This window comes from Ammospiza caudacuta, chromosome 5, assembly GCF_027887145.1.
Source record: "Ammospiza caudacuta isolate bAmmCau1 chromosome 5, bAmmCau1.pri, whole genome shotgun sequence".
Taxonomy (NCBI): Eukaryota; Metazoa; Chordata; class Aves; order Passeriformes; family Passerellidae; genus Ammospiza; species Ammospiza caudacuta.
Genome location: NC_080597.1, coordinates 15,067,608 through 15,211,786, shown reverse-complemented (window position 1 = coordinate 15,211,786; position 144,179 = coordinate 15,067,608). Strand labels below are relative to the sequence as shown.

Below are 144,179 nucleotides of genomic sequence, written 5' to 3'. Positions count from 1 at the left end.
CCCAGGCAGAACCCAGAAGGACTCACAACAGCAGCTGGGGTCTTTGCTCCGAGCCAGCCTGCTCCAAGTAGCATCTGTACCCCAAAACACACACTGGGCTTCTCCTCTGACTTCCCTCACATCTTCTTGGCACTCACCTGTCTGCTGCCAAGTGTCTGGAATGGGGTGGTTTCTGTTTCATAGAGGAGGGAGGCTGTCCCACCTGTCCTGCACACTTGGGTTTAGAAGGACTTGGCTTCCCTGCCACATCTGACCCCTCAGCCTCCTCCTTTATTCTGAAGGAGCTCAGAATGACAAGGCTCTAATAAACCCACCATCCTGTGAATGAGGGAAAATAATTTAAGAAGTGATGAATGACACATTCTTATTTACTGTAATTACACAGTGTGCTTCAGGAAGGTATTTTCCTATCGCTAATCCAAAACATATATACTCCCCTTTCTTGCAGTTTTCTGCTCCTTGATTTCCTTCTAGGTAGCCACTCCCAGGTGCCCTGCAGTATTCCTGCAAATCTCTGCCCCTTTGGAGCTAGCAGGGAGGAAGGGGATCTGTGCTCCGACTTCTCCAGCCTCAGCTTTCCACAGCTACATTGGCAGTGAAGGAAGAACAGAGGAAGAGTGAAATCCTGAAGTTTTTTTTGCCCAGTTTGTTGTTTTCCTCCTACATTTTCTAATGGGTCTTGTGACAGCCTGGGACCCCACTATAGTGTGTAACCACCATAAATATCCAGGTCAGTACCATATGGCCTTATACAGCAAGTTCAATAGTGTTGCTCTAGGCTTATCCTTTTAAAGATTTTCACACAAAGATTGTAAAATATCCCAGATTTCCACTTGATTAAAAAAAAAAAAAAAAAAAAAAAAGGAACATGTGCTTCTATGTATGACCCAAAACTCTTTCTTCTTCTCCCAGAAGTCCATAAAAAGGCATGCAGAAGGCCTTAGGTTTTCATCAAAATGGTGAGGAAGTGCTTTGCTTCTCCTGGAGCCTCCCAAAGGACTGGAATATGCTGGGTGTTACTTCAGGCAGTTCTGAGGAGCAAGCCACTTGACTGGAAGAGTCTGCAAAAAAAAAAAAAAATCACACCAACCCTTTAGGCTGTGGTCACATGGAACTGTTTTAGGGATCCCAACCACCCCACAGATCTGCTGAAAAGTTCTGGCTTCAGAGTTTCTCCCTTGAGCTTTGTGCAATCCTCCCGTACCTCCTAGGACTTGGAGGGAGAGGACATCTTTCACTTGGACATCTGGCACTGATGTCCTAACAGACAAGCTCCAGGGCATTTTGTGAAATAGTCTGCAGCCTTTAGAATGTGCTCCAGACAGAAACCCAAGGACATCAGGCAATGCAACCCATTAGTGGAATGAGTCTGTCAGATACTGTTTCATGGGGTGTCTCTGTGTTTCTGTGGAACTATTTGCCATAGGGGCATTCATCTCCTGCATGCATTCTCTACATCCTTCCTCATTCTTAACCAGTGTAGGACTTTTCCCCTTAGCTTAGCTAAGCCTTGTTGGAAATGCACAGAAACACAGTGGGGCTTAAAACACTTGCCATCTTTTAAAATAATAATCTCAGAACTTCCTGCTCCAGACACCACCTAACAATGTGCTCTATAGGTTGTTTTCATGCACTAAAACTTTTGTGCCATATTTGACCTTTCATTCCAGACTTTTCCACCATGACCAGAATGCTTTTCCCCTGGTATCCATCACTCCATTGTGCTCCAAAAGTATGTAATTGTGCTCTAGGACAGTGGAGTTTCCCAGCTCATTTTCTAGTTGTATCCTAGTGAGATTCTTTCTGTGATGAACCTTCAGGAGCCCACATTTCTCCTCTGGCACTTCCCTTCCTTGGTTCTCCTGAGTGAACTGGAAGTATTTGCACATCCACAAGTGGTTTGAGAGGAAACAAGCATCTCCCTCTTTGCCTTCATCCCTCTGAAGAATCAACTCTCTGTGAGACTTGCATTGCGTCCCAAAGGTTCTGCCTGGATTCCCCATCCCTGCTACTCCACTTATGACCAGAGGTGCAGTAAATTGTGCAGTTGCAAAATTGCCATTTTCCTAAAGACTTGGCCAAATTGCATTTGGGAATCCCACAGAATGAGCTAGTGCAGGGATTTATGGCCTACACCCCTGCACAAATCAGTACACTGATTACAGTGTTCCTCCTGTGCAAATACCAGCGGAGCTCATCAGTAAATTTAACCACTGGCAAGAATTGCACAGGTGGAAACTGCTAAATCTCATTCTGCTGGCCACTGAAAGGCTCTCCCTCTGTCACTGTGCCCAAGCAAGGTTTTGCAATGTTAGCACATCTACAAACAGCCCATCTCCTTCTGTAACAGGAGCAGAGTCCTGTGGACCTGCAGCTCCAGGCAGTCCCACTTTTGCTTTTTTTGTGGAAATTCCCCATCACCAGTTGGTGCAGCAGGCTGAAGTCACCTGCTCTTGGAACAACTCCCTTTCCTTTGGGACCAGTTAGAGAGTTTCAGCCTTGAACTTATCACTAACAGGCCACGTTGTCCACGCACCTACCACTTGTTCAAAGGTCTCGGCATGTACCCATAAATAGCCAAAGCACAACAGACCTCTTGGAAGGCTGAGGCCATCCAAGGCCTCCTGTTGGCATGGTGTGCCCTACCTTCCTCTCCAGTGCAGCTGGGGCTTTACGTTAGCCCCCAGCCATCACTAAACTGCCAGGCTGGGCTTGGCTGAGAAAGCAATTTTCTCTTCTTTCTTTTTCTTTGTCTTTCTGCCTGTTGATATACACCTTTGAGATCTCTTGTGACTGACCAAACTGAAACCCATCATCCAAGGGGCCTTCATGCTCAGACAGAGCTTCTTTCCAGGGACTTCAGAGGGGGAACTTCGGGGGAAGTCGTTTTACTTGTTCCTGGTTGATGTTCCTGGAAGGCATCCAGCAGACAGATGGAGATCTTCTCTGTAACACATGCGCAAGGTCTGACTGACTTGTTGGGGAAGCGTCTCTGAAGGTCCCAGTACTCCAAGCAGGCTTGAGACTCTCCCCTCAGTCAGGGCTGGCAGTGACTTCAGAGTGGAGCCACCTTTATTTTTTATTGTCCCCAAAGGCAGGACAGGTTCTCAACTATCTGCAAACAAGGAGCTTCACTGGAAACACACCTTTAAAGGGAATTTCCAAACTGATGGGATAAGGCACAGTTCCTGGTGTTTATCATCACTATGCCTTGCTTCTTGCTCTAGTCCCTTATTTCTGGTTTCCCCAGGTTTGAGAAGTGTCTACATTCTCCTGTCACACTATCCACTACAAGCTGATTAACTTGGTCACTATTAGCCCATGGGCTGGTTTGGGAGACTGGCCCATCACTCATTTCACATGGCCTAAGATGGGCCAAAGTATACTAGACTATGACCAGTGTCCCCCAGGTACGGTTTTTGCACCAGTCCTCCACAAAAACGTGGTCCTGACTCTGTCCCCCAGCTGGATCTCCCCCCATTTCCTCATTTTGCAACTCTGCAAAGGTCTTGCTGCACGTTGTGTCTTCTCTTGGCCCACCACCTTCCCACACTCAGGTTATTTTATTTCTGCTTCTGAGCTCAGCTCTGGTTTTGCATGGCCCCTGTGTCTCTTGCTTTACATATGCTGGGTGTGTATGTTACTTTCTGAGGTGGAAGTTCTCTTTTCTTGTCCCCATGTGAGCCACAGCGCTGCTCTGACAGGACTGACCATCTTCTCACCACTGCCTGCTAACTGGCTCAGTGCTCTGCTGCAGCCCATCATTTAAAACCTTGGCACATTCCTCAGCCTCTTAGGGCATCTTTGGCTTCCCATTAAACACAGAGACATCATTCCTGGCTCAGGAAGTCTCTGCCCTGCAGGCCACCAGGACCTGGGAGACTGGCTTAGGAAGCTTGCATTGTGTCCATGTTTGTCTGCTCCTCCCAAAGCATCTCCTCCTGGACTCCAGGACTCCAGCTCAGATTTTTATCTGCTTACCTTTCCCTTTTTCCCTGATCTCAGTCTGGTCATCCCCTTACTGAAAAATCTATTATTAGGTCAATGTCCAATTTCCCCTGGTTGAATACCTTGTTATTCCACCAAAACAATCCTTCCGCTGAATTCTCTTTGTCCCCCACTTTGTGGCACACAGCTGACGAGCTTTGTCTAATTTGATGGTTGATTCTAGTCATACAGCCAGACTAGAAAATTTAATCTCTTTTCCTGAAGGCAAGTGCTCACTGACATAAGAGCTGACCCCATCAAATGGGCTTCTAGGCCTCCCATTTCAGAGCCATTCCCTCATGCCATGGTTATGGATGGAGCTGAACAAGGTGCATTTTCCTCTCCCAGGTGCATTTTCCTCAAACACCGTGCCTTTTGCCCTGGTTCAGCTGGGACAAATAGCCTGATTCCTTTCTCCTGGAGACTGGAAAAGCTGGTGGATGATGGTGGTAGGCTGTGTGCTGGCCAGCTTGTGTGCAGCAGGAGGCTGTTTTTTCCTGCAGCAACCTGCAAGCCTTTTATATCCTTTACAAATTGATTTTCTCAATTTCTTAACTCTTTGCTGTAGTTCATCTTGGCTTATAAACTGACCAAAGCTTTTGTTGTGCCTCTTATTTTCTGGAAAACATTATTTTGCATGATATTTACGCTGCTGCTCACCTCTTTGATCCATCCTGCCTTTTTAAACTGGGAATCTTCCAGAAGAATTTAGCACTCTCCCTGGACACTGAAGTCTTTTATCCTTGTCTCCAGGTGACCTCTTACAAAACCCTTAGAAGTTTCCAGATGCTGCTTGAACTCCTTTTGCACAGTGTCCAGCTGTCTCGGCTCATGTTTTGAGTCTTTGGTAATTTTCAATTTCCGTTCCCACTTGGTTCCAGAGGAATCCCAGAATTAGGACTTCTCCTAGAAGCTGTCTCACCCTCGACATTCTTTCCATAATTTTAAGATCTGCAGGTTGTTCCAGAGAGGATGAAGCTGGCAAAGAAATGCTCCAGAAATGTTCCAGGTGTTCCACAAGGCGGTTGCTCCCGAAATGCTCCCCACCCCTCCCACCCTGTGTGTTAGTTACAGAAGCCATGTAAAGCCCTGCTGTCCTGCCCACGGGAGCAATCACCTGCAGGGAACTGTCTCTTCTTTCAGAGTTCAACCTCCTTTTTTGTCAGCACTCCCCCAAAAGGTCTCCAGTTCAGGGTGCTTTAGTTCAGGGTTAAGCTCCTTTTACTTGGCCTGTTTTCTTGATACTTTTTCAAGGACCAGTCCAGTGAGGAGGAGGGATATTTCATGCTGAAGCTGCCTGTTTCTCTCCACTGACTAACAAGAGAGCCCACTGCTCTTCCTTAGATGTCCAGCATGGATGACTGACATGGGGCAACCAATATGTCCTTGATGAGCAACTTTCCCTTGCAGTCTGTGGTCCTCCTTCCCGAGGGAACTGCTCTGTAGTCCAGGCTTACCCAAGGTAATGTCCCAGGGGAGATTTAGGTTGGATATTAGGAAAAAGTTCTTCCCTCAGAGGGTGGTTGAGCCCTGGAACAGGCTCTCCAGGGAAGTGACCACAGCTTCAAGACTCACAGAGCTCAAGAAGCATTTGGACAATGCTTTCAGGCACTTGGTAGGATTGTCGGATTGTCCTGTGCAGAGTCTGCAGCTGGACTCCAGGATCCTTGTGGGTCCCTTCCAACTCAGAATATTTTATGACTCTTTGAACATTTGTGTAATATTCTGTGACATCTGTGTAACAATTTGCTTTCCGCAGCAGATTCTCCCACCCACCTCTGCAGCAGTCCACGAGCCTCTCCTTCTGACCCCCACCCCTATAACCTATATGCACGTGGCACAAATGTGTGTTATATTTTTGGCCCCGGTTTAGCTTCGGACAGTGTGGAAATGCCATCAAGTTAACAGGGAGAGAGCTGTACAAGCCCGCAGTGCCGCTTGCTGCTTGCCAAGCAGGAGCCTCAAACACCTCATCAGAGCCTTTGCTGCTCCTAAAACCTCAATCGCACTTTGCAGACGGGCAGTGCGGTTCGGCAGCCCCGCCTCTCCCCGCACACAAAAATCACGAGTTACCCTTCTGGCCACAATACCTGTAAGGCACGGTCGTTAAACAGGAATGATGTGAGGTTCCCGTCTCTATTTTGGCAGGGGGCGTGTTTGGTATTTATTGGGGTAATTCCCCCGTCTCCCCCAGCAGCCCGGATTCTGTGGGAGCCCGGGTTTGGAGGTCACGCACCTCCCGGAGCCGGAGCCCGCGGAAGGGAGGGAGCAGAGCTAAACCAAGAGAAAAGCAAGCGGTCAGCGCTGGCGGCGGGGATAAACACATCACTATGGATCGCCTCAGCTGACACTTGCCGCCGGGAATACCGGAGAGAAAGTCGCCAGCCCTGACCGGGGTGGTGCCGGGGCTGTCCGCTCCCCCTGCCCCGCACGTGGGGCCGGGGCCGCCGCGCTCCCCGCACACGCCGCACACCCCGCACGTTGCAGGGCACACATGCCGCGCCGGCTGCAGGCTCGGCGCACACGCGGGGACACGCGGGGACACGCCGGCCGGGACACGCACACGCGGGGACACGCACGCACAGACAGCGCCTCGGCCGGGGCGCGGGAGAGAAGAGCATCCCCTTCCCCCGGGCACCCCGTCCTTCCGCCGGCAGGAGGGTCCTGGCGGGCCGCCCGGCGAGGGGCGGGGGGCGCGGGGCTGCCCGGGGCCGGGGGACACGGCCCGCGGTAGCCCGTGCCGGGGGTGCCCGGTGCCGCCCGGTGCCGCCGCCGGATAGCGGGGGGCGGCGGGGCAGGGCCGCCCGGTGCAGCCCGGCGGCAGTGATGTGGCAGCAGGTCGGGTCACGTTGCCGGCCCTGTGCTCGTACCAGTGTGAGACGGGATTAGGGAGGCGGCTGTCGGTGCCGCCGCCGCCGGCGGGGAGCGGGGGCTGCGCGGGCGCGCCCGGCACGCAGGGACGCGGGCGGGGGGGCGGGGGGGTTCCCGCCCCGCCCCGTCCCGGGGCTGCTGCGGCCGGTCACGCTGCGCCGGTGCAAATCCTCTGCCAATGTCACCCCCTGCGCCCCGCGGGGATGCGGGCTGCCCGAGGGCAGCGCCAACAGCAGATGTGTTTACATTCGAGATAGACATATTTTTATATGTATGTGCCTCTATACGCGAGTCCGTCTGTACAGAACGCCGCGCTCTGGCGTTGCAGGCAGATCCGGCTCCCGTCCAAAGGTCGGGAGGAAGAGCTGCCGGCAGCAGCGGCGGCCGGGCGGGAGCACCGGGGGACGAGAGCTGCGGCAGGCGGCGCCGGGCCAGGGAGCGCTCCGCGCAGTAACACGCGTGTGCGTGCGCCCGTTCGTGCCCACGCATCCTATAGAAATATATAGAAAACGTATGGAGAACGTGACCCCCTAACCGGACCCGCCAAGAGAGGGGCTCGATTATTACCCCCTGCATCCCGTGGGCACGTTTTCCACTGGCGAGTCTCCTTCCGGGAGGCAAATTAAAAAAAAAAAAAAAAAAAAAAAATACAATAATAAAAGTAAAATAATTTCATAAGTATTCAAATTATAAAAATAATAAAAATAATAAAGCCACAGCGAGAGCGGCAATCATCGCGGCGGTAAGGCTGACGATGACAGCGGCGGCAGCAGTAACACGGGGGGAAGCCGCTGTCTCGCAGGGCGGCCCCGGGCGGGCGGCGGGACCCCCCCCGTCCCCTCCCCGGTCCCGCCCCCGCCCGCGCCGCACGTGAGCCGGGTGCGGGGCTGGCTGGCGGCGCGCGTGCCCCGCGGGCAGGCGCGGCGGCGGCGGCGGCGGCGGGAGCTGCGGGCGTGTGCGCGGGGAGCGCAGCGAAGGCGGGCGGGGGGGAGCGGCAGCGGCGGCGGAGGCTCTTGGAGGGGGGGGACGAACCGCCGCACACTTTTGGCCACGGCACGGGAGAGGGGGGACGGAGGCTGCATGTGCGCAGCGTCGCTCGCGGATCTCCCGAGACTGATCTCAGCATCCCGCAGGCTCAGTCAAAAGCAGCGACGAAACATCAGCCGCTGCCAGACATGGATGAAGGAATCTCCCGCTTGCCGGAGAGGCAGCTACTGGAGCATAGGGATTTTATAGGGTAAGGCGCCGGGGCACTATCTCCGTCTCGTATCTCTACGGCGTTTCGTCTTCTTGAGAAAGTGCTGCGAAGCGCTGGGAGCGGCGCCGGCTCCCCGGCGGGGCGCGGGGCTCGCCGCCTCCCTCCGCTGGCGGAGCCGGGCGAGCCTTGCCCGGCCCTTCGGGCAGAGCGCTCGGCGCCCGTGTGCCCACTCGAGAAGGTGCTACGCAAGCTATCGCTGCACTTGCCCATGCTGGATCTTTGTGTTTTTCTCCAGGCTGGACTACCCTGCCCTGTATATGTGCAAACCCAAAAGAGGAGTGAAGAGGGACGAGAGCAAGGTAAGGATAAGTTTCTGGGGCTCTCTTCTCGCTTAACCGCTTAATTTGGGCTCGCTGAATTTTGCGGAGTAGCTTCGCTCCCAAGAGCATCCCTGGGGGGCTGCGCATACAACTTGCCCCCCGAATCACAAGTGGGTTTACGAGCGAGCTGGCACGGCGGGGAGAGCGGTGCCTTGACGATAATTTGCGCGGCATGTGGTCCGCATGACATTTGTTTTGGTTTTGATCGGCGTTCCGAGGGACTCTGCCTAACACTTGGCTTTTCCGGGTTTTGCTAATTAGGAAACGTACAAACTGCCACATAGACTGATAGAAAAGAAGAGGCGAGACAGGATTAACGAATGCATTGCCCAGCTGAAGGATTTACTGCCCGAGCATCTGAAACTAACGGTAAGGTGCCCAGGAGCGTGTATGCCCGTGCGGATGCAGGCGCCGGCAGCCTGCCCGCTGCGCATCCCCGGGACGCCGGGCTGCCCGACTGCTGCCCGCCCGCCTGGCCCTAATGCCTCGGGGGCCGGTCTCACCCAAGTTAACGGAGGCCGCATTTGGCGGTAGCCAAAACGTGCCGGGAGGTAGCCAAGCCGCCCCCTACCCTTGCCTTTGCAGACGCTGGGACACCTGGAGAAAGCGGTGGTGCTGGAACTGACTTTGAAGCACTTGAAAGCACTAACAGCCTTAACAGAGCAGCAGCACCAGAAGATAATCGCTTTGCAGAATGGTAAGCGGGGTCCGGGGGGCAGCGCCGCCGGGGCGCCCCGGGGACGGGCAGGGAGAGGCGCGGAGCGGGGCGCTCCATGCCGGAGCCGCGGCTAAACGCTGTCCCCTCTCGGTCTCCCCCGCAGGGGAGCGGTCCATGAAGTCTCCGGTGCAGGCCGACCTGGACGCCTTCCACTCGGGCTTTCAGACGTGCGCGAAGGAAGTGCTGCAGTACCTCTCCCGCTTCGAGAGCTGGACCCCCCGCGAGCAGCGATGCGCGCAGCTCCTCGGCCACCTGCACTCCATCTCGTCGCAGTTCCTCCCCGGCCCTCAGCTCCTGTCCCCGCCGCCGGGCCCCCTCAGCAAGGGATCCTCCTCCTCTTCCTCCCCGCCCGCCCCCCCCTGCGCGCCGGGCCACAAGCCGGAGGGCCAGGCTAACTGCGTGCCCGTCATCCAGCGGACTCACGCCGCCGAGCTCAGCGCCGAGACCGACACGGACACGGACAGCGGCTACGGCGGCGAGGGCGAGGCGCGCCCCGAGCGCGGCCCCGCGGCGGCGGCCGGCGGAGCGCTGCCCGCCCTGGCCATCAAGCAGGAGCCGTCGGGGGACGAGGTGCCTCCCGCGCCCAAGCGGCTGAAGCTGGACCGCGGCGGGAGCCCCATGCCCGGCCCGCCGGGGCTGGCGGCGCGGGGAGCCGAGGCGGCGGCGGCGGCGGCGGCCGCGCTGGTCAGACCCGACGCCGCCCTGCTGGGCTCGCTGATGGCCCTGGGGGCGGGCAGCGGCGGGGCCCCCTTCGGACAGCCGGCGGCGGCCCCTTTCTGCCTGCCCTTCTACTTCATCTCCCCCTCGGCCGCCGCCGCCTACATGCAGCCCTTCCTGGATAAAAGCAGCCTGGAGAAGTATCTGTACCCCGCCGCCCCCATCCCGCTCCTCTACCCGGGCATCCCGGCCCAGGCGGCCGCCGCCGCGGCAGCCGCCGCCGCCTCCTTTCCCTGCCTCTCCTCCGTGCTCGGCCCCGAGAAGGCGGCGGCGGCCGCCACCGGGCTGCCCCCGACGCCCCACCTCCCGCACCCCTTCGCTGCCGCCGAGCCCGCCGAGGAGCCCGAGCCCGCAGCCGCCGAGGAGCCCGGCGCCGAGGGCCCGTGAGACGGCCCGGGGGCTCCCCGCCGCCGCTGCCCTCCCCTCGGACTGAGGGGCCGTCGGGCCCGCACTTGCGCCCCCGGGTTCCTACGGAGGGCAGGGGTCGCCGGGGCCCGTGATCGCCGGGAGCTGGCGGCCGCGGGGCGCCGGGCCCGGCCCGGGCGAGTCCCGCTGCCGGGGCGGCAGGTCCCGGAGCGGCCCCCGCAGAGGACCGTCGAGGATAAAATTTGCTACTCAGTATTTTTTTAATGTTTGGCTTTATAAATGCGTAAATAAGGAAAACAAAACAAAAAAAAAAAAAAAAAAAAAGAAGAAGAAGAAGGAAGAAAACATAGTAAGGATACTTTTTTTTTCCTCTCTATATAGAGTAATTAATTGCGGCACCTTATTTGGAATGGGTTTATACATTGTGTCCCTAAGTCCCACTTGGGAACTTGCACTTGTTGTCCGGGAGACCTGGATGGGTTCAGGGTGAGGGCGGGAAGGAGGCGAGGGAAGAAGGGCAGAGCCCAGCACCTGTGCTAGCACTTTATGGAGAACCGGAGTGTGGAGGATGCCCTGAGCCCAAACCTGCAGTGCCTTGAGCACCCGGGGATGCCGCTGGCTCCAGCAAGTTTTGGGTGTGCAAGGAAAGGAGGGTCAGACCCATTACATAACCTTGTGTTTATTTCATTTTTTTTTTTGGCTAAGGTATACAGGTGTGGCAAGTGCATTTGTTCTCATCCCATCTTTATTTAATTCAGAATGTTCCCGAGAGATTTTTTTTCCCCCCAAACTTTGCTGTATAAAATGAATGTTACTGTACTGAACTACAAAAAGAAACCCCCTTCTCTTCCCCCAAGAAAACACAGAGCAGCTTGTCAGCCTGAACTCATTTTATCCTAAATTCCGAGTGACACAAACTGGAGGCCGTAGGTAAACACCTCGCTGTGCAACCAGAACTGATTAACCCACTTGGGGTAAGTTTCCCATATGGGTTTTTCCCTCATCCCATGCTCAAATACTGCGTTTTCCCTTTCTGGAGACAAACCAGACGCCAGATAATCACACAGATAAAGCTTTTATAATAAGGCTTAAACCAAGACCTTGCCTAGATATTTTTAGTTTGTTGCCAAGGTAGCACTGTGAGAAATCTCACTTGAATGTTATGTAAGAGGTGAGACACCACAGCCTGGCGAGGAGTGTGTGCGTGTCCGGGGTCCGTCAGTCCGTTTGGTGCATCTGCTGCTGCTGTTGCTACTGTTTGCCTCAAACGCTGTGTTTAAACAACGTTACAAAAAAAAAAAATCTTACTAGCCTACAGAGTGGCTGTATGTAAATAGTTGTTAATACATCCAATTAATGACGTCTGACATGCTATTTTTGTAGGGAGAAAAATATGTGTTAATGATATTTTGAGTTAAATATCTTTTGGGAGGATTTGCTGAAAAAGTTGCACTTTTGTTACAACGCTTATGCTTGATACAAGCTTATGCTGTCTTAAATTATTAAAAAAAATAAATCCTGTCTGCAAGAAACCAGCTGTTTTAGAACAGTTTAGTATGTGATATATTAGAAATCAATCTTTATATTCAGTATTTTCCAGCACTCCATGAATTCTATTATCTAAATATTTCCACACTATTTTGTGATTTAAAAAATTCTTAATAAGGAATAAAAACTTTAATACACAAAATGGGGCTGTCTACTAATTAAAAATGCAATGATAATACATAATAATTGGTGCATTGAGCTTCAAACTGTATGATTGTGCAGCTGATGACGATTTAATTCACATTCTTAATCTGGGTTTGAATTTGCTGGGTTTCCTTTAACTCTCTCTGGAAAACTCTGGTTTAATATGTGCACATTTCACAAAGCAAAGCGTGGAACACACAGGTTTCTTCCTGACATCTACTTTTTTCCCTCTTCCTTTTGCAAAATACTAATCTTTATAATTAACACTTGCCAGCCCTGGTGCTGCCTGGGAGCTCCCTTTGCTCACCAGGAACAAACTTTATGATTTGCCTGACAATCTAATGACGTATCCCAATCTCTGCAGGAATGAATGATGGGTGTCCCAGCTTGGAAATACTCTACAAAACCCAAATATTTTGTGCTGAGGGGGAGAGGGAGAGGAGGAATAGAGTGGTGGAAGCAGGCAGATCATTCCTAGCATGGAAATGCAGCACCCTAAAGCCTTCAACAGATTGAATAGCAGAGCTGTAGATCACCTTTCCTTCCAAAAATTCTTGCAGGGAAATAAAATTAAAGTAACGCCTCAAACAGTAGCCAGTGTTTACGTAAGAGAGAGATGAAGGGAACGTTCCGTGCTCCCTCTGCTGGTGCTCCAGTACCGGTGACTACAATGACAAGGAATGAAGTTGGAATGGAATAAAAAGTTCCTAAGACTCGTGTTAATTCCACCAATCCCTTAAAACACAGGAGAAATTATAAATTGGATGAAAAATAAGCACTTCTTTTAACTTACTCGAGTAGGATTGCTAAGAAATAGGCGTCTTCAAATGGAAGCTGTAGTAAATTTAATTCCAATTAAAGATACAGGTGGGCTATCTACAAATACCAGTGGACACATAGACATAGATTTTTTTTCCATAAATAATGGACCAAAGGCTGCCACAGTGCACCACTCTTTCTGCTGAAGTAAATTGCTAGGTAGAGAAATGGGAAAAAATCTGTGTCTGCCTCCATCTGTCTTTGGATCTGGTTCTGGCTCCCTGTGTTTTCACTGGAATGAAAGTGAGCTGGGCTCAACCCTTCCCCTGGGTAACTTTGACCTGCATACTTGAACAGCTTAACACTTGTTAGGCCAGCATTTAGGCCGGGATGAAGGTGCTCATGAGTCCTGCCAGCTGGGCAATCGGCCTGACTGAGCACAAAGCCCTTGCTGCCAGATCACTGCCCCAGCACAGAGGGTGGAGCCACGGGCACGTCATAAAAACCTGTGCCCCTCGTGAGGAGTGCAGCTTAAACCTGAGCATCAGCAAGGCTTTAGGTCTCCTTCAAATTTTCTTCCTTTGGGAATATGAATCCATTTAGGTTTCACTGGGCTATCAACGCAGATCCTTAGAAGGCTTTATCAATTTCAGTATTTACCATGTACAGTAACAGGAAGGCTTGTTTTTATTAGCCCTTGAATCAAACGTGCCAAATGACTTCACGCCAAGTTGCAGCATCAGTGTAATCTATTACATTTTATGACATAAAACATAAAGACAAACTATGTGTTTTCTGATAATCCCAATACCTAACAAAAGCAAACACGGGGGAAAAAGGTTTGTAATTGAGGCTGATAACCCACTGCTGCTGGAGGCAAAAGGCAAATGACAGGAGGAACCCTAGTGTCAGCCTTAATTATTAAATTCCAGGCTTCCTCAGATCCCTTTGGAGTCTAAATCAATTTGTATGTCTTGAATTTTCTTGAGTTTAAAAACAATCACAGAAACACTGGACAAGAGCTTCCCATCCTTAAATACACATTCACTTATGGAAGTGCTGAGAGTGCAGGACTGGGTGCCACATTTATTGTTTACACTTGAATCCATATTCTGTTGTCTCATAAACTACAAGATAAGTGATGCAAGCTTGATTTGTTAAGTAATAAATGTTGAAAACAGATTATATAATCCAGTATATCATAGTGGCATGACAGGCTCCATTAGAATGTGCTAAATCAGGATGCTTGGGATTGTTAAAACTATGGAAGGCAATATAACGTACCTCCAACTGAGGGACAAGGAATTTTTATGTTTGGAAGTGTTACAGTTACAGATCTTGACTATCAGCACTGTTTGAGAAAGGCCTGACCATTTCAGTCATGGGAGCCCTTTTCTGGAGCACAATGGGCCTTGGAGTAGGTCCTGAGTTTGTGTTTTAGGCCTTGTTTAATTTTCACTTTAGTCGGGGCAGACTGAATGTCTGACATCCAGCAAGCCTGGGGACTGTGTGCAAGGTGTGTTTCAGCACCTCTAAATTCCTGGCCTGCCCTGTAACCTGGGCCTTGCAACGGATTTCCTTTTCCCTCCAAACTTCAGCTCCTGGAATCATGTGATCCCAGCCTTCTTTGAGAAGTTTCCTGCCTTCTAGTTGTAGAAATGAACAAGAAAATACAACCCCGGAGAAAGAAAGTAACAAAAATGCCGAATTTTCTCTGCGAAAAAAGCCTTGGATCTTTTAAAGCCAGTTCCACTCAGGAAAGTCTGAATGTCTGGTTCTCCTGCAGGCTCGGAGCAGCTCGCTGGGAAGCAGCAGAGAGGAGCCGGTGGCTCACCTGCCGCCGGCAGCAGCTGCGTGAGCCCCGGCCACGTGTGGGCTGGATGTGAGCAGGGCCGAGCTGCTCCCGCCGCTCCGGCGCTGCAGCCCGCGGGGCTGTCAGTCTGTCGCAAGCACTGAACTCAGGGCAGCCTCGGCGCTGCAGGAGCTGCGCTGCCGGGGCCAGGCTGTTCTGCCTGGCTGGGCTCACGGGGCACGCGGGGGCAGCGCACCTGCTGCTGCTGCAAACATCCCTGCCCTGCGTGCACCTCCCGCGCCCCCGAGGATGCGGACGATGCCTGGGGCAGGCCAGAAGAGATTCCCTGATGTTTCAGCAAGCAGGGACTTTGATCCCAGGCAGGATCATAGGGACCATAGGGACCAAAGAGAGTTGTTTCCTGTTGGTTGTTTGTTTGGGTTTTTTACTTTGCTTTTTGCTACGTGTTTTATAAGCATGAGACTAAGGTATACTCTCACAACTGTGTAATTTCTAGGGAATAACCTCAGGGAAAGAGCCATGTAGGTATGGCACCTTCTTCCTCAGCAGAAAATTGTCTCTCCAAGTGTGTTTGAATACCTGCAGCACAGAGCCAGAGGAGCTGACAGACGCTGCAGTGGATTCTATTCCCGCTGTAGAAAGTTGCCAAGGCTCCAGCCCTCCTGTGAGTGGCAGGCAGGCCCACAGCCTTCCTCACATACGATGTTTGCAAAAGAGCCCATCCAGGTGGGAGCAGCAGCCCCTCTGCATGCTCCAACCACTCAGTGCATTCCATGCACCCAGTGCATTCCAACCACATCTAATACTTATAGATGTGATTGGAATGACTGCACTGGCTTCAGGTTTGGAGCCTGTGAGCAGTGACCCTGATCAGCATTTCTGTGGTATGGATATTGCAGCTTCCAGCAAAGCTCATGAGGCTGGGCCCTAGGCTCCAGCTGCAAGACCTGGAATGTGAGTATATCCATCAAAAACAGTCATATGCCACCAAGAGCAGACTGTAGCAATAAGGCAGCCTGAAATGTGTGGGGGGGAAAAGCTTCTCTTCACAGAATCCCAGAATGGGTCAGGCTGGAAGGGACCACAGTGGGTTATCCACAGTGGGTTATCTAGTTCCACCTCCTGCTCAGGCAGGACTATCCCAGATTGCATCACAGCATTGCATCCAGATGGTTCTGGAATCTCTTCAGCCAGGGAGATTCCACATCATCTCTTGGCAGCAAGATTTCCAGAAGGTGTTTGCAGGACTACCAGCAGGAGAAACTGTCTCCTTTTAAAATGTGAGTTGAACTCTTGTTCTGCATGGGACTGAGAGGTTGGAAAAGAACTCAAGTTGGAAAATCTTTTTATACTTTGCTTGAAACAAGAGGGTATCAGTCTTAAGCTGCACAGGGGGAGGATTAGGCTGGACATGAGGGAAAAATTTTTCACTGAACGGGTGATCAGACATTGGAACTCCCTGCGCAGGGAGATGGAGTCACTGTCCCTGTAGGTTTTTAAGGAAAGACTGGATGTGGCACTCAGTGCCATGGTCTGCATGACACGGTGGTCTTCAGTCATAGGTAGGACTCGACGATCTCAGTGGACTTTTGCTGCCTAAATGCTTCTGAGATGCTCTGAAAAGAGGAGGTCTGTCCCACGCTGAGTTTGTCCGGAGGGCAGGAGCGCTCGGGCGGTACCTGCGCACGCACCGGGCGCGTCAGTGCGGGCCAGCACTCCTGGGAGGCACCGCAGGAGGCCACGGGGCCGCATCACAGCGAGTCCCCGGCAGCCCGGCCGGTTCTCTGGCGGTCCCGCCCCGCTCCGTGCCGCCGTCCTTCCCCCCGCTCCCGCCCCGGGCCCGAGTGCGCGCCCGCCCCTCAGGCCGCCGCCGTCACGCGCGCGCCCGCGTGACCGCCGCGCACGCTGCCCGGCACGTGCGCGCGGGGCCGCGCCCGCTGCGGGGAGGGCGGGAGGGGGAGTGGGCGGGGCCAGGGCGGTGGCCGCTGCCATTGGCTGGTGAGCGGCTCGCGCTCCGCCTCCCCTCACGCGGCCCCACCTCCCCACAGGAATGGCCGCCCCGGTGCGGGCGGGGCTGGGGCCGGTCTGAGAGAATCACGGGGTCAGTCAGGCTGGGAGAGCCCTCTGTGATCGTCGAGTCCAACCTGCTACCGAACAGCACCGCGTCAGCCGGACCATGGCACCCAGTGCCACGTCCAGCCTTTCCTAAAACACCTCCAGGGACCGTGATTTCACTGCCTCCCGATGGGGGCAGCCCATTCCGATCTATGATCGCCCTTTCTGTGAACAAATTCTTCCTACTCTGCACTGTCGTGGTCTCACCTTAATGATTGTGTATAGTTTTGGTCACTGCAACGTAGGAAAGAGATTAAGTTCAAGAGAGCGTCCAGAGGAGGGATGTGGAAATGGTGAGGGACCTCGAGGGGAAGCCACACACGGAGCAGCTGAGGGCACTTGTTCTGTTCAGCTGGAGAAGAGCAGACTGAGGTCAGAGCTTACAGAAGCTCTGCAGCTTCCTCACAAAGCACAGGCCCTGATCTCTGCTCTGTGTGACCAGGGACAGGACCCAGGGACGGCTGGAGCTGTGTCAGGGGAGGGGCAGGGTGGATATTAGGAAAAGGTTGTTCCCCCAGAGGCACTGAACAGGCTCCCCAGGAATGGTCACTGTCCCAAGCCTGGCAGCTCCAGGAGCTTTTGGACAACTCTTGGGCACATGATGTGACTCTTGGGGAGTGTGTGTGCAGGGCCAGGAGTTGGACTTGATGATCCTTGTGGGTCCCTTCCAACTCAGTTCATTCTGTGATTCTGTTATGTCCAACCTAAACCTCCCCTGTCCTCTCAGAGAGGGCTGTAAGGGGTTCAGAGTCCTGGCACCAATGCACATTGCAGTAAACTGAATGCAACATTATGCACATATGGGCCAATTCTGTACAGAAATTAATAATTACAGCCCTTGAGGGCATCAGCTGGAGGGTTAATAAATCAGGACAAGCCTTAGTAGAGGGTGTTTTTGAACTTAGATTCTTCTAAAATAACAACATTGTTACTGTGATATGGAATGATAGAATGGCCTGGGTTGGAAGGGACTTTAAACACCATCCAGTCACACTCCCTTGCCATGGGCAGGGACACCTTCCACTATCCCAGCTTGCTCAGAGCCCCATCCAGCCTGACCTTGGACACTGCCAGGGATCCAGGGGCAGCCCCAGCTGCTCTGGGCACCCTGTGCCCAGGCCTCACCACCCTTGCAGGGAAGAATTTCTTCCCAATATCCAATCTACACCTGCTCTCTGTCAGTATGAAGCCATTGCCCCTTGTCCTGTCACTCCAGGCCCTGTAATTAGTTTCCCTCCATCTTCCCTGTAGCCTCTTGTAGGTCCCTTTATTTCAAAACAGTTGGTGGTGGCAGCACTGACACAGTGGCACATGTTGGACAGGACAGCAAGATCAAATGATAACACAGCCACCTGAGAGGAGAAACTGAGGCTCCAGCCCTGGTATGCAGTGTGTTTATGCATTTTATGTTGTAAACTCACTGGAATAAAACCAGATCTTCACGGGAGCAGAGTTGGACCTGGCATGGTGGTTTCCTCTTCCCCAAGTGCAGATTCTAATCAAACAGGCTAAAGCTATTTCTCAGTAAATAACTGCTTAATCATTTTGTGCAAAGCAGGGCAAGATCCGCCAGAGGAACAGTGCACACGTCTTTGAGAGCAGCTTTTGGCACAGGGAGCAGGAGATGCAAAGGTGAACCTCCTGGGAGGAAGAATATTCAGTCCTAATCACCGACTGAGAGATAAATACTCTAGGTCCTGAACTGACTCAAAGGCAGGGCTGCTCCTCTTCCAGCGTTTTGTGTGAGGAGGGGTGCCCTCTGTTGTTCCAGGGAGAAGCTGCTGGGAGTTAGGGAATTGAAATCACGAATGTGAGGTGGGTTTGTTTACTCCAGTGCTGCAGACTCTTACAGATATTCTGGTTTGGACATAGGGTCTGTCACACAGAATGCACTGCCATCAGCACTTCATTTTCCAGAGTCAAGTCAGAAATGAAATGTGTAAAGACAAATGGAACAACGTGACTAGGAAAAAATGCTTAAACATTAGAAAAGCATGTAGAATAAGCAAGAATTCCTTAATAGCAGCTACGAAGGCAATTAAAGGGTATGGGGATGTGTGTGGACAAGGGTCAGAGTTCAGGCTGTTTTCCCTTTGACATCTGCTCCCTGAGAGAGAAGGAGCTACCTTTGCTTGCCAAGCTGCCATCATCAGATAATGCTCCCTGGCACTCCTAGTCCATCTGCAAAAGCAAATGTGTTTGTGTGAACCTGGGCTGCACGAGTTCCTGCTCCCTGGCACAGCAGAGGAGTTGTGTTTGGAGTGCTGTTTGCTCTGCAGAGTGCAGAAACAAGAACATAAAGATACATCCACGTCTGCAAAATGTGAAGTGGCTTTGAAAAATGCCTGACTGGTCACAGGGCTAATTCTGGTGTTGTAAATGACAAGGTAAGTACAGTTATTTAAGATGACCTTTGAGAGCAATCTGTGTGCCATACCCCAGGAGCCAGCTGTGGGAAGCACGTTCCCATCAGTGTCCTGCCAGGCCCAGAAGGCATTTCCAGGACTCCAGCTGTTTGCTATGATTGCTGAACATGCACAGTCTGCAGTACCTGCTTTTAAAATACACAGTAATGTCACGGGCTTGCCTGAGGTTAGTAACCCTAGGGCTGTGCCTTCCAAGGAGGAGAGAGCAATTCAGCTGCCTGGCAGAGCCAGTGGGAAGGTACTGCATGTCCCTGACTTTTGTTTGCCATGGAGATCACTCCTGTACCTTCAGGAACAAAGCTGCTTGGGCTGGGGCAGCACAGAGGTAGTTTAAGTCTAATCTAGCACTTTCCCTAGCGTGTACAGTCACATCATAGAGCAGAATCACAGAATGGCCTGGAACAGAAAGGACCCTAAAGATCATCCAGTTCCACCTCTGCCATGGGCAGGGGTGCCTTCCACTGTCCCAGCTTGCTCAGAGCTCCATCCAGCCTGGCCTTGGACACTGCCAGGGATTCAGGGGCAGCCACAGCTGCTCTGGGCAACCTGTGCCAGGGCCTCACCACCCTCACAGGGAAGAATTTCTTCCTGATATCCAACCTAGACCTCCCCTCTGTCAGTGTGAAGCCATTCTCCCTTGTCACTCCAGGCCCTTGTCAAGAGTCTCTCTCCATCTTTCCTGTGGGCTCCCTTCATGCACTGGAAGGGCACAATGAGATCAAACCATCTTTATTTTTACAAGTCTGTGAAGAGGGATCTCCTTTCCCCAATGTTCCTGATGCACCCACACAGCAGTGCCTTTGGGATGCAAGCCTGATTCCTCAACTGAAGGCACCTCCACAGTGCAGGAATCTCGTGAGCTTCTGGCTGACAAGAAAAGCCAAGAATAATATAATATATAATTATATAATAACTAGGCAGAGTTACCTGAAGAAGAAATCAGAACAGACTCAAATCATGCAAGGAGCTGAACTCCTGCATATGCTGAAACCAGCATGCTAAAATCAACAGTAAACGAAGGTAGTGATTTTGCAAAGTTTTAAGTTTGAAACAGATGAATCAATTAGATCTCAAAGGTAAAATCTTTACTGGTTGAACCTGGCGCAACACTTGCTAAGGGAGAGAATAAGTATCACCTCCTTTGAAGTGCTCTCATTATTCAGTTTAGAAGGGACATAAATCCTCTGCTATTAGGAAGATGTTTAACCTCTGACTGAAGGGCTAGGGAAAGCTTCCTCTGCCAGTAGATTATTTTGGCAACACTGCACCAAGGGTAGTTTACTGCTGAGCCCAGGCAGCTCTTTCTACAGAGCTCGAGGCAGAATGTTAGGCTAGGTGCCCCCCAGCCTGAACCATTGCAGGACAACTCTGTGTTGCTCAGAACAGACTTTTCAGCAAATGACCCATGTGCAAAAGGCAGCAAATGGAGATGAAGGGCTTGTACTCCTTCTGGGAAAGCCCTGCACTTCCCTGGGCTTTAGTTTCCCAAGCTGACAAAAGGGATAATAACATCTAATAAGCTGACTATATACACATATATGGGTGTGCATACACATAAATTGTATGATTGGGATCATTGTTATAGTCATAGTAACATAAGAAAATAATTTTTTCTTGGGAATTTTAGGCTGTGTTCTGCCACTGAACAAAGATGTTAAGGTGCTCCAACTGCCCAAGTTCCTGCTTTTGCAGTTGCTCACAACACCTGAATTACATGCTTGTCCCATGTGACTGCACCCTGGGGCAGTCCATTCTTCCTACCACAGGAGGAAGATGTTCCTAGAAGTAGGTGCCTCCTGCTGCAAAGTTCCTCTGATAATGTACAAAGGTAGCAATAAGAACTTTATTGAGCAGAACACGAGATAAGGTACTGCAGCAATGATTATTTATTGTCCTGTCAGATGCCAGCAGCTGCACTAATTGTTACTGAAATGCATTCAGATGGCCAACATCTTTAAATGATCTTTGAGCTCAGAACTGAGCAGCAGGGACTCTCTGTGCTCAGACATGTTGAGGGGTGCTCATTCTCAGCAAGACTCTGTTGTAAGCGCAGCTGAGGAGTTTGTTAGTTAATTAAATTTATCTGGAGCATGTAGAAAACACTTTAGAATTGGAAAATTATGAAAAAAGGCATTTTCCTACAATTCTAACTCTTGTGTGCTTTATCTCTTCAGCCTCTAATACCAAAAGGCACTTGGGTATCAAAGGAAAATTGTGAGATGGCAGCCCATCATGGTGCATTACTGGTCACATGCACATTGCTAGAACATCCTAAGACTTGCAGAAACACTGGAACATTTAGGACCACCAAGCAAATCTCAGCCTGTTCAGTCAATTGTTTCTATTGATTAGATTCAACACACTCCCAAGCAGCACTTGCAAAAAGATTTAGGCTGCCTTTAGTAATAGCAGCACTTTGCAAGAAGTATTGAGCAAAAGTTGAAATGAGGTTTTATTGCTTTACTTGCTTTTCCTTTTTACACCTTTAGAAAAAGAAATCTACTTAAAGCTAAACAAGAATTCACCTTCAGAAACCCTCAGCTTCCCTTAGCACACCTGCATCTTGCTCTCACTGCAAGGTAAAGCTAATGCTGAGTGACTTCTTGTCACCCTCTGGGTAGGATATAAAAATATACACTTCATGCTGCAGTATCTGGATGGCACAACCAAGTTCAGGACCACGTTGTGCTCAGTATTATTTGCCAAACAAATAGGAATCGAGACGCTGTTCCCCACGGGGCCTGCCGTATAAAGTCAAAGGGGATGAGGCAGTATTATCTCAGGCTTACAGCTGGGGGACTCCAATCCACAGGGATTATAGTAGCTTGTCCAAGGTCACACACAGGAAATCTGTGGCAGAGCTGGGAAATGAAACAAGAGCCTCCCAGGCATGGGCAAATACGCCAGTCACAGGACAGGAATGCTTCAACCCACATCTGTGCAGGTTTCAGAAAGCTTCCAGGCGTGCTCAGAAATTGCAGAATGGCATAATTTGTGCATCAGTTACACTGACACTGTGAATAAGACACGTCTGTTTGTAAGCATTAGAAAGAACAACTTTAAAGTTGTAATGTTGGGTGCCTTACCCAATTCCCTACCACGTGCTGTGTATTCCTAGAAAACCTGCTTCCCATCGCAGTGCGTGGCTGCTGCGTGTACTGCTGCCCTCTCGTGTGGGCCTGCTGGGAACTGCAGCGATGGCACAGCTGAGGAGACCCGACTATGTGGTGCCTGCCCCCGGCACAACCTTTCACCCAGCCCTACAGCTAATGGACATTGCTGCCTTTATCATCTGCTCTGTCACTGTCTCCTCCACGTTTGTTTGGTGCGTGACACCAGCAACATGACAGTGCAGAATCCAGGTCATCATTTTGGCAGCCACGCTGCAGATCTGCGAGGTCAAGGAAACGCTTAAGACAACGTTGTAGCAACAAAATGTTGTCAAAGGTCAGCTGGCACTCTGGGGTTTCCCTTCAGTGTGCCAGGAGGGGCCAGTTCCACCTCATCAATCAAAGTTCACCTCAGGCTGATTGGGACTGCTAAAGCCAAATCATCTGTTCCGGGCACATAACATTTCATGAACAGCAGTTTGAGACACACAATAAAAGTTGTGGCAGGTAGTAATTTAGGAGAAGCTCCACAGGCAACCACAAAGAAATTCCAGTTATTTCACACTTAAAGGCTGACCTGAATTTTATTCTAGCAATAGCTGCTGATGGTACTTCTGTGATACCATGTCACTGGCTCCAGAGCTGCATGATTCACTTTCCGTCACACTGGCACTGGAAGAGACTGCAGGGTAAATACAAAGCAGGTTAAAGATGTTTTACTTGATCTACATCTCACTCCCTTCCATCAACCTCCCTTTTTTTGTTGTTTTTTTGTTTCTGTTTTAACCAGAAGCCCTCATTTTAAAAATACCTAGGCAGGTAATTATTGACACTCATTTGTGTTGCATTGGATTAAGTGAGTTTTTTTAAGCACATTTTCCACAAGCCCAGCTGGAGCTCTTCTGAATACCTTTTCTTCAAACTTTTGCTCATTAAAAAGAAATAATAGAAAACTTTTCTTCCCTATAACTTGACCCAGGATTGAATATTAGATCTTTTATGCTGCATTTTCCTACTAAGTTTTCCAATTACCAACGATCTCCCTCCTTTTGCAGAGGGGTAGAACAAGACAAAGCATGTAGCTGAAACAATAAGCACAGTCTGGTGTAGTGGTATTTCCCTTCCATCACCCTCCAGATGTCTGAACAGAAGTGTGATGACAGTCTCTCACTCTTCCAGAGATCCCTGTAGCCTTTCCACAGCCATGGATTCAGATCCAAAAAGCCTCTAAAATCAAACTTCAGATGGCATGGGGGAGAAGCTCCAGGGCTGCCTGTGTGTCAGCAAGGAAGAAGGCACACACAGAGCCACCAGAAGTGGCATGAGGACACTGGCAGTGCCTGAGTGGCTCGGACAAGCGGTGAGGTTGCTCAGGGAAGTTTATCAGCTCTGACTGCATCAGTTCCTTGTTGCCAAAGAGGCTCCTTTCCAGTCAGCCCTGGGCAGTACACAGAACTCATTGCAAAGGATGGGGAAAAAAAGTACACAGCATACCCACCTAGAAAAAGGGAACAAAACAGACCAACTGAGATTGTCTCCATCCAGTATTTCTAGAGAAAGTTAATGATGAAGCAGTGGCTGACCCAGAAAATACTCATTAACACTAGCTACAACATCAAAGGTAGCAAATATATCATTTTCAAGTAAGGCAATAATGGGCACCATTGCTCATTGTGCCCTACTTCAGACACCAGACATCTTAGTTGAAACAATCATTAAAAATTTGGGTTATAAAGGAATAATACCTAGCTGACACAGACATAACAGGCAGAAGAATTCAGTATGGCTTCTGAACAAAATGGATCATTGATCTGGCCTGGTTTTGCAACTCATTAGTGGTGCAGTTACACTGAGCTAGTTAGTGCTGCAGCAGCCACATACAAATACACCACTTTGTTCTTTAAAGGCAAAGCAAAAGATCAGAAACATCAGCTGTAGCCCTGGCTCTGCTGAGCACGCTGGGAAACTTTAGTTACCACGAAAGCCAGCCAGCTGACTGGCACAGGAGCAGGAAAGGGCACCTTTCAGGGCACAGGGCCTCCACAACTTGCACAGCACTAACAACAACAGCGCCACGTGCTAGAGCTTCAGTGGAGTTCATGGCATTGTCCTATTGGCAGTCAACAGTGCCACTACTGTTAGCTCACTTCTCCTCACATCTAATGGGATTAGGCTCCAGTTAGCTTAGGAAAATCCATTTGTTGGGATATTAGACTAAGGACTGCATTTGGATGGCTTAAATCACAAGTCTCCAGCTGCATCAAGTTCCCAGCCTTGATTAGCTCAAATAATCTCAAGCAAGCCTCACACCCTCTCTGGTCTCAGCACAGTAACTACACCTGAATCTGGCTTAAAAGGCCTTCTGCTCCTTGTTCAAAGATTAACTTCTTCCTGCTCCCTGAAGCATCAGGGCACCCTGCATTTGTTGTGGGAAGAATCTGTACATTCAGTTCACCTCCAAGTGAGCCTCTGCCTCTTTGCTTTAAGATACACTTCCCCCGAGTCAGTGACCAATTCTGTTGTTTCAGGGTTATTGTTAATTTTCGTAACAGCTCCTCAGCTGAAAACAGGCTCCTCTTCCCTCTTGCAGTGCCTGGGCTTTATCTGATTGAGATTACAGCACACTTAGAGTAAAGGAGCCTTGGCCCTGCCTTCAGGCCCAGTGTTTTCTGACAGAGCCCCAGCAGCTCTGTCGTGAGATGTGCGCGACATGAACAATGCAATCTCAGCAAACCATGAACTGTAAAGACCCAAAGTTTCAGAGGGGAATTTATTGTATGGGAGCATATCCAATACTTTTTCTCAACCATTCATGAGAATAATAAAAAATAGAAGCTTCTTAAATGACAAAAAATATAGTTACATATAATACAGATTTTCATCTTGCATTGAAGCGGAGCAGTAATAAAATGCTCACTCGTGTTTTCACAGTTTGTGTTGCTTCTCTAGGTTAAAGCATCAGCAACTCAAGTGTTCCAGTCAGAACCCCTAGTTAGCAGTTTCATGGGATGATGGTGAGGGTGAACACTCTCAGCATTCTAACACACTTCACAAGTACAGCAGGCACACTTGATCCATTTCAGAACTACTAACATTTTCAGAGGTACCAGCTACACTTGAGGCATCCTTGCTGCAACTGAAAGGGTTTTGCATCAGAACATGTTTTTTAGGCCCCAGTCAGACACATAACTGTGGAACACTCAAAAATGTCCTTAAATCCAATCTGGTTCAAAGGGCTCTGAGTTGATCCTTTGAGACCCCTTTGTTCTGCCCTCACACGCACCACACATGAGCACAAAGCTCTAAGCAGTACTTGGTCACATGTGTAAAGTGCTTGCAAGACCACAAAGGATTTAACATTCTTCAGGACTCCACTTAGAGACCTAAAGGCATTCACTGCATGCATACATTGGCATTTACTACACACACTTACACCCAGCCCCCAATATTATTGCAATAGTTCTTTGCTGGTATAACAGCTCTTACACCAAGTTTCACTTACTTCGTTTTCTACAAACATAGGAAAAAAACACCTGAAGAGAGCTAGAACAGCTTTCAATCAGTCACTATATTGGCATTGAAAGCTTTATTTTTGAAAACTTTAAGCAGCAATACTGAATAAATAGACAGAATGATTGTTTTGTCATCTCCATACAACTGATGGCCTTCATCCAAAACATTAAAATACTGTAGCAAATAGAATAAACATGCACATTTCAATGTTCTAAAAAAACCCCAAACAAAAAAAAAAAGGAGGTGTAATATAAAAGTAACACTTTGACACTTTTTTTTGATACAGTACAGACCATAAGAGACTATTTTCTGGAAAAAATATCTGAATACAGTTTTGTTATTTACATGTATCATTAAGGCCCAATTCACTCAAGTTAATGCACATCAGGAATTTATATGCTTCAAGGTAACTCACTAAAAATTACAAGATCGATGTTTCTTTGATCATACTCATATGATCCCAGTTCACAAAATTAATGCAGTACTCTCCACACTAAAAACAAGGCAATTGCTGCCCAAGAGGAGATGTTTATTTCACTAAAGGATCTTTTTCCCTCTTACCTTATATGTTTGCATATTGTTAATGGTAGTAGTGGTAGTTCTCTTCTTCAAGAACTTCCTCCGAACTTGCCAGAGTTTAGAAAAGCAAGCAATCTCAAAGCTAACATACCATTTCCAGAAGCAATTCAGGCACTTGGGAACCTAAGTCCCACTAAAAGATACTGGGAGCTGACCTTTTAGAGTGGAACTTGGTTTCTCCCTTGCTCACCTTAGCCTTAACCTACTGGCTTTTCAGATGCTCACCCCCCTCTTTTCCCCTAACAACATAGCATCTCCATCCTCATGGATGAGAGAGGTAACACAGTTAATTTCCATTAGTAATAAATTACAGGAGTTCTCCATATAAATTCCCTGTGCACTGGAAAATAGTGCTTGTGTATTCAACTATTTAACGCAAGCAAAAAACCCCATTTTTATCATGCTGCCCAGTAAATAATATGGCACTTGTTAAAATTAGTATGTGTAGCTTCCTTTCTGCTAATGCCCTAGGAGGTTTGGAACACTTCTGAAAATGGACTTTTTGTACAGTTGTAAAGAAAGAGTGAGTTTCTGCAGTTGATCTAAGCAAAACTCTAAACGCCATAGTGTGAGGGATTTTCTAACTGTTACACATGGGTCAAGTCACATTTAATGCAAGGGCATGCCATTTCTTTTTGGTTTATTTACAGAGAGGGTGAAAATGCTATGGAACTTCAGCCTGGGTGAAATTCAATAAGCAAGAGGAGTATGGTGGGGGCAGGGGAATTTGTCAGTGTCTCACAACCGGCAGGTCTGGATACCAAAGCCTCTCCTTGGCCACAGGAGCGGCTGAAGCTGCAAACGCTTTTTAGATCCCCCTGACATGTGCCAAAGCCCTGGCAAGGAGGGGCCACTCAGGGGTGCTGAAGTGGTCACTCCTGAGCCAGCTCCAGGCTGGCTCCTGTGTCCAACAGCTGCTGCAGTCAGCAGGTGCTACTTTTTAACTCAAATGGCAAATTCCTCCCTTGATTCTATGACAAAGCTGTAATTCAAGCCCTCCAACGCTGCTCTTACTCTTCCTTTTAATCCTTTTCGTCCTCCTTCTGTCTTACAGAATAACCTGGCAGAGAAAGAGAGCAGGTTTTGTGATGCAAGAGCCCAGTTCAGCTCAAACTGACATCTGTGGAAGATGGAGCAGTCACAGAATATGACAAAATCATTAGCTGGGGTAAATATGCTGATCTGCCTTAAAAATACTTCATATCTCAGGACAAGACTCTTTCCCCCCACCCCCATGCAGCATAATTTGGGCCAGACTTTGCAAGGTGCTGAGTGCCTCAGTTCTCTAACATCAAGAGGTGCTGAAGATGCAAGATATCCACTGGAGAGGGCCATTTCATTTCTGTAAATTGAATAAATTGAACCCAGAATGTAAGGCATATATGCTCAAGTACCTTGGACAGATATTGTCCCCAAACTATGGATATTTTACACTTTATATATATATATATATATATATATATATGTACACACACATTCTTTTTTTTTTTTAATACAAATTTATGGGCACAGTAAACATGAGCATGGAATTGTGATAAACTGATAGTAAAATGGGTGAGCACTGCAAAGGTTACTCAGGTAGGAATATCTCATTTTCCAGTTTGCTCACAAGGGAAGATGAAAAAAAAAAAAGACCTGATAAGTCAAACAGTAAAAATTCAGAGTCCATTTGGAAAGGTCCTTTATATATTCACAGCCTTATCTGTTGCTGTAAGTCTAAATACAGCAGCATTTTTAGAATATATGATACCATTAATAAAGTGGAAAGGAAAAAAAATGCATTAAACACTCAAGAATCCTTCATCTTCTGCTATATCTTTAAAAACTTCCATTTGTCAGGAAGCTCCTTTTTTAGAAAAGGAGACTTAAATTAACATTTATCTGCACATCAGTGAATCAACACAAGAGGATGCTACGAGTTAAGTATTTTTCTATGGCTAAAAGCTTGGAGTTTCCTAGCAGTGGTAAAATCCTGACCCTGCCAAGGAGGGCATCAGAAGCCCAAGTTTTCAGCACTGCAGTGAGGGCACAGTGTCCCCCCCTTGTGCCCCGGGCATCCCCAAGGTGGGGATGATGCTGTGAGTTGCTGTCAGAACTGGAAATCCAAATCAGGGAAGGCCCATCCCTTCCCTAAATCATCCATGAGGCCAGCCCCCAACATTTACAGTGAGTCCCACTGATGCCAGTCCCTTTCCCCACAAACCTGGTGCCCGCTGCAACAATCTCACTTCAAGGCCTGCAACCAATGAGCTATATGGGAGCAGCTACTTTCTGCAGGAAACCCTTTTTGTCTAATTCTTTCTTAGCTTTGATTGCATTAGAGCAACATCAAGATGTGATAATGTTCTCTTTTCATACGTTTTGTGAAAAATGACCACCAAATGTGTGAATTTTCTGCTTGGAAGCTTTACATTCTCTAAGTGACTGTCTTTCAGAGGGACCAAATGTCTCCACCAGGGAGGTGAATGAAATCCTGGCCTCACTCCTGCTATTGACTTCTTGGGACTCTGCCAGGTTTATTCCCTTCACAAAACTTGAGCGGATTCTGGAAGGTTGGAAGTGGATACTCATTTGTGTTGTGTCTTTCTTCCCCTCCAACAGCAAGATTTGTAACAAAACAAGAACACTGTAATGGCTAGTGAAAAAAATGAAGTACAAAATCACACACAGTGAAAGCCTCCTACTCTCTTTTGGTAAGATATATGAAGACAACTTCTTACATTGTTCTTTTCTCAAAAGGCATATACAATGTGGCAAAATATTTCAAATATACATTCTATATAATAAAATATCATCTAGCTAGTGCATCCTCAATCATATGCTGGAAATATTTTTACCAAGCCAAGGTTTAAAATCCATAAATCTTTTGAACACTAGGTGCTTCATTCAAGGTAGATACAACAGCAAGTAAATCCCACAAGCTCACTTTTCAAGCCTTAAAGGTAGCAATGGATGGAACATGACATATGATGACCCATGACAGAAATGAACAAAGTTAGTGGTGAGAAACCACTGCAATGGTTCAGCACCCCTCAGAACTCTGCATTGCAGGTTGCTGTACTTGATCAGATGGGGGATGTTGGTACACACAAATTAAAGTCACCTTGTCAGACAGACACACAGCCATACGTGATAATTCACAAGTTAAAAATAAAAATATAAAAGGTCAACATTCACAGGTCCATTGATTAAAGGGAATAAATTAAACCTCAGATAAGTTGCATACACGGCTTCCTTCGCCCTCAGTCTTCCATTTATGACTATACAAGGAACAATACTTTCCCAAACACTTCAGAAGTGGCAAAAACAATGAAGGTTTTTGCACTCAAGCTGTGTTGACAGCAAGGTTATCCTTGCCAGTTATGAATCGAGACAGTTCCTGTCTCTTTAGCATCAGTGCACAGGGTATGGCTCCAAGTGGTGTTGGAGGAAGAAGAAGAAATAACACGGTGGTGTAACAAAAAAACAAAACAAGACAAACTTCTTCCATTCATCATTGGCTGAATAAAATAAAGTGTATCTTGTCCAGGGTACCTTGCTAGGTCCTCTCTAGAAGAGGTACATACTGTCATACATAAATGCCCTCTGGGTTAAAACCAGATGACAGGGGGTTCTGTAGGATCCGAAGGTTACTGGGGAGTTGCCTCGATGAGCTAGGGCGCTTCAGTGACCCGGATTGAAAGGCTGGCTCTGCATGAGAAAAAGGACAATTAGAAAAGTCATCAGCAGGGCTGCACCTCCTCCTCCTCCTGCTTAATGCAATACAGAAAAACTAATTCCACATGTAACAAACTACTGAAGTGCCTGGCTAGGAAGTGAGGAGATCTGAGGTGCACACTTCCTACTCACTTCACAGCAGAATGAAACCCACACGAAAGAATTACCCTCCCTCGAGAAACATGCACACACACAGAGACACACTTAAATGGTGACGTGCCAAAAGAGCTTGAACATGTAACGTGACTCAAAGCTTCATCTTCCTTCCCACTTAAAAGTTCCTACAAGTACTGCCTTTGAAGGCCTGGCTGTCTTTTCTTCTCTCCCCACCCCCTTGCCCCCCAGTGCCTTTAGGTTATAAAGTTTTCTGAGCAGAGGGACAGACCCAGCATAGGAGAATGCGGAGACAAAGAGCCCCTTGGAAGCAGAGTGCTGGAAAAAGCACCCGACTGTGCTGGAGCTGCAGCTCTGGGATGCATTCAAAACACTCCCGTGGTTCTGCCCAGGAATTTCTCAGTCCAGATGCGGGCACGTGCAGGCTGTGCTGATCTCACTGGGGGCAAAGGCAATTCGCACCCGCAGTGACAGCAGCCATCTGTGCAGGACTCTGCACGGCTGGCAGCCCAGCTGGGTCGGCTCCTGCTCCCGTGCGGCTGCTGGCTGGGGTTTCTGGGGATCCAGACACATTCCTTTTCCTGCTTTGACAACGCCCCCACCAGAAGAGGAAGAACCCAGACGAGCAGCAATGCACGTCAGATGCACGGTCACGTTCTGTGCTGGCAGCCAGCCACGGCGGCCCGTCTTGAAAGCTGCAGGCTTAATGCGTTGCTGATGGGACAAACGCATGCCCGGGCACAGTGGGAGAGAAGTTCTCCACATACCGCTCTTTATTTAGAGCCTGCTAAACCCTTGGAATGAAAAGAAGCACTCGACAATACGCTCTCGTAGTGTTTTGCTAATGTCTTCACTAAGGGAGCATTCGCTTCACGTAGGAGTGCCAGCGTTAAAGCAGACGCGGCAGTAAAAGGCACCGCCCGCCCCTTCTCCCTCCTGCCCCCCCTCCCGAAGCGCTCCGAGGGCTGCACCTCTCTCGAGCTCCACATGCGGGGCCTCCACCTCCACGGGGTCTGCGGGCAGCACCGTCACCTTGGTTCCCGTCTGCTGGATGAACTGCTGCAGGTTCACCTGGCGCAGCTCCTTGGTCAGTTGCTCCAGTTCTTGTTCCCTGTCCTGCCGGGAAACAGAAACCAGCTGCTGAGCAAATAAAGCAGCATTTCATGACCACAGTTACAGCTGGGCAACTAATGCTTCTCCTCTTGATGAGAAAGCCTCCAATTTTTAAAGCTCAAATGCAAATTGATGAGTTGAAAGGTACTTTAATCTTCTAATTTAAAAAGCCAGTCAACACTCGCTAGCACTTAGAGATATCACAGAATCAATCAGGCTGGAAAAGACCTCTAAGATCATTGAGTCCAACCCACGACCCTAATTGGGTTTTTCTTAATGTATTTTATTTTTATATTGCTTCTTGGATGACTAGCAGCTGTTTCTCATACCACCTGAGAAAAACTTTGGCACATCAGCAAACAAACATAATATTGTGAATGCTGAAAAAGTAATCAACTGAGCAGCAGTCTGGCACCAAGTCTTACTTCTTCCTGAAGTGTCCAGCACAGCTTGGACAGCTCATTTAATTCTTCTGATCTTAAATTGAGTAAAATTCTTTTCTCTTCTTGTTCTTTGCATTTTCTATTTAAACTTTTTTGGCCAGAACCTTCTCACTCTGCAAGGGTTTTGTGCGATGAAGCCAAAGCCTGACTGGTTCCCCACCCCTTCAGACCACAGATGATCATTTAGGATCTTTTTCTGTACTTCTGTCATGATATGAAAAATTTACAGCTCTGATAGATTATAACAGTCTTGGACTGTTATTATTCCCACACACAGAAGTTGAGCTGCTTTAATCTTTAACTTCAGGTATGCAATAAAATATTTGTCTATTTCCTCCCCCTCAAAGCTCCATAACGCAGAGCTCAGTTTATTTTCTTGTGGACTTCCAGATTTGTGCACCTTTAGGTTAGAACAAGACTGGAAGATCTGACTTGAATGGGAACCTTGCCAAGAAAACAGACTATGAAAAGAACCAAGCCAGAAATATTTTGAACTCCATCATAGCCCCAGTGAATGTGACTGAGGATAGCTAAAACACATAAAGAGGAGTTGAAGCTTTCCATCAGTGCAAATCCTTAAGTGTAGCATGTCTGGAACTTAGCATAGATAATCATGGACAAAACTGCTTACAGTTTTCATCCATTTTGCTTTGGATGAAAAGATTACTTTTTCCTCCCCTCACTATCTGGGAAAACCAGCTCCTACTGACATGGTTCTAAGGCAGAAGTAAGGATACAAAATCCCTGCACATATTCACAGTGAAATCACCTTATTACTACTGCAGCACTGCAGAATATACTAACTGTGAATCCTGGGAATCAGCAAGGACCACAACTCCTGCTGATGTGTGGTGCCTTAGGACTACCTAACATGGCACATAAAAATCCCAGGAGCTCCAATCTTCCCTCTGCCTCATCCAGCTAGCAGGGGAATTCCTTTATTCTTTCATGCTCTATCAAGTTTCAGGTGATATCATTAACTTTAGCAAGGAAACAGCGACTGGATTCTCTTTTGACACATGTGCCACAAATGCCTGAGGTGTAGAGAAAATAAAATCCTGAACACCAGCCAGTCAGCCAGGAAAAGAGGGATGCTGTTCTTTACAAGCAAAGCCCTGTAAGGTTGCAGGTACTTTACTTTAGCTCTATACCTGTCCAGGTGCTGCTTTTGGCCTGTTCTTTGTAATTCATCTCTTTTGGTGGCAGACAAACCTAGCAAAGATCAGAAGTTTATCCTCAAAAAAGGCTATGATGGTGCAAATTACTGCTTTTCTTCTCAGACAGTTTGAATGAGCAAGTTAAACACGGGTGAAATAAAAACTCTCTGCTCTCCAAAAAAAAACCCCACAAGCTGCAATGAGATTTGAAAATGAAAGCAACACATTTTGCCTTTTACCCTCATTCACTCTGGAAACTTTTTTGTGTTGTCTTTCATAGGCTTCAGGTTTGTGTAAGAGAAATTAGTCACAGTCTTTGACTTTCTCTAGCTACGGATAAAATGACAGTCTTACCTGTAATCGCTTGGTAGCTTGGCCCAAAGACCTTTCTACTGCTTTAATGCCATTTTCCAATCTCAGACTCTGCTGGCCCTGAATATCAATTTCTCCCTTCACCTTCTCGATCTTTTCCTTGACCTCTTCTTCGTTCACCTGGGACTCTTGAACTTCTCGCTGCAGCTTCTCTGCTTCAAGGCCACTCTCCATGTTGTGGATCTGAGACACATAGTCCTTGAGCTTACTCTCACACTCCAGGATCCTCTGCCTCATCTCCTGCAGCTGCTCCATCAGCTGCTTTTCATTCTCTTGTTCGATCTGCAGCTCGTTTTCCCAGAACTCTTCCTCCTCGATCTCCACTTCGTTCCGTTTGATCTTCTGCTCCAGTTTGAGGATTTCTTCTTCCAGGCTAGCATTGTACTTTTGCTCCCAGTAGCGGATCTCGGCTTCGTTGGACTCCAGCTGCTTCTCGATGCTCTGAAGCTTCTCCGTCTGGAGGTGGATCAGTTTCTTCAACTCATCTGCTGTTGTTTTACAGTTGTTGAGAACCTTTTGCTTGAACTCGGATTCCTTGCTCTTCCCGAAGATGTCCATTAGCCCCTTGGCGCCGCCGGTGAAGGTGAGGGATTTCCTTTTCGGCTCCCTCCTCTTCATGGCCTTGTCCCCGGGCTGCCTCAGCTTGGCCAGGGGCGGCAAGCTCTGCCGGTACAGAGTCCTCTCGGGGATGCGCGCCACGCTGTCCGACGTGGGCCGCTCGCTCAGGGAGGGCCCGGTGCGCCGCAGGATCAGCTGCACGTCGCTGGCGTACTGTCCCCACTTGTTGAGGGACACGATGGGGTTCTCGTGCGGCGCCAGGTGCCGCTCCGTGTCCCGCCACTTCTCGATCAGCGTGTAGCGCCCGGTGCGCCCTGCAAGGGAGCACAGCGTCAGCAAGGCCGCGGGGGGGCGCCACCGCTCCGCCCGTGAGGGACGGCACCAGGATAAAGGACGCGGCAGGACTGGGACAAGGGGACACGGTAGGACAGCACCGGGATAAGGGGACACGACAGGACTGGGACAAGGGGACACGGCAGGACAGCACCGGGATAAGTGGACACGACAGGACAGGACGCTCCCGTCCCCCACAGGCTGTTTCAGCGCACCCGCCCCTGCCGCAGCGCACGCTGCCCGCACAGCCCCGAGTTCGCCTCTAAACCCTCCCCGCGCAGGGCGGGAGAGGCAGCAGCGAAGAAGGACTGACCCTAAGGTAGAACCGCGGAACTGCGCAATCCCGGGGCTGCCGGCGGGCTGGGATGGACTGGGATTCATGGAATCGCACAATGGTTTGCGTTGGAATGGACATAAAGATCAGCCAGTTCCGTCCCCCTGCCATGGCAGGGACACCTTCCACTATCCCAGCTTGCTCAGAGCCACATCCAGCCTGGCCTTGGACACTGCCAGGGATCCAGGGGCAGCCACAGCTGCTCTGGGCACCCTGTGCCAGGGCCTCAGCACCCTCACAGGGAAGAAAAAAGCAAGTGACCCAGCAGGGTTGGTAATCACCATGCAAATACACCCAATGAGAACCTCTCTAGGCCAAGAAAACAAGAACAGGAGTCCCACATCTTTCATGCAGCCACACAGAAATATCAAATATGGAGGCAGTGTGTTTGCTGTTAAACTTTAACAGCTGCCTCTGATTGATGAATGACTGACAGAGCCTCCGCTCCCCTGTCCATGCCCTCCAGTTTGTTCAGACACTGATCCAGCCTGGGCCACAGCCTGTGATGCCCATGGCAGTGCTGCTGGTGTGACAAACCTTCTCTGAGAGAGCACAGGGACAAGAGCAGCAGGGGCTGCCTGAACTGTGAACCAGCAATCCCTGCACAATGAACGGGCTCCCTGCACAATGTTGCCATCTGCACCAGCAACTCCCACATCCCCACTGAGATCCCAGCCTTCAGAAAGAAACTTAAGTCTTTTTGTAAGTGCTGAGTTTTTCTAATCGCTCCATTGACAATACAATTTATGTTCACAGCTTCATTTGGGTTCTTATCAAACACACTTAAATTCAGATCAGCAGTCTTTCTCCTCCAACACCACTTATGGGATATTTTTCTAAGCACTCTCACTACTCTGAAATACAGTATTCTTCCTCTCCAGAAGAGTTTCCCCTGTCAAAGTAACCTCACTTAAAAGCCACAACATTATTTACAAAAAGATGGAAAAGATCAACTGTTTTAAAAGTATTTGATGTTAATGAATTTCTGAACAGCTCCACAATTGCCATTAACCTTAAAAACATCATTAGCTACTTTAATGCATTACCTACATTCATTTTCATGAGAAATGATCATTCAAATGATTTATTTCAGCACATAAAAGCCTGAAATACCTGTCATATATGCAACTACAGAAGGGAGGAGTCAGAAGAAATGCAGTTATCAGAGGTAATACATTTGATGAGTTCTCTTACCTTATACTACCTGCCCATTCATCACACTTTTCTCAAAATGACAAAAATATCCTAATCTCAGGCTGGAGATCTACCCCTGACCTCCAGTTACAATACTCTCATGGAGCCCTCATTTCAGACTTGTAGGAAACAAGCTACACTGTGGTGATTAACACACTGTGCACCCCTCTAAAATCAACCACTGCCTTCTGAAGAGCTTCCCAAGCTACAACTACTGCACTGGAAATGTTCCTCTGCTCTCACTGTCTCACAATTAGATCCCAAAGCAAAGAATAAGAACAAAAACTGTCTGCAGAGGCACCACCTGGAGAACAGAGGGTTTTGGCCCGGGGGATTGGCTGGCCCAGTCAGAAACCAAAATGTCCATGTTCTCTTCCAAGTTAGGAGTGAGGGCTGAAAGATTTGGCTGATGGAAGTCAGCAAAACAAGGCAGGCAGCACGACAACTGGACTCCACCACCCCAAATGCCATATAAATAAATGACTCTGGGTAGGGAATGGGGAAAAGAAGTGGAAAAAGCCCCAAACCTATCAGCATACTAACATGCTTGGCTAACACTCTCAGAAAGAGATTTAAGGCTTATTAGAATAAACTTCTTCAAAATCAAGTTTATAAAGGTATATGGTGTAGAGTGAGAGATTTTTGCTAACTCACAATATTGCTAATTGATCCATGAAGATTTATAATTTGCAGTAGTCATTGGTGTTGTTACAGGAAAAATAAACCTACTACTGTTTGCCATAGCATACAGGCAGTAAATCCTGGAGAAGAAGAATTTAGTGAAAACATACCCCAGGGCAAAGGCTGCACTGCTCTGTTTTGTTCATCTTAGACGTTCCCAGCTTGTAATCATGGTTGTGCTACTAATGTTCATGTTGTGTCAGAAACAGGTTCAGAGAACTCCTGAAATTGCAAACTAGAGTAGGTACTACCAGGGGAGCAAGCAGAGTGCAGTTTCTATTCACTCTGCTATTAAATTCATTACTTAAAAGTAATGTAACAGGAGGAGAAAAAAAAGAAAAAAAAAAAAAAAAGAAAGAAGAGGGGGAGGAGAATAAAAGTCTAACAACCTTGACCAAAAGAATTAAGCACAGACTTGCCAAGAACTATTTTCATCTTAGCTTAGGGTTCCAAATCAACACACAGCCCTAAATAATGAACTTGGCACTCAAGATCTACATAAAAGAAAGTGTTTTGTAGAAGTAATACTTGCACAGTTCAACAACCACACCTGGAGCTCAGGATTGCTCTGAAACAAAGCTGTTCTCTTCCGAGATCATTACCCAGGTCTGGTGCTCAGCCTGTGCATGACACAGATTAACAATGCCCAGACAACCACAACTGTGATGTTTGCCTGCATTAGAGGGGATTAATTCACAAATGAAAGGGTGAATGAGTTAATTCAGAACTAATGACAGAGTATTTCAGAACACAGGCGTCCCTGTAGCAAACTGCTGGGTTTGATGTGCAGCCACCACCGACAAGGAGAAAGCAGCTTGCCCGGGTTGTTGATGAGGAACAGTTTGGCACCTGCATGCTGCTTCTTGCCCTGTGTGTTTGTCCACAAGCTTCTGGACACAAAAAGCACCTGGCAGAGCTCAGTCCAGCCTCATTCATGCAACCTTATTATTTGAAAAATTAAAGTTACAGTCGCATTCAGGTAATGGCCATGTATCAGCAATGCACAGCATTCCTCAAATTACAGCGTGTTTCTCCAGCTGAATATTATATTGAATCCCACCCAGAATCTTGCAATATCTCCAGGGAAGGTTCAGTGACCAGTTCAGCAATGAATCCCCCTAAAACTTCTGAAATAAAAATTTGCTTTAACTGCAACTAGAACATATTAGACTTTTTTTTTTTTTAAATACTTCTATCAAAGCCTTGTATTGATGGGAATGGTAGAGAAAATCATCCAGACAGGCCCAATAAAGCACAAGTAGTGCTGTGTTCTGTAGTTTCCTCTTCACAAAACAGGGATTCAAGGGCTGGAAAAAGCAATGAACTTCTGCACCTGCTTCATGGGCAGCAAGGGAAAGGTGGTTCTGCCCCTCTCTGCTGAGCCCCCCTGCAGGGCTGCATCCAGCCCTGGGCCCAGCACAGCAAGGACAGGGAGCTGCTGGAGCCAGGCCAGAGCAGGGACACCAAGGGGAGCAGAGGGATGGAGCAGCTCTGCTGGGAGGAAAGGCTGAGGGAATTGGGATTGTTCAGCCTGGAGAGGAGAAGGCTTTGGGGTGACCTCACTGTGGCCTTGCAGAGCCTGAAGGGAGCCCACAGGAAAGATGGAGAGAGACTCTGGACAAGGGCCTGCAGTGACAGGAGAAGGGAATGGCTTCACACTGAGAGAAAGATTTAGATTGGATATGTGGAATAAATTGTTCCCTGTGAGGGTGGTGAGGCCCTGGCACAGGGTGCCCAGAGAAGCTGTGGCTGTCCCTGGATCCCTGGCAGTGTCCAAGGCCAGACAGGGCTCTGAGCAAGCTGGGATAGTGGAAGGTGTTGCTGCTCATAGCAGGGGCCTGGGATGGGATGATTTTTAGGATCCCTTCAAACCCAAGCCATTCTGTGATTCCTACATGGTCCCCAGAATCTCCATTCTACCCCACACATACCACATGACATTGCCATCCTAAAACAATCCCCAAGACCTTGTATCTGTTTTGCAGACAGCAAATGACAAGCAGTAACAGAAGCAGATACATATTTACATCCCTAAAGCACACTGCATCTGCACAAAGGGCAGTATCAAGGCTAATAGGTTAAATTTCTACCTACAGCTCCCTAAGCACACAAACTTATCACAGGTTCTATTAATACAGGCACACCTTCAAAAGAATAATTTATTTCAAAATTGAGAAAGACATCAGTAAAGGAAATATATAGACTCCAAAATGCTGATGTTCTGCCACCCTGCAAATAGCTGTCCTGAGTGGTTTGAACCTGGATTTCTTGTGATATTAAATGGCAAACTGCACTCAGTGTCCTAGATCTGGCTCTGCTGCACAGCCAAGCACAAGCTCTGGACCCAAGTGCCCAGCCACTGTAGTCTTAGCTTGGGATTGATATAATTGATGTAGTTTGCTAATTTAAACGTAGATTCTATCACAATGAACAGTGATTAAACTAATGAAATATAGGTACAAGGTAATCAACATTTTTAGACTCTCAAGAGGCAGATTTTTAAATTATACTCCACGAAGGTAGTAGGACAACATTACTCACTTCAAGCTCCTCTATATGCTTTAATATTTGCAGCTGACACAGTAGACAGCGCAACCATTTCTGCTGCCAAAAATGAAAATGAAACTCCAAAGGAAAGCAGCAGCAGCAACACTCTTGGCAGGACTGTAACCTGGGAGGTCATCAATTCCCTTTTTCAGGACAGAAATGATTCATCCCATTACTCCCACCCAAAAGTCCATCATCCTCTACAAGCAAAGCATTTCAGGCACTACATTTATTTTGCTATGCAGGTAGTATTATATACCATGAAAAAATGTATCTGTGCCTTATCTTTGCCATCAGGCTACAAATGTTAATGCCAAGCACCAAGCAAGATCCATCTTTCCATTAAGTGTCTCCCATGCTTCAGAGCCAGGACCTACAGCAGTGAGTCAGTGCAAGCAGGTGACTTTTTGCCCTGGTCTCACATCATTTCTGGGAAAAGTGGTGGGATGAGCAGTCTTAAACATGAGGGTACCTCTGCTTCCCTAGAAAAGGGGTTGGGGTGGGCAGGAGCAGGTCTTTGTCACCAGAGGTTGTAGAATCATTTAGGCTGGAAAAGACTGCCAGGATCATTGAGCTCAAGCTGTGCCCAATGCCCACCTTGCCAGCCCAGAGCACTGAGTGCCACATCCAGTCATTCCCTGGACACCTCCAGGCATGGGGACACCACACCTCTCTGAGCAGCTCCTTCCAATGCTTAACTACCTTTTCCATGAAGAAATTGCTGCTGATGTCCAACACGACCCTTTTCTGCACAGCTTGAGGCCGTTCCCTCTTGTCCTGTCCCTTGTTCCCTGGGAGCAGAGCCTGACTTCCCCTAGCTGTCCCTTCCTGTCAGGGACCTGTGCAGAGGCAAAAGGTCCCCCCTGAACCTCCTTCTCTCCAGGCTGAGCCTCCCCAGCTCCTTCAGCTGCTTCTCACAAGACTTGCTCCCAAACCCTTCCATGCACTCTTGCTCCCAGTTTCTCCTGTGTCCCTGAGGCCACCAGGATGCACCCAGTGCACGGGAAGCTCCCTGGCAGACACATTCCTAGCTCCCATTTTCCCCAGGGGTCCCATCACCTCTGCTGCACAGCAGCTGTGCCAAGAGTCTGCCCTGCAAAGCACCACTCTGGACAGTCTTGGGAAAAAAATGGTAAAATGAAAATGGTCACTTAAGACAGAAGTTTTAAGACAGCCACACTAAAAGAGAAGTTGCACTAGTCTGTCTTGAGAGCTGAATCTGAATGAGCACCCCAGACTTATCACAGTGCACAGTAAGAATAAAGACACTGTCACCTGCCTGCACACAGGCCTCCGAGGAGGTAAAGCCACACCTGCCAACACTTGGCTCCAGCCAAACCCAGACTGCCCAGAGCACTGAACAATGCACATGGATACAGCTTTCTGACCCACCTGGTTTCCCAGAGACAGCCTTCCAGCCCTAGGCTGTCTTCCTCAACCAGGCAATGCAAAGAAAAAGTAATTGCATGTGGGGAAAATCTTCTAAGAACTCTTAATATGTGGAACACGTGGGTGAGAATGCTCTGCCTTACCAAAGGGACAACAGCATTAACTCCTGAATCTTTAACAGCACTGACAGAAAAGTAATTGCCGGCAATTTTAATCAATCCAGGATGATTTGAATTCAGTATCTTTGAGATATGAAGCTGACATTTCATTTATTATGTGATACTTAAGTTAACACTCACTGCAATTTAAAAAAAAAATACCATTCTGGCTACCTGAAACTCATTAAATACTTAAGATTAAGAGGAAAAAAAAAAACCTTCAAAACAGAGGTTAGAGTTTGCATTACTCAGATTTCTTCACTCATGCTATGTTTTGCAACCACAGGTATGAAATACAATAGAAAATAAAGAGTGAGAGGAGTCCAGTCCTAGGAAGAAATATCCACAGAGATATACAGGCCCCATGGAAGGTCAGCTGAGTTCTCCAGGCACAGCCATTTCTCCATGTCTTTACCAGGGCTGAAGCCTTAGTTCATTACTATTATCCTGGCTCTCAAAAAAGGGTATGCAGAGGTTTATCACTACCTGACAGAACAAAGCTCTCAGTCACCACTTCATACTTTCAACTGCCTTTTTTCCAAGCACCCTGAGGTACCACACTTACTTTAGAGTTGTGTCCTAAATAGGTGAAACAATGGGGAAAATTTGGCTGAGGTCGCACAGCAACACACAGCAAAGCACACAGAGCAGTCATAGAGAATCCGTCTCAGTGAGGTTACTGTCACCAGATTTCTGAACCAGAAAGTTTACATGATCACACCATGGGACCACCACAAAATTTCTTGTACTTATTATCCCTCTTAATGTCACTATTTGAGGGGGCAGAGAATGAAATCTTGGGGTTGAAAGAACACAAATTCTAAGCAGATCCTTAGCAGGGACACCTCCCACTATCCCAGGTTGTTCAGAGGCCCATGAAGCCTGGCCTAGAACACTTCCAGGGATGGGGCAGCCACAGCTTCTCTGGGCACCCTGTGCCAGGGCCTCAGCACCCTCACAGGGAAGAATTTCTTCCTCATATCCAATCTAACCCTGCTCTCTGTCAGTGTGAAGCCATTGCCCTCTGTCCTGTCACTATATGGTTTTACAAAATAAGTGATTTGATCTTTCTGGATACAACTCTGGCTGAGCCCTACAATGCTCTAACACATGTTTGAGACACCACTGACATTTTAATAAATACACTCCATTTATCTTTGAGGAAAAATACTCAAGAACAAAAAAAAAAAAAAAAAAAAGAACCCTGATGGCTGCATTTGTTTAATTTTAAAAAGAGACAGCTGTACTTCTTGTTCAGTGAAGTGCTGCTCATGATTCTCCAGCCAGAAGCACCAAAATCCACAGCACTATTTAAAGCAAGTCTGCCAATTTAATTATTTGCCACAGAAAATTATAGGGAGGAGGGCAGAAGGTTTCTTTTGGTAAGAAATTCAAGTTTCATGTCTCTAGACTGAAATATTCACTTCCTAGGAAAGAAACATGACATTCTGAGCAGAGGAGATGCATTGTAGGCCTCAGGGGTAAAAAAAAAATCGCAACAAATGCAATAAAAATCCTCAGGGCGTCTGGAAGTGGGAGAACAACACTTCTGAAGGAACAGGACAAGTATATTTGTGCCTGCACTATTTATCACCACATTCCTTTGGAAGATTTTTTTATTTTTTGTGTTTGAATGGATAACAACCAGTAAAAGCCAATTTTAAAAAAATCTATAGTTAAGCTCCATTTGCCTAACCATCAGTTAAAATGATTGACTCACTTTTTTAGGATACACCTGCTTTTCCCCTCATTATTATAATGACTATTTGAGAGGAGTCACTATGCTCACACACATTTGAAAGACACCTTTGGCTGGATTCATCAATCATCTCCTCACTCACAAAGTTTAAAAGTATCAACAACTCTCTTGTTACTTTTTTTCAGTTGTCCAAATTATGAACAGGAATCAAAATGACCAAGCAATGTTTATATGAAGCCATTCTGGTTTTCACAGAATGCACAAAAAACTTAGCAGAGGATGGGCTGTCAAATGCACATTTTTAAAAGAGACAAGGATGATCCTTGGAAAAGCTCATTTCTCCTGGCAGAAATATTTTTAAAACAAGACTCATGGTTCTGTATTTGAACTGGGTGCTGAGGTGTATTTTTGTTTTGGTGAAGGCTTTGTTTCTCATGATTAAACAATCTCTTCTCTTATTTGTATTTAAAAGCCAATTCTTTGTCACTGGCAAACAGTTTGAGTCAAAAAGAAAGCAGACCTAGAGAAAACTCATAAGAGGTAGTATCAAGTGTTCTTTAAGATCCCAGTGAGAGATGACTTCACTCTCTGGAAACTTGTAACTGAATAGTTTTATGTCTGTCTTGAACAGAATTCCAGCGACCCACCCTCCAGCTAAGGCAATTCCAACTCCTTCTAAGTTACAGATACAGACAATTTTAGTATCCAAAGTTATATCCAGCTGATATTATTCTCTCTTGTATTCAATAAATTACATACACATTTTTAAAAATAAGCTCTGTTGGGGCACCAAATGAGACAACTCTCCCCTTTTTTTTTTCCTTCAGTTTTAAAGAATGAGATTGAGATTTAACTTCAGTTCATTTGAGACTGAGATTTAACCTCAATCCAAACAGAAATTAAAAAAAAAAAAATTCAAAAAGACAACCAACCAAAAACCCCTCAAATTCTTACTTTGGGTAGTCATTTCCTGTTCTGCAGTGATGAAGAGCTTGGGCAGCAGGGGAAAGGGAAGGAGCTCACAGTGCAAGAACAGGTAACACAAGTGTTATTTATCAGGAGTACAGCCCCAGAGAGACACTTTTTACTGGAAGAGCTCCAATTTTTAAGGAATTAAGGAGCATTGGCCAGGCAAGTTTTAGTGACAGAATGCCATGGCCAAAGGATTAGACACTGGCTATGGAACAGAACCTCTTACAAAGGCTCACAGCCCAGTGTAACTTGATTTTTTAATGCTAAAATAGCCCCATAACATAAAAAAATAAAACAAAAGCAAACAAAAAAAATCAAAAACAACAACAACAAAAAAATACCAGATGAAGAAACTTCTGTATCCTGAAATTGTTATTGAATTTTCATGATATTGGGGAAGAGTTGGAAAGTGCATAGATGGAAATATTTTTGTTGCTTTTATCACAGCAGGAGATCAGGAGACAGGACCCTGCATTTGATCAAGTGACAGCAAAAGGCACTTTTTAAAATACAAGAAATTCCATTTAAGGACAGCACACTGACTGCCAGGGTGAGTGAACAGTGCTACAGTCAGGTCTCCACCCTTGTGCACATTCAGAACCCAGCTGCCCCTGGTCCTGAGCAACCTGCTCTGCCTGGCCCCACTCTGAGCAGCAGAGTTGGATACTGTCCAAAGGTGCCTTCTAACTACAGCTCTGTACTAATTTTGATTTTCCTCTTTCTGAAAAACTGGACAAAGCTTTATTTTTCACGTGTCTAGAATAGAACCAGCTTCATTTGTCCATGAGAAACTTCTTAACTATGGATGTCTTAATCCAGGTATCTTTGGCTTGTGCTTTCCTCAGTGGATATGGCTATAAAATAAGCCAATTTTCAGATATCCCAGACACTGCACTTGAAGAAAAGAATATATTTCTTGCAATTCACATTTCAGGCTCAGTAAAGAAGACTGTGTTTTGTGTGTTGTATGCTTTAAGTCAAGGATCTAGTAATAAACTGGAAGGCACAACAAAACAAAAGGAGTATCTCACAAACTTTACAGACAGACAAAATAATCCTGAGTGCAGCCAAGTTATGTGACTGCTGAAGGAGCCAGACAGCAAAGTGGAAAATCCCATCAGAGCCAAGCAAGGAGGAAGCCAGCTAAGACTGGCTACTTTCCACCCCCAAATGTCAGGTGAGAGTTAGAGGGATCCATTTTCATAGATTCCCATTCAAATTCAAGTGACGATTCCTCCTGGTGAGCTGGGACCTAGAGCCAAATGACAGGGGCAGCCAGATGGTTCTGTCCTGATGAATGGCCTGACAGGAGGGCTGGGAAAGCCCCCCTGCCAAAGACACACAGGTGTAATTTATATGGTGCTTGATACTGTCCTGACTGTCCCAGCAAGGGGGGAATTGCTCTGGGGGTTTTCTACACAGGCTATTTGCCTTGGGAAGGAATTTCCACAGGATTATCTTGATTTGGCTCTGGTTGCAGCTGAAATTTATCTCAGCATGGAAGCAGTGTCGCCTGTCCCAGACAAACTGGTGACGTGTTACAGAAAAGGAAGTCTGCAGAGCTGACAAAACCTGTGTGTGTTTCCAAGGCTGAGGGAGCCTTTACAGAGTTCAGGCTAATAACTGAGGATACAGAAGAAAACCCAAGGAGAAATTACACAGGACAACATTAAATTCCTGTCTAGAACTGGGAGTCTGACATTTCTGTGGGAGAAGGCAAAGGAAACAGAATGAAGGAATATTGAAAACAAAGTGAAGAACAAAAGTATCACAACCACTTCATTATTTCTAAACATGTATCACTTAATCATGACTAGAAAATGATCAGAATTGTTTCTCAAAAATTTTGAGAATGCTTCTCCGCAGGCAGAAAATGAGATATGGAAGGAATTGATGAACCAATTACCATTAAACAAAAAGCTGCAACTAAACCAGTAAAGAAAGATTTAACAGTTAACATCAACTACAAGATTTGAGAGACAAACTGACTTTCTACAATTTTTAAAAGAAGCTTTAAAAGCTATTTGGTGCATATAAATAAGCACATGCTAGCATTTTGTTCAAATCTTCCTAAAGCATAAAATAAATAAATGTCAGTCTTCCACTCCATCAGATATAAGCAGATGGAAATTATGTTTAGAAGTTTAACATTTAAATAAATAAACATCAATTTCAGAGAAATTGATTTTGTGCTTACAGGGAGAATACCTTGCTGACATTCGCAGATCTAACTTTCTATTAGAAAATCATTATTTTCAAACTGAGTCAGACTGCTAATACAATCTTGCAAAATTGCTGGCATACTGAAAAATGCAGAAGCTCACCTTTATTCATTTTAGGTAAAACATAGATTTTAAAATTAATAGTATTGTGTAATAATACTATTTATTATTATTATTATTATTATTATTATTATAGTGTATAGTATTATTAATAGTACTATAATATACTAAACTTAAACAGTATGTAAAGCAAATTATAACATTTTAGTGAAGAATAGGTATCAGCATAGAAATACTGATGGGATACGGCCGAGGCTTATTCAGGATGCCCTTAATCACTGAGAAATATCTAACAAGACTTTCCCGTGATGGAGCCTGAAAGATTTTATTTTTCTCTTCTAAACTGCTCAGCAAAAGGATAACAGTGTAAAGACTGCCAAGGTACCCTTTCATGAGCAGTGAGTTATGTGCCATGCAGGAGTCAGAGGAGACCCTGAAGGATCTATTTCATTGATCTATACTATTCCCAGTATAGGTAAAGATACTTACAGTGGGTATAATTTCAACAAACTTCATTAGCCAACCAATTATATTGAACTGCCAATTATATTTTTGAACAACCAGTTCTATTTTCTTTGGTACTCAATATTGACAGTTTAGCACCTTCCTTAGTCCAGGTTTCATTTACAACAAGCAATGACAGCATAATTATTATTACAGAGAGAATAAATTTTTACTGAAGGGAAGGTTATAGATTTCAAAATGTTTCTTTTCTGTCTTTTCGGTCTCTCTCTGGCAGGTGAAAAATCCAAGGTTTACATTTACACTGCAAGATTATGCCACTGTGCACTGCATTTCCTGCTCTGCTGGTACCCAGTGCTCCCCCACCTCCCCTGGGTTCAGCTTCACACAGAAAGCTTCACCCCACTTCCCACCTGGCAATACTCACCAATAGCCTGAGCAAGGGCTATCACAACTTCCTGGCATGTTGTGACTTCGGTGACCCCACACACGATTCTCTGCACTCCATCCACCCATACTTTGAGCTCCATGGTTCACCAGATCATCCAAGAGCCATGAATGCAAACCAGTCAAGTCATTCTTGCAGCTGCACCACAGACATGCAGCTGACTTCCTGCAGCAGCTGCAATAGAGAAAAATCCAGGTCTTAGAACAAAGCATCACCAATTTGAAATGTTAACAACCTCACCTCGACATCTATCAGGTAGGAGAGGCAACACAACCTCCTTGCTTTGAAAACAACAAGAGGAACCACACATTGATGCATTTGGGGTGCAGAGTGGCTGGAAAGTGCCCAGCAGAAAAGGACAGTGGGTGCTGGTCAACGGCAGCTGAAGATGAGCCAGCTGTGCCAGCTGGGCAGGAGGGTCACTGGCACCTGGGCTGGGCCAGCAATGGTGTGGCCAGCAGGGACAGGGCAGAGACTGTGCCCCTGCTGTGGGCACTGGGGAGGCCTCACCTCAAATCTGTGTCCAGTTCCAGGCTTCTCACTTCAGGAAGGACATGGAGGGTCTGGAGCATGTCCAGGGAAGGGAACAGAGCTGGGGAAGGGGCTGGAGCACAAGTCTGATGAGGAGCAGCTGAGGGAGCTGGGAAAGGGGCTCAGCCTGGAGAAAAGGAGGCTCAGGGGGAACCTTCTGGCTCTCCACATCTCCCTGACAGGGCTCTGCTACCAGGGAACAGCCTCAAGTTGTGCCAGAGGAGGCTCAGATTGAATATCCGCAGGAATTTAATAATGTAAGGTTTGTCAAGCACTGGAAGGGGCTGCCCAGGGAGGTTTGTAGTCCCTGCTGCTGGAGGTGTCCAAGAAAGGTGCCACTGGATGTGGCACTCAGTGCTCTGGGCTGGGTGACAAGGTGGAGATTCGGCACAGGTTGGACTTGGTGTTCTTGTCCAACCTCAATAATTTTATGGTTGCACTCTAGGATCCCATGCTATAACAATGTCTACCTCTTCTGCAGACTTACCCAAAGCTTCATTACAGTTTATTTCCTGAAATGTTACGAGTTGTTACAAAAAGAGCACCCAGAGAAAAAACACTAAATAAACAACTCCAGAATAAACTAATAACAGTTTCCAGTAACAGGTGCCCCTACTCCTTTATTTGCTGCCTGAAAGTTTCCAGGGACTAGTAAGTAGCATTCAGTATTAGTTCAATAATTTCTAGCAGGTGGAGCCGCAGAAAACAAGAGGGAAACATTTTTAATTACAGCCATCTATGAGAGTCCAACTTTTGTCTCCCTGCAGAAGCAGCTGAAGGTTCCTATTCCCAAAAAACCCATGCATTTTGTACCAGAACCCACGAGCAGACAGATTGCTTCTCTCTCCCTCTAAAACACAAAGATGCATCAGGGAAAGTGTTCTAGGGGTGGTTTGACCCCTGCCAGCACTGTGCTGGCTCTGTAAGGAACCAGATGTTGTCTAATATCTTTTCCTAGGTTTTTCCATAGGCTCTGCAATGGTACTATGCAAAAAATTTTGTAGTAAACTCACTAAAATTTGTTGTCTTCAAAAGATGGAACGCTCCCTCAAAAAAAAAACAAACCAAAAAACTCACCAAGCTACCAATAATGATGATTAAATCTTAAAAAACCCCAGAAACTAACAAGAAAGCAAACACCCAAAAACCACCTACAAGCCAACCAACAACAAAAAACCAAACTCAAATAAAGAAAACCCAATGAGACAGCTGGGCTGCTTAGGCAGATACAGGGAAAATAAATAGTGATAATACAATAAAAGAAGCTCATGTATTCAGGTAATCCCATAAGGATAAAAGGATAAAACTAAAGACAATATTTTTGAAGAATTAAGTACCAGGAAAATGGGTAACAGAGAGATGGAGTATAAGAAATCTGAAAATTAGGGGAGATTAGTGAAGACAGGCAGGGTGGGGTTACACAAGAAACATGGAATCAGATGATGCTGATGGATTGAACAGAACTGCACCACATGGAGGCAGAAATGGTGCAGAGAACACTGCACAAATACCTAGTGTGTTCCCATTTACAGTGTAACCAGAGCTGCTTTCTCCTGGGGATGTGAACATCTCTTCCTGCATCTAAAAGATGCACCACTGCAGCCCCCAAGCTAGAGGGGAAAAATGACTGCCCATCTACAACCAAACAGTTCACCCAGCAGGTGACAAACACTGACACAGGATGCAGAGGACACCTGGAAGATCGTCACCTGACAGGCTGGGGTAGCAACAACCTCAGAGCCTGTTAGAGCCCCACCACACCAACAGGATGAGCTTTAGCAGAAAAGCACTAAGCAGTAAAGTCAGGCCAGCAAACACCTCCAAAATACTGCCCAAAGCTACCTGTTCAGGAGTATATGTAAAGTTTGTAAGTAAAACCAGATCTCAAATGGAGCTGCACATTCAATAGAAAAGTGATCACTTTTAAGAATATTGACCTATATAGAAATAGTCTTTTGAGACATGAACAAGAACCTGAAAACCCAAAGAGGTTTTGATAAACATTCTCCCACATAAAGCTAGGTAATTAAAATAAAATTCCCATCTACACAAGCATTAACCATGTACAAACACAGAAACACTTTGCTCAGGTTCACATCATTTTAATGTACCTATAAACTAAGCAGAAGAAAATCTTTTACCAGCCTGTAACATAGCAGTGACTGAGAAAACACCTCAGAGGCCTCATCGGTGACCTCTGCTATTTATTCTTGGACCAGTTGTCTTCACAAATAAACAGACCTCACATTCCAAGCCCAGCTGTAAGGAACTTTATTAATTAACTTAATAACTTGCTGAGGGTTGAACAGTTCAGATTTCCTGGCACTGACCAAGCCATCTCTCCATGTGACAACACACACGTCAGCAAAGCATCCGACAGCTCTAATTGTTTTTCTGTCTGTCAACATCCAAAGTATTATCTCAATTTAGCAAGCCAGCAAATGCATTTTTTCCCCAGTCAGCACACAATGTACAGTCTTGTGCTCAGTGCAGATCAGGTTTGGTCATTTGTTTTCCTACAGTCCATCTTTAAAAAAAGCAAAGACTAAAGAGAAGCATCATATAATAAGGAAATATTTGCTGACACTTCCAAGTTTGAAGAAAGCATTCACCAAAGCTGCAAATGATCTGGACAAAGTGCCTTTGAATCAGTTCAAGCTCAGGGAAAACATTCCCATTCATTTCTTACAGGACAAATAGTTTTAATAGACCAAATAGGATTAAGAATTTGTGGTACGTGCATCCCTCAGACAACAGGCAGGGCTGAATTAAAGGGGTGTGTTAATGAAAGGGCTGCCCAGGTGGAGTCCCCATCCCTGGAGGTGTTCACAGAACAATTGGATGTGGCACTCAGTGCTCTGGTTTAGCTGACAAGGCGGGGATCAATCACAGGTGGGACTCAATGATCTCAGAGAGCTTTTCCTCCATGGATTCTGGGATTCCATGAGCCCCACAAGAGCTCATAGATTCCCTTTTAAGGACCTGCCACTAGGAACATACACTCACATCAGAAATGTAACATCTCTGGGCTGAAATCACTGTGTCTCGTTAAAGTTTCTAAGCAAAGCTCATGTATACTAAGTTAAACAGATCTAGGACTGGTTTGGTTTCTAGGATTATGCAGAAGTCCACAGAGAGGTCTGGAAACCAGAAAATTTTCTGGTCACGTGCTTATCTCTGCTTCCCAAATATAACTCCGTAGCATTGTTTCATTAGTCTTTGGTTTTCCTTCATAGGTATTCTGTTCTTTACCCGCTCTTAGTTAACTTTCATACCAGTAAAAGCTGATTTGCCTACCCACTGATGGTCATCTGACAGCTCCAAATATATTTCTCAACCTGAAATCTGTGCCCATAATGCACATTGTGCTTTTATCTTTGAGGAGGCAAAATAAGCCTTACCTCTAACACTGTGCAAATTTCTTTCTGAAACCAGTGGAAGGGCTGGGGGGGGAAAAAAAATCTCACTTCAGGTTTCTCAATCCCATGAGTTCAAAACCAGTTCACCTTATGCATATTAATTTCAGCAATGACTGGGAACAGGAATGCAAAACTAATTTAGAGAGGCACGCAAGCCAAAGCACGCCTGTGATCACAGCTTTTCCCCAGTTTGCCAGCCATCAGCTCCACAGCCACACACAGTTGTGCTTGGAACCAAGCACTGGAAATCTGGCATTCCACAGCTACTTCCTTCCCCCACTTCTACATTAACTTGCCTGAAGCTTCCTCAATTACCTCGTTTACCATGCATTAAGCATTTTCCCTAAATTCCCCTTTTATCCTAATTGGCAGATGGTATCTCACTCTTTCAGGTATTTGTTCAGTTTTTAAGTGTGAAGAAAATCCAGCACATATACATACACACACACAAATATATATACAGCACATATATACGTGCTACTATTTAGCTACCTCTCCACAACTTGTTTATAGAGAAATATAGAAAAGGCTGAAGCTTCACAAAAGACAAGCAGATCAGACTAACTGCAAAGGACATTTTTAGCATTTAAGAAGAAACAACATTCCAAGCAGATGCTTGCAAGACATCTTGCCATAAGCGTTAAGTCACAAGGAAACCTGAGAGCTAAAATCAAGATGCTGATTTCACCTCATTTCTACTTTTTACAAGGTTCACACTGCCTGGAAGCATTATGCACCTCAAAAATCAGGGCTAAAATCCTGCTGCAGCAGAATTTTGACCAACCAGTTCAGTGACTTTCTGTAGCCCCAGCAAGTCACCAGCATGTTGTTTAGTACACTTGAAAGTCAGGGTGCTTTCATTTGTAATTAGCAATAACCAAACATCATTTGGAGTTTCGCATTTACCCTTTATTTTTCATTCCCTGTGCACTATGGCCAAGTTGTGCTCCTTGTTTTTCCCTACTATGACACCAGGTAGGGCCCTGGACAAACAGGCAGCTTGTTCCACCCATGCTGTGAGCCATTAATAACAATAATTACTCAGTGCTAATAAGGCTTGATTGGAAAATACCAAACAAACGAGCACAAAGAAGCCAGTCCAGCTACCCAGAAAGTTTACAAGCCATCCAGAGGAGCATGAACAGGGATGCATTTGGAAGGTCTTCCCAACCAGAAGAATCCAGGTACAGAGCCAAGGAACATTTTCCAGATGAAGTTAACTGCAAATACTGAATTGGCTACTGGAAATAAACTCCCTAGTATTTACCAAAAAGCCTACTCCTTTAGACTGATGAAGAAGATATATCCTACAAAATATGCAGCTTCCCATCAATAAATGGGCAAAAATATTTCATGTCAGGTTCAAGTAAAAAATATGCGGTAAAAGTCTTCTGCAGGCAAAACTTCTACTGAAAGGAACAGGTTGTGGGTTTGAAATCAGCCCATGGCTTTCTTTGAAAGAAGAGTGTTTACACAGAGCTTTATTTGTGGGACTAACCCTCGTGGAGGTTATTCTTTTGCTACTCCGGAAGAATGCTCTGAGATAATAAGCACTGCTTGAAACAAATAAACCAGAGGTCCCACAACCATGACGATGACAGTGTTGAGAACAAGCTTGAGAGAGTTTAGGACCAAGGAATTTTCCTCCATGAGACTGGCCTAAAGATGTTCTGACATCTGTGTCAAACAGGCCAAAATCCTGATGCCACAAGTGATATCTAAACACACAACACACACACCCCCTCACCTGTGGGAGGACAGCACAGCACCAACACAGGAGTTTGTACAAGCACTGACGTGCAGCCAGCTTGTTGTGTGTTTCTGGCAACAAATGCTGCATGAAATCGTATCTCTGGATAACCCAAAATTCCCCAAGTCACAGTTTCCCAGACAAATTACCAGTTGACTTCCATCCAGGAACCCTCCACTGCCACATGAACTGCTGCTTGCACTGCAGTTTCTCCTGCTGCAATACAGCTAACAATTTGGTGGGAAAAAATGAGGAAAAGAAACATTGTTCTGAAGCACAGAATGCTACAGCTGGTATTTTGCTTAATTACAGAACATTTCTGACCTCTCCCTGAGCTACAATCTCTCCTTGAGCTGCAATCTTTACAGCACAGAAAAAACAAATTGTCTCTTCTCTTTGTAATGGTGAGAATTAGCTAGAAGGAATTAACTTGTGTTCTTTTGGGGATGGAGAAGTGAGAGGAGGAGGTAAAGCATTCATCCACACTTCTTGTCTGCTCTTACAAAGATACACTTTGTTAATGGCAGCTATTCAGTTATTACCTGAAATAATTCTTCCATCTTGAAAATTTTATTTTTGGCTTCAGCATTTTAATTCTAAGACTGATCTCTGACTTCAGCAAGTGTGTTAAGCCTTTAGGACATGTTCCTGCACAGTGTTTTAATCTAAATCACATGTGACAATGTGAAGAAACCAGAGACACAACTTAGTAAAGATTTAACTGCAGCACAGCACAAAGCATTCATCCCAGCCTGGGATACAGGTGATGACATAGCTACAAACCTTCACCATTATTAACTGTGTCAAAAATTCTCATGGCCTTCATAGAATAGTGAGTTCCAACCAGCTGTCACAAACACAGATTGATGGCTGCAGTGATGGTGCTCCCATCAATCTGTAACACTTTGTATCTTTGGAGCTACCAGGCTTGACCCAACTGTGCTGCAAAATATTTTCAAATCCCCACAAAATACTGGAAAGGAAGCAAGCCAGCAGGTAAGCCAGGGAAACAGATGGCTTACTAAAGTTCCTTTGTATTTGGTCACTGCTGAGAGCACAACCTTGCATTTTTAACAGTAAGTTTCACACTCTTGCACTTGAATTAATCAACAGGAACAACAACTCTGAAATTAATACTCTCCGTAAGATTAGATATAAAAAGCATCTGAACTCCACATGGACTGTGGCATAAAAACCCAAGAGTGTTTTGGAAATGGTGACAGCACTCAAGTCAGAGTTTCAAGGATCTCTGCTTCTATTAGATTCCAGTCAGAGGGTTTCTAAAGCAGAAATTTAAACATTTAAAACTTAATAACATTATATTTAGGATATGTACCAGCAAATCAAAAAAATATCTGATGCAGCACTTCTTTCAGCTCTTACTGTGGTACAAGCATGAATTCAATTCAAGCAGGCTTACTCACTAAATCCCAGCCCTGAGTCTGTTTCAGGGTTAGGACTGAAGTATCACCTTCATTTTACACACAGCACTCCTTTACCTCATTCTCTGGTTTAGCTACTAACCAAAGTGGCCAGTATGAAGCATCACAATCCTAGGGAGGCAGGATTGAGTGGATTCATCCAGAAAGCCTCACTGGCAAACACTGTTGTAGGAAGGGCTGGATCATAGAAGTACACAATGGTCTGAGTTCAAAGGGACCTTAAAGCCCATCCAGTTCCAACCTCTGCCATGGGCAGGGACACCTTCCACTATCCCAGGTGCTCTGAGCCCCATCCAGCCTGGCCTTGGACATTGCCAGGGATGGGGCAGCCACAGCTGCTCTGGGCAATGATGGCTCACAGGGAAGAATTTCTTCCCAATATCCAATCTAAACCTGCTCTCTGTCAGTGGGATGTCATGCCCTCTTGTCCTGTCACTCCAGGCCCTTGTAAAGGGGATCTTCATCTTTCCTGTGGGCTCCCTTCAGGCACTGCAAGGCCACAATGAGGTCACCCCAAAGCCTTCTCTTCTCCAGGCTGAACAATCCCAATTCCCTCAGCCTTTCCTCCCAGCAGAGCTGCTCCATCCCTCTGCTCCCCTTGGTGTCCCTGCTCTGGCCTGGCTCCAGCAGGATAGCTGGTGGCAGCACAGCAGAGGTTCAGACAGCAGCTGGGACAGATTTATTCTGTGGCACAGGAATATCCTTTTCCAGATATGTTAGCCAAGGAGCCTGCACTGCATATAAATGCTGTGACAAACAGCTCAAAAAAAGACATGTGCATTAAATAAACATCTCCTGATTCATCATCTCAGTTAACAGGCAGACATTTACTGCACTGTAATGTCTTCCAAAGCTGTGTAAGTATTTGTTCCTCGTTAGTAGCAAATATATAGTGCATTTGAGAAAACAGCTTTATTACACAACACTTTATTAATAAACAGCAGCATTAGGTGGAAGTCACATCTGTACCTCTCTAATATGGTCTAAATAGCATGTGGGAGTGAAAGAAAACAAAGAGCAGAGAAATAAGCAAGCTGGTTCATTGCAGGGGAAATATTTATACAAAAGCTACAATATACACACACCTTATTTCAAAGCTGCCTTAGACCTCAAGATGCCCTGGCTTCAAAGGAGACAAAATAGGTCATTCTCCAAGCTGGTTCCAAGGAAGACACAGCTCCACCCGCTCAGCTTTTCCCCTCTCCCTTCACGGCTTGTCCACAAACACTCACACCCAGCTGAGGGACTGAAGACATTCATGTGCAATTGCCAATATTTACACTAATGAGGCAATGAGCTCATCTGCTCCCTCTTGGCAAGACCTGCATTAACTCTTGGTTTTGAAGGGCTGAATCTGTTCTCTACATTTCACTCAAGCCCAGCATTTGCTTTGTCATTTGACTACAGCCACCCTGAGTCTCAGCTGTCACAGAGATGTTTCCTGCACCTCAAACGTGAGCTGAGGGCAAAATAAAAAAAAAAAAAAAAAAAAACCAACCACCCCCCCCCACCCAAAACCAAAAAGAACCCCAAAAAAAAGGCAAAGAAACTTGTAACACTTCCCACATTTCAAGATATGGACCAAAACACAACACCACCTTCCTCTGTATTGTGGTTAACCTTGCATACAAATGAGCCCATGTCTCCCCTTCCAAGTTTGCACTGAAGGATGCAGGAAATAAAATACATCCTGCAACTGAAATCTACTTAAATTTGAATTAATAGAAGTCTTAAAAGTCAGTTAAGCTCATGGTTTAAAGCCATGGAATGACATGATTACTGAAATCTCACTGTAATGAAATGCAATTTCTGAAACAGAAAAAAAGTGAGGAACTTTTGACTTCAGCAACACAACTGTTCCAAGAAATTATAATCTCAAAGCTTTATTCAGTGAGCAACTACATTATTCATTAAACATTACCTAAGAAATTTCAAGTTGCTCTCCTGGCAACCTAGAAAAGTCTGCAAGACAGAACTTATTACTATGAGGAGTCTTCAAATAGTTAAGCAAGATAAATGAGTGGGGGGAACCCATCACTTTCTAAAATTTACACTTGGCTGTGCTTACTTCCATATTTCCCCAGGCACAAAAGAACTTCTTTGCTTCTTCTATTCTCTATTTATAGGACTCAGCTGGATCACTTCAGTATTTCCCCTCTCTTGACAACTGTGAGCTTGGCTAATTTTATTAGAGCCAAATCTGAGGTAATCATAACACATAGCAATAGACTATGGGCTGAAATACTCAAAGTGTACTAGTTAATTCATGGAATTACGGAACATGTTAGGGTGGAAAAAGTCCATCTCATTCCCATCCTCCTGCCATCAGTAGGGACACCTTCCACTATCCCAGGTTGCTCCAAGCCCTTGTCCAGCCTGGCCTTGGACACTTCCTGGGATGGGGCAGCCACAGCTTCTCTGGGCAACCTGTGCCACGGCCTCACCAGGAACAATTTCTTCTTTATCTCACCTAATTTCCCCCTCTTTTGGATTAAAATCCCCAAGTTTTCAGTCTGAATTCCCATAGTTCTGTGGCATTGCCACAGGCAGCTCCAAGAGAAGCCTACACCCCTTTGGCAACACTGCACAGAATGGTCATAGAACGAAAATCTACTTGAGGAGATGAGGATGCTTAAGTTCTCTATTCAGCTGATAATTTTAGGGAACTGTTACAAACTTTGTAAACCACTAATTCTCTATAAATGTTGCTGAAACTCACCTAACCTCTAAAACTCACAGGGAGGAACAAGAAGTGCAGATATGAACATCATAATAAACACACTTCCCCTTGGAAGTCCAATAATGGTCACTTATCACATTCATAGAAAGACCCAGCAAAGAGCTCTTCAGGAAAAACATGATTCTCTGCCAAAAAACTGACAGCAATTAACACAAGTCAGCCAGCAATGCCAATAGAAAATAGATGTTAGGTCAAATTCAATATGGCAAGGGTGAAAAAGGTTCTTTTTCCTGCTCCTGCCTTTTCTCCATGGCAACAATTTTTAAACCAGCACAACTTCCTATGTATTGATTTCTCTCTGTATTTTGAGACAGCATCTACATTCTGCACTTTCTGAGATGGAGCCTTTCACTGCTGGCCATGCAGTCACAGGCTTTCATCTCAGCTCCTAATGGCTGCATCCTCCTCCTCCTCACTGCGCCCTCAGCAATCCCATTGAGTCCACTTGCCCAGCACGAGGATGTCAGGACACATTTCTGGAGTCAGCAGACTTGCCAGATGCAGGCAGGGCAAAGCAGCCCTCCCCCTTCTTCACCTGATCACCTTATTTTCCCTCAGGAAGTCCTTCCACACTGATCTCTGCCCTCTTATTCACTCTTGCTCAGTTTACCCAGGAACTCTTTATGGCTCACTCACCAGAGTCACCTCAGACACGCACATGGAAGTGCAACTCCACCAAGTTACTGGGTGAATCTTTTTATTCTCCTTCATGCTGTCCCTTAACCCATTTCTGCAGAGCACCTACCAAAACACAGTGGAGCAGCAGGTGAGACCCTACTGCTTTTTGGGCTGGTGGAGCTTACTCTATTCACCTCCTCTCTCTGGGGGTTCTGCTGCCTTTCAGAGAGGCCAAGACAAGCATAGTTCTGCTTTAAACAGTTCCTGCAAAGCACTCAGATGATGGGCAACGTAATCAAGACCTTCTGGAAGTACATTCATCCCTCCAGAAGGAATTGTATCATCATTCCTCCTATCACAGGGGATCTTCACCATTTTTCCTGAGCTTACAAGATGCCTGGGATGCCAGACACTGGTACTGAAGAACACAGAGTTATTAACATTGGAGAAGATCTCCAAGATCATTGAGTCCAACCTCTGACCAAACAACACCTTGTCAACTAGGTGGCACATCCAGTCTTTTCTTAAACATCTCCAGAGATGGTGACTCCACCACCTCCCTGGGCAGCCCCTTCCAATGTCTGGCCATCCTTTCAATGAAGAAATTCTTCCTGAAGCCTTCCTGACATAGAGTCCAAGTTAAACAAAACAGCATCCCAGCACTGCTGCGTGAACTGCAGTGATGAATTCTCTTGGTTATCATCACACTGCTTATGAAGGACAAAGCCCAGCTTGCATTTCTCTTCTGAAGCAGAAGAAAAACCAAACCAAAACCAAGAGATCTGATTAGGACATTTTCAGTTTCCCCTGGTCTTTCTTACTTAAAAGCACTGCAGTATCTGTGGATTCTGTTTCTCCACAGAAACAGAGAGGCTGTGCAGTCTGGAGAGCCACTGGCAGCACTGAATAATAGACAGGGTTAAGGATTTAGAACTCTGTGAGGGAGCTCAACAAAAAGAGCCTGGCCAGTTTTCTTTTAAATAAAACATGGCTGTTGGAATTTCTAATCTTTATTGATATGCAGCTATGGAAGTGTACAATACCAGGTAACATCAGGAGGCCAGAATGGCTTATTAAGCAAAATTACCTAGCAAGCAATCTAAATCCTGGAAAGAGCTCAAGGGGAAGTGCCCACAGAAAACTTTGCTAATCATAAGATGGTAAGCAAATATACACCTAAAAGTGTGCAAAATGTAAAGCTTTAAATCACAAAAACTTCCAAAACTTAACATTTAAATTAAAATTCAACTACATGGGTTTCCTCAGATCTAGGAAAGGTCATATTAAAAAAATCTTATATTATTCTTTATAAAATTCTTATTTATAAAAATACAAAGTCAGGCTTACCAAGTGAGGTAAGCCAGGCATTCACATTTCCCTTCCTATTTAGTTATGAATGACCTGAATATGAACTTGAAGGTATTTACAAGATTTTTGCACTTTGACAAATGAGATGCATTTGACTTCATTTAGCCACTATTTTTCTTCCTCACTCCAAGATATCAAATACTAAAGCATGTTTCCTTAGCAACTACAATTCAAAGCATAAACCTTTATTTCTTTAAAGCCCAGAAATTCTCATTTTTAAATATTGTGCAACTACCCTTTGTAGGAAGCAGTCTGCAGAACTGCCAAATCTACATGGAACAAAGAGAAGAGATTGTATCAGAATGACATGCCTTCAAAAAGCTGAGTTTCTTTCCTGCCAGAGAGAGAAATGACTAATGTGCATTGTAATTAGTGCAAAAAACTGCACTATCTTTGCAGTTGCAGACTGGGAAAAGCTACAGTTTGATGTTTACACTGCAGTAAATAAAATGGAAAAACTTTTGAGTTGGGTAATAAGCACATTTTTCCTCTCAAATGTTTAATGACAGTGAATCATTAAACACCCATGAGGTGAGGTCTTGCCCATTTTGCTACTACAAAGATTAGAATTGCAGAATTCCCTAGTGACTGATGAATTAATAAAACCCAAACAAAGTTAGTTTAACTTTAGAGTCCACAGGAATTGCATAATTCTGTTTTTCCCACTGTTCTACAGCAAGGGAGAAGATGCAAACCTTGCCAAAGCTTGATAAATCAATAAAAAAAAAAAGGGAGGAAATGGTTTGCCTGCAACACCCAGGGCTTGGATGCAGCAATCCACATCTCAAAAAGCAAATATTTTTGAAGCAGAAAAGCTAGGGACTACTGTCTCCACACACCACTCCCCCACCATTTATTATCAATACTTGTGTCCTTTCCAGACATCTTGTCTCCACTTACATTCCATTTTCAGTTTGCCCTCAGCTGGCAAGCACAAGATAAATCCCAACTCTGAAAAACCACTGGAAGAATTTTTTTCCCAACTATCAGACCACTGCATTTCTTCAGAAACACTTTCAAAGTATTCAACTTGAAATGCATTTCAAAGGCTATTTCAAATGCAAAGAAACCATTCAGATGTGGATATAAGATCCAAGTTGTATGTAAGGAGAGATTTACACAGGACTGTAAAGCAAAGGAAAAGAAGCCTTAAATGAGAAAGCCAAAAACCACACATAACAAAAATGTGACCAAGTGAGGAAGAGGAAAGAAATGAATGTACATGCCATGGTATCTTCAATTTCAGGTCTGCCACCCCACCAGTCTGAACAAGTGCAACACAGACAGCAAGGAAACAAGAGGCACTTTGTGCAGTGTGAGGCTCTGGAGTGGGGAAGAGAGATGAGAGATGAAAAGTATCTCTTGTAATGCAAAGAATGCAGCCAAACTCAAGGATCCCAGCAATACCACAGTCAAAGAAAACTTTTTTTCCTGTAGTGACTCAGTGCCCAGGCAGCAGGAGAAAGGTGTGCATCCAGCAAAGCTGAGGCAGGCAGGGGAAGCAATGAGAAAGGTGTGCATCCAGCAAAGCTGAGACAGGCAGGGGAAGCAATGAGAACCTGAGAGGCAGCGCTTTTCCCTTGAGAGTATTCCTCACCTCAGCCAGAACTCACCAGCACGTCAGAGCAAAACTCTCCCTGAGCCAGAGATGCTCTCAGAGCACCCAGGAACTTCTCCCACCTATTAATGCCTGTCAGTAGATACCAATCAAATGTGAAGGGCAGAAAATCATGAGCTGAATGAATGGAGTATTCTCTGATTCATGTCCTGGGGCACTTGGCTGAAAAAGGAATTGCACTCTGCTTCCATGGTTCTGGAAGGGAGCACACAGGATTTTTAGCCCAGCCCACCTCAGGTAGGTCAAAGACATCTAAATCATGACAAACACGGGCCACAAAACAGCTGGAGGATACAAATTGTCAGTGCTAAAAAACTAACAAAGTCTGGTTTTGTTGCTTATCAAACATCCCAGAAAATGGAATATTCTGGGGATATTCCTGGAATGCAGGAAAACATGAAGTAGCATTCTGCAAGTGAAAGCTTCTGAAGTGAGCCTTAAAACAACATTTTTGTCAACTGTATTTAAGACTTTGTGTGAGTTAATTCAATTTAAAGTGTCATTAGACCTACTCTGAACTTCAAAGTTATATCTATTTTTGTCCACTTCTCATATTTAAGGTTAAAGTATTGAAAGAAAAATATTTCCCAAAGTTAACTCCTCTGATTTGATGTCCACTTGTGCTGCCATAATGAGCAAGTTCTGTTCCTTTCCTTCATTATTTTATTTATTGATTAACACTGAATAAAAGTGGACTGATTTTTTTTTTCTTAAAAGCACAAAAATCTATTATTACTCCATGATTTCAGCTGGGGAAAAAAGTTTTATTAAAAGACATACTACAAGCTGACCCTGCCTTGTGCCCCAAAGCAGACAGCAAAATAAAGTCATGTAACAACAACAAATTACATTAGTGATGCTTAAGGCAAAAAACCCAAACTGGTTTATTCGTAACAAGCAAAGGTAAATAAGTCACTCTCCCCATGTGAGGATGGGCAGGCACCATCCTGATGAATTTCCAGCAGGCAAATACCTTCTGCTCTCATACAATAAAATCATTCAGAGACAGTAACTCACATGACTTGTTTCAAAGTGACAAATAAAGGAGCGACACTGCAGTCACCTGGCAGCCAGCCACAAACTCGCTCCACTGAAAGGAATTTATTCAAAATAGAATCAACAACAAATTCTTAAATATTTCAACTTGGCAGAGGTAAACCTGGCTCAACACCACTACATTCCAAGCTTCCCAGAGCTCCAGGTTAACATACATATGTGTGTGTATGTGTCCTGGCTAAGTGTCACCTCAGAAAAATAAGAGACAGGTGTCTGTCTAAATTCTGTGTGCTGGTTCAGCCAGCAGGACTGTCCCCACAGCTGGTACCACCCCCCACACAAACCATCACACCCCTCTAGCAAGAAGATGCTGTTGGCTGAAGGCAGCAATTAATGCTCTGGAAATGTTTGCTTTAGAAACAATCCACTGATGTGCATTAGAGAGACTCGTAACGTGCCTAGAATGTAGGGCTGAAAGTGCTTTAATGAATAACCCAAACCACCTCTCAAATGAGGCAACTTAAGACAAGTGTGAAGCCAGACTCTAGCCAGCACAGCATTGTGGGTGCTGTACATATGGACAGATGCATCCACACATCTGTAGCACCCTCCAGCAAAGCTCCTCTTCACCATACATACAGTGCATTTTCTATATGTACATTGATTTTCTACTAGTTCTACCCTGTATTAAAGATAATGAAAGTATCCACCCAATGCTGCTTTGCTTCAGCTTCTCCTGTAGTAAGATAAAGCTGTTGTACCTTCATCCTTATCTGCACCTCTGATACACACAGCATGGGACAAGCTGTCATTGCAGCAAATGAATAAGGCATTTGAATTTATTTAATTCTATTGGTCCCTCAGCTACTTCAGTTATCAACAAAATACTGCTATAAATACTGCATTTGCAATAGAAGGAGTGGTAAAATGGCATGTACACACAGAAATGAAAAAGGTGGTGTTATGAAAGTCTATCACTGAGAAGCTGATGTGGGCACAAAAGGCAAATCAGCTTTAAACAAGGCCTGTAAATGGTGACAAGCCAGAGAAGAAGCTGCATTCTCAGTTTTTCTCACTTGCTTCACCAGCCTCATCTACATCATAAAACAGGGGACTCAAAAAACCTCAAACCAATATGACAAATAAACCAATGCATAATCTGAAAGTGTGTATTTTAGTCTAAGTTCTGATATTTTTCCTGTATCAAGGATTCATCATGTTGTCAGGAAAAACACCACCTGCTACTGTTTACTTTTCCTGACTACCTTTTTTGATTTTTGCCGATGTCTGAGTGGCCAAGCTGGGAGTGATTCACTCCTTACAGTGAATCACAGAGTCATTAAGGTTGGAAAAGATCTCCAGTATCACAGAATCCAATCTTTGACCAAACACCATCTTGTCACCCAAACCAAAGAAGAAACATCAGTGGTTTCTTGAACACCTCCAAGGATGGTGACTCCTCCTCCCTGGGCAGCCCATTCCAATCCTTAACCAGCCTTTCAGTAAAGAAATTCTTTCTCAAGTGAAGATCTGCTGCCCAGGATCATCGGACAAGCAGAGGAGCCAAGGACAAAAACCTCCCCTCATTTCACACTCCCCAGTGACAGGTTAGCTGTGGGCCTCCCTCTCATACAGCAGGAAGGTGCATATCCATGGAGATCACACCACCACAGGAGAAACTCAGCAGGTCTGCCCAGAACACATCTGGTTAGAGAAAACATTGCACAGAGCAGGGGAACTGGGATCTCACTCAGATTACTCATCTCAGGAAAAAAGGGGGAGTGATGAACTTATGAAGGTGCCCCATCCCTGGAAGTGTTCAGGGCCAGGCTGGACAGGGCTCTGAGCAACCTGGTCTGGTGGAAGGTGTCCCTGCTCACAGAAGGAGGTGGAAGGAGATGATCTTCAAGGTCCCTTCTAACCCAGGCCATTCTGTGACTAAGTTTCTGAGTTTTTGGAATGCTTTATGTGCAAGTACTTTCAGAAGAGAGCAGGGAAACTCTTTCTTGGAGGGTTTTGCTGTCAACTTCTTACCTGCAGATAAAGACACAGATGTCTGCTTATGCACAATCTGCTACTCCGGGCATCAGTGTTCACTCTGCTGATGAGGGCAGTTCCTAGAAGGAAAAAAAGAAATATTGTTATACATTAGTGAAACAAACTTCTTGAGCGTGAAGTTCTACTCCTCCTCCTTCCTTTAATGTTTTGGAAAAACACCAAGTTCACCTGGCACCTATAGATCTACAACAGCCTGGTACATACAAGCAGTATTTTATTTTTGAAAAGTTAGTTCAAAAGAAACTTGGAATACTGCTCTTTATTTGCTGCTTCTTATACCTGGTGTGACATGTTCCTGCTATAAATAACTAAGTGTGGCAAGCAACATTTCAACAGCTTTCCAGAACATTAGGGGAAAAAAAAAGAAAACCAAAAACAAAAAACCCACAAAAAAACCCCACCCCTAAGCACTGTATTAGGTAGTCACGAGCATCTACCACTGGTAAATTGTAAATAGAGGAGATTGTGAAATAATCTTCTTTCCCAATTTTCTTTTTAAGGAAAATAATCCTCAGACTGGAGCGCTTCCAGTGTATAACCCAAGTGCTCTGGAGCTGCACACCCTGACTCCCTCACAGCAGTGAATCACGAGCAATGCACGCAGAAACAGCCAAACAAACTGGGCAAAAGGTAACAAATCCCTAAATTAAGACTAATAATCAGCTTGGAAGGGATGCTTACTACAACAATGTTTAACAGCATCATTGTGACAGACATTGCCTAATATTATGGCACAGCCAAGGAGAACATGTGAGATGTGGTTATTTTTAAGCCTTCACAACCGAACATTTTCTGAGTTATATTTTAAAGGAACATATCTATTATGTGTAACTCTACATGGGAACTTTATAGAGTGCAGCATGGAAAAACAGCCCTAAATCAGAAAAACTTTCCACTAGTATTTCAGCATCTCCTCTACCACCACTGTCAGACACTGAATTTTGTCTAGACAAAATGTTTGTCTCCTAATATCTGTCTGATGGAAAGATGTAATAAGTACCAACTTCAGCATAAGAACATCATAAGAGTTCAGAAAACAACAAAAACCTCTTAAAGATCTGGAAAGAAGGAAGGTCTGTAAAACACTAAACCATGCACACCATGCATCAAAGTCCGACAGAAGTAATTGCATCTCTCATTATAGCCCAAAACTCCACAATAGGACATTCAGGAGCTCCAAAAGTCTCAGGCACATATAATTTTCACCATGACTGACCCGATATGCAGCTTTCATTCACAAACTAATATTAATTAAATTTCTGGGTTGCCACAGTATGTTTTTGTGATGTTTTGTGCTTTCCACTCTGCAGATCCACTAACGTTTACTAACAGTTCACATGAGCCTTTTACTCTAGCTCTGAAATGAACAGAATAATTTTTGGTGAGTTTATGTCTCTCAGCTGAGAAGCAGTAATTTAACAGAAGGAAGATATGCTTATTAAATCTCCTTAATGCATTTGATTACAGTTCCATTAGAGAACATTCCTTTAAGTTCTCTACTCAGGTTATTCACCACATAGTCAAACAGTCAGAAAATGCAGAACATTCATCTAACCCAACACATCAGGTCAAATCACCAGCACTTGAGCCCCAGTTACTTACCAACCCCCACTTACACATGTTAGATTAGGAAAATAAATCTGGTTTTAGGATACAGATAGTGAATTAATTAGTTAATCCAGAGGGACAGATGTTTGAATTTTGCTGAGGGAGGGAGAGAGAGAGAAGAGAGAAATAATCACCTCCCCCCAAAACTATGAAAACTCAGCTTTGAGATGCTAAAAGTTGTCTTCACTTACTGCAAACTGATCAACTGCAAATACACAAATAGTAAACATTTCAATTACCCCTGTTTGTTAATTACCCCAGGACACTTAACACAGAGAAGAAGAGTGGATTCTGAGCCTGAGAGTGGAGTGGCCATGATGCTGATCCAGCAGCAGGGACTGACACTTCCACTCCAACAGAGCCACATTATCTGCAGCTCTATTGAAGCCCTAAAGCTCCTCTCAGACCACTCTGCAAACTGAGTGGGAAGGAGTAAGGATAAGAGCCACATTCTGTCCTTAGGGACTCCCATTAAATCAGATTCCCAACATCAGCCACTTCCTCTTTGTTTTCCTCAAGCCATATGGCTTCCTGACAAAAATCTGTACAAACAATAAATCCATTAATCAAGCCACTGCTGGAGGAAAAGGCTTTTCCCCCCCCCCCTTCCCTTAATCAATTCAGACATTTTCATGGAGATGTTTTATGTATTTTATTTTATGAAAGTCCTAAGGAAAATACTCAAGTGGTCTTTGTTCTCACTCTGCAGCCCCAGTTCCAGTTCATGCTTGTGGAAGGAGATCCTCACATAAAATGCAGAGAGATACAGGCACAGAAAGAAGTCAGTCAAACCAACAAGAAAGAAGTCCAGCCTAGTTGAATCTTAGTAGGGATACAGCATAAATTGCTACCTAGGTTTGCTGGCATATGGTCTCAAAAAAGCAAAAATTACAAAGAAAACATAATTAACTGAAGTAGGTAAAATAAGAGAGGCATTAAAAGTCTATTCCCACAAGGCTCTGAGGAGATGCACACATGCAAATGCCCCAAGTAGCTCAAAGGAAGAGCTTCTCTTAAGAGATGGCACAAAAAAGGAATTCCCCACATGCAGGGAATTCAGTGGGAGGGAGGAAACAGAGAGCAACAAGATTCCTGCCTCTTGTAGGTGGGAGGGAAACTCCCTTTCCAGCAGGTGGAAAGATCTCCCACTCCTCTGAAAGAAGGGAGAAGAACACTAAACCAAACCTACCCAGGCTCATTCTTTCAGCAAACTAAACATGCACTTGAGGGGCTGCTGGAAATGCAAACTTCCTGTTTTGATGATCTGTTCCAAGCAGGCTTCTCCCAAAACTTCTTTGACTGAACTTTCATTAGTCAATAGTCTTCAGTGCAGGAGGATTGGGAAGAACAAGAAGTTACTCTACAGCTCAGGTGGTCTCTTGCAGTCACACATTTCTAAAGGAACTGTGACCCTTCCCCTCACATGGAAAGAAAACAAGATTGGCATGGTAACAAATCTTTTTACCTTAAATCATGCTTTATTTTCTTCACAGTTTGGTCTACAGCTTACTGGATGACCAAAACTGTTCCACAATTTATGTGAGCAAAAACAACCCTCTGTTGAAATGAAGTTCAGGAAACACAAAGCAGCTTATGACATTGACAAAGACCTTACACAGAAAGAGCATTTAAAAAGGTGTGAAGTTCACTTTTGAAAAGTTGGAGTGGGGCTGGTTGTTTGGTTTTGGTTTTTTTTTTTGGGGGGGGGGCGGAGAGTGGTGTTTGCAATTTTTTTTTAAATACAGGAAACCAATATTCTTGATTAAAGGCAGGAAATCTTTGAAATTACATCCCTTTCTGTCTTTGTTGAATTAAGTAACAATTAGCCACAAAGAAAAAAAAAGCACTTAGAAAGTTTGAATCATTATCTCCAAGGAGACACATCTGTAATGTTAACAAGGTCAGAACATTTCAGTCAGTTCTTGTGGGTAATAGGAGATACAAGATGTTAGCTTCTGTTCCTATCAAGGCAATGACAACACTGAAAGACTGCATATATCACTTGGAGCCTACACCACTATGAATTATTAGCCTTGAGGACACAGCCTAGAAAGACACAACATCATATCCAAAGCACAGATGGATTTGTGGATGCCTTGAGGTAGTGATGAAAGGTGTGTTTGTTTTGGACAGGGTGGTAAGGAGGATCAGGTGCTGCCAGCTGGGGAGGCCTTTTACCACATCTGGGGCAGATGGTCCCAATTATCTTCTCATCACTGCTAATCAGAAGTCATCCTTCAGCAGCTATATAATAACCTATGTAAAAATAAACCTGGGATTGGTGTTTGGCTTCTAGCAAAGGGAGAGCATGCCTGTCACAAGTCAGTCAGTGCAGGCAGCATCCTGTCTTGGAACTCATTTACAAGCCTGGGGTATGAAGCTCTGCAAGTGCAACACAGTGTCTTCACATCAGGTCTGAAAACAGAACACAGGTAATGCTGACAAGAAAACTCAGGAGCACACCAATGGGGAGGGAAAGGCAGTTCTCTCTCCTGCCAGCTCACTCTTCTGCCCTGACCCTATTGATAAACAGTATGTGCTCCCAAATTAACAGGATCTTAGCACACTGCCTTGGCTACTGCTCTTACCTACAGGGACTGATCCAAACTGGAAGCAAGATATATTATTTGGAGATTATAAAGAGCATCAAGCTCTTCATGTCTTCACTGACTGAAGCCATTTGTTCATGTCCTCACTTCACTGTCAAAGGTGGCCAGTCATAATGAGATAAAAAAAATTTATTGCCTCACTTCCTGAGCAACATAACACCTCAAATAGAATTGAGACAAGATTTGTCCAGCCCAGACTTTACTGCACCATTAAGTCCCATACCCTGTATGGGTTAGCAAGAGCAACACCATTTACATTCCAGAAAAGAAGGTGCTTCTTTGTGACTGCTATTTAGGTCTTCTCAAGAAGAGAAAAAAAACTGCTGAACTTCAAATTCAGCTCTGAGCTACTCCTTATTTGCCCACAACACCGCATCCTAGTTCTTTAAGCTCTACTGTGGTGTTGAAAAGCAAGGGCTACAAAAAACCATGTTGACACATAAACCAAGAAGAGTGAAATTAAAATTATAAAGCAGCTTGATGTAAAAGAAAAGTCTTGACTGAGATCACCAGAGTTCTGCCTGTCGTTTGTCTCCTTACAAGTACGCGAAGGGCATCTGCTTTCCAGGAACAAGAGATCTGAATTCATTTAATATATTTCTGAGCCTTTAGAGTTACAGTTGTTGAGAAAAGAGAAGAAGAAAAACACTTGAAGTTATTTATTTTCTTTTTGTTTAAACAACACAGCCAAGAGAGCCCTGGCACATGAGCTCAGAGGACATCAGAGCAGAATACCCACAGGTAGAGCATGTTGCTTTCACTTCCTCCAAATGAACAATTCATTTTGCAACCCCTGTGATTAAAGCCCATGGAACCATTACTCCAGGATGAAAAGGGGGTGCTGATAGAGCAGAGAACCATCAGAGCTCACCCACAGACTCACCCTCACGTCCTACTCTACTCCCTCATCCTCGCGGCTGCGCCTGGAAAACACCGAGGGAATTGCACAGAAACCAGAAGCTTCTCTTCTTGTCAGCAACAGCACTTTGTTTGTTCCAACACAGGAGGCACTGGGATGTCACACTCACTGACAGGGGGAATGCTTTCCTCTGCTCCCTTCAGCAGCCCTGGAAGCAGGATGCTTCCACCAAGCTGCTGATGAGAGGATTCCCTCCCAAAACACTGCCCTGGCCACACTGCTGTGGTTCCACACAGTCAGGCTTACTTCACAAGGTAATTATTCAACAGAACAACAGAGAAAGTCATGGCAATAATTTGCTTTGTTCTTGAAAACTTCTTCTTCACTCACAGTCAAACCCAAGCCTGCCCTTTGATTTAAAGGGAGCAGCTCACTCACTTTACATTCCTGCCTTACCTGCACAATTTCACACTTGACTACTAATTCCTCAAACACAGCAAACTCTCGCCATACCTACCTATGACTAAGTATTTTGCACTGGTTCTCAGAAAAGCATGTAAGAGAAAGCATATTTAAAGAAAAGGAGCAAGAGACTGAGTAATAGAGTCAAGCAGCATCTAGCAGAAACCAGGATTAGGCCTGGGTATTCACCTACCCACTGACCTGTTTGGGTTGGAGGTTAGCTCTTGTTATTAATCCTAGTGGTCAGAACTACAGGAAGGCATTTTAAAGGAACAATTCAAGTTCAAACATGTACTTCATTATCATGCACATCTCTGAAAAAGAACAGTTGGGCAAGTCATCCAGGTATTTAGGCAACATAGAAGGAGTAGCACACAAAAATAGAGGTATAATGACGTGGCATTTGTTTTCATTTCTTTCCTTGAGGATATCTGACAGTAACTTAAAAAAATAATGGAATAAGATTTTGATTTATTTCCATTTGTGTAGTTAAAACCATGTAGAACTAATGAAAAACAAACCCAAATCTCCCTTTCCAGAGGAGCTGTGGCTGCCCCATCCCTGGAAGTATCAAAGGCTAGGCTGGATGGGGCTCAGAAACCTGGGATAGTGGAAGGTGCCCCTGCCCATGGCAGGGGTAATGGAAGATGGGTTTTAAAGTCCCTTCCAACCCAAGCTATTGAAAGAGTTTATGATTCCTTTACCACTGAGCAAGTGTCCCTGCCAGCAGAATGGCTGCACTGGTGGCAAAGCAGTGGCTCACCATGCAGCCTGTATCTGCAGTACAGCCAGAACACAACAGCCCCCCCAGTCTGCTCACAGTCTATACCACAATTCTTGAGTAAACAATGCTCCACTTTCCAGGCACTGCCAGACAGTTCCCATTTCCACATCATATCAATTTATAGGCAATTCTTGAGAGCCTGCTCTATTTTTGAAAATAATGAAAGACTGCTGCTATCTTTGCAGGTACAAGCCCTGTTCTGCTTCTCTGGGTTGTTTACACAGCATCCCTTTGTGTGATGATTTAGCCTGGTTTTGTATGAGCACCAAGGGTTGCAGAGCCCACATCAGGAGCATAAATAATTAAGATATCAGGATTAAACAGTCACTGTTTGTAAATTCAAATTGGTTCCATTTAGGATTAACCCAAGCTAGCAAAAACATCCAGTGTCAAGTCAGTCTCGTCTGTAACATCAGCAGAACATTTAACATCACTCTGCATTTCCAAACAACCCTTTCAATATGAGACAGCTCTCACCCAAACCAGTGATTTTCCAGAAGGTCTAAAGGTTAACTTCAATTACCCTTTTCTTGGCAAGGAGTCACAGCCACTGCTAATAACCCCGATTCCAGACTTAGAATTGCACAGGACAAAGCAAAGTATTTAAGCCAGTGCTCTCAGCAGCAGCAAAACCTGGCAGGTGACAGAGAAATCCAGCCCCTGTTCCAAAGGCCTGCAGTGCTCTCTTTTGTGACTGCCACCTTGCAGGCAGTGCACTGCTGCAGCCTCCCAATAGATTCCACAAACTCTGTTTCCAAAGCACACAGCTCCACTGACACTTGAAAGCAGAATTCTGCACTGTACCGTTCTCCCTGCCTGCTCCATTTCTGTCTGGCCCATGTGGCACCCCTCAGTTCTGAGTGAACTGGGTCAGCAATCAAATCCATATTTGTAAGAGCCAGAAGCGCACAAAGAGTCCAGCAATATGCATGAGCCAATGAAACTACACTGCTGAGAGGATAAAAGGAGCCTGTGAATTCCTCCCTGGCCATGCCAGTGCCCATCCACAAGGAAAGGACATCATCAAGACAAACAATTTGCACTCATGAGAGCTATCAAAAGCCCACCTCTTGGTTCTGCTTTTGCACACAAGACAAAGTGCTCAAGGGCCAAAGAGATATATTATCATCAATACATTAAGAGATCTTTATTTGAGATGATGTTTTGAAAACAACTTCATTAATGTATGTGAAATATGGAAAAATGGACAACAAGAAGTAGTTTTTCTTGTTTATGTTGAAACACCCTCAAAGTAACTCAATTTCAGTATAAGAATAATGCAGTAAGTTTGTTAAGCAATAATTTCTTTCAGGTAACTTGTGTCTGAAAACAGCTTCTCTGTAATGAGCTTCAAATGTCTTTAAGTGAAAGCACACAGTGGCTAATAAGAGGTAAAATACTGAAGTGTGCAGCTGTTGCATGTTTCATGGCTCAGATGGCACCTGCAGAGAGCAAAGCCAGGCCTGAAAGCTTGCAGATTTCCAGCTTGCTCCACAAGCATTTGTCCTTGGGGAAGAGGAGTACCCTCCACCAGTCCTTCATGCAATGTCCCTGTCCTGTTCACTGTGTTCCTCTCCCAGAGTGTGTGAGGAAATATTATCAGGATTATAATACCCCATTTCTTAGTAACCAGCCAAAGAAATACACATCTTACAGCAGCTACTGATATTATATAACCACAGATTTCTTTTCATGTGGAGCTTTAATCTCTCACTTCATTATGTAGTCAAATGACAAACTTCCTTTTTCTTTCCTTGCAATTACCCATTAGTCAATGGAAGACAAACATGGAGCTGATTTTTGCTGGATTTACCACATTCTGTCCAAGGAAATTTAATCAACCCTCTGTGCAACAAATTCCAGGTACACTTGGACCTTGCACAGGTGCAAGTGTAAGGCAAATGTGAGAGAGACAAAATTTAATTTCTCTATTGCAACTCACTGACTCCTTCCCAAACAGCAGGAAGTAAAGCCACAGCATTTGTCTCTCTTGAGACTTAGGAGAAACCCTGCAGAAAGTGATCAAGGCACAGCAGTTTCAGAACTAATTACAGTCTCTAGTTGGACACTTACTGGTTGTTAATTAGCACCTGGGAGAGACAAGGGCCAACTCATCAGCTACCAGGAAACGCAATTGATACCATTAAAGTCTTTGAAATTTATTTTTTTATTTAATAGTATAAAGGTATATAACAAACTCTTGCTTCATCTACTACAAAACTTAATCTTTGTCATTGGCAACACAACACTTCAAAGGTCACTAATAATCAAGAAGAAAGCAACACTTCACTGTCCAGTTCTACCATTCAGCTTATGGCAAAGACTGGTGCTGCCACTGTTAAATCCACCTCCTCACATCTCAAACCAATGGAGATGCTAAATGTAAAGAATTAATTTGAATGTAAACATTAAACCCAAGTTTTCTTATACATGATCCCTAACAGTCAGTACTTGAATCCTCCAAAAAAGGTGTATTTTTGGGGGTGACATGCAGGGCACGGAATGGGAGACAAGGAAAAGCTACTGTAATAGATGACTGCTCAAATCTACGAGCTCAAATAAAAAAAGGAAAGCAACCACAAAAAGGTTTTTAACAACAAAGAAGATAATGGGCAGGTTAAAAAATACCTTGTGCAGCAAAGTGAAAATAAATGTATAAAGCTTAGTGGCATCCCAACCTGTGGCAGGGGGTTTAGACCAAGATGATCTTTAAACTCTCTTCCAACCTAAACCAGTCTATGATTCTAGATAACCAGACTCTCCAAGCACTGGAACAGTGAAATGAGAGAAAAATCTTCATATACACAAAGCCATCTCTTCACAAGATCTTCAAAGCAGGGAATCCTTTCTTTTTTAAATTTTCCTGACTAATAAAGTCCTCACATTAAGTCCAGAGTCAGACCAAGGCAGAAGTCAACACTTTTATTCAAAGACCCTTCCTTACAGTTTAACAACCAGTTACTGACTTTTTTGTTTGCTTGGTTTTGGTAGGGGACTGTCAGACTCCTTACCTAAAATTGAATGTTCAACATAAGCCAGACAAAATGGAAAGATTTCTTCAGAGTTCAAAAGCAGAACTGAGATCCTGCTGCCATTAGCAAAAAAAACCAGGAAAACAATCAAGATAGAGAAAAGCAGCAATAAAGCCCATTGTGCCTGTTCCTGTTTTCAGACTTCTGTGGAACTGTCTCTCTCCTGATTTGGAGCAGTGGCCAGCAAAGCCCCCAAATTCCCTTTGAAAAGGTCCCATGCACTCTGAATGTGGGAGGTCCAACTGCAGTTCAAAGCCAGAGAGCTGCAAGCACACGAGACCAGCACGTTGTAAAGATCTACTGATAACCTTTCAGAGTCCTGCCCAGCCAAGGCAGACCTGAAGCCAAGTGCCCAAAAAAGGGCTGTCCTGGTCTGCTGATACACAACACTAAGTCTGGCTCTTTTGATGACTTTGCCATTCTTTCTGTGTGTTTTATCAAAGCTCTTCTTTCAATCACATCTAGAAACAGTTTTATAAGTTCTCCTCCTCCCCAAACACAATTGTTTGCAATACTGCAAACATTTTGTTTCAAGGCATTACAAATCTAATTCACAGAGTCACTGAATGGCCTGGAATAGAAAGAACCATAAAGATCATCCTGTCCCAGGCCCCTGCTATGAGCAGGGACACCTTCCATTACCCCAGGTTGCTCAGAGCCCCATCCAGCCTGGCCTTGGACACTGCCGGGGATCCAGGGGCAGCCACAGCTTCTCTCAGCAACCCATGTCAGGGCCTCAGCACCCTCACAGGGAACAATTTTGTCCTCATATCCAATCTTAACCTTCCCTCTGTCAGTGTGAAGCCATTCCCCCTTGTCCTGTCACTCCAGGCCCGTGTCCAGAGTCTCTCTCCATCTTTCCTGTGGGCTCCCTTCAGGCACTGCAAGGCCACAGTGAGGTCACCCCAAAGCCTTCTCTTCTCCAGGCTGAACAATCCCAATTCCCTCAGCCTTTCCTCCCAGCAGAGCTGCTCCATCCCTCTGCTCCCCTTGGTGCCTCTCCTCTGCACTCTCTCCAGCAGCTCCCTGTCCTTCCTGTGCTGGGATTTGGAGATGATTTTAGTTAACACTGACTCAGATCCCATCCAAATTACACCAGTTCTGATGAGCTCTCACACTTTCAATTTCCAGAATTTCAATGAAAACCAAGAAACAGCTAATTAAAGCCTTAGTTAGGTTAGCTTCTTCCCTGGGGGCAAATGGAATCCACCTACACACAAAACTTAGAAAACAGTCAATAGCAAAGCGTAAATATTGCCTGAAACTAGCACAATCAATGAAACAGCTTTTCAAACTGCAAATGTAACAAAAAGGCTGAACAGAATGTTTTAAACTTCTTTGAAAATGACAAAGACTAACAATGTTAAAAGGCTTTTGGAGGCTAAGAGATGCACAGCTTTTTTCTAGAAAAAGTCTAATGCCAGCTCATTTAAAAATACTGTCTTGCGATTACATCCCAACAGCAGGTGGGTACACAATAACACCAGAGAGCTGAGACACAGAAACAACCAAACTGAGAGCATAAGGCTTGCATAGTGACCAAACTCCATGACAAACCCACAGGACAGCACTACCTCCCTCAAAATCATTTCAGAAAAACATCTGGTTTTCTCCTTTATGTTTCATACCACTTAGTGAAAAGCTCAGAAGACACCAAGTGATGAAACCACCTGAACAAAAAGCTCAGATCTTGGGAGTACTTATCCCATGACAAGATAGCTGGGAGCTGAACAAGAAAAATCCTCACTAAGTTTTCTGTATTTACTCAAGACACATACAGACCAGGAATTTGCTTGGCTCGTTCATCCCTTTGCTAATTCCTACAAGGACACAAGACAATTCCACCTCCAAAGAAACCAGCACAAACCAGTAATTACCTCAACATGCCTCAATGATGCCCTTAAGCAGGCAAATATTTCCTCATGGAAATGCAATAAAGGCATCTAAAATTCCACTGGGCAGAAACAAATATCACCAGAAGGTCTGCATTTGTATTCCTTCTCTGGTGTGCTTTCTTGTTGCACCATCAAGTGCAATCTGCACAGCTTACTCTTCAAGTTAATGCTTTGTGGAACAAAACACAAAGAACACTCAGTTATTAATAATAATCCTTAAGTATTATGTTAAGAACACACCAACTCAGTTGACTTAGCATAGTTATGCATTAAAACGATCAAAAGCTTTAAAGGACATTTACATAGTTTCTAAGATTAGCCAAACACTGAGTGCAAATCCCACTTCATGGTGAGAAAATGGGCCACTTCTCTGTACATTAGCAACATCTTAATTTTTGGAGTTAAAAGGCACATTCAAGCATTTTTACTAGACACTGCTGTTTATAACCACTGGACAACATCTGAGTTCAGGCAATCTCTTCAGCTGGAAGAGACATCTATAGCAATGAAAATTTTATTCAGCTTCATAAAAAAGCATCAACCTACAGCACTCTTTATAACATAATAGACCAGTTCCACACAGTATTAAATTCACCTGCAGTGATTGAGAATCCTGTTTGCTGACAGAAGCTCAAAAAATAATTCATTTTTCACCTGATAGATTGCAGCCAAATCATTCTATACTGTAGACTGGTTCTCTGCCACAGCACCAACTCCCTGTGTTGAGACTTCTTTCTCTTCATAGTTCTGATATCAAAGTTCCAACTGAAACTGCTGCTTAGGTAACTTCTGGAGTTCTATAAACAAAACAACATTCTACAAATTGGTTATGAGGGACTAACCTTGACTTGCCAGGTGGATGCTCTGTGCTGCAGAAAACACAGAGCAATGGGGTGCCAGTGCCAGGCAGAAGCACTTTTAAATTCTCACCAAAAAGATCTCTTTTGCTCCCAAAATCTACCAGTTTTGGGTTAGTACTACTTTGCAAAATTTCCTCCAGGAACACTGTAGCTGCTTGTTCTTTGTGTTAGTCCAGGTCTGCAAGGCACCAAGGAAAAGAAGAGATGTAGAGGCCAGGTAAGCAGTTTTAAAATAATTCTGTATGTACATGACTATCACAGGAAAGTTGGTAATTGTGGCAAAGGACACAAAGCATTCCATCAGGTTTTAGATTTCTCCAACATCCACAGGAGGCACACAGACACAAGGGGAAAAACCAACAGGAAACAAAACAACACAAGGCTTCCACCACTGTGCTACACAGGAATCAAACATGACTCACTCACTGCTTATCTCAGCCTCCTATCAGCATTTCCAGGAGCAAGCCTTCCCTGACCACAGGTAACAGCCTGCTAGAGCTGATGGGAAAATCTAATAGCTGACCCACACACAAAAAAACCAAATCCAAAACACAGACACACCATGAACCAAACCTTAAAAAGATTTGACACACCACGAGGAGAACGTGCTGCTAAAGGAATTAAGATATCCACACCCCACTGTGCTGGTGGTAGAGACTCTGTTCTTCAGGCATTCATTCACCAGGAAAATAGGAGAGCCACTAATGAAGCAGGAGTTCTGCAGGACAAAAAAGCATTATACAACCTGGAACAACTTTGCAAGTGATGCAGAGAGGCTTTGGAAATCCAGATGTTCAGCAAAACAGCCCAGGAGTGCCACATTCCCAGGCACTGGATGCACCAATGTTCGTGGTACCTTCTCTGCAGAAGGCAAGAGCAGAGTGAAACACTACTTTTTTTGTTTCAGAAGATGAATGAAAGTTTAATTAGCCCAGATCTTCAGAGGAGGCAGCTAAATTTTTTAAAGCCATGTCCAACAGTGATGAGGATTAGGAGTAACAAGAGTTATCTATATTTGATGCGTAGCTGAGGAACAAAATTATTAAATTCCACCAACATTAATACAACCAGACACTCCTGTTGTTCATTTTTCTCAGTTACATTTTAGAAAGTACTTTTTAAAATTATTATTATTATTTGAAAATAGAAATAATATTTCTCTACTATTTATTCCAGTCATTTTTGTCCTTCTTGCCCTTGAGATTCATTTGATGTTGAAAAGCACATACTTTGCATAGGACATAATACTCCATATGAGACCAATTACTGGATTTTACTAAAAGTGACCTGGCATCACCATGAAATTATTTCTTTGCTATACAAAATATTTTTAAGATGGATATAAGACAAAAAACATTGGTTCAGTCACCTCTGAAAGAACTCATTATAATAAGAGAGTGCATACACATAAGACATTTCACCAAGCTATCATATTCACAATAAAAACCCCACCATAACACAACCCCCATATTCTTTATGTTTCATTCTTGGAAACACAATTTTAAAAAAAAAATTAAAAAGCAGTTTTTAGAATGAAGCCTCCAAAGCCACTAAAGCTGCAATGTTAACATCCCAGTATGCTGTTATGCAATCCTTAATAAATAAGTTTTGGAAACACATTAAAATCAGAATCAGCATTTTCTTGACAGTTTGCCATTAACAGACACATAATTTCATTTCTGCCAGTGTAGCAAGCTGGTAGCAATCCAACTAAAGAGTTATTCCATTTCAAGCTTGTTTCCTACCCAACATTAGGTGAAATTGGTTTACATTACTTGACTAATGCAGTACAGGCAAGACTCCTGTCACTTGACCATAAGAGTGCCTCATACACTGGATATTATTGCATAGCTGACATAAAAATATAGTTTTAATGTAATAATATTGAACATTGCAGCACCCTATGTCCCAGAAAAGCCCTTGCCCACAGCAGCAGCTTTGCCATAGATGAAGTCTGAGGTGTAGATGAAAGCTACACAGGGAAACCTGAAGGGTAAATAGAACACACCCAGACCATGATTTCCCCACAGAAATATTTGCTTTCATTGCACCATTTTGAACTGGAAGTTCATTCATTAAAACAAAGCTGTGTATTTGGTAAATAAACTTCTTGTGCATTTTTTAATCCAAAAGAAGCAAAAATTGGACTAAATGGAGAGTTCAGAAAGATCCACATAAGCATAAAGCAGAACAGGTGGTGCTCTGAAGTCACAGCAATAACGCACAGCTACAAAAAGCCTCACCCAAAATCAACCTGAAAAACATGAGTGGAGTGCCTGTGGTACACTGCATTGAGTAATCACAGTGGTTTGGCTTGGAAAGGACCCCAAAAATCATCTTGTTCCAACCCATTCCACTACCCCAGGTTGCTCAGAGCCACATCCAGCCAGGCCTTGGACACTGCCAGGGATGGGGCAGCCACAGCTGCTCTGGGCACCCTGTGCCAGGGCCTCACCACCCTCACAGGGAACAATTTCCTCCTAAAATCTGTTCACCATCATTCAGACTATTTTAGCTGTTATTGCTGCAGGAAGGGGAGGATCAAATCTCTCATCTCTATTTGCAGCAGGAAGAAATAGCCCATGTGCAATCCAGTTCAGTGCTGCAACAGATGCATATCCAAGTACAGAACCAGCACTGCTGCACCATGTGAAAGCAGCCACCAAGCACCCCAAAAGGCAAGTTACAATGCACTTACAGAAGGGAAAATCCCATTTTTACACACCATATGAAGGAAAACAACAGACTAAGCAATGGCTTGACACCACTGTTAAGCTCTAAGAATGTTTCATGTTATAAAATCAAAGCAGGACACAATATCTCAAACAGCTGTTTAGACTCTGAAAGGAATTATCATTTGGAGCATAGAGGCTGATTCTCTTCAGCCAGCCACATTAATTAAATACACACTGCTAAAATTAACCTGGAACTATGCACAGTGTACACTGTCATAAAGGGGTGCGGGGGAAAACCATCATTTTGAGACATATGCCCATAAACCAACCATAATTACTATTCTAAGGACTTCAGAACTGACTTCTTATGCATATTAGTTGAAAGGCCAAAAGCTATTTTTACAGCATGATTTATGGTCTACATAAATCCTAAAAAGCTAAGATTTAGAGCTAAGTCACAAGGCAAAACCAGTTTTTTAACCCAAAGTGTTGCTCTCATCAGCAAGGGGAGCTCCACATGTCCTCCAAGTCAAGAGTTAGAAGTCACCATTTTCCTCTGAAAGCAAATCTAACTGCAGATCTGCCCCCACCAACATCCCCGTGGGTTTGAGAGGTGTGAGAGAGGTGGTTTTGTCTGCTGCTCACAGCACAGTACGTGAAACCCTTACACAAAGTAAAATCAGTCACACTCAAGTACAAGCCCATACCTGTTTTATGGATAGAATGGCCAAATGTCTGTGACCCAGAGCATCCTGAGTGCTTCCCTTTTCACTCAGCTGTGTTACCACACAAGACTATGACATGCTGCTGGGTTTTTTCCATCCTCAAACAAGGATTCTGGGGAAAACAAGTATATTCTGAGTACTAATGAGGTTATTTTTTAATGCCATTAAAAGCCACTTGACCAGGACTGAGTGTGTGCTAGATAATGGATCAGAACACTCTTTACAGTAATTCAATTACAACATAACTCCTTGAGCCTTCTAAAAATAAGGAGTATAATGGAAGGAGAGTGACTATTGGTGAGCAAACTGCGTCCAAGAATGACGTGAATGAGAATCTCAGCTCTAAGATGCTGGGTGGGACAAGAAGCTTCTTGCAGCCATCAACAATGGACTACTACCACCAGAAATCAGACTTTATTTGTTTATATGTGATTGTTTTTATGTTTATTATCCACACATATTACATGAAGGTGGACAAGATTTCAGCCTTTCTGTATTTCTAAAGTTATTTACCTGCATCATGGCTTTCTGCATACACTGAGCAGAGCCTAGGTAACAAAATCCCTGGTAAACATAATCTGTTATGCTCTAACTGCTTTAAACAGCATGGACAGAAAACCATTTTCAATAAGAACAAGATAACTCTCACTTGTGAGAAGAATGAAATCTCACAGGATTTTGAGCTAGTCAGGAATGACACACTTCCTTACACAAGGCTTTCATGCACTAATACTCATCTTTTCCATTATTACTGATTTTAAATTCTTTTTTCTTGAAATCTGTGACCTATATAAGTGGTGAGAAGTCAAGTAATCATAGGAGAACTGAGCACCAGGCAGGAAACAAGCAGCTGAATAATTGCCCAGCTGGGCATACAGATATCCTGTGTTGATCCTTTAAATAACACCCATGACACAGGAAGAGAAGCTGTGCTGAAGCTTCATTCAGGTTTCCATATTTCTCCATTTAAATTCATGTACAAGATCAGAAACACCAGCACAACAAAAAAACTTTTGCATGTTAAAGCACCTCCTCAAGTAACATTTCAAAGAAGATTAGAAGCTCCATTGGATTACTCTATGCTCCTGCATTTAGCTGCAGGTAGTTTGGGAATGTTCTCCCTAAGTAAAGGTTTATTACCTTGCACATGTACCTTTTTAGAACTTGTCTTTAGCTTTTAGACTCACTGATTGCTGGAACAGAGAACAGAAGCCTTTGCCAAATTATCATTATGGCAACACCTTTCAAACATAAGGCAAATTTTCTAATACAAACAAATAAGATTTCTTGGCTTTACAGGTAGCATCAGAATTATTTAATTATGCTAATTTCTGGCTGTTTCTCTCATAAGCCTGTATCTGTGCTGTAAGAAAAAATCCAAGTCTCTTACTCCCAGTTCCTGCTTTACACTGGCAAATTCCAATCAAATTCCAGCCATCACAGCAGGGAAGAGTTGCCCACATTTTAGAAAGAACCTGGAACTTTCTACCTGAAGACAGACAAGGCCATCAGAGCAGTGATGCTATGTGTTCCTCCCCTTAAACAAGCCTGCCATACTGCACCTAAAAAAGCACCTGGAATTAAAGATATCCAGGCAGAAAGATGGATCTCCAGCAAATTCCAGCTCGTGACGGAATAGCCTGTGCAAATCAAATGATCCTCTCTTTTCATACTTCTGCCAGATAAAAGAAATCTTAAAATGCACAAAATTACATCTAAGTTCTTAATAGTAAACAATTTTTTCCTTAAATATTTGGAAGACATCTCTTCCAAGATGTCAGGCACTGCTTCAGAACCACCTTAATCATTTTTCAAAATCAAAATGGCACCTTGCTGTAACTTATTTACAAAGCTGAAAGCTTAGGGGTTTTTTAAATTTTGTTTTTAAAGCGGCCATATTTATCTACCAAAAAGATATTACCTTCTTCCAAACTGCACAAAAAAAGTGAGAGGAGCTCTCTCCTTCAATGTTGTTGTTCAAACACATCCAGTTGTGCTCACAATACAGCACCTATGGGGAAGGTCACCTGCCCTGACTGACAGGTGAATATTTAAAGATTCAGAGAAGGAATTTGAAGTATAATGCACCCATTGAAAGCTGGCATCAGTGTTTCTGGTGAAGCTACGAGCAGGATTAACAGAGTTAATAGCCCACAAAGGCACTACTACACTACTTTTACACTACTATTCTATACCAAGAAAAAAGTGAAAAAATTTCAGGTTACAAGTCTCTAACATCACACTGCTTCCTCTCACACTCAATAGACTGTTACTGTGGCACGTTCTTGCACATTAAAGTTACAGAAACACAGAAGTGCCAATCCATAAAGAATACTTGCTTTCAAACAGCAGTTGCATTGATTATAATGCTCCCAAAGCAGCTCTAAGTGAAAGCAGAACACTAATAAAAGTATATCTAAATCATTAGCAAGAGTTTCACTTCACCAGCCAAGCTTCAAGAGAAGAAAAGTTACCTTCCCACACTTACTGACTGACCAAGGACTGCAGGTTTCTGCTCTCAGCTCCACCTCACAGGGGTACATTCTTTAGAGTCTCCACAATCTTGCCAGTTCCACTCCACTCAGAGGCAGGAAGAGCCATCAGCTCCTTCAGGGCATTTCCCAGAAAGTTCAGCTTGCACTGCTTCCCTCCCAGGCCTGGCACAGCCCTCTGTCAGCACACACTCCAGGCAGATCTGGCCTGGCAGCGCTGCTGTGCTGGCAAGGGCAGCACCAGAACTCAGAAACTCTTCATGATGAGCCCCAGGGATGTGTGGATTGATGATGTCTTCAGGGGTAAAGTTGTTGCTGCAGATGGTGTGTGCACAGCAAGGGAGGACACCTGCACTACTGCAGTCAGCTAATTAAATAAATTGGGCTTGCTTCAGCACCTGCAAAACCACACCAGCAATGAAGAAACCATCCCCACTACAAACTATGATCTTAGACATGATGCACATGACAATTCCACTACTAGATAACATGGCACAGGCTCTGAACATTCAGATTTCTTATCTGTAAGCAGCTGAAGTTCAGCATCTCTCAGAAAATAACTGCATGAAGTAATTAGTTATAATTTCTCAGTCTCCACAAAATACATGGTGCTAATGTCCTGACATGACTCTCAGTTCTGGAAGGTTTAGTGTAAGTGAACAATTTTAGTCTCCCCAAAGCCAGCCAGAAGCTGAAGTTGACAAGTGAGAGTACTAAACTTCCAGTTTCCATGGAAATGGAATTTGGATCAGTACAAACAGGGATTTCAGAATTTAAAACCCAATGCTCTCCATCTTCCACTCTCTATTCCTGCATTCATTTTCCTGGGTAATAAGGGGTCGAGAGAGGCACAAATGCCACACACATTTGTGATCCAGTAACTCACCCTGCCTTGTAGCTCCCCATTTTCATTTCGAGGTTGCCAGCCCCTTCTAAACCAGGCACCAGAGCCATCAATTCAGCAGCAGCCAGCCAGACACATTTATAAACACGACAGTATCCCAAAACTGTCCATGTGGGAGGACTGGGCTCCCAGTTACGTGATGCTAATGCACATGAAAGAGCTGATTTACAGCCCATGCTGAACCACCCAGAATAGGGAAGTTGTGCCATACAGCACAATCAGTAACGAAATTCTCATTTTTATTCTTGCTATGACCCAACAGAACTGCACAGAACTGTGGGATTTTCCAACTGTAAATCTTCAGGGAAGAACCAACAACAACAACAAAAAAGGGTATTTCATCACCACTAATGCAACACTCCTGCAGCAGTGGCTGCCTAGGGCTGCAAGGGAGAATTCCAATTGCAAGTGTGCTCACTGGCAGCTAAAACAATTTGCCAATGGTTTTTATGGCTTCTGTTCCTTCTGTTTGGCAAGAGCAGAGGAAGAGTAATTTTCTGGAAGTATTTACATTGATTTTGCAGCTGATGACAACACTCCATCTGCTCTCAGACACTTCAGGGCCTCTGCCAACTTCTTCCCTAATGTGGTGCTTTTCTTCAAGCTTTGCCAAGGCTTCTCTGCTTCCTGCACTTCTTCTACCATGTTTGAAGAGGACATTTCAAGTTGAGATGTGAACACCTATCCCATGCCCAAACCCACAGGTCAGCAGATTTCAAATTAACTCCTCTCTTAAGACCATCACCTCCAGAAGCCTGAGGATGTTTCTGATGGCATCAACCAAGATGGCAAAATCCCGGAAATAAAAGGGTCCAGGCCAATGAGAAGAAGCACAGTTTTAAAAGGACATAAACTCATTATTTTAAGAAAAGCCCAGAAGTCCTATGGAAATCAAGATTTTTCCCCTAGCATTTAAATATGTAAGCAAGTACAGCAATATCCTCTTTATGGCAAATAGTGGCCCACCCCAAAAAAATACAATATTTCAGATGCTCGTGCAGCAAGTACAATTCTACCCACAAAACTTGTGCTGTAAATCAAAGAGAAGGAAGGATTCAGTTTGAACCCATTTGCCTGACAACTTTCCTAGAGTTAAACATCAAAAAAAGCATAAAAGCAAGTAAAGATTGGGAAGCCTGATTGATTTTTTTTAACTTTAGGGCATTTATCAAGGCAGAAGCATACACAAGTAACTTGGCTGCTGTCTCCAACTTTTATACAACGATCACACTACCTTGATGCTATGCCTTATCACTCAAGATAAAGTAGTCCTAAAAATGTAAGAGCTCATCTTACAGCATCATATAAGTGAAAAATAACCCCCCAAAAGTCACATACAGCATTCTTTTTAAGATGAATCCACCACAGGAAAATGGATTGCAAGGTCAGAGATTCCTGAAAAGTGACTATGACTTTCAGCAGCTCACATAAGAATTGTAAGTATTTAAACTCCCAAGAACTGAGATAAAGAGCATCAGCTTGCTCATGTTTCATTTGAAAATAGGAAAGTATGTTAGTGTGAAATGGCATCCCTAGGAAATAATCCCATCAGGGTAAATGCAGGAAACAAATGCCTTCATCTCTTTTGTATCAGTACATATTTATCAGGCCTGTCCAGAGATAACCAGGATCTGCGGTGTGCAGGTTGGATTCAACATCTAAAGGTTTCTTCTAGCACAACACCTGTCTCAAATTATCTATCCTATTTGCTGACAACCAGAGAAAGGATTACTGTGTTTACAGGCAAATTCTTTCTTCTAAGAATTTGCCCTTTTCTTCTCATTTCACTGACCACCTAAATAGGAGAAAAAAAGCAAATCACAGCACGTGAAAAACAGGCATCAGCCTCATTCTACTGCTACAATTTGTCTTTGTTACTTCAAAAACCCAGGACCGTGGTGATAAGCCCAGAAAAAACAATGGATTTGAAATGAGCCTTTTCTCTTCCAGAGCCCCTACAATATGTAAGCAACCTCCTGCTTCAAGTTACAGGCTCAGAAACAAACTCAAAGCTGGAAAAATTTGGAAATGACCAACCTCTTTGCATTTAGGCATTTGACTCAGGTTTGCCTTTGTAGCAAATAAAAGACCAATTCAGCAGCTACATCAAATACAGCAGCTTGTTTTGGCAACCTCATTTTTAGGAGATCAGATTTAGCTACTCAGCTTTAATACTCTTGGTTTTGAATTAACCATCTGTTCTGTAACATTGAGACAGACCTGGTGAAGTGCAGTGTCAGTCTAAGTGGTCTTGAACCTAAAACACACAAATACATACATATATATATTTATACATGTGTGTATATATATCATCTGCCCACAGCAGGAAAAAGAGTCCATCAAAATAATACCCAACTTTCCCCAAAAGGAAGCAGTAGTGTTGATTTTTCTATCTATTCTGGGGCTTCATTTTATCTAATTACCAAGAGGAACTTGGTCCAACCCAGCACACATTTTAATCAATTAACACAGAAAGGGAACAACTCCTCGAGGCTTTAGAACAAAAAGACTTGTATTTACAACAGCTGTGGGTCAAAGATCTTAATCTGGGTTCTTTTGACAAGATTGCCAAAAATAAACATGCTTTTCCACTGTAAATTGCATTTCCACTGCAAAGGAAATGCAAAATTCTCACATGAAAATATACAGTTAGAAAAAGCTCCACAGGCAACAATAGGTATTTCTAAAGTATTGCTGGGAAAATAGGGAAGCTTCTTTTTCCCCTTTCAAAAAGACAGATGCAAGTACACAGTTGCTCTGCTATCTAAAGTCCCATCAAAAGAAGACCAGATTTCTAAGTGTTGCTTGACCAGTGAACTTTTAACAAACACTTTAATCAACTGATCCTTTTAAGAGAGTCACATCATCAAAAAGCCATTTATTTCAGCAGGCCACCAACACAAATGGCTGAAGGTTGGCTAAAGCATGCTAAAGAAACACATTACAAGCTCAAGAGTTTCCAGATCTTCAAACACCATCTATATATAAAAAAACCTCCCAGTAATACCAGTGCACTTCCATGCAGTATCGTCAATTCCATGGTTTGCAGCTGATCCACTGCAGGAGGCTCTCCACGATCCAGCAGGTCCTACTCCCAAACAAGGTCAGTAATTAGGGCTTACAGGTCCCAGACTGCACTTCAGTGACCTCCAGGACCTGCTACAAGAGCTGCTACAACTGCTTTAACAACAGCTCTGGCCATGAGCCTGCACCTTGGGGTAAGGCTGGCAGCACCCAAACACTACAGGGCTTATTTCAACTCTAAGTATTGCAGCTCCACATCCCAACAGACCCAGCCTCTACTGCAATTAACCCTCCTATTCCCACGTATCTTCTCCAAAAAACATTTTAAATCCAATCCAGATTCTGTGTTACTCCTGCAGACACCCCCTGTGCTCAGAGCACAGCAGCTTGCCATGGCACAGATGACTGTGACTGCAGAGGTGTTCAGCAGTGGCTCAGTTCCAGCTCTGCCCACCCCAGCTGGCACGGGGCCACTGGCTGCAGAACCAGTGCAATATGTGCATATTCAGAGCCCCATGCTCAAATTCCATCAGATCATCACTTTTTAGTAAATAAACTAAGGAGCTAAACCATAAGCTTCCAACACAAGCCAGCAAGCAGTTAAATCAAGTCTTACATTTTACCCAGGAAGGGATGCCAAAATAATTCTCAGGAAACCACCTGAGATACCACAGTGACTCCAAATTTCTATCTAATCCTGATTTTAAAAAAACCAAAGTTCTCATTAGGGTAGATAACTATTGATGCACATGACCAAAAAAATCAGAAGATGATGCCAGAATACACCACTGTCCTGACACTTCCCTTTAAACCTCCCTGACTCATGGTGTAAGGTCTATTAAATGAACTTTCAATTTACTAGGTTTTAAATTAAGAATTTCATGATTTTGCAATTCAGGTGCCTTTACATAAATAACTACACACATGCTGTGATATTCAGGTATTTGCCAAAATTTCTAAGAACTGATGCTGTAGTTGCTGACTGATTATGCACAGGTGACCACTCAGTGAGTTTCCTTTGTGTCTTTACTCCTGCAAAGTTTGATCTAACTCTATTCCATCTATCATTGCCTTTCTCAAGATTACTTCACCTAGAAGTAAAAAATAATGAAGAATTAATTAATTTGTCCCTTTTTCATAGTATGTTCAAGCATTGCTTTCCCAGAAAAGAAAAAAAAAAATCAATAAACTGAAAGGAGGAAAACAAGATTTCCATGAAAAAGGTACTTCAAGTCACCTACTCCACATCAACTATACAAAAATTATATGACAGTACTTGAGTCAAAGGGGAACCCTTTCACTCAAGAAATAAGAAGACAGCAGAATGGTTTGATCAAGGATTTAATTCCAAGAAAAATATTCCAGTGGTGTAGCACCTAATGAAGCACATGATATTAATCACTTATTCCCCTTCAACTTCATTAAAAAATCTCTTCTTCTGCTTCCACTTCAAAGCTTCCAGCTGAAAGCCTGATTTGTCCTGTTGGGTCCAGAGTGGGAGGACTCTAAATCTCAGTCACCACCAGGGAGTGACAGGCTCCTCTGTGACACAAGGCCAGGCACATAAAGGAATGCCCACTCTACTACCCCTTGCAAAAAGCAAGCTGGTGTGTGAACAAGCAGCTCTGAAATTCTGGATTCATTACCAGGCATGTATTTTTCCCATATCACCTTACTCAAGTATGTGCATAAACATTCCTATAGAAAAATCTGTAATTTTAACTCCTTGTTAAAAGTCTTACCACATAAATGCATACACTGCATTGTGTTAGAAGTACTTTGGATAAAAGAGTTTTTCCTTCTCTTCTTGATCATCTCTAATATTTCCTATGTTTATAGCTTTTTTTCCAACTCAATAATTCATGGGTAATTTCAATATATTATACATTTATGACAAGTTTCCCTAGAACACAGTTCATCTGCTGCATTCAAGTACAGAATCATTAGATTCCATAGAAAAACCCAGCTGAGAACTTACCCTGCAGTTTAGAGGAAGGTCATAATAACTTGCCCTACTATACCTCTTTAAACAAAGACTCTGCAGCAGCCAGAAAACAAGATGCAAAGAAAATCCTACATATTTTGCTTTTATCCAATTGAAGTACTGTAAAGATAAGCAAAAAAAAATTAGTTTTTTTTTAATTACTTACAAGCAAGGATTTATTTACCCCTCTGGCTTAACTGCTAGCAGTATCAGCAAGGCAATCCCATTGCAGCTGACAGTGGCTGTGTGGTACAAACACCTCTTAAAGAAAAAGAAGATAAACCAAAAGCCAGAACCCTTCAGGCTGGAAGGAGCTGCTGGAGCCCAGCCTCCTGCCCAAAGCAAGGCCAGTGCTCCATTCAGACCAGGTTGCCTTCACCAGCTGCCTCTGAAAACTGACTCAAAGGATGAAGATGCTTCCCTAGAAAATTAAGGCCTTCTTTACATATGGTCATTAATAATGACATAGATCAGAGAGCTCCCAGTAGCCCTAAGCCAGTGACAAACCTCAAATCACTTTCTTTAAATACTTCTACGCTTAATGAAGTTCAGAGCCACTGAATGACTCCAGTTTCCCAACACATTCCAGAATTTTTAATACAGTGCAGAAAGTATCCCCTATTAGTGATGCTGAATGCAATTTTAAGCAAGTTGTGCTCACAAATGACTACATCAACACAGGCAGAGCTGGAGTGTCAGCTCTGAGGACAACCAGCGTTGACTCCAAGTAAGCAGCTGGTTACTTGGTGGAACAAATCAATTGAATTTTGTAGAAATAACCGATGTAGGTAAGTTTGCACACCAGTTTTTAATACCAGTCATCATAACTGCTTTGCTGTCCCCTCGATACAAGACACAGCACAAAAAAATCAGTTCCCAGGGACAAACCCAAACAAGCAAACACATAAAAGCAAACTTACCTAAGCGATTTGTGTCACAAGATTTGTTTGGGGATGATGGCTCAAATTGACTTGTGCCCTATCACTCTTTACCTCACCCTCTTCACACATTTCCAATGCTTCAAATAAGCTTTGGCATTTACTAAATGAATGTAAAAGCATCTTACATGAAGACCAACAGATTATTTCCTACATATGGTATATTTTAATAGCATAAGCTGACAAAGCAACACATTTTTACAGGCCTACATAAATCCATACTTTAAGCTTTTTTTCTCTTCCTTTTCAAATAAAACCCACGTCTGATAAATGTTAATGGAAAAAAAAAAAAAAAAACAAACCTGAAATTTCTCTAAGAAGAGGTAAATGCAGGCACAAATCACCAATTCCCACATAGTCAAGCTCTGCCTCAGGTTCACACATTGTCAAATTGGTGACAATGAGCAAATAGGTACTAGGAGAGCAAACAATATTGTTACAAATTTCAGGACATGCTTGGCCTTTGCTTTAATGAAATTAAATGACATGAACAAAGCACAGAAAGAACATCTCTCAATGCATCCACAGCGTTCAGTGTGAACAGAAGAACAGACACCATTTGCACCTCAAGAGTGCTAAGAATACAAGGTAACCAGTCAGACACTCTGATGATGGGCTCAGCACAGCAAAATAGAACCTAGAATTCTTTTTAATAGAACTGATGGTAAAGAATTTCTCAAAGGATATGCCCACCAATTTGCTGCTGTATTAAGAACAAAAATCAGTAAAAGCTTCTAAACTAATACTGATTCTTTATTTTGTGATCTCTTTTGAAGGTCTGTATTAATTCTCAACATCAGGAATAAATCCACTGCAGGAAATCATATGACAAAAACACATGTTTTGGAAAAGGACTATGAAAATGAACAAAGTCAAACTACTCAAGATTTGCCTTGGCTTTAATGTCTTACTTGAATGTTGGGTGTAGTAGAAAGGACCCATGTTGGAGCATTATAGTTATTTCCCTTTTCCTAGTTCAACAAGCACAGGACTGACTTTATTAAAACATTGCAGGAGTCAGGAGGACAGGGAGAAAAAGAACACAACACAGAGCAAAATGAAAACATTGGCTTTACAGCAAGATTATTTTGAACTTCCATCAGAAGAACACCCAAACCCTCTCAGAAAGCTCTGTATGCTCACACAGCATTGGAGCACTGGCATCAGAGTTACTATCCTGCAGGAAAACTGAAGCAGAAGTTGCAAGAAAAGGCATAAGAACTGCCAGTGGTTTATTTGCCACACAGTATCTGGGTACCAACTACTGGATTACACTTGACACCCTTTCCAGCTCCTGGAATTGAAGAGGTACAGTAACAACCCATGGCTGCCTCCAATTATCTTGCAACAAATCTGACTCTTCCAGTCAGCTCTCCTCCTAAAATATGAACCTTTCCTTGATACTTGTCCCTTAAAATGTTCAGTATTCCAAAAGAACACCCCAGTTTACATTTCCTTTTGCTTGAGCTTTTGCTAGCAGAGCAGCTGTACCTCAGCTACGTGCCTGCTGTTATCCCACTCGGGGTGCCAGGTAAATCAGCTTAGCATCCTTCCCAGGCATTTCCCCTCAGTGGTGTGACAGCCACAGCCACACGGCCTCAGTGACTCACAGGGTGGCTCACAGGTGGCACTGCCTGGCCACCATCACCCTACAGCTGTGCCCTTGCCACTCCAGCCTGCCTGAGAACCTCTCAGGGTGCAACAGAGGCTCTCAAGCTGCTACACAAGTTAATCAAGAACTTGGTCCAGAGCTGGACTTCATTACAGGGACATTGTCCTGGGCATGCCAACAGGCTCGCCCACTGAGGATGGGACATGCACTTCCAACTCCTGATTTCAGGTCTGAATACTCATCTACTAGCTATACCTTTTATTTTTAGAGGAAAAAAGCCACTGATAAGTAGTGGTCAAATATCCAAAGGAAGTTCACCCTGTAACCTTGTTCAAACTAAGGTCTGAACTCTGAATGAAGCAACTCATGGCTCCCCCTGTCAATATTAAAATCAGACCAGATATTCCCATCTGCCTTGTACTTGAAATCCCTGCCATGGAGCTCAACATTACAGCTACACGTTGTGACATCACCACAAGGGATTTATTAAATATTCTTTTTTTTTTTTTACAAGATCCTTGAACACTTCCAGGGATGGATCATCCAGAGCTTCTCTGGGCAACCTCTTCCAGTGCCACACCACCCTCACAGGAAAGAATTTCTTCCTAATATCCAATCTAAACTTCCTCTCTATAAACTTGAAGCCATACCCTCTTCTTCCCTCTTGTTTAATTTTCTACTCCATTATAGAACTGTCTTCACCTTACCAGCTTTATGTCCATGTCAGCAAGAAAAAGAAGGGTATTCTTAAAAATGGTGTATACATTGAATGCTATTCTCATGCATACTGGTCAAGCTGAGGATAATGGAGGTCTTTTGAAATAAAATATAGTTTGTCCAGAGATCATTGTGGACTATTAAAGTAAACCATGCTCAGGAAGCATATAGGTTTCCAATTATTTAGGCTTTTGCATATACACTTACAATGACAAGCATGAAGGGCACTGTAAAATAGGAAAGAAATAGCCTTGCAGCATATATTTAAATAAACCCAGTCATCTTCTGCTCTGCTATCCACAGTTAAAGAAAACACATTTTAACAAAACTTAAGGTAATATTTAAGGTTTTTAGAACAAAATAATATTGTTTAGAAATGGCACAGCATTTGTCATGCACTTAGGAAGCCACAAGGCTAAGACAAGAAAGTGTATTTGCCATTTCTTTCTATTTATGTCACATTTTTATCTTACAGTGTGTAAATACAAATTCAGAAAATGTTAATGACTTTTTTTTAAAGTCAGAATTTACTACACTAGTTTATGCTCAGTGAGGGAAACACAGGGCTCTCGCAGCTGGTAATATTGGTATATACTAATATGAAAATACAGCCAACTGCATTTCCTTACCCTGTGCTGAGGATGGATATTTTTGTCATGACAAGAAGCGTACATAAAAAATATTTACCTGCCACAGGCACTTTAGCATTAGAGTACAATAAAAAACCAAAATACTAAGGAATGTGACTGTATTTGACTGTTCTGCACATCTGTAATGGTTAATGTTTCTAAGCAACTCCTGGAAAAATAATCAAAGCTGAAGAATGAAGGGAAAAGCAGCTGATAAATGAAACTAAGCATCTTGTCAAGAAAGATAAAAATGTGGTTAGAGGTCAGTGAAGGACAAGGGGAGGGAGAGAGTGGAAGAATTCTAGAATATTTCTGGTTGGGCTTCCCTAGAAGGCTAAGGCAGGGAGCTGCCAGCAACAAAAACACTGTCTCTCGAGGAGCAGGGGAAACAAGCACTGACAGGATGTCAGGATCACAACAGGACAGGGGCAAGTTAAACCCAACTCCTGGACAACAAAACAGCAAAGTAAGTGTTCCCCCTGCCCCAAACAGCTCAGCAGCAGAGCAATTGGAGGAATGCTCTGTGCCTGGGAGATGTGCAGGGAAAGTGCCGGTGTCTTCCCCTCCTATCCAAAACCAAAAGCTGGGCTGCAGTTTGGAGGGGCACCTGGAAAGCCACAAAGTCCTGAGGGAGTGCTTAGGAAGCCTGGTGGCAGGGCAGAAAGGGGTGGCACTGCCATCAGGCACACACAGGGAGCACAGGAACGAGTCACTAATGGGAAGTGCTGAAAGAATGGCAGCAGGAGAGCAGGAAGGGGTGGGAAAGAGCCCCGAGTTTCAAAAGGCACACTGGGAATCCAGCACGGAATCACAGAATGCTCTGGGTTGGAAGGGGCCTAACGACCATCTCATTCCAGCCCCCTGCCACCAGCCCAGGTGGCTGATCAAGGCTGATGAGGAGCTTTGCAACGAGTTACAAACAGGAGACGGCAACTCCTAACAGACCCAAGCCCCTTCTGTCTTGCCAAGAGTTTAAAGAAAAACCAAAGCCAGCACCAGAAAACATTTTAAATTGTAATTTATGGCTGCTGTTAGGAGCCCAGCTCTCTCACAGCCTACCTAAGGAAGGTGAACCTCTTCCTCTAATTTCTGCCTCAGAAAAATGACCAACCCATGGCACACAGAACTTGCCAACAGCAAACTCACACCCAGCTCTCCTCCTGCAGCACACACCATCTCCTAAAGGTATGGGCCTCTTATCTTTCAGCCTTACCCACATGGACAGCAAGTTCCTTTGATTCACTAAAACCACAAGAGAGGCAAGCAGCAGGCCTAAAGTAGAATATTATCTTAATTCTTGAGTTATGACTGGGTTTTCTGACAGCTGATCACCATCACAGATGTCCACCCTCACTACATCAAAAGCATCTAAAGACGGTTCTCTGCGGTCTCACACAGGACAGCTTAACCCCAAGCAGCAGTGCTGTGCTCTGTATCAAGCTGGTCGCTTTCTGGTCTGTTCCTGGGAAATAAGGGAACAGCAGAACTTTGTACATTTCATTTTGTTCTGCTACCCTCTCCCATTCTTGGAAGAAAAGCCCAAAGACTTTTAATTTATGGTATATTTCAGTTTGAAACAAAGACTAAGCTCACAGGACACGAGGGAAGCAGGTAAACTGCTAAGCAAACACATGAACTGCAGTGAAAGAACACGGGTAGTAAAAAAGAAAATTCTATTTCTATTCAGAGTATTTCAAAAACTCTTATAAATTTAGTCATTTTCTAGCAGAACTTGTTCACTAGAATGAGTTCTGACAAAAGATTCTGCTACACACTATCAACTCCTTAAAACAACAAAAAAAAAACTATGCTCCCTTGTATGCTAAATAGCCTTTGTTATCTCTTTGGAGTATCAGGTTACCAATTCCAATCCCATTAGCTGCATGAAAACACTGCATTGTATTCAGTGTGACTGTTCTTTGTTAGTCCCATGCTGCTCGTGCTCCTCTGTGCCACTTCCACGGCTCAAAATACAGAGTCTCCAACTCAGCTTATTCAAAGTTTCTGTCCTTGCCCCCAGTGAAAACAGTGCAAATGCTTGGATTGACTTGGAGGCAGAGATGAAGCCCAGGGCAAACTTACTAAAAAAAAAAAAAAAAAACCACACCAAAAAACCTGAAAAACCACCACAATCACTTGCTGGTGGGCAAGGACAAGGACATTCAACCACTGCCATATGTTTCTCTCCGGATAGGAATTATTATTCCAGGTACAACTGCTAGTTAATATTGCCAGCTACACAGCTGCAATGGCACATTCAAGAATTTGCTCTCTTGATTTCCAATATCAACTTCTAAATATTATCAGCTGTGGCATCTTCCTACTTACTTCTCCAGGAAGACACTGACATGTGCAGCCACTGATGAGTTCCTTTTAACTTTCCCTCATATGTCAAATAGAGGAGGGAGAATAAAGACAAGGACAGACACAGCTTTTACAAGTGTTTAAGTGCCTAAAAATGGAGCAATTTAATATGGACTTGGGGGATTTGCATCAATGAGTGCTCTCTCCTTCTCTGTTTGCAGGGAAAACTGATTTCTTTATAAATTTCACTTAATGCCACACTAGTCAGAATGAACATTAGTATCAATCTACTGGATAATTGCTATTAATTCACTAATTGTCAAGATACATGCAGCTTTTATATGGCTTCAAGCTTAGTATTTAAGAAACACAGACTGACAAGCAAATACCTACCTTTCAGAAAGCAAGAAATTACACTCTGCTCTCAATAACCCCATTTTATTCAGAAGGATGTAATCACCATCAGCACAGGCATGGCAGGAGGGAGTGGAATGGAGAGGAGAGAAAGCAGATCAGATCTGTTGAAGGTCTCCAAACAGCCCTGTGACAAGAACAGCACACCCTTCAACCCCTAAAAGCCACATTGTCTCCCCACTTCAGCACAGACACAAAACATCTGGCTGCCCAATGGAATTACAGCCTCTCTTTATCCTTGCTCACAAAACTGCTGACTGAGAGTAAAACCTTAATTTCCAAAGGTTCTTCCGGAAACTCCAAACTCCTTTCGAACAACAGCTTGGAAACATTGACAAACACTTCAGGAGTCCAAAAATATTTCAGCAAAATACTTCCAGTTCACTTGAAGCAAAAGTTCCAGCTCTGAAGATTCCTGGGGAGAACACAATACAAAGCAAGCCCCGAGAGCCTGGCCAGTTTAAAACAGGACCATGCAGAGGCACAGCAAGGTACAGGCTGGATAAATGTCAGGTACTGTTGCAGGAAGGGAACTAAAACTCAAGGTTACACCGAGCATGGCTTTCAAAGCAAGTAAATAAATTCAAACTATGATGTTGAGCCTGGAGCAAGGGCAGAAGCTGGAAGTCAGTTGCATTACACATTTCTAGAAGTTTCCCTCCCCTTTCTGCTCAAAGGGGTAGTAAGGCATTAAAATCTGACGTCTCAAAATACGATAAAACCATCATGACTGCCAGTATGGGGAAAAAGAACTCTCCTTTCAAAGGCATAGATGTCACATCACACTACGAAGGAGGAAGCAATACCACAACAGAGGACAACATTCAAGCTCACCTTTAAAGCTGTGCTGCTTGCTTGCAGGTGAAAAACAAATCCCGGAGTGCCTCACAACTTTTCCAAGCTCAAATATCCTCTTAGTGCATCTGCATGAACATTTTCCACTGACGAAGAAGGTTAAACCCTCTTAGCTGAAACACACATTGCTCTATCTACAATGCTCACTCCAATCCTCAAAATTAATGTCAGTCCCACACAGAAAAACTTCAGAGATCTTCACAGGTTTTCCATGGATTATTTGTAGCCTCTCTGCTAATATTTCCTCTGAGTTCCACTATCTGGGACCACATAGAACACACAGACCATGATATGAAGATTCAGTTGGCAACAAGGGGTGTAGACGTGTCTTGCACAGCAGACTCTAATACTGAAATTTAAGTAAAAATGTAACTTATACTTGGAATTGGCAGCATCCTCCTGTATTATAATGCAGTACACTGGAGTTCTTTTAGTTACTGTGGATGAAGTTGTGAACTGTTTCCCCAAACTCAATTTGAAAGAGCACAATGTAACTGGCTGCAATGTAACTTTACTGCTCATGTCTCCTAGCTGAAATTAATCCAGTAATGTATATCACCACCTTTGGAGACACAAGTGATCAACAGATCACTCTCTGTGAAATATCCCATACATATGGGGGGAAAAAAAAATCTTTTTATAAATATTTACTCATTTAAATTACAGCTCTATCTTGCTACCCACACAGAGGAGACTACAGAGATGACCGTCTGTCCTCATTACCATTCCTCCCTTCTTGTGCTAAAGATAGCACGGAGAGTAAAAATAAATAAATCCTCAACAGCATTAGGAATTAGACAATGTTGTGTTGAAAGATACCCCAGATGAGGAGCCTTATCTCTCCTGGCTGGCTGGGAGGGCAGGGGGGCTCTGACCCACAGAAGGGAGGTAGCACTTAAGCCTCCCCTAGGTGGTCTCTTGCAGCAGGCTCTACTCCAGCTGCAATCGCTCCTCAGCCCTAACTGGATGCCTGACCACTCTGGAACAGCTCAGCAGAGTATTTAAACAGATGGATGGTACAGGCCACTGGAACAAACCCCATTTTTCCCTGGCTGCAGCTCTCTTTCAGTGCATTCCTTTTGAAGTCTGTGCCACTGAGGAATCAACAACAGCTGAGAAACATGTGTTATCATACAACACCGAGCGCAGCCACAGCCCTGCACAGCAAGATGCTTTTGTGCAATAATCCTGCACTCCAGCAAGCATTACAGGGTCTCTTGGTGTGGGTGAGCCCGTTTTCCAAGCACAACAAGAAAGTAAACAGATTCCTCCCTCCTTAAGGAGTGACTCAAAAGCAGAAAGGTGAATTACACAGATTTCTCAAGTGCCTGCCAGCTGAAAGCTCACAGTGCTGTCTCCTAGAGTCCCCTCAGATACATTAACATTCTCCATATTTATGTCACCACAAAGATGACCAGATGCTTGCAGAGACACGAGTGAAGTAACAACCCAGAGGGGTCTGCAGTTCCGCTGGCAGATGTGACAAACCCCTGTATCTACAGCTCAAACCCACCTTCCTTTCCCAAGCAGGGTAAGTTCTGTGATCTCACCTTCACAGGTGACAAACTGGAGACAGACTGAGCAGGATGGCACCGCTCAGCACACACAGACCACTCAGCCCCCTCCCCACACTTTATCAGCACAGAGAGAGATAACATACAGCCCTCAGAAGAGAGCCAAGGGAGAAAACACCGTGACCATCCCCTTATCAGCCAGGAAAACCACTCCTGTCAAAGGCATGAGATTACCGCATGCTTTGAAGGGGAATGGGAAGGGTAGGAAGAATTAGTTATTTATGAAACTGAATTTGGGACTAGATTTGCTGTCAAGATTCAGAAGCACAGAGCTAGCTATGCACATATACAGGAGGACAGCAAGTTATAAACACATAACACAGACATACACACAAACACACCTTTACTTGCCCAATAACTTTCTACAGAACCGAGTATAATTTTCCCTGGAGAAAAGCAACAGGTCAGAGCCTCACATTTACAAAGTAACCCAGTCTCAAATGTTACAGGAAGGCAGGCACTGAGATTATAACAAATCTCATCACACTGTAAAGTCCCAACCCCACCATGAAAAAATTACAGGAAAACCCAGGCTTTCAAAAAAGCCCCAGAAAACCCAAAACCATTAACATTTAATGTCAAGACAGAAGTCCCCAAGACTTAAAAACCCAAGCAAAAAACATGAAATTAGAAAGCAAACACACTGGTGGACTAAGCTAAGTTCATAATTACAGACCTCACAAAATAAAATTACCAGGAACACCAAGCATCACGCCGAGGGGGGTCCTCAGCCCAGTTCCCACAGCAGTTTTCCACCCTGCAATTCAGTTTAACAGTTTCTTTCTCAAGAGGTCAATGCTGTCCTTCAAGTCAGCTTGAGGCAGACTTAAGGGACCATAGAAAAAGCATGCACTGCTACTCTCAGAGATATTCAGAGGATAAAAATAGCCCCAGTCTCAAAACCTTTGCAGCTATGTAAAAATCCAGTGTTGCTCCAAAAAAACGGTGATGCTCAAGATCCCTACAACTTTCCAAGAATGAGGATCAGCACGAGCCAAACTACCACCAGATGAGCAATCAGAACAACAACTGAACATTTACATGCAATTATTCTGACAAATCGGATGAAAAAGCACTTAAGAGAATGGGGGCACTCTCAGTATCCCGGGAGGTGCAGGCAGGAAGGCAGCTTAGGCAGGAGGTCACACTGCCCTGCGACGGCAGAAGCAGGAACAGAACCCACCACTGCACTTTCAGCAACTCAATCTCCTTCATTCCTTTTCAGAGCTTCCCTCAAACAGATTTTAAGGAGTTATATTCATCAACTTAATCTGGCTCTTCAGAATTATTGCTGGTGTTTCCAGCAATGGTTTGAAGTAGTTTTGAAAGACAAACTTCTTGGTAAATATGACTTGGTATTTCTCTCCTCCTATTTCCCACTATGCCAAACTTTTCCATCTCCAGGAAAGATAAAAAACAAGATTAATTCAAACAATGGATCAAATCGTACTGGGCTCCCAAAAGTGGAAAGGATGGAGAGATTACTCAACTGTGAGAAGTGAATCATCTTTATCTCTCAGTTGTCCTAAAGGGCACACAACTAAGTACGATGAATCCCAAGCAGTCATTTCAGTTCCCTCGGTTCCGTATCAAAAAATTTTTTTGCTCTAAGACTCAGAGAAGTACTTCCAATTTCACATCTAGCCTACTTTCCAATGAGATATCATCAAACAAAAAGTTAATCCGAAATTAAATTTTCTCTCTTCTCCAAAAAAAAGCGGGGGGAAAGTAAAGCTGATTTTATTTGCAGTTCAGCCACGTGGTGTTTTGGACTTTTGGAAGAGTATCTATCAGAAGAGGCAATGTAACAGAAGGAAGAACCACCCCCAATCAAAAGAGTTGACAGTTCATTCACAAGCTACATATTCTCTACTGAAAAGACAGAGCCCTTTACTTTCACAGCACTTAACACAACCGCACCGCGCCCAAACACAATTAGCAGGGAGCCTGGACGCCCTTAAACAGGTGCCTTGCACAAATCATTAGGCAATTGATTCGCTCGCTCTCCACAGCCCGGCAAACACTCAATTCCAACGTGCGATACTGACCAGAGATGAGGCAGAAACTCACAGGTCCGAACCAGGTTTCCTAAGCACTTTTTGCCACGGATGCGAGCAGTTTCCAGCGGTTTTGTTAAATGTGTCAAGCTCCGGCACACCTGCAGCCTGGGGATGGGAGGCGTGACAGGTGTAATTCCAAAGGGGTCATCGGAATCTGTGGCCTTCCCCCGCCTCCTGATTTCCCACACAAGCAACACTGAAATGCAGTGTAGGACTGCGTTCGAATCACCATTCTGCTGGGCAGAAAGCAGGCTGGCACACACCGGACCAGCACAACCCCAAAGCGGACCCTGGAGCAGACCCACACCACTCCAGAGCTGGAGAAAGCAAGCAGCAGAATCCATTTCCTTACCCATTAAAGTTCATGCCTCTGTATTGTCCTACCGCACTGTATTTGCTTAAGCTTTTCTCATCAATAGCACCCCACGAGAGAAAAAAACCCAAACCAAAAAGTCTCATGCATTCCCTGCCGGCAAAACACATTTTCTTCTAATCTTTCTTCTTACAGGGGAAGAAAAAGGGAGAGGGAGGGGTTGGGGCAGGAATAAAAGAGATCAATCGTGAAACAAACCAGCACTGCCCGAAGAAGGGGGAGAAGAAAAAAAATACTAAAACAAATAGTCCACGTAGCAAAAAAGGGGGAAAATGAAAAGGAGAAAAATAGGTTTAATTTTGTTTCCGGTGACAGGAAGAGAAGGGAAAAGAAAACTACTACAAAGATTTCCCTGTGTAAGAAAAGTAGGTTTTGAATTCCCTTCCTCAAGGACACCGAAAAATATCCCTTACTTTTCCACGCGATGCCCAACGGATGCCAGGAGAGAGGAAAAGCCGGAGGAAGCCGGCGAAGTAGCGAAGGAAGAAGCCAAAGGACAGAAGCGAGTGCGAGAGGGCTGGGAAGAGGCGAGAGGGGGAACGGCAGAGCCGAAAACGCAAAAAAAAAAAAAAAAAAAAAAAAAAAAAAAACCAAAAAAAAAAACAAAAAAACAAAACAGAAACAACAAGAACAGAAACCAAAAAACAAACCCAAGAAAATCCAGGGGGAGATGGGAAACGGGCGAGAGGGACGGGAAAGTTGGCGAGCGAGGAGGAGGCAGGGAAGGGTCACAAACCCCACAGCGGGGACGAGCCGGGAGATGCCGGAGAGGGGACGCGGAGCCGGGAGATCGAGCGGGGCAGGGGAGCGGGACTAGGGAGCAGAACTGGGGAGCAGGACTTACCGCCCGTCCCCTCGCTCGCCGCGCCGGCAGCGGCTCCGGGCGCCCGTCCCGCGGCAGCTCCGGGGCAGCGCCAGCGGCCGCCGGCCCCGCCTCGCTGCCCGCGGGGGGCGGCGCGGCCGGAGCAGCGCCCGGGGCTCGGCGCGGCCCTGCCCCGCTGCTGCCCCGCTCCTCCCCGCCGCGGGGCTGGGCGGGCGGCACTGCGGGGAGGGACGGGGGGGCCTTCGCCTCCTTCCTGCCGCTGCCTCGCTCCCCTTCACCGGGGGAGACATGTAACGGAACTGGGGCGCCAGCACGGCATTGTGGGAGCTCTTAAAGCCGCAGCCGCCCCCGCCGCCCCGGGCCCGGCCCGGCAGCCTCGGGAGGCGGCGGCGCTGCAGCCTCGCCTGAGTGGAGCTCTCGGAGCCCTGCCTGGCACCGAGAGCCGCCTCCGCGGGCTCAGGCGCTGCAGCCTCGCCTGAGGGGAGCCCCCCGAGCCGTGCCCGGCACCGCGGGGCTGTGGGAGCTCGGGGCCGCCCGCCCTCCTCCGCACCCCCTCACGAAGCACAGGGCGAGCCCCGGAGACCTCGGGTTACTCTGTGGTTTTCCACGAGATTTTATTTTTTTTCCTCACCCCCCCCCCCCCATTGTTTCTGGAAGAAACAAGAATGCCTTTGGTGCTTGTTTGAACCGGGATGCGGGAAGCCGGCAGGCAGTGCTCTGTGTTGTTGCTGATTTAGATTTTGATGACGGAAAATTCCCCGGAAAAAAAAAAAAAATTAGAAAAAGTCATAAACCTCAGAGCAGCAAAGACTGCAGGCGGCTGTTTGGGGCAAAAAGTTTTGAGTATGAAGTTTTAATCAGTTTTGGGGAAATGAGCGTTTAAAAAAATCCGAAACCTATTTGGAAATGAACTTGAGCACTGTGATGCACAGGCATTTTTCGCTGTCTGCAAACGCTGGCACAGGGTCTGCGCTCAGTTCCAGCAGCTGCAGCAGCAGAACAGCAGCAGTCGGTCAGTCAGTCAGTCAGTCAATCAGTCCCAGCTCTTCCCTGGGCTTGTGGCCTGCCCAAAACTCCCTATGCCATGTCCAGGACACACTGGTCATTTAAAGAAGTCTCATTAAAAAACCTTTATTGTGTTGTGTTATCTTGCTTGTGTTATCACTATTCCTCTTGCAGTTTTTGAGCATCTCAAAGTGTTTTTATGGAGGTGGTTTTTTTGCAATTCCTGATCCTTCAGAGGAGAGCAGGGCTTTGCTTCCATGCAGGGTGCTGCTTCCACACAGCTCTGTGCTGGTGCTACACAGAGGACATTTTCAAGAGTGCAAGCATAACTTCAGTTCAGATACAAGCAAATAAATATTTGTGAGATTTGGGTTTGGGGATGTTTGTACAAATATTCCTAGTAGGTCTGAATCTTGAGTTATGATCGCATCTTTCTTAGTGGGTTCATTTTGCTAAGCAGATTTTTTGTAAGCACACCTCCAAAGTTCCTGCTGAAAAGTCTTCAGAAGGCTGTATTTTTATTTCTTTGTTTAGACTTTTTTATCCTCTTTTACAGGAAGAGGTGCTAAGCAGCCTGTGAGAAGAGCCTTAAGCACAACATGAAGTGGAGGTTGTAAAAATTGGATTATTCTGTTGGGGACCATGTGCTTTCTGTGGTCAGTTAAACACACACACTCACCTTCAGTTTAAGAAACTTTAGAAAAACCATCACTTGAGGGATGAAAGGAAAAAGGAATGGTGCTGATGACCAGTTCTGTACTGTACTGGATAGATTTATTTGCACCAAGCATCTTTTCTATGACTTTCAAGAATGTCAGGCAACATCCTAAAAGCTTGATGCATTTTCTAAGTAGATTATTTATATTTATATTTAACCAACTATACCTGCCAAGATGCTGCTGTTCTCAGAATATACCACTGCTTCCTTTTGTTTTTCAGGAAGCCTGTAAACACAACAGGAACCATAAAACTCATGGAAGAAATTTTCCCAAAATTGAGGCTTCCCAGGGACTCTTATGGAGTGAATGACCTGGGAAGCTATTGAAGCTATATGACTTGGGAAATTATTGTTAGGAAGAGAAAAGCCTTTTTGAAGGAGTTAATGGTTTACTAAAAACAAGTACTTGATAAGTCATTGAATTCGTGTTGTTTGCCCGCTTCAGGTGTTCAGAACTGGGGGCCACAACATCAAACATGGAGTTTTCTATTCAAAGTTCACTCACCTATTACTTTCTAAAGCCCAACAAATAATTTTTATACACTTTTTGTGTAATTTCCTGTGAGAAAGTTTAGTGAATGAAAAACACCCCTTCACAGGGAAAATTAATGGCCACAATTAAGAGATTTCTGAATGTTCAGCACATGCACAACAAGGCATAAAATGTTTATGTTCAGTTTTGTGGTGTTTGACTTGCTGTCTGAGCGTTGGCATTTTTAATATTCTAATGTCTTATTTCTTCCTATTTCCCTTCTGAAATTTGGTTAGGAAGTCACCTAAGGGAACACATTTCCACTGCTTCAGAATAGTGTTTGTGAATTTTTCAGAGCAATTTTTGCACAGCTTGATATGACAGGATGTCCAGAGAGGGCATCAAATACATTTTCAAGAGTCATTTTGAACATTAAAAATGTAACTCTTTGGAAGGTGAGGTGATGGCAAAAAGAGAAAATCTAATTACTGTGTTGCTTCAATTACATAAATTTGACCAAGAATTTTACCAAGGCTAGCACAGGGAACATGACAGTAGTCATTTAAGCAAATAGGGGAGAATCAGGCTCAAATCCAGCCATGAAATGGGCTAAAATTGTACAAATACCTCCCTTATGTAACACAGCAGTCCAGCTGCTCTTTTTGTGAAAGAACAAGATGCCTTGTTTTCCCAGAAAAATGGTTAGGAATATGTTACAGGGCGATGCTAAATTGTACCAGCCAAGGGCAGCACTTTGTGCTTGTGCAGGTAACTCTGCTGTGGCAGTTCTTCACTCCTGGTGCCCACCCCAATCATTTCTTAACTTGGTTACTTTTCATGTAATCCCAAATAATTTGAGTCACATTCACCTTCACTTAATCCTTTTTCCACATTTTACTGGAGGAGGGTAAGGAGGGTCTAGCCAGAGAAGTTTTCAGATCTGTAGGAAAGCAATTTTCCCATAAAGATCCTGCTTTGGTTTTGCCAAAGGGGTAATTTAGCTACCCCAGGAAAGGAGTAAGACACCCTTTGGATTCCTGTTGCACAGGGAATTCCTAACACCACACAGCCACACACATGCAGAGCCTTACACATATGTTCTTAATGAGGACAGAAAGGAGAAAATAAGCCCACATGCCTTTTGGTTATGTAAGTTTTCCAAGAATGATGCCTTTTTGACCAAAACTAAGAAGAGAATGTTCCTGAGGTCCCTAATTTCCTCCTCTCCTCGATCTAGCAGCAGCTCCCTCTGCCCTTGCCACTGTGATTTCACCTTGAGAAATGCAATGTCTCAGTGGACCCTTCCAATTCAATCCAGACAATAAAATCCAGCTCATTGAGAACAGAAACAGCTCTGTGTGACCAGTGACAAGTGATCAGCGCTGCTTGCACTGTCATGGGTTTGCAGGAAGCTCTTCATGGTCAGAACAGAACAAACTCTGTCTCTGCAAATGCTTTCTTGAGGAAAAGTAGGGCTGGATCCAGCAAATTCTCTAACTGTGTACATATATCCCAGCATGTGAGTAGTCTCAGTGGGACTGCTTGCATGATCAAAGTTAAGCATGTGCTTAAGTACTTTGCTGACTTGGGTCCATAGCAAATAAATCTGAACTGATACCCAACAAGCAGAAAAACAAGCTAATTTGGAGTGGGGTTGATTTATGTCCAGTGGTGTATTTGATTAACTGTAAAATGAACATTTCAAGACGCTAGTTTCTTTTAAAATAGAGCTGCTGTCTGATATTCAGGGGAAGCAAACAAACATCAGATTAAAATGTAAGTGCATTCTTCAAACTCTTTCTTCTTAGTTTTGTTTTCCTTTTCAGTTAATATTTATTTCTTGCAGCCTGAGGAGCAATAATTCCTGGTTGTTTCTCCTCTGTGTTTTCTAGGTCTTGCCTTGCTGTGCATTGAGTATGAGTGATGTGCTGTGTTCGATATACAGAAAAATGCAATCTCAGTCTTCAAATGGTTGAAATTCAGAAGACAGATATTCTAAGATGGGAAATAGGTTCTATTTCTGTTTCACACAGCAGATTCTGGGTACTCACAGAGACTGCAGATTTCAAGACTCGGCTCTGTGGAAGAGATCCAAATGAGCTCAAAAAAGAATCCCAAACCGAATTCTTCCCCTTTCTTTCTGACCTGGACATGAATGTTAACTCATACTAACTAGGGAGTTAGCCTTGAATAAGCAACCAGAGCAAATTTATTTTTGTTGTCAGTACAAGCAATAACTCTCCCAGTTCCTGGGTCCAGCCTAAGCACAGTATGAATATATTCAGGGATAGTTACAGTTCTGGCAGGCAAGATACTCAATATTCATGAGTGTGGCTCTTCTGTTTATTTCACAGGAATGGGAATCAGGTGAGCCTGGTTCTGTCTGTTCATCAACAAATGGGTTTTTTCCTCTGATTTTTCTTGATTAATAGAAAGTCATCTTCTTCCTTCAGAGATAGACCAGTTCACTCAAGTTAGAGGAAGATGTTGAAGTCTAAAGTGGGGAATGTTACAGAGGAGTGAAACATTACTAGTGGACCTCACCCTTGTGCATTGGCCATAAGATTATAAGATTTGGATGAACACCTTAAACCAGTTTTTAAAGGCCTTTTAAAATCAATAGTTATCTGGAATGGTTAATAGTAAACCATAATTTTTGAAGTATTTTTCTTCAAGTTCTGTCTTCTGTAGATCACTGCACAAGTCTTGGATTTTATTAGAGAAAAAAAATAAGTTTGTAGTTGCCATGGTTACAAAGAAATGCAAGAAAGATGTGAACCTTGACAAATCTGGAACCAAAATGCAAATAAGAGGAAATCTAAATGTCTTTTGATAAAGGAGGAGAAATTACCAATATCAGTCTTCAGACATTTAATTTGAACATAATCACAACAAAAAATGCTCCACCTGTAAAGTTTTATGCAAGTACTTTGCATCACCTTTTTGCCATGTCCTGGAAAGAAATACCACTCTAAATCTCAAGAAATTCAGAAGAGAGAAAATTATGTACTGTGGCTCTGAGAAAGTGACCAGATATCAACCAAAACAAATTAATATCTCTATGGGGACTTGCATCTCTCTTGCCTGGAGGACCTAGATGGTAACAGAACCATTGCACCAAGCAAGGACTGAGAAACCATCTGAAGATCAAACTGTCTACAACGAGTCTTCTGTTGAAGAGTTGGCTCAGCAGAGAAAAAAACTCACACCTTAAAAGAAATCCAATGATGGAGACAAAAATAGTTGACTTAACTAGGAGGGAATGACAAGGAGAAGATTTTAATTTAGGAACCTGGAAATGTGCCCTTGAAATGGGTGTAATATTTAATGCAGGAGTTAATTTGCTGGGTGTCTGGAAATCTGTGCCCTTCTCTGATCAAGGACATTTAGACAGGAATATTCTTTTATAATGCACAGAAAAGTTGTAAAACCTTTGTAATTCCAATGTATCTTTGGGTTGGGTATTTTGATTTTGTTTTTCCTGTAAAATATAGCAGAATCCTCTCTCTCTCTCTCCAGGTGTGATACAAAACTTTAGGATAGTAGGATATCCTTCCATGGAGTTCAAAAACCAGGAATACTTAAAGGATCTGGCATGGTACTGTTACTTTTGAGTTAGAACAATTATCATTTCCAGTGTAAGATATGGCTCATCAGGCAACATATTTAAATATATTTATAACTATATTTTTTCAGTTTATAAATCAGTTTTGTTGTTTTTCTGCTGTATGTCTGGCAGATGTGCCAAAAGACATGCCTCCTTTTCTATTATGAAGAGACTTTGATCATGCACATTAAAAGTAATACCAAACCCCTTTCTTATTTTGACCTTGTTGATAAATTCTAGACCCTCAATTTTTTTCTGCTGCACAGTATTTAATTTCTATTGAAAATGATAGGAATTACCTGTCCCCTGAAGCAGCAAAATCAAGGCTAATATACTTTAAAATACAAAGAGTGCAAAATTTCAAAAGCACCTCAGTAGTTCCCGAGCTTAAGCCCCATTTTCATAAGTAAGTTAGGGCCAGATCTCCAAAGCTTTTGGAAAATGCAAATAGATGCCTCGAGGGCTTTCAAAACACACATTAAAATGGAGAAGGAAAAAACCCACCACAGAATAAAGTATTGCTGCTGAGGTTTCCATCTTAAGAAGTTTGCATGGGAAAAAAAGAAGAGTTTTTTACTTCTCATGGATTTTTGGAAAAGCTTGGGAATAAACACTGACAGTTCACTGCACTTCCAGAAAATTTGTGATAGAAGTTTTAGGCTGTCCTACAAATCTGTTGCAGCAAAAATTGGTGCTTTGCTCTGCATGGTCTGTATTTAACCTGAGTTCAGCAGATTCATTTCTTTGTCGGAAACAGTTTCTCTGTTGTCTTGTAAAGCCTTTCTCTCAATCTCACTCCTGGCTTTTGTGGTAGGTTGGGAAACATGAGAGGGCAAGATACCCTCTTTCAACAAAGAACTAATTTCCTGATCCTTATGACCCGAGTGAGCCAAGCTTCCCCACAGAGAAACAAATTGGATGACTGTTTTAGGATAATTGGGTAGTTCTATGCCTTACTTGTAAGTTATTGGAAATCAGAACTGTGAAAAGCTCTTTCTTTGCTTTACCTGTTGTTGCCCCTCATCGAGCCCTTTATTTTCGAGAGGTTTCATTTATTGCCTACTGCAAACTGAAAAAGAGCAAAGAAATTGGCAAAGTAAGTTTCAGATATTTACATTATCAACTGGTTGCTATTTGGTTTAAAATTTTCTTCCTGCCACTTTCCTTGCCCTTTCTCTTCCTTTTACACAGTGTCTTTTTTTTTAAGGCCAAAATCTTCCAAACTCTTGTCAGCCTGTGTGATGCTGCATCCACAACCACACATTCATTTACAGATCTGTGCACATCCTTGCTGGATTATGTCACAGACATATTTTATGAAAAATTATTTTGTCAGGATCTTTTCTCCCGAGAAGCTGAGAAGCTTCAGCTTCTTCATGTTTTGCTGTTTCAGAATGTGATTTGGAGAATTGTTTACCCAGCATGTGAAATTGTTTTCACTTGATGACCAATGACAGCCACCTGTGTCGAGGCTGTGAGCAGTCACAAGATTTTATTATCATTCCTTTCTATTCCTTTCAAGCCTTCTGATTAAATCCTTTCTTTTATTCTTTTAGTATAGTTTTAATATATCATTTTCTTTTAATATAATATATATCATAAAATAATAAATCAACCTTCTGAAACACAGAGTCAAGATTCTCATCTCTTCCCTCATCCTGGGATCCCTGCAAACTCCACCAAAGGCTTAGGCTTTTCTGCATGAAACTTTAACAGTCATGTGCCTTGGCTTCTAAAATCTGTTGGGAGCAGAGAGTTCACTGGTGAATCAAGGTGGGAGATTCATTCATCGTGCAAAACCCCGATTCCTTGTCCTGTGGGAGCACAGATGGATTGAGCAGTCATGGCAATGGGGTCACAGCCAGGCTGTAGCCCTCACATCCCTGCTGATGAGGGGACAGAGCAGAGCCTGCCATCCCTTCCCACCAGCTGTGTTCTGCCCAGTGTCCAGGGAGCATCAGGAAAGGGCATTTTCCAGCATCCTGGTACAAGGAAGAGCCTCCCCTGCAGCCTTGGCTGTGGATGTGCCCATAGGAACACCTGGGGTGGGGATACCCAAACCACTCCTGGAACTGTGGTGCTGTAAGCTCAGGCCCAAGCTGAGATCAGGGCAGGCTAATTTTCATTTCTGGGAAATAATTCCAACCCAATGTACTCTTTTCTATACTAGGAAAGTATTTTAGGGCAGTTATTTCTTTAGAGCATCTTTTATTCTTTTATACATCACTAAAACTTTTCTTAATATTCACACAATAGTCATCCCTTAATTGTGAGAGCCAATCATCTCATTATCCATCTATAACAAGCAGAAATCCCAGCTGGATGAGATCCTACAAGTGACCTGTGCAAACTGAGGTGCAGATCCACGCTGTCTTCAGGGACATTATAGAAAACCTGAACTCTGCTCTGTTAAAATTTAACTCTAACCTATCCCACAGTGAACACTAGGGATGTCTGGGTCAGGATATAGGAAAGGCTTTCAAACACACTTTTTCACAGGTATTTTTAATGTCTCTTTGAAAACTTGTGCTGAATGTTAGCAAGGGTTGCTTCCTGCTGTCAGTTTTATTGTTTCAGCCACGATTTGAAATGCTAAAATATTATTAAAGAGGTTTCTAAGCACTATTTCTAATTCAACCAGAGTTAGGAAATTCTGTTTCTCTACTTGAGTGTTCCTGAAACTTCTAGCCCCAAACTGCAGATGCAAGTCTATATGAGATGAATTATTTTACAAAATAATCCCAACACAATGTACTCTTTTCTATACTGGGGAAGCATTTTAGGGCAGTTATTTCTTTAGAGCAGCTCTTTTGCTGGGTACCAAGCCCAGTCTGGCCCAGCCAGTTCCCTGCTTGTGGCTCCACACCTTTTGTAACTGGGGAGGACCCATGAGCTGCAGAAGGATGCCAGAGTGAGGGTTCTTGCTGCTCAAATTCCATCGTGGTGGTGGCTGTCTAAGGTCCCTTTGTGGAAAGGAAAGGGGAAAAGTCACCTTAACAGATCCCCTAGGGCGTTCCTGCAAGAAGGAGGAGCAGAGTCCTGCTGGGAGGGAACTTTGTGGGGCTGTCTGCTGGTGGTTGAAGGCGAGTGGCACCTTCTTCTGGTTGTGACTCCACCAGGGAGCTCTGATCTGCAATAATTTTTTTTTTTTTGCCCAAGAGCAAATATCGTACTCTTATGTGAAAATATAACTGCAAAACCTCTGAAAATGTCCATACTTACAACCACAATGGTCTTGTGAAGGGTAATTTTAATTTTGGGTACAAGGCCACATTCTCAGCATTACTTCAAAAAGGAGCTATAATGATTTGTACTCAATGAGGACCTGGTCTTTAATTTTGTCTACCAAGTAAAAACGAGCACTGGTTTATTTTTTTTTTTCCCCCACTACTCCTGAAACACAACCCTCCAGTGAACAGAATGATGAATATTCCAATGTCCTGAACATGATGGATTTTAATTTCTTATTAGAGGAAGCAGAGGAAGAGAGAAAGTAATAGCTTTAGAGAGAATGGCTCTGTTTGTTTTTTTAAGTACCTACGTTTGCCTGGCAGTCTGCAATGTAAGTGAATTTCCTTGAAATCTGATTATTGATGTACCATTTTTTTATTATGATATCATTTATGTCAGGCAGCCCACCAACACAATTCCTCAAAAGAGAATGAAAGTGGTGTAAAAACAGAATAAGGGCTGTAATGCCTAAATGGCAGGAAAAATATTAGCATCAAATGTAGTTGGTCAAAACCCAGCAAAATTTTTAAGTTATTGGTGTTTTTCTGAGGGATTCAGCTGTAAAAGGGATCTGTTAACATGACATGGTAGAAATTTCCAACATATAGACATAATTTAATTTGTTCACTAAAACTTTCAATGTAAATGTGGGCACGGGAGCTGTAAGTGGTGCAGGCACAGCCCTCTGACACTGACTGGATGTATTTTTCTTCCCTGCTGTAAAATCACAGCTCCAAACTGCTTTTCTGTAAGAAAAGGCCAGCAGGAAAGCTGAAAACATGCAGTAAATTGATTTAGGCCAATTTTTATTCTTTCAAGCAATAACAAAGTAACCTCTAATCTCTTTGTTTTTCTGACCTGTCCCTGACTTCTGCTGTTTGTTTGCTTTTTCATGTCACTGGCTTTGTGTCATGCCTAAACAAAGAGATGAACTGATCTTTTGTTCCTGGCCAGTTTTCATTTGTTTTCTACGACCTGTACGTGCAGAGGTGTGAGGTTTGAAATGCTAAGGGAAGCTGAAAAAACAGGTCTTGAATAAGACTCTCTTTTTAGGTTATTGTAGCAGAAGAGGGTTTCTCAACTAATTACCCAGCCTTTCAGCCAAAGACAGGAACAAAGGAAGTGCCAAGCTGCTATAAGATAATCATTCTGTTTATCAGCGCTCTACAAACACCACTTGTAAAGTAATGATAAGCCCTTTGCACTCAGATAATGCGGCTGATCCAAGCGTATCTCAGAGATGCTGCGCAGATCTCCCAATTCAAAAGCGGCTCTTGCCTACATTCAGGTGAGAAATGGTGTTCCAGATGGTCCAGTGAATATTTTAGAGGCTGGCAGTGATATCAGAGGCATCTAGGGCAAGAAAGAATAGTTCCTGTAGACTGAGAAATGAAGGAGGGTAATAACAGGACATTGCTGCTCGGAACACAGAGGGACAGGCTGACTGTAAGGAAAATTTGGTTTAGACAGAATTTTTTTTCTCAGTAGTGAGAGGGTTAAGAAGATGATGCTGTTTGGGTTTTGCCGGTTCAATCCTGCTGTGAAGCTGCTTTTGTTTTCTTTCATCACGATTTCTTTTTGTTTTTCTTTCATCCAAAGGCACCCTTCCTAAAACAATGTTCCCATCACTTTCAGGGAAAGTTTGCCAAAGTCATGCACCTCTTTATTCCTTGCACTTTGTGAATATTTCATCTTCCATAAGCCGTGCCAAAGACTCTCATCAGGAAAACAGGGATCTAAATAATTCTGAGATAAATGAGGGCTGTTTTTTCTCTTTTCCATATTAAGTGTTTATAAACTTCAAAGCAATAATAACCTTGAAAAAAATTACAAAACCGAATACTTTCAAAAATCACTTCTTTAATTCAGAAGTGCTACCATGAAGTATCTGGGATGGTTTTGATTTTTTTTAACATATTTCTTCCCCATCTTATGAAAGCAATTTGTAGATGCCCACAAGACCCAGTGCCTTCAGGACTAGCCTGGCATCTCTTCCATGAAAAAAAAAAAAAGATTCTCAGAAGAGTCTCAATTAATTTGTGGTACCATGAACTTCCATTGAGGGAGGGCATGTCTCAAATCTGAGCAAGTATTCCTTTTGGATTTGTTTTCCCATGGTCAGTGTTTACTTTCCATGTGGGTGAAAGAGTGCTAGTGCAGATCATCCCATGGGAAGTGCCAGGACAGAGTGCAGCCAGAGGGGATGCTCAGGGGCGGGGCTGTGGTCCCTGTGGGTGTCCTGTGGGTCATTGCCCTGATCCATTGGAGCAGGTACAGCCCATGGGGGGATTGACCATGGGGACAAACAGCTGTGCCCAAAGAGGCGGAGAGGTCAGGGACCTGCAGTGTAAATTCGGGAGAGAAAAGCCAGGGGATGAGGGACGTGGAGGAGTGGCCTGAACTGAGAGCCCCTGCTCAAGGTGTGACACTGATAGGGCTTTTCTGAGGACTCTGTGTGATTATCACACTGCTTATCAGCAAATGAAGGGGCCAATTTCACCTTCTCTACTCTTTCTTCAGGGCTTGGCAGTGGGTTCAGAGCCCAAGCCGTGCTTTGCTTTGTTACAGGCAGGGCTAATGCAGGCCATCACCTGGGAATGTGATGGAAATGGCTTTCACTCCGTATCGTGTGAGAGAACTCCTGGAGTGTCAGCAAAACCCCGTGCTGCCTGCCAAGTGCATTTATGTGTTTCCATCCTCCTAATTTGTGCAGACACAGAAATCCCCCAGACCGGCCTTCGTTTTCAGAGCTGTTGAGAGAAAATCCCTGCTTTCCTCTGGCCCTGGAAAAGTGTGCAGGCACAACCAGGTGCCCTTGACATCTGCCTGGGGCCTGCACGCTGTGTGCCCTTCCCTCTGCGCCACAGGAGAAGCCCTGAGTGCCACAGCCGTGCCTCAGTGTCACACAGCTCCAGCCAAGGCACTTCTGACTCGAGCCCCCAAAGAAAACTCCACACATCTGTAATGTATTTATGGCTCTGCTTGCTCATTTGTCCTCCCTGTGGTCTCTTCTAATGAAGGGTATGAAAAATTAAACTCCTTCATGGGCTCCAGCGAGCTCAGCAGACACAGTGAGTGAATGGTGTATTCCTGAAGCACAGTTCTGCCAGTTACTGCTTGACAAATTCACGTGGGTCCATGGAATGGGATCTGGAATGGGCCTCCTGCACAGTCAGGGCCACGCTGTGCCAGGAGCAGGGCTCATGTGAGTCCCACGCTGGGACTGAGGGCAGTTTCATGGCCCTGAAATGGGCAGTGCTGTTTGTGCAGCACTGAGTGAATTTACAGTACATTACTGCAGAATTACATTTTTTAATTACGCAGCAGCAAAATAGCCCAGAGAGGGGATGTGGACCCAATCACCCCTGATGGTGTATGGAGCAATGAAAGGGCAAGGTTGGAACTGTTGTTGTCTCCACTGTATCTTTAAAAAATGTGAATCTCCCACAAGCTGGAGGCTGCCTGTTCAGTCATTTCAAGGTGGATATAACTAACACACCGAGCAATTTACATAAGACTTATCCTTGGTTAAATTCTTTTAAAAGGATACCATCAATTTAAAGATTACTTTTCCCTGGGTCATTAAAGTTAGGCACATACTAATTTATTAAAGGGTAATGTATTATACCTGGGAAGTGATAGTATCTGCCAGAAATTCCAGGGAGGCTGTAGAGGTCTTGATGTGATAAGCCAAGCTGATAAAAGCACACAGCGAGACAGCTGCGTTAATGGAGCTGCCTGTTCCCCAGGACACGGGGTGCAGTGCTGTGGCAATAATCCTTTGGGAAGGTGGCCTGGAGAGACAGCAGTGGAGCCCACAGCAGGAAAAAAATGAAACACGTCCAATCTTATTTAGCAGGAACGCTGCAGCACATCACGGGAGAGGCCCTAACACCACTTAGCATGTGCCAAGTCCAGCCATGTGCAAATAAAAAGCTCCTCTGTGGAAGATCTTTCACAATCACAAAAATGTGCAAAAAGCCTGGGTGGATGCCCCATCAAGCACCCAGCCTGCCAGGAGGCCTGTGGAAGGTTTGTAGTGTAAATAACCCTTTCCTAAGGTATCTCTGTGAGAAATTTTGCAGCTAAAATGATCCCGTGGGGATACAAAGGTGCCCAGATCACCTGTGGTGGAGGGACCGTGCTGATGTTCCCAGCCCATGTAATATCAGCAGGAAAATGTGTGAGCAGCAATTTCAGAAATCAAATGTGAAGGCTACACAAACTCCACCAGAGAGGGGATGAGCCACTGAGGGTAAAAACTTGGCTGGGAAGAGAGATGCTTCACTGGAACCAGCACTGCAGGAAAAACGCTCTGGGGAGCACCAGCATCAGCAAAGGGACAAGGTGACAGATGTGAACTGGAGCAAGTCTGATCCCTCAGCCTCACTCAGCACGCTGGGATTATCCCTGCAGGTCACTGAGAAATTCAGAGTAAAGCTGTTCACTAAAAAGAAGAGGGGAAAAAATCCCAGCGGGAATCAAAGCTGAATTGCAGAGGTTGCTGCAGCAAAGCAGGACAGAAAACCCATGGCTAAGAGTGGGGAGGAAAGAGCAGAGGGAGTGTGGGAGGCCCTGGAAGTTGCTCTGGGCTTGGCCTTGGGCTCTGGCAGCAGGACTGTGTAAGCAGGCAGCTCCTGCAGTGCCTGGCTCGGGGCTGGGGCTGGCATTGGAGGCTGGCAGGGATACAGGGACGGCATCGCAGTGAGGGACGAGTTTCTCTCATGGACAGGAAATGTGCACAAGGATTTCCCTCCTGTGATTGCCAAACTGGGCTACAGGGAAGGAGTATAAAACCCCCACACTTTATGCTGAAATTATTTTGTTAATAATTGCAATTCTAAGCCAGTCCCAGGATTGAAAAAAAACACCCTCAAAATTCAGCATTAAGTGCCCTACCTGATGTCTCCTGTTTTGAGATCACAAATCATTTCCAGATCTTTGGCTCCTAACAGGCACCATCAGCACAAACCTTTTCCCCAAACATCCTCTGTTTTTAACCCCTGAGAGGGCCTGGGAAACTCAAATGTGATCTGCTTTTCCCCTAAATCACAAGGAGGCATCACTGAGAGCTGAGGGCTGGAATGCCATGGGGCAGGAAAGGCTTGTTCCAGAGGCCAGAGCAAAGGCATTTTCATGCAAGATCTACTCGAGGCTCCATCACCCCACACCACAGGCACACAAAGCTCCTCCTGCCCTGCCCAGGAGCAGCAGGAGCAGGGAGGCAGGATTTGGGCACCTCGCCCAGGAACACGGTGACAAACCCTGACTCAGAGCATGAACAACCTTGCCCTTCCTGTGGACGTTTCTTTGAAAGGAGTGACTTAGCCTTAAGCAAAACTGGAACACCAAGAAATCGTTGGAATTCAAGAACCACTTGTTTTCCTTCTGCACAGTTTCAGGGTTTTTATTTTCTTTTTCTTTTTTAAGGATGAGACTTATTGCTCTTCATGCTCATTTTCTGGTTTGAGCAACTTTTAATGTGAGAAAGACACCCAAGAAAGTTAATACACATAATTTGTGAATTTTAAGATGGCTTTCAAAGGAACTGAATGTGTTTTTTTTTCAGTGCTACTGTCAAGAAATCTTCAGGTTTTGAAACTAAAATTTCTTTTCCTAATTTTTAAAAAAAAACTGCCTTCACTGGGAAGTTTTGATCTGAGCACAGAATCTGAATTGTGTGTTGGGCACTGACTTGAGATGGATTTGTGTCTTAAGCAAGGGACTTTGCCTCTCCCCTAGTTTTCCTATTTGAACTATTGTTTCTCTTCCAGCAGAGCTTTATAAACATCCAAGCAAAAAGAACTTGGGGAAATGTGCTGCTGTTATACAACTGCTAATCATTACTATTCTTCTATTGTATTTGATGACGTAAGAAAGCCCCAACCAGATGCCTTGAGATCTGAGGAAATGTCTGCAAGGCATCTTTGTGGTAACACATGGGTGCAGATTCCATTCATCATTTCCTTGACAGTTTAACTAACTATTCCCAAGCCAAAAAAGATCCCTGAAATCCCTCCCAGAAATATTAGCTGAAGGACAGGAGCAAATCACTGTAAAAGCTCAGGCAGCCTGTGTGGAAATGCCAAGGCTCAGGGACTGTCAGGAAGGGGGCTGCAGAACATAATAAAAAAAAATGCTGCATTGCTATACATAGGTCTAAATTCTGTACACAGGGACTTGCACCTCCACTGGAAAAAAAAAAAAAAAAAAAAAAAAAAAAAAAAAAAAAAAAGGAAAAACCCCAGAGTTCTGCGCATTGTACACAGTTGGAACCATTCATTCAAAAACTGTTGTTGGAACCTTACGAAGTACCTGTGGGATTTAGAACAAATCCCAGTTAACTTCAGTAGAACTGAGGCCCTTGCACACTTGAATAATTGAAAGCTGCAGTCAGAATCAGCAGAAACATGTTTTTCAACCTTTTACAATTTGCAGCACCTTAAAACCTTTCTTTTTTCCAGTGGAAGTGTCAGTTCCTGTATAGTGATTTAATACTGCAGAAAATAGGTTTGCTTTTCTTAGCTACCCTCTACAGACCCCTTAAAAACACTCCATGAACACACAGAGTGCAGGTTAAAAACTGTAACTTTGACACATCTCAAAATATTTATTGTTTTCTCTAGAGCCCTTTGTACTGGCGTCATGCAAACTATTATACGAAAGTCAGGGTCTAGTTCTTGTGGTTAGATAAAGCTGAAAAGCATCAACTTTAAATGTTTAGTGTTAAATTCTCTTTTTTGAGTGCCAGTTGCATAATGTTTTGAGCTCTAGCTTACAACTTTTGAATGTTTGGTGTTGGTAATGATGTATTCCTGATAGTACCCGCCTTGTGCTGGTCCTCTGTGCACTGTATAAGCCCCATGTTAACACCAAAATTTTATATTGGCATATGGGGGGGAGGAGACACTCTCCACACTTGCTTCCTGCTGAATAACTTGGAAAACCTGGGGAAGCATTCTTTCCAGGACCATCAGAACATGACATTAGTACATTACAGAGTGGCTATGGAGCTGTGATCTCCCAGCTCAGCTTGGCTGAATCTTGGGACTTCTGCTGGTCAGAGTGACCCCAAGATGCATTAGAAAGTCTCTTTTCTCAGCCTGGCAGTCGAAGAAGGAGTCAGAACTCTTCTATTCTCATTCTTAAGGTTGTTTATTGTTTCTTATCTATAAAAGTCTTTCTTTGGCTTGCTGAGGTCTGTTCAGCAGGACAGACTGAGGCACTCTGTCCGTCCTCGGGACAGTGTTATCTTTTTATACTAAAAACTACATGTGCCTTATTTACTATAACTTCTATATACTTGTTGCTTATGTTAGACAGTGAGCTTTTACTCTAAACTAATCTAAAAGAGCCAGCATCACAGCAGAAGATGGAGGCTAAGAAGAAGGAGAAAGACTGGATATGCTCAGATTCCTCCATGTTGCTTTTTGAATCTCTATTCTAAAAACTCTAAAAAATCTATTTTTCACCCTGTGACAAACTAATTATTACTTTACTTAGACTTTTGTGGCTTGCAGATCGTCATATAAGATTGGTAATTTTTCCTATGGGTCATAATCAAAATCACAGGTGTCTTGGGCTCTGTGCTAAGGTCTCTGAGCCCTCTGGTAGAGGTTTGGGCAATCCAGGACAGCCAGAGGGATGTCCTGAATTCCAACAGCTGGGAGGAGCTGGCTAATAAATGAAGAACAGAAAGGGTGGAATAGCCCAGAAAACAAAAACTTTAATAACAAAAATAACAAATGTGGCACAGGTTATAGAGGCTAAATTCCAAAGACCCCTGTGGGGGGCAAAGACAGCCAGGTATAGGGGCAAGAGGTCCAAGCACAACGTGCACTCAGGATAAGACCTTATGTGAACTGGGCATTGAGCCAACTGCAAACAAGAACTGGAAACTTGACCAAATATGGGACAGTAATTAGTAATATCAGCAGACTACTAATTGCCATGACCCCCCTCTTCCCACCGTGGCCTGGTCAGGTGCCCCCTCCCCTCCGTACCCTGCTTCCCGTGGCTTGTGGCTAAAACCCTCTGTAAATGCATCTGAAGCATGTGAGAAACAACTGCTCACTTTGAAAATTTAAAAAGGTTTATTAAACCTTGACAGAAATACAACAAAAGGACTGCATAAGGAAAAATTCACAGCACTGGGAACTGCCCTCATGGATACCACATGGCCAGTTCATCTTCAAGATGGATGCTCAGCCTTTTATACTCCTGGGGGTGGCATCAGCCAGCCCTGGCCCCTCCCAATGTCTGTTAGTCTGCTCTTCTTTGCCATTTAACAGTGGAGACTGCTTTGTAACTTGATTGGAGATCATGTGTTTTTAAACATGTGTTTAAAAGAAGACTGGACATGGCACTTGGTGCTACAGTCTTGTTGAGGCGTTAGGACACAGGTTGGACTCGATGATCTTAGAGGTCTCTTCCAACCTCATTATTCTGTGATTCTGTGGTCAGGTGTTGCCATGCTTGCCCCCCTAAGCACCAAGCTTTTCCATTCCCCACTGCCCCATGCCAGGGACACCTGTGCAGCCTTCTTTGTACCTGTCCTGGACAGCCCAGGCTGTCTGATGGCAACAACACGGGGGAAAGGGAACTGTGGGGAGAGCAGAGGGCATCTAAACTACAATAACATAACTGTACAGCACTAAAGCTTTTCTTAATATTCACACAATAGTTGCCTTTTAATTGTGAGAGCCAATCATCTCATTATCCATCTATAACAAGCAGAAATCCCAGCTGGATGAGATCCCACAAGTGACCTGTGCAGACTGAGGTGCAGATCCGTGCTGTCTTCAGGGATATTATAGAAAACCTGAACTCTGCTCTGTAGTGAAGCCTACAAGAATGAGAACCCGAGGAGAGCACAGAGAGCCAGGACCAGGCCATCAAACACAGCTTTAAAGGTCATATTCCTCTTGGCACTAGAAGGAACCACAGCCATGAGCAATTTGCTTTGTGTTTATGGCTTTTACCTTGGTGTGTTGTTTGTCTTCTAATAAGCTTCTTGACTCACTAATCATCTGTTCAGAGGAGCTTTCTGAGCCGTGACTGGGGAAGAGATGAATGTGTCCAGTCCTGGAATTATGCAGTGAAATGCTACTCTGCATATTATAGCTGCAGCATGATATATTAGCCTATAAAACACAGCTCGAGAAAGGCTTTGGGCAGGCAAGGAAGGGGCTGCTGAGAAAAATGGGCAGGAGGGACTTGGTGAGCTGTGTGATGAAGGGAGGCAGTGCAGGGAGAAGGTGTTCGCCTTGGTGAGGCTTAGCAGGTAATGGGAGACGATGGAGGAAGGGATTTGGGGTTGGAGATCTGTGCTTGACGTGGTTGGAAGAGAAATAAGAGAAATGGTCACTGCAGGACTGTAAAGAGCAGCAGCTGGAAGTGATGATGAGCTGTGTGATGCAAAGAGACAGAACACCACAGTCATCTCTTCCAAGTTGCAGGATATCCCAGCTGGATACAACAGGAACTGAAAATCACAGGCCAGGGGTTGTCCCTGCACCATGGCCAGCCTGACCCAACTGGGGCACTGTCACCATTCCTACAGCTGCAGCCATGCCTGGGGCCAGGGCAGTAACAGGATTTTAATGACTTGGGAAAGCAGCAAGGCTCTTTCTGACACAGAGTGACGTGTGGGGGTGGTTGGAAACAAGTGAGGGGCAGTGTATAGGTGTTTAATAAAACTACATCCAGCCTGAAGGCAGTACTCAAAAAAACTTGAGGTTCTTCTGTGTATCAGGTCAGATTTCTCCCTCAGCCCCAAACTCACCAAGGGTTGACCTGAAGAACCTGACCTGCCTGTTTTTCTAAAGGTTTGGGTGACTCTGTTTTGTTTGGTTTGATGTCTGCATTGGTGGGCAGAAAGACAAGCTTACAGATGCATTTTGGCATTGGAAAGGAATTGTTAATTGTTGAAAAAACAGATTTCTCCAAGGTTAAATATCTGAAGATATTAACAAAATGAAATGAAACAGAGACTTCCAATTCTGAATCACAGGTTAAAATCAACTCCAAATGAGGAAGGATCCAACATTGCTCCCTCTTGGAAACTGCTTGGTAGCCTATGTGTAGTTAGCTGGGCTTGCTCAGATCCAGTCTGCCCTTTGCTGTTCACCACTTTGGTCAGTTTTGAAAGTGATTGGATTGTTGTGGTCCACAGCCATGCTGAGGCATTCACAGCTGACATGTAGCAGTGTAAGCAGAACTGCAGGAACCTGAGCACTGTTTCATCTGTTCATTTGTTTCAGTGGCTGGTCCCATGGCTTAGTTCAAACAGACTTTCATGGCTGCTAAATGAAGGGAAATCTTGGGAACATGCAGCCAACATGGCAGATTTGGGGTCCAATTTGCTTTTAAACCTTTGGGTATTGCTTATAGGGTGGTATGGGACAATGGTGTGACTGAGCATTAACATTATAAAAGATCATTTCTAGTCTGAAAAGACAAATTTTTTAGTGCCAGGAAAAGCTACACTGTCACTGAAACCTTTCTCTGGTCCCTTGTTCTCTCATCCACTCTGAACATATCTTTACTTCCATGACCTTGTACTTTTTTTTTTTTTGCTGTAGAAAAGCAATGGCTTCATTAAACAGGTTTAAACCTGACCAAACAGGTCCCTGTTGCACACCCATTGTCTGTGTGCTGAGGGTCACAAGGACAGAAATAAAAAGCCATTACTCTGGTGACCCTGGTGATATGCATAAGGAACATGAAGCAAGATTATCTATATCGAGAACAGGAGTTTTCTGAGTTTCAATACCTATTTTTACACTGGATTACATCTTCTCTGCCCTTCCAAGTCTTGCTAACAGAACAGCAGCAGCAGGAGAATGACACCCTCTTCTTCTGAAGGAATTCTGCTCTTTGTACTTATGGAATGCCAGTCATTCCTGTGAACTTGCCACTGGCAAGGCAGGATGCACTTTGGAGCAGGTATTTGCTGCCAGCAGAAAAGCAGTGGACTCCTGATTTCCTCTCCAGGCTCCAGAGAGGAATGTGTTCTAGTCACCAGTTTTTCTGCCTTCCTATTTGAAGCATGGTCTTTCCAGCTTCCCCTTTTCATTCTTGGGATGTTATCCCAAGTGCTGTCTGTGGGTTCCCCCATCACCTTGGGTGAGTTTTGCAAACCACAGGGAGGTCCCAGGGGCCTGACCCCCATGTCACACCCAGCTTCCCTCTCTGCATCCCAGCCAACCTCTGTAAGCCTCAAGTCTCTGTTCTCTGCCTCAGGTATTGTCTCACAACCCAATCTCCTTTACTTGTTCCTTATCTTGCTCCTCACACTGCTGTACAGTTCTGGTGGCTTCCTTCTTCATGTGGTTCAGGAGGAGAGAAATCCTGGGAAAGCAGGAGGGCAGGAAGGCTTGCTGTTTGCTTTGATGCCCTGTCCAGGGGCTAGAGGAGCAAGAATCACAGAATCATAGAAAGGGACTCTGAAAATCTTCTTGTTCCAACCCCCTGCCTTCTATCCCTTGGACCTACCTCTGACTGCTGGCACAGAGCTCATCCAGTCCCTTTCTGTGACATTTGTGAGGTGTGTGAAGGGACCTTGTAAGAGAGACAAGTGACACTGAGGGGGCTGAGACAGGAGAAGGAGCCAGGCAGGGACCTTCCCATTTTTTTATCCCAGAGCCCTTCAACAAACTCAGCAGGTCAGAGTGATGTGGCCTCTGGATCTGGCCAAATGGTGCCTGCAGTTTTTCAAAGCCTCCTAATGTCGTTAAACTGGGACAAGCTTTCACAAAGGCAAATTTCATGTTCCTTTTCCAAAGGCTAAGGGCGTTAAAGCCTCTCTGAAAAAGATTACCAGAGTATTTTGACAAGGCAAAATACAACCTAGCCCTGAGATAAGAGAAACTTCTGGCTAAGATTTTCCCATGTAGTTCAGGTTTAAGTAAATATCCAGTATGGAAATTTTAGCTAAAATATCTAATGTTTGGTAAATGTACTTGAACAATCTCAACAATAGAGCTGTCAGCCCCACCTACAAGAAGGGGTTTTGGCAGAAAGATCTAGGATGGAATGGATATAAGGCAAAGCTGGGAAAATAATGTTGTTAACTATTTCCCAATGAGTCATCAACAGGTTTTTAAAAACTTTATAATAACAATAGTTTTTTAGAACACATTTCTTCAGAAAGCAGCATTATAATGAGGGAGGAGTGGAAATGCATGTGCTTTTCATCTGCAGGGAACACAAAGAGACTACCTAATGTAAAGCAGGCCTTAAAAAAGACAAATAAGCATGTTAGAGAAAAATACTAGAAGAATAAATCTGGAGAACAACGTTTCAAGTGCACACAGAAATGCTTCCATATCTTCTGAAGTATATGAGGCAGGCAGAGGAAACTGCTCCCAGTCACGGTAGGGCTGATAGATCGGCTTGCACGCCTGGCACTGATAAACAGCTTTTGTGCAAATCTCTTTCAGACTGCTTCCCTTTTCTTCTGATAAATATTTAAAAAGAGATTTGTCTCACCAAGATTAGTGTAGTATGAGAAAGTGAGCTGGGAGTTTAATGTGGATGGATCTGAAAGAGTTTTACAAACTTTTTGTTTTTACTTTATTTTATACAGCGGGCAACTGGTGTCACTTACAAACTCCCACAGAGAGCCTTTGCTGCTGCTGCTGTGGTTAGAAGGCACTCACAGGCAGAAACCTGAACGATTTCCGGTACCTTTATGGTCTTCCAGTTTCCCTCTATTTCTCCTGTAGCCTCTGCCTGTCTGCAGAGCCCTGGCAAGACGACAGCCCCGGCCCCACCCTGCTGGTGGAAAGTTCCTGGAAACCATCAATCAGGAGGAGTTGCCTTTAGCAACCAACAACAAATCCACAGAGTTCACCGCGGGGATGGAGAGAACGTGGTTATTACTGTGTTGATGTTCAGCTGAGAATTCCTGGCATCGGGAATTCTTAACCTGTGGGAGCTTTCAGAGGGCAAGAATTAAGTAATGTCTGCAGGGTGTGCTGGGAGGCTCCTCCAGCCTGGCTGCACCCCTGTCGCTGTCACTGAGAGCAGGAAGAGATCCTGAGCCAGCTTGCAAAGAAAGGACCATGAGGTGCCTGTCTCAGTTGCTAAAATCACCATCAGGCAGCCTTGCAGTCCTCAGCAAGGCTTGAAAAATCTGCAGGGGTGGAAATGTCCCAGTCAGCCTTTCTAATAGCCTGAATTATAGTATATTTTAATGTTCTTATTGCTGACTTGTTATGTAAAACCTTAAACACCTTGCCAGGGGAAGATATGTGTGTCTATGAAAAGACATAGGTGTGTGTGCTCTCTGTATATTTTTGTATTGAAAACCCATATCTGCCTGTGGATATTTTATCCAGGTGCCCCACAGGTGTGCAGTGCTGTCTCCAGGCTCACCTAGGAACACGTCCCATCCCTTCCCAGCACAGGGAAATGAGGCAGCATGAGCTGCAAGGTTATGGAACATAGGGATGCACAAACAGAATTTCAGTCATTTGTAAGCTTTATCCAGGGACCAGGTGCTGCCTTCCACAGAGAGGGGCTTTAAAAAGTGCAGCAGCCTCTGAGGGTGAGTGTCAGCACAGGGTTAATGGATTGTGACTCCCAAACCAAAAAGTTTCCCTAGTTCAGGGCAGTGTGGGTTTCAGCAGCTGCTCCTGTGCTCGCACCTATGCCCTTGGGAACAGGAGGTGGAGAGGAAAAGGAGGGAAAACATGAACATACACTTAAAAAGCAGCCCAGGTTTCAAGGGGAAAAAGGCAAAGAGGAGGATTTCCTTATTCCTCTCCGCCCCAAAGCCCCCGATGGGGGGAAGGAGCCTGCTGTGATGTTGGAGTGAGGCAGAGCTGTTGTTGTGCAGATCCCAGCATCTCTGCTCATCCTGCCTGTGGGGAGGTTCAGCAATTTCAACACCATCTCTGGGACTTTCCAGAGGGTACAATCTCCCAGTTAGTCATTCAGTCTGTTCTCCCAGTGCTCTTTTGAAAGAATGGAGGCATTTTCAGAGAAGTCAGAGGGCATCACTGGCTTGGCTTGACATTTACACTGGTATGTTTTTATCAGAAGGCAGGGGAATGGCTTTCAGTGCTGGTAAATCTGAACACAGTGAATTTTGTTTTCTCTTTGAGAATTTTAGAGCTCACTTCCTCAGACCTATTCACAATCTAAAAATAACTCTTTTCATCAATTCATTAACAAACCTCTATTGCAGTGCACTACACCTTGTTATTGATGTTCTCAGTGGTATAAATAACTGCCTGGCCACTTCTGCTGGACAATCAAATGCCAGAGCATATATTTATTTCATGATAGAGCAATCAATTTTTAATTTTTCCCCTCTCTTTTTGCAGCTGTCTAAAAGCTACAGGAATGTCTGAAGTCAGAGGAACTGCTGCCTACCAGAACAGATTCTGCTCCCTGAGTATCTGATCTGTCCTTTAGTAGGTCTGGGAACCTGAACTCTGCAGGGGCCACAAAGGCAAAAGTGGAAGAAACTAAAGTAAAATACCCAGTTTTGCATTCTTTGGACTTCCTGGTGATAGGGTGGTGCATTTTTACTTTAAATTAGATTCACTATGAAGTGAATGCATGCAGTACATTTCCCAACAGATAATGGGAGAAATATTAAACAATATTATTTTTAATTAGCAAGCTGAATATTTTCTTCATCAAGCCCATACTTTCACTCTGCTGGGCTAGGTGAGAAGGCAATCCTTGCTTTGTAGAGTTTGAAACCTAAAGAAACCAGAGAGTCTTCAAAGTCAGGAACAGCCCTCTTATGACAGGCAGATAAATTCCACTTGCAGAAGTCCTGTGTCCTTCTGCACAAGATCACTCCTTTTTCCATAGTTTCTTTAAAAAATAAGATGAACTTTGCTAATAAGCAGCATTGTACACATGATCTTTTCTTTGGCAAGTGTGTTCCTTAATGTGCCAGTTAAAATAATTCAATTACCTTTGGCCCTCTCAGTTTATTTAGACACCTCAAAGTACCTCAGCATACACACAGCAAGAACTGATAAGGGAATGAAATTATAAACAATCCTAATTTGTATTATGCTGGGTTCACCAAAAAGCTGCTTTTCCCTAATCTGCTTATTGCTTTTGTAATCCTCACAACAAGACCTCTGAAAATCTCCCTAGAGCATAAAGATAGAATAGAATCAAATGGGGAAGGGGCAAAGGGAAACAGGTTTAATAATTGAGGAAAATCTCATTTGAGCAAAGGCTAATTAATGAGCACACAGAATTTCATTGGGTTCTATATAAAGGCTCCAGATGAGGCTGGAAGAGAGGAAAACATGGTGCCTGTCAGATGTAGATTATCAATCTAGGCTAGACCTAGGCAGAACCTGAGCCTAGGATGGAGGGACTTTGCTGTAAAAGGCAGAGAGAAAGCGGCTTTAAGCCTCCAATCCAATTCAGCAAATACCAATTTCCCATTTGATTGCCCTAGTGTTGAGAATTCATCTGCTTCCAGCATAAGTAAACGTGGTTTTACTTTATGTGGGGGGGAATTTGTCCCTAAAATAGAACCTATCTGTGGGGACAGCCTTCTTGCCATGCCATGCATAAATACAGTCATTTCAACTCTGTTTTTACCATAGTTTTGAGCTACACCGATGTCTGTGAGTTGACACTGCCATGTTTGGGATAGCCCACTTTCTTTGGTGGTTTCTGCCATATTTCTGTGTCTCTCAGCCCTTGGGCCAGAGACTGGAAAGTAATTCCTGTTAGTCCTCTGAGTGCCAGAGTGGGCTAAATAAATACACAATGAGCAAACAAATGCTAGACTTAACAGGAAGTATCATCCATACCTGTGACTTGTGCTCAGGTGGATTTAAATGCATTCTAAATTGATTATTTTTTATTTTGGGGTGCATTTCTTGCTCAGTACTATTTGTAGTAAATACTTTGTAGTAAATCCACACCCAACAGGGATGAAGGAAAGAAAACCAACCACAAGAGAAAACCAACAGCACAGAAGTGACTGATGCCAGTTCTAGGGAGAAGTAAGTTCTGGGAAGTTTCATGCTCCTGGGCAGGCTCTGGGGATCTTATGGACCCTGCTGACCTGGCAGACCCTGTAGCAGATCCCTGGGGGCAATGCTGGTGTTGTTTTTGCTTCTTCCCCTTGAAAGGGTTTGCAAGTAAAGGCCCTGTGATGAAGGCAACATCTTTTTTTAGTGCAGTCTCCCTGAAAGCAGAACACAATTTCTTCAGCTTTGTAATTCAAAAGTATTTTAATTCTGTAATGGCATTTATTCTTCAGGCTGTGAATTGACCATAAATAGTTCTCAGCAAGAACTTGCTGTTGGGACTGTGGCATTTATTAAAGTCAGATACAGTACCTCAGGCTAGACCTCAGCCCTTCTGGTCTCTGTTCATGGCAGTGAGGTGGCTGGGGGGACATGAGGAGATGTCCCCACCCCAAAACACATCACAGCTTTCCACATTGCTTCCTCACTGCCTTGGCAGCATGGCAGGGCTGGGGGAAGGAGAGGGAAGGATTGGGCACAGCACAGACTGTAAAGCTGCACCCAGCAAAGCTGTGACAGCTTTGGGGACTTAGGAGCACACGCACCAATGGAGCTCAGCATATGGCACAAACCTGGAATAAATGCGTAAAATAACCACAGTCACTGCTTCAAGGCGCCCATATTTACAGGCATCTAAAAATAATGGTGATTAAAGAAAACTGCCTTGAGTTGAGACAGTGTTCAACATTGTCATGCACACACCATGGATAAAAGAGTCTTCAGTTCTTGGAATTCAGTGGTCAAACAGTTCTTTGCAGCATTTTAAAGATAATAATGTTCTTTATCCTGAAAGCAGGAGTACTTGATTTTAGTGTACAATCATTCTGACACCTGCATGCAGTAACTCCGCTTTACCCAGGCCCACCAGTGAGATCCATGGGTGGGATCAGTCTTTAACCACAGGAATATTGCCTGAGTTTGATGTGGTACGTGTCACCACCTTTCACATCAAGAAAGGCACACATCCCAGCATTACTCAAGGTGAATCTGCCCTCTCTGATTTGAGTTTCCCATATACTTTATTAGTTTAAACATTTACAGTGAACATAACCTCAAGAAGAAGCTGCGGCACAGTAATGAGAAAACAGCTGAACTGTTTGTCTCCTGGGACTAAATTCTAAGATACTTTGCAGGCAGGTATTGGCTCAAAGACTGATGCAGCAGGATAAAAGTTTCCCTGTATAGGATAATTTTATTGGAAGTAAAGCAGCCCAAGAGCCGACTCAGTAATGTTGTCATTTTTTGTTACTAGGAGAAAATATATCCCAGTGATTACCAGTGTGACTGTCTAGTGGTTATTAAAAATAAATCCCATTCTTTCTGGTCTAGTCGAGAACTTTCTGAAATTCTTTTGCTGCAAAAGGGTGACTGATGTGGGATGCAGAATACTCCTATTTTTAGTCTTGTAACTATACTTGCCAATCTTTGAAGAGCATTGATAAGAACCAGAAACAGCTGGATCTTCTGTCAGCAAAATGGGAAAGTAGGTGATTGTAGTCATTGAATTAAGGAGCTTCATTGCTGCCCATAATCACTGATTGCATATTATCTAATGGCAGAAGAAGAGATTGTTAGCATCTGATGGTTTCAATTTCAAGTATTTTTAGGAGACGCATCAATTGAAGCACTGATTAGGCAGAAGTGGACCAAAACCATCAGTTGATTGCTTTTAGATGTTACAATCTATTTTTAAAACTAATGAAAACAAGGCTATAAATTTATTCAGCTGCAATTTCAGTCTGCTCGCGTGTTGTGATCTTGCTCTGTTTTGCAAACACCAAAGGCAACTAATTTATGTCAAATGACCAACCCCTTTTTCTCCCCTGTATAAATTGTTCCTGTAGCTGATTTCTACTGGGAAAGAGAAATATCTTTTATTTCTGTTCTGTGTGCAGATACAGTTTAGAGCAATTAGCTGCATTTAGGATACTTCACGTTATTGTCTATTCTCCTGACAGGTCAAGAAAAGTAGCCCGGCAAGCTCTGTTTTGAAAGAGCCATTATGAACATGTCCAAAGCAGTGTCTACAGCTGGGTTCAAGTGCTGCATTTCCAAGGTCTTTCACTGGGAAGGAAATGATGATTGATACTAATGCCTGTACACATTAATCAAAATGGGTATTTTCTTGACTGCCTATTCAAACAACACCTCTGACACCGTTTCCAGTCTGCGTCCCCAAGGCTCACAGCAGATGTTTGTTTGATGGCTTCTCATCTCCTCTGTTGTTTAGAAAGTCCATTTGGAAATAATAGCTCTATTTCTAACCACAGAAAGCCAAGGCAACATTATCAAAATCGTTTACCCTGGGCAATCCAAATGAAAGCCCTGAGGGGGAAGAATATGTAACCACCACATCCATTAGAACTAGTTTGGGAAAATGCTAGGAAATAAATGTGTTCGTGTTCTGAAGATCCATTTGTCTCTCCTTCCCAAAGCTGCTGATGTATTTTCAGTGCTGCTGGGTGTTCAAACATGCAAACACTGGATGTTCTTAGTGTTGTGTAGTTATAGCTGCTGCTGTGGTGTGTTGGAATAGGAAAATGGTTTAAAAGATGATGTTGGTCTGGTTTTAATGGTGTGTTAAGATAACCCCAAGTTCCTCTCTCTTTTCAGTGTGTCTGAAACTGTGCCTGAAACTGAAGCTAGTGAGAACTGTGTATGAACAAATATTTAATAAAGAGGGAACTCACATGATTTCCTTGGCCATCACAAAGAAAGATTTCAGGTACCAGAGGCTCTCCACTTGATTTAATGTCTGAGTCACTGGCTCAGGCTAAATAGTCATTTAACCTTGACACAGCTCAGTTTAAACTTGCCTGTGTAAGTGGGAGAAAAGCGGTTCAGTGGGGGACTTTAATGTGCTTTCAACACAAGCTGAGCTTGTCTACACCTGTGTGACCTGTGAAAGTCAGGATGCTGTCAGCTGGACCACGACTCCAGCATAGCTGTGCTATCAAGAGGGAGCTGATCCATAGCAGCATTTGGCTCTAAAATGCTGCCTTTCAGCCAAAGTGTTTCTCTGTGACCAATAAGATTCATTAGGGTTAGTCAAAGACTTACTTTCCTATTGTTGTCAATTCTTTATTCCACAAAACTACAATAAGGTTTTAGGGAAGGAAGATAGTTTTTATTTTTCCATTGGACTTCACTGAAAAGCTTTGGATTTTCATTGCCAAAAATGAAAAATAGTAATAATAATAAAAAATCTGGCTTGTGGGATTTTTTATTACAAACAGCCCAACATTTATACATAAATAGGCATTTTCTTGCAAACAGCATCTGTTCCACCCAAGGTTTCTTTTAGGCTTCATAAGCTTTCATGGCAGCTCTAATTTTTATTTCTGCCATATCAAGAGGACATCTGGGGCTCAGACAAATGAGATCTGGTGGCAGAGCCCCAAAGTGTCCTGTTCCCTGACGTCCACTCTCATGACTGAGCCTCTGCAGGAAGAATGACATTCATCACTGCTCCCAAGACAGCTCCAATATTGGGAATAGTCTTTATCCTTGGAATAGAGAACCAGCCTGATAATGTAGGTATATCTGCTGAAAAATGCTGATGCTCTTTGGTTTTAAACATCCTCTGGAAAGATTCTGCTGCAGGCCAAGCTGTTGAGGCTGTGAGGAATATCATTTATTATTAATCATATGTCTTTCTTCTGCTGCTGTCTACTGAACTCTTCCTTCAGGAAGGGATGCAGAGGAGAGGGAAATGTAAATTATGTTACTGTTCTCTTCCTGTCCCCCATCAGAGAAATAGCACTTGGCAATCAGAGTCCTTTTAACACAAACAGTCACTGAGCATTTTAAATTGCAGTTGGGCTTAGCTGGAGCACATCATGCTCCACTACCTGTGTAAACATTAGACCCTATCTGCCTATTGTATAAATTTCCTCTTTGGGGGGCACCAGGAAGGGTCTATTTTCATACTCTCTCCTGCTGCTTTACCCACCCTGGGTTTTCCACGAAAGTGTATTTTGTGCTTTGAGGTGATTTATTGCTGTGGCTTCCTCAGCCTCATTTGAACCAGGATTTAAATAATTGGATTTCCAATTTTTTCTTCCTATTTGCACTGCTGTTATATGCAAGCAGCTTTTGTAGGACATAGGGCCTGTCATAGCTAGGAAAGAACATATTTTGAATATGATAATCTGTAATTTAGCAAATAGTGTTAATTTACAAGGATTACAGATTTTGGATTGTTGCTGGTTAGTGAAAACATCCAGGGAAAGATGAGTGCTCCAAAAAACTGAGACAGCTGTTCTTAATGTGTGTTTTTAGTGTGACTTGCCAGCAAGCTGTGCCAGCTCATTATTGTACATAGTATGATATATATACATGGTAAAATATATACCTTTTAAAATATATGCTTTTGCCTCAGGAATATTGACTAAAGACTTCCCTTTCTCTTTGACTGGTAATCTCTACATATATTTTCTGCAGGTTTCAAGTCTTGTTATTCTGCCTCTTCCTAATTTATTGAACCAAGCTTCAAGTGTCTGTACCAGGTTATGGATGAATTTCATTAAAAATTGCAAGGATAACTTTAATTTGATATGATCAGTGGAAGACCAGGTGCCACAGCAGAAGTAGTATTGCAGGGATTTGCATGAGTATATGGGGGTCACAAAAACATGTTCTTTGCCTGGATTTGAGGTTGGTTTCACCCACTGAAGTGAGATTTTAGAAGAAATGTGAAGAACCAGGTTCTACCATGTTGTTAGGAACTGGGAAGGTGCTTGGCTCCCAGAAGAGAATTCAGAGGCCAGGGGTGGGTTCAGGGTGCCCTGTTGGAACATGAGCAGACAGGAGGCAGGTCAGGTAGAGCTGGCACTGCTCCTGCAAGAAAAGGCAGTAATGGTCCAAGCAGACTTTTCTGGAGCAATTGTCTGAATGCAACAGTCCCTTCCACCAGAAAACACCAAGCTGCTTTCAGGAAAGTGTGCCTCAGTCCCTTAACTCCTCAGAAAATGGCTTCTTTAGCTAATTCTAGCTTCCTATGTGGTTTAGACTGAAGTTTGGGCATGTTCCCTTTTCTCTTAGGAAATGTCTGTGAAGGTATCCACAAACTTTATCATCCCTCTGTGCATTCTCAGCCTATTTAAAGGGACTGGAGAAAACAAAAAAGAGAAGGTAGCAATTTAGTAATCCTGGAGGTGTACTGAGAGACTAATCTGGAGTGCAGTCATCCATCCTCCCTTGCTATTGAATTAACTCACTGTGTGTACCCAGTGCATATAACAAATAATGAGAGCTCATGCTGAATTCACAAACAGTGGCAGAGAAGCCTCCAGGTGGTTCCCAGTGCCAATATGCATCATGCCAGGGAATGTTCTGTGGTGTAATTGTACATCACAGGCCTTCCCTGTAGGACCCCAGTGCCTGCTCTACTCTGTTTCCTTTGAAAATACAAACCATGGATTCATGGCTTTTATCATAACAGGCACTCCTCCCTGGGTCTTGGAAATGCAAGAGCTGGAAGTGAACCCTGGTGTGAGAGACACACATAGCCTCCAAAAATAATTTTCCTGTACATTTGGGCTCTCCTTATTGCAATGGTGAGATCCTAGGCTTTTTTTTTTTTTGGACACCTTTCCCTGAGGAGTTGTGAGGAGTTGGGGGAACGCCTGAGTAGCACAGGAAATAGGGAGCTTGGTGTGCTCTCAGAGCCTGGGCTCAATCTCTGCAGCTGGAAAGGCTGGGTGAGAGCAGGGGGTTATGAGCCTTGAGCAGGGAGTTGTGACCCTTGAGCAATGCCTGCTGTTATTTTGGAGTTAAATGTAGTAGTCAGTAGACGTTGGGAATGATCCTGATGCATGGACATGGCATGGGAGTGAGGAGTGAGAAAATTAAAGATATCAGAGAGTTTATGCTATGCTGTTAATCACCTAGCAAGTAGTACATCTTAAGAAGTGCCTGTAACTTGCACAGGGCCTAGCATGGTGTCAGGGTCTTTCAGGTAAGAATAACCAGGAGAGCATGGTGATAAAATGATACGCTGGACTGGGTTGGTTTTATTTTTTTGTAGTTTTGTTTGGCTGGATTTTTTTGTTTGGTGGTTTTTCCTTTTTTTTCCTTTTAATTTTTTTTTTTTTTTCGATATAGGAGTGTGTTTTGTTTGTTTATTTTGTTTAGGGTTTTTTTTTCCTCTTTCTTTTCAATGGCAATAGATTATCTATTTATTGCCTTGTCTGGAAGGCATTTGTAATGATCAGTGTCAATATTTATGATGAAATAAAGCACTCTAAAATGTGGTTTTGCTGAGACTATTTTTCACCTGGCATTAATTCACTGAGTGCATAATACAGTCAGATGTGTTAGCCAAGAATAAACTCAGGCCCCAGTGTAGGGCTAAGGATGTTTAATGTATCTTGACAGTCATTAAGTAGTTGGTAAAGGACTAGCAATGAATCCATTATTCTCCTTATGAATCAATTCCTATTTATAGCAAACTATCAAAAGTTCCATATTATAATATGGAGATTGAGATCATACATAATGGTTCTTTCACCAGAGGCAGCCATGAAAGGACTGGTGAGACTAGAACAAATTACAGTTAATGATAGACTCTTTCTCAGAGAATTAAACACTTTAATTGGTCAATCAGGTTGGGCATTTGAGAAAGGAAGACTTGCAATTATATGAAAGCCTGCCTGCTGTATTTTGGCAGCCTTATGGGCCTCTGGCAGTTTTTCATCAGGATTTAGATTTGTCATCAGGTTCTAATCCTCACAGCTCCACCTTGCCAAGAATGAAAGCTGCTTCTTGACCTCACGGGGGTTTGGGGTTCCTTTGGAGGAACGAAGCTGGTAGAGCAAGATTTGGTACTGGGGCACTGCTGTCTGGGGTACAATTCATTCTCAACCTTTGTGTATCAGCAGGAGTGTCTTTTGAAGGATTAAGTGAGGTTTGACTCCCAGACCCTTCTGCTCAAGGGTGAATTTCACCTTCTCAGCAAACACATGAGGCAGTGGCATCAGCTCCTCCTGAGTTTTGCTGCAGTGCTGAAGTCAGGGATGACTGGGTGGCAGCACGTGCTAGCAGTGCTTGAAGGCATGGGCTTTGTCCTATATTCTCATTGTCCAGGTGAGAGTGAGCTTGCACCTTACATCTAATTCACAAGAGATCACTGAACATTAGCTGAAGACCCAGCATGTGCAGCAAAATTCATTTTACATGTGTTCCTGGGGAAAACCTTTCTCCACTCTACCTCAGCTGGGCTCCTGTTAAACATCAAGGTAACTCCATGTAGTGTTCTGCCTTGCCAGTTTAGTTTGTCATTTGTTCAGAGAAGATTTCTCTCCCAATCTGTGTTCTCCCAGTCTGCTCTCTGCACTGCCCTGGTTCTCCAGGCTTTGTGTGCTAATGTTGTGTTGTGACTGCTTTTAGCAGGCTGTGTTACAGCATCTGTAACAAAGCACCATTGTGCAGGTTTCTGGGTGTCCCACATGAATCACTGAGCTGGAGCAGCTGTTCCACATCAGAGAAAGCTCTGCCTTCTCTCCTCTGGAGGGTTTCATATTAGAAGTGAGGTAGGATTTTGTTCAAAGCAAAGCAAGACTCTACCTTGCAGCAGAGAGCAGTTCTCGCTTGAAGGCTGTGGGGAACACGATGTGCTTCAGGCCTGATCAGTTACTGCAGGCAATGATTGTGTGACACCAGTGAAAGGTCACACTGCAGGCCTTGTGCTGTGCTTGTTCAGAGAGCTTAGAAAATGAGCTTTGGAACTACAAGGGAGACTTAGGTTTTCCCACATGGGAAGGGAGAACAAGAGAGGGTTGCTTGGGGACACCACAGAAGCCTCTGTGCTGAGCTGAGCAGTCTCATCCATTGCCAGGGTCGCAGCCCAGTCTGCAGCTTTGGATCAGAGGCCATAGAACTGTTTTGGGCCAAGCATGGGAGGCTGCAGAAAAAAGATGCAGTGCAATGTAAAACTTTGCAGCTTGGAGAATTTAGATGTCAGGAGAGAAAGTGGAGCTGGACCTTACACCCCACCACTCACACAGACTTGCCATGGCATGGCTGGGACCAAGGCACTGTGAAGGCAGCTGGTGTTGCCCTGGTAGCTTAATTTTGCTACATTATCCTCTGATGAGGGATTGACGACTGGCCACACATTCTCACTTTCCCCAGGCAGATGAGTCCTTCATCCAGCTCTCAAACCATTTAGAAAATGAGGTGTTTGTGGGTCCTGACAAAATCAGTCACTGGTGGCCAGCGGTGAAAAGCCATCAGTGACCACAACAAAACCCCAGAGAAAACCTGTACCAAAGCAGCTTTGTTCTCTGCTGCCTTTTCCAGAGCACAACCCACTGTTTCCTACAGACTGTCATTTCTTTCCACCCCCTACAGAGAAGTCTTCTTTCAGCTAAGCAGAGCAGTGTTGAGGGCAGGTCCTCCCCAAGCCATGCCAGGGCCTTGAGGGGAGGGCACACCCTGATAAATGGGGCTGTGGCATGGCTGCAGTCACTCCTGGGCCAGCAGCTCTCAGGGAGTGAGAGGAACTTCTTGAAGGGGATAAACATGAGGGAAATCCCAGCCCATCACTGGATAAAGCTGGGGTTTGTGCCTATGCAGGGTGGAGGAGCAAGGAAGGCATCACAACCTCTCTCAGGGCAGCTGGCAGGAAACCTGTGGAGGCTCAAGGGGAGCCTCCATGCTGCTGGGCTTTGCCAGGAAAAGAGCATAGGCACCAAAATAAGGACATCATGGTGCCTTGAAGAAGGTAAGAAACCAATCTTGTCAGGGCTGAAACAGAACAGAAACCACTGGCCAGCTGAAGAGCCTCGTGTCAGCCCTTACCCAGCCCCCGAGTCAGCCATGCTGCCCTAAAAATCCAGCTGCCTGCCTGGTTGCCAACAGTTTGGGTCTCCTGAAGAAGGAATCCACTTCCTCTGCCTCCTCCCAGAGGGCAGTTCCAGCCGCCTAGAGCCCTCTTTCTCAGTGGGAAGTGCAGGCAGCAGCCTGACAGTGCAAACATCAGTGGGCAGGAGGGCTGTGCCATTACTCCCAGCAATGCTGGCCCATGGAAGCCCCTGCTGTGCTCCAGCCTTTAATTCCAGTCCCTTTGGGAGCTCAGGTTTGCTTAGGTACAAGACAGTTTGTTGGAGTTCACCACGGCTTATTCGCCAAACACATTACAGATATTATTAAATTAAATGTAAATGGTTTGGAAATACAAATACCAGCCTGTGTTTTTATCTCTCCTGTGTTGCTTAGGCATACAGGAGAGGGGAGCTGGCTCAGGGTAGGGTTCTCAGGAGTCTCCAAGCTTTTAGTGTTCTGGCATTTAATACCCACAGCCACACTTCTCACATTGAGCTGATAAATTGGCCCTGCACCAAGGGAGCCCAGGTTTATTCAAAATATCCCAGCCTTGCTCATTATTGTGACAAATCCATACTCCAGGCTTGCTGCCAGCTTGAAAGACTGGGTTCCTGATCAGCAAACTTTGATGACAACCAATTCACTATAACTTGCTATATTAGCAGATGAAGTGGGAATGAGCCCCAGGGAGATGAAAAGCCAGCAGAACTTCTGTTAACAATTAGGCAAAACTGCTGCCTTCATGCTGCATTTGAATGAGAAAAAGCTTTTTTGTTGCACTGGGCCTTCACCTTCTGTCTTTCCTCTACAAGAGGTGCCTGTCACCTAACAGCTCTGACCTTTTGGCTTTGCCTATGAGGAATATGTCACTGCTATACCTTAGGACATGTTTGAGAACTCCTCAATGTTTTCCCCTGTAAAACACAAATACTTCTGTGGGCTTTAAAGAGCAAATTATTTCTTCACTTGTTCTATGTCTTCAGTAAGTACAGGAGCATCCACAAGGTCATGCTGGTCTCAGTTTCATACTGTGCTAGAAAATGGAGGGGTGTCCAGGTGAATTGTTTTCAGAGGTCTCATGTGTTTTGAACTTGTTCTCCTCATTGTATTGGTTTCTTCTCATCCCTTTTTGCTGATAGTTCCCTGTTTTTCCTGCCCAGCTGGAAGCAGTTCCCCACAGCTGTCCATTGCCACACAATGATCCCGGTAAAGAAAATGTTATATTGTCTTCTTCTTCCCCACTGTGGCAAGCAGGAAGTTTGGCAGATGATGTTTCCTGACAGGAAGCTGATGCAGGGCATAGGAATCCCTGTCATCTCAAAAAAATCACCAAGCAATGCAATTTAACATGAAACTACTTTGGTGTGATTGACTCCAATTGTTATTCATAGCATGGCTTCACATTTGCATTGTTATCTGGCAATGAAATTGTCACATCTCTGTCCCCTGTAAGATTTGTGATTGCCTTGCAAGCTGGAGAGTCAATTTAAATTGGAGGGGCCAGTTAATAATGTACAAGATAATCAGTTTCACATGGCTGTTCTCAGAGATATTAAGGAAAGTATCAAAGAAATACAAATACCATGTGACACGATTAGCGTCATACAGAAGGATCTGGGATCAGCACAGTATCTTTGGTATCTACCTGGTAATTATTACTGTGATTCCCTGGCTTAATTACATTTATACCTGCAAGATTACAAGATAATTATGCTTGAATTTATTGCAGGAAACTAGAAATGGCATGGTTTGTTAACAACAGACAAGTAGAGTGTAATTGGCAAACATGACATGGTTATTTGTGCAACATCTGAGAGCACATGTTATTACTTCCAAGAACCAAGATTGTTGTGTGAGAGGCAAGCATGAACCCCAGCCAGTTTAGCACCTGGTAATAGGAAAGCAAAACACCAAGGAGAAAACTGCACTGAAAAGCAACCTGACAATTCTCCAGGGCTGGAAGCAAAATCTTAAAAATTAGGGTTTAGAAATGTAGCAATTTTCTACACCCTATTTTCCTTTCTATTTGTCATTTTTCTGTCTTTTCTGGGCTGGGATGCCAACAAGCATTTTTACCTTTTGCATATATTGTAGGCTTGACTAAAAAGTATTTTCTGTGATTGCAGCTAGCTGGCCTTTGATGGCCTGAGCAGTTTCCCTGTGAAACAGAGGGAGAGAAATCTGGCCACCTTATTCTTTGGCTTCAAGGGAAGATAACACATTGTGATGGATGGGGCCCAGGGCAGAACACAACACACTTGCATGGGTTTTTTTGCCCTGCTCCTGGAGGTATTGCCTTTGTCTCCTGCGGACAGATGCTCTCTCTCTGCTGAGACCCTGCCTAGCACTCAGCCTCTCCAAGCTCAGTTAAACCTTCTGGGCACAGGCAAAGCCTGGAAAGGAAAATAAAGATGCACTGGGAACCTAGTCGGTGATGGGGATGTTTTTCTCAGTTAATTGGCAGCAGCAGTGAACCGTGTACCCCAGGGCTGCATCCTCCAGACACTGATCAGGCAGGGTTTGCTCCAGAGTCAGGGGGCATTTGGTCTGAGTGGCACATGGAGGTTTCAGCTCAGCTCCTGTAGAATCAACAGCACTGGTGTGGTACAAAAATGTCACTCACTTGAGACTCCAGCCATCACCTGTGCTGGGGCACCAGCAGTTTTTCTAGGAGTTGCCATGTACCTATTTTGCTTTTCTAGGTAAAATATGAAATTCTCACACCTTGGCTTTTTGTTCCTTGCATACCTACTAAAAAACCCCTAAGATATAAAAGCAAAAGCCTCTTGAAACTCATAAGACTTTTCCTTGCCAACAAGTCATGTAGAGTTGCCTCCAGGTCTGCTGAATGTCCTGGGACTTCAAGAATATCAAGCAGGATGTTGAAGTATCTGGTATCAGCATAACCCTGGGCATTTCTACACATCCTGAGCTTTCTGTAGACATCAGGTGTGAATATTTCTTGGTGCTTGTGTGCAATAACAGCAATTTCACTGTGTGATGGCACTCTGCAGCGTTTGGAAAGAATTGTTTTCACAATGGCAATGTTTCATTTCACCTAGAAACCTTGAAAGAGTTTCAAATATGTTTAAGCTTTGTGGCTAGGCACTGAGTGGATAAGCCTTTATACCTCCTACTGAAACTACTTAAGGATAGGGGTACCAGGAAACGGAAGAATTTAGTTTGGTACACAGACAGTGTTAAGAATAACAGAAATGAAGAATTGTGAATTCTTTGCGGTGGAAGAACAAGGCTAGAAACAAATTCTCCTATAGCAGGGCTCAGTGGAAGATAAATTATGATTATCTGTTACAAAGCAGAGATTTTTTTTCTAAAAGTGTTTGAAGAAACCAGATGACTTCTGAGAAAAATGTCTCCTTATTTGAAAACACTTTTTCTTCCCCTTCAGGAAAAGATGCATAAGAGGGATTTAAGCAAACCCTACCTAGTGAATTTGCCTTTAGCAGCACCTTCAGCATCTGAATCATGGTTAGATATTCTATATAGCAATAGAATATAGAATTGGTTAGATATTCTATATGGCAATGGGCTGTGCTATGTGACACAGCTGTCTTTTTGCAGCGTGTATCCAACCATGCCGCTGAAATTGGGAAAGATCGTCGGCCAAAATCTGTGATCCTCAGGCTAATATTTTACATAGCTTTTTTTTTTTCCTTAATCCCTAAAGTTTCCAATCGTTAAAATTAAATTTAAACGAGCAGCAGTTTTTAATCTTCAGTGACAATGTGTAACTCGTTTATAGTGTGACTGTCTCTCTGGTGCTCCCCAAAAGAAGAGCTCGAGTGTGGTAAGAGAGGACTTAGTCTTTGCTGAACTGAGGAATATGAGGTTCGGTGTAACTACATTTCTTTAGAAATTTAGGCTGGGGCTGCCACCCTGCAGCAAGTAGTTTGCCTGCCAGAAGTGGAGCCAGGAATTCAAAAGGCTCCTCCGGAGTCTCAGTAGGGACACCGGCCCCAGCACTGGTTTCAGAGCAGAACAATGGCTCGTGATCTCTTCAGAGCAAAGCGCAGTGACTTCAGAGGGTCCTACTGCAAATCGCGATTTTCCTCTCAGCCGAGCGAGTGCTTCCAGCGGATTTGTTAAGACACAAAGAAGGGAGGATCTAAGTCTGTTTGCACCCACTTAGTTTTCTTTTACTCTTTGTGTCTTTGCAAATCGGTGTGTTTTAACAGAACGGCAAAGACTGCTGCTTTTGCAGCACACCTATTGTATAAACCACCGAAACACATCTATTTTCTAAATCCTCGAAACTGACCTGCAGGCTGCCGGAGCTGCACAAGGCTCGGCGAGGCCAGACAGCCCTGCTGAGGGACATCCTGCTTTCAGCCACACGGAATGCAGGAAGGTGACAGAGAGCTGCTTGCCCTGCCCCTTGCCACCATGACAGACCCAAAGCAGGGTATCTGAGAGATAAAGCAGCCCTGCTTACACCAAGCTGCAATGCCTGCTCCACTCCCAATCCCCAACGCTAGTGGTTTGTGCTTTCACATCATTCACTGGAGTTGATTCCTGAAAAAAACCCCAAAACTCCCCACAAATCCCAAACCACACACACAAACAAAACCAACATCAGTTTATTTCTCCTAATCCCCCTCCCAAAGATCAGACACAAAAAGAGCTTTTCCAGCGACTGAAATTACAGGACCAAGTACTACAACTCCAACACCAGGTGGAAATTCAAAGAGATAATTGTTTACAGGTCCAAAAAGTAACCTCGCCCTTAAAACAGGCATCCTCAGTGCCTCCTGATCATACTGTTGCTGTCACAGAGCTGACTTTCCTACAGAAGCAGATGAGCACGGGCTAATGGAACTGAACTGCTGTGGTGGTACCAGAGTGTTTAACTGGCCACACTCCTAAATGCCGAGGTACAAGGCACTCCCCAGAGCTCACAATTTCACTTCATAATTTTTGTCAGCTGCATCTCTGCACCACCGGGTCTCACTAAGGCATCTTTGGTGCTGACTGGCCCAAACTGAGCTGTTGTGCCTGATTGCTAAACAGCCACACCTGTTGGGGCACCTGCTAGAGGTTAAATTTTGTACATGGCCAGGAAGTGCTGCTTTTGAGATAGAGAGAGTTAGGAGCCTTTGTCTGGTCCTGGAGGCTGATTGTGGCGTGAAGCTGCCTTTTCCTTTTGGCTGTTTTCTCTATGAGTATGTCACACTTTAATAACACTGGGGGATCTAAGACATGGAATGATTTTGCTTGACTGTGAAGTTGCCTTATTTTGTGCACTTACTTGTAGAGCTGTGTCTGTGTGGGGAGTAGGTGCTGATGCCTTGTCTCAGAGGGTGCTGACACTGCTGAATTTTGCTCATGGGTGACTTGTTACAGGTCCTTTTCAAGAAGAATATATAAATAAGTTCTGAGTAAGTATCTTTTGGACTAGACATAGTTCAAGATGACATAACATTTTATGTGGAATTCAGCTTTGCTTGGGGTGCATGTGCTTGTACTGCAGGAAGGAGGAGAATTGTTGGGGCTGAAGTGTTGCTCTCTAGATCCAGGCCCTTTCATCCAAGGGAACTTCTCTGTTTTTCTGGAGTTCTCAAAGAGCCAAGGAAGCCATAGCTCCTGTGGCTGCCCTAGGCATGCAGCTCTCCCTCTGTGTGAATTTAAACCAACTCTTTTCCTTTGTGCATTGCTGTTTGAAAGGAAAAAACCGAAGCCTCCATTCTGATGCTTTGATGTTCCTTCACTGCTCAAATGTGCACTTAAAGAGCCTCAGCACTTTCTTTTCAGGAGTGGGTTGTTTGTGCCTCTATTTCTCTTGATAAATCCAGTAGCCCAATAGGAACTGACTTGCAGCACTAAATAGCTGTTGCTTAGGACCTGAAATCCACAGTATATATATATATTTTGGGCTACTCTTAGCCTCATCCAGCAGGCTGAATGTCCATTAGCAAATGGAGCTGATCATTCTGCTCAGCTGCACTTGAAAGGAATCTTCTCTGTGTGCTCTCAGCCTCTCTGTGCCATCAGCTAATGCCACAGCCAGGGGGTGATGGGAAAGCTGCTTTTTTGGGAACAGATCTTCTCTTCTGACCACATCTAATATGGATTGACCTTTATGGCCAGCATGCAGCATTGCTTCCCTGGAGCCCACCTGCTGATGGGGGTAAAATAATGCTGGACTTGGAGCTGGTAAAAGGTGAAAATCCCTCTTTCGCTCATTGATTCAAAATGTATCCAGGCCTCTGCATTTGTGGTGGGTTTTACTGCAGTGGTTGCTAAGGGAAGAGCAATGTTCACTCTGAGGAAAATGAGAAAGTAAATTGTTTGAACAACTTGAAGTGAAGACAGGAAAATCCAATGTATTATTGTGGTGAATTCAGTTATTTAGTTTGGAAGGTGATGTGATGCTCAATTAATTAGTGTTTGCTAAGTGTTTTAAAATTCTGTGAAGAAGTTACCTGAGATTTGTAGAGCTTGCTAATGGCCTTATGCTGTAAGCTTTCAGGTCTAGATCATGATTTAAACTGGGTGCTAAAGCTGTTTCATTAAAGGGTCTGTCAGCACTTACGTTATTGAAGAGTGTTTTAATGTTAATTTTTGTTCCTGGTGAGCATGGTGGGAATGCATCCACCCAGACTGACGGGTGTTTAAGCTCTTGTTAGTCCTGGAACTGCCTTTATTGGTCTGGTAAATGAGAAACTTCTTCCCTACTGAGATGTTTGGTTGTGATCAGTTAACTTACTACAGCTGAGGCACAGGAGCTGAAGGTGAGGATGCAATGCGAGAGGATGAAGAGAGTTGAGATAATGTAGTATTGGGTTTTGTTTGGGTTTTTAAAGAAAATACACACAAGAATGAAAACCTGAGGTCAAGGGGAAATGAAAGAGAGGTCCTTGGAATGTCACTAATTCAAACTGCAAATACTGTGACAAAAGTTGTGTATGTACTTGGGACTATTTTAGCTGGGATGAGTGTTGACAGGTTCAGGTTTTCCATACTTCCTCCTGAAACCTCAGGATTAACTTTCCCTTTAGTGTGCTTTTGTTTTTCTGTTGAAACCTCTAAAACAACAATTTGGCAAGAGAAATCTTTCCTGTGCATGAATTCAAAAAGAACAAGCAAAGCATAAATTAGCATTTGTATTAGAGAGACACTCAAGAGAATGGCGTCAAAGTCACAGGACAAAAAGCCTTGTGTGTGTTTTGGTGGTCACCTTGCTGATCCATGAGACACTCTTGACACTGACAATGAAAGCCCAACAAAAGCAGAAGGAGTGGTTCTATGTTTAGGTTTCTGGCTTTGCCCTCTAGAGACCTGAGTATTTCCCTCCATCCTTTTACCCTTGGGCAAGCAAGAACAGCTTTAGAGCACAGCTGGGAAGGGAAAAGCCAATTGTGAGGCCAGGAGTTCTCATTAATAGGTGAATATTGATGACTTCTGCAAGAAATGAAGGTCGTGGAAAGCTGTGTTGACCCGAGTCCTCACACGAGTGTTTTGCAGGCTGTATTTAAAACCCCATCGATGGCTTTACTTTCCCCTTGTGCCTGGATGCGTGGCAAGGACTGACTTAGCCAGAGGACGGTGTGAATTCTTGTGCTCTGTATTTAGGATCTCTCTGTTTTCTGCTGAAAACTGAGCTGCTCCTTGTCTTGGATGGTTGCAAACTGAAATATTAAGGTATTTGAATGCTCTAGTGATGGTTGTCACTTTGGTTCCTTGTGTAGGCAGACAAGAGGCTGCTGGGAAAAAAAATGTAAATATTCCATAGGATCATCTTGTGTCAGGGGAGGCTTTTAATTTTAAAATAAGTTCATTTGCCTTTTAAGCTTACTCTGGCACAACCTATGTGCTATTTCCTTTTATTTATTTTCATTTTTGTAGCCATTCACTTTAGGAGACTCTATGGGAACAGTGCAGGAGTCATGTCAGTAACTGCTTAGGGGCTTTTTGGGGTTTTTTTGTGTGTGTTTTGTTTTGTGTTTGAGAACACTTAAAATTGCACAAGGTGAGATGAGAGGTGGACTTGTTGATTAGGAAACCTGTTGTTTTCTAGAAATGGGCAGATAGGAGCTCTGTTTTGGTATGCACATTGCAAAGGAGCTGAGAAGGCTCCATCCTTCCCTGAGAGGCACAGGATCTGTGCTAGTGCCAAAAACAGGAGCATTGACTTTAACTTAATGATCAGAATGGGAACAGCAGAGGCAGTGATCAGTGCTTGCTGGGTTTAATACCTTGCACAAACGCAGGGATATTAAAAGTACATAGAATAAAGAAGCAGGCAGAAGACTCCTGGAGTCTTCCTTCAGACAGTGGATGCAGGATGAGTCTCAGTGTTCCTCTGTGTTGTCACTTTAAGCAGCTCTGGGAAGTCACTGGTACAGCTCTTCTGAGCACAGGACACCTTCATTCTGCTCTTTCACATCCTCTGTGGTAAAAACCCAGTGCTCATCAGTGACTGGTTTGACTCCAGGTGCCTTCAGGAGTAGAAACAATGAGAACACGACTCCAGGATGTGCAGAGTGAAGGAGCAGCACATCTGAAGGAAAAATGATTGTTAACACTAATGTTGCAAGCTTCTAGATAAAATGGGATTGGTCTTTGGCAGTACTCTGTGTGTGAAAGTGGAACACCGAGAAATGGTGGGGGGGGGTTGGGTTCAATGGAGTTTTTTTGTGGTTGTTTCTTTTTCCCCCCCTTCTGTTGTGGACTTGGGTAGGAGCAGGCTCTGGCAGGGCCAGAGGGTTTCTTTCATCACTAGTACAGGCCTGTTGCCATAAGGTGTTCCACTTCTCTGTGACCCTTTCCCCTCTCTCTCCACCCCTTTTGGCATTTCCACAATGCAACACAAAAGCAGAGGCAGTATTTTGTCCCTGGAGTCTACCATTCTACATGGAGGCACAAATATGGTTCTGAGATGACAAACTCTGATGCTGGTGACCTGTTCAGGTGTTTTATCCTCTCCCAGTGGAAGCGTTCATGGAGTCAGGCTGGGGACTGCCCCATCTTGGAATGGGTGTCAGCAAGGATGTGGTTACCTGCAGGGAGCTGCTCCAAACCCAAGGTGCTTGCTCTCTGTGGTGGAGGATAAAGCCTTTTGAATGAGAGGAGCCATGAGAAATGGAAGGTTCTCAGTGACATAAAATTACTTGAGAGGAAGACCCTAGTGCACTGGGACTGTGGCCATTAGTAGCGAGCCCAGTGGAGCAGTGGCAAAGCAAACAGCAGGGCATGGCTCCTTTAACCATCCCTGCTGTCCATCTGTCCTGAGGAGCAAAAACCCCTGGATGGCTGCCAGGACAAAGTTTTGGCACCTGCAGCAGGCTGACACAAAGGCCTGGCTGGTTTGCAGCTGGAGGTGGGGGTGAGCAGGGCAGGGTGGGATTTGTTTATTTTCTGCCTTTTCATCGGTTGGTTTTCTTGGCGGTTCCTTTGCATGTATAAACATTTCCTCCCTGTGTTCCCCTGCCTTTGTTGTTTCCCCTGGTGGATTGATGTTGCTGCTGTTATTGAATGATTATGGGGATTTTTCCTCTTTATTTTCAAACATGAAGTGAGGGGAATTAATGTGTGGGCGGAAAATGCCACAGGCAAGAAGTGTTGCCCTTGGCATGGAGGGGAAGATCTTTGCCAATCTGCCTGAAGTCCTGTGCTGCTGGCTGCACTCTTCTTGTACTGAGCAGAGATGGACACAGATGAAAGCATATTGTGTTCTGTGCATGAGGGCCATGGTCAGAGCTGAAGTTTGATCATTTTAGCATGTATTTATTGCCTCTGTTGGCCCCTCATTCTGTAATGGCAGCACCTAGGGCTCTAGATCTGGATGCTGGGAGGTGCTCTGGATCCAAACCTCACAGACTTGGCTGCAGCATTGACTGAGGACACTCTGATGAGGAGTTTGCTCCTCTTCTGCCTCCTTTCCCCACAGCAGCTCTTGATGTATTAAGCAGGCTGCTGGAAGCAGAGCCATGTGCATGATGTAACTGCCCAGCCCATGTTGAAGAGCTCTGAGAATCTCATCAGCCAGAAAGTCTGAGCATGCCCTCTCAGTGCTGAGTGCTGTGTTCCCCCAGCCCTTTATTGCAGAGGTGGGATTAGCTTCTGACACTACACAGAGCCTTTGGGCTGTCTCTGAATCGCTGCTGGTGCTTGCTCTCACTCCAGAGGAGTGTTTCCATCTGAAGCATGAACTGTCACGTGCAATTCAGCCCCAGCTAAAGCTCTGAGGCAGCAGGAAAGAGCAATGGTTCACCTCAGCCAGCTACTCCATATAATTCACATCATATGTGTTTGTGTGACATAATAATGAGCAGTGTTGCTTTTCAGTGGAGTAGAGTTTCCACTCTTCAGCAACAATAAATATCACATAGATTTTCTTTTCTATGTAAAACAAATAACCAGGGCTTGTTATTAAAAGATAATTCTTGGGGTGTTAATATCTGGTGTTGTTGCATAAACAAAGATGCTTTTACATGAGTGAAAGTTTATCTAAGAACTCCCAATTTTTTCTTCCCTTTTTTTTTTTTTTTTTTTTATAATTCAATCCTGCATCTATTTTGTTTGGGGTTTTTTGTTTTTTTTTTTCCTCTTCACGTTACCACAATCTATTGTGAAAAGAAGACTGTGGTTTGCACCTCTGTATAGAGATGATGGGTGACCTGTGAGATAATTCCTTACAAAGTAATGGAATATTAAGGCTGGAGTGTGTGTCTGTGTATGGTGACAAGCCATCCTTTCAACTAAAGGACAAGAGATGCTGCCTAGGACAGAACTATGAGGTATAAAAACATTTTTAAGAACTGGGGTGAAAGCCTACTGCTGACTTTTAGGTGATGAGTTCAAACCTATGGTCTGAACAGTTCTACATAATTTTCATGTATCTATAGTTACTCCTTGGCAAGCAGTAGGTTGCAACTGAAACCAAGCAGTAAATTTACTGCTAAGTTTTTTCCTCCTGCTTTTTCTGCTCTTTTGCCCACAGCAGTTTGTAATTCAGTCTAACAAGGAACATAGGTATGATACAGGTTCCTCTCTTAAAACCAGGCCTAGCAATCAGACAATTGCTTCCTTTCAGCAGATGCATGGCTCCAGAACATCAGTGGGGTTTTGTGGTAATAAATGCTATGTGGCCATGCTCTTTACCAGTCTGTCCCCAAGACTCTCTCCATTTACCTCTTGAAATACTAAAGATGCCAGAATGAGAACGGGGCTTGTGTGGTCAGAAGCTCTTTCCTTCCACCTGGAAGGAAACCTTTGGCACCTGAGTGATGCAAACCCAGATTTAGTGGCTGAAGTTCAGAAAACCTGAGAAGCCAACGGAGCAGGAGCAAAATTAATTGAAGGTTGGGCT

At 44.2% G+C, this 144,179-nt stretch overlaps 2 protein-coding genes across 6 annotated transcripts; one reads left to right on the top strand and one right to left on the bottom strand.

Moving 5' to 3' along the window:
• Positions 1-7,903: 7,903 nt before the first annotated feature.
• BHLHE41 (basic helix-loop-helix family member e41) lies at positions 7,904-10,582 on the top strand. The gene is made up of 5 exons (XM_058805539.1): positions 7,904-8,095; positions 8,352-8,415; positions 8,698-8,805; positions 9,022-9,133; positions 9,258-10,582. Exons 1-5 carry the CDS (start codon positions 8,034-8,036, stop codon positions 10,256-10,258), a joined length of 1,347 nt encoding a protein of 448 aa, XP_058661522.1. The 5' UTR covers positions 7,904-8,033; the 3' UTR covers positions 10,259-10,582.
• Positions 10,583-28,914: 18,332 nt separating this feature from the next.
• Positions 28,915-98,633, bottom strand: RASSF8 (Ras association domain family member 8). Of its 5 annotated transcripts, none has more exons than XM_058805606.1 (6): positions 98,560-98,633; positions 62,734-62,816; positions 46,197-46,391; positions 33,143-34,032; positions 31,047-31,191; positions 28,915-29,934 (listed from the first exon to the last, which is right to left on the bottom strand). In XM_058805606.1, exons 3-6 carry the CDS (start codon positions 46,297-46,299, stop codon positions 29,813-29,815), a joined length of 1,260 nt encoding a protein of 419 aa, XP_058661589.1. In that variant the 5' UTR covers positions 46,300-46,391; positions 62,734-62,816; positions 98,560-98,633; the 3' UTR covers positions 28,915-29,812. The 5 variants fall into 5 exon arrangements, with proteins under 5 accessions (XP_058661589.1, XP_058661590.1, XP_058661587.1 ...); XM_058805607.1 differs by lacking the exon at positions 98,560-98,633 and adding an exon at positions 97,784-97,837; XM_058805604.1 differs by lacking the exon at positions 98,560-98,633 and adding an exon at positions 97,762-97,783.
• Positions 98,634-144,179: the final 45,546 nt, after the last annotated feature.

Coding starts and splice junctions, on each gene's coding strand:
- BHLHE41 (XM_058805539.1), top strand. CDS start 8,034: ATGGATGAAGGAATCTCCCGCTTGCCGGAGAGGCAGCTACTGGAGCAT. Junction 8,096..8,351: donor GAGCATAGGGATTTTATAGG/GTAAGGCGCCGG, acceptor GTTTTTCTCCAG/GCTGGACTACCCTGCCCTGT. Junction 9,134..9,257: donor GATAATCGCTTTGCAGAATG/GTAAGCGGGGTC, acceptor TCTCCCCCGCAG/GGGAGCGGTCCATGAAGTCT.
- RASSF8 (XM_058805606.1), bottom strand. CDS start 46,299: ATGGAGCTCAAAGTATGGGTGGATGGAGTGCAGAGAATCGTGTGTGGG. Junction 31,192..33,142: donor AAGCTACCAAGCGATTACAG/GTAAGACTGTCA, acceptor GTTTCCCGGCAG/GACAGGGAACAAGAACTGGA. Junction 29,935..31,046: donor GCATGTGGAGCTCGAGAGAG/GTGCAGCCCTCG, acceptor TTTCTCATGCAG/AGCCAGCCTTTCAATCCGGG.